The 143621-nt window shown below is 41.1% G+C and overlaps 10 protein-coding genes across 13 annotated transcripts in view; 4 read left to right on the forward strand and 6 right to left on the reverse strand.

Annotated features, from left to right (window-relative positions):
- LOC115679619 (BEL1-like homeodomain protein 11) overlaps positions 1-879 on the forward strand; it is a 3022-nt gene extending 2143 nt beyond the window's left edge. For all 3 annotated transcript variants that reach the window (XM_056306544.1, XM_030603241.2, XM_030603240.2), the window contains exons 3-5: positions 1-36; positions 136-196; positions 302-879. The exon at positions 1-36 is cut by the window's left edge and continues 347 nt beyond it. In XM_056306544.1, coding sequence (XP_056162519.1) covers positions 1-36; positions 136-196; positions 302-457 — 253 coding nt within the window. In that variant the 3' untranslated portion in view covers positions 458-879. The remainder of the gene's footprint in view (positions 37-135; positions 197-301) is intronic.
- A 24953-nt stretch (positions 880-25832) lies between these two features.
- Positions 25833-32232, reverse strand: LOC115679563 (cytokinin dehydrogenase 5). The gene is made up of 5 exons (XM_030603176.2): positions 31378-32232; positions 30602-30729; positions 29453-29728; positions 27659-27921; positions 25833-26451 (listed from the first exon to the last, which is right to left on the reverse strand). Exons 1-5 carry the CDS (start codon positions 31964-31966, stop codon positions 26088-26090), a joined length of 1620 nt encoding a protein of 539 aa, XP_030459036.1. The 5' UTR covers positions 31967-32232; the 3' UTR covers positions 25833-26087.
- Positions 32233-41952: 9720 nt separating this feature from the next.
- On the reverse strand, positions 41953-45296 carry LOC115679752 (pentatricopeptide repeat-containing protein At1g19720). Its single transcript, XM_030603446.2, has one exon. The coding sequence runs from the start codon at positions 45105-45107 to the stop codon at positions 42423-42425; it is 2685 nt and encodes an 894-aa protein (XP_030459306.1). The 5' UTR covers positions 45108-45296; the 3' UTR covers positions 41953-42422.
- An 11525-nt stretch (positions 45297-56821) lies between these two features.
- Positions 56822-62420, forward strand: LOC115679691 (beta-galactosidase 5-like). The gene is made up of 18 exons (XM_030603354.2): positions 56822-57201; positions 57356-57451; positions 57572-57684; positions 57878-57944; positions 58090-58182; positions 58365-58508; positions 58689-58777; positions 58879-58984; positions 59069-59156; positions 59445-59563; positions 59658-59819; positions 60083-60261; positions 60673-60782; positions 60886-60995; positions 61119-61229; positions 61321-61434; positions 61512-61714; positions 61859-62420. Exons 1-18 carry the CDS (start codon positions 57028-57030, stop codon positions 61971-61973), a joined length of 2193 nt encoding a protein of 730 aa, XP_030459214.1. The 5' UTR covers positions 56822-57027; the 3' UTR covers positions 61974-62420.
- Positions 62421-62671: 251 nt separating this feature from the next.
- Positions 62672-65030, reverse strand: LOC115679692 (thioredoxin H1). The gene is made up of 3 exons (XM_030603355.2): positions 64798-65030; positions 63259-63381; positions 62672-63084 (listed from the first exon to the last, which is right to left on the reverse strand). The coding sequence occupies exons 1-3, from the start codon at positions 64882-64884 to the stop codon at positions 62938-62940; spliced, it is 357 nt and encodes a 118-aa protein (XP_030459215.1). The 5' UTR covers positions 64885-65030; the 3' UTR covers positions 62672-62937.
- Positions 65031-77053: 12023 nt separating this feature from the next.
- Positions 77054-78308, forward strand: LOC115679704 (uncharacterized). The gene has a single exon (XM_030603372.2). The coding sequence runs from the start codon at positions 77194-77196 to the stop codon at positions 78091-78093; it is 900 nt and encodes a 299-aa protein (XP_030459232.1). The 5' UTR covers positions 77054-77193; the 3' UTR covers positions 78094-78308.
- A 915-nt stretch (positions 78309-79223) lies between these two features.
- Positions 79224-82394, reverse strand: LOC115679703 (low-temperature-induced cysteine proteinase). The gene is made up of 5 exons (XM_030603371.2): positions 81900-82394; positions 80985-81220; positions 80639-80779; positions 80116-80547; positions 79224-79697 (listed from the first exon to the last, which is right to left on the reverse strand). Exons 1-5 carry the CDS (start codon positions 82333-82335, stop codon positions 79599-79601), a joined length of 1344 nt encoding a protein of 447 aa, XP_030459231.1. The 5' UTR covers positions 82336-82394; the 3' UTR covers positions 79224-79598.
- Positions 82395-102289: 19895 nt separating this feature from the next.
- LOC115693506 (uncharacterized) lies at positions 102290-107075 on the forward strand. Its single transcript, XM_030620527.2, has 7 exons — positions 102290-102521; positions 103449-103590; positions 104041-104188; positions 104263-104338; positions 104427-104538; positions 104743-104834; positions 106427-107075. The coding sequence occupies exons 1-7, from the start codon at positions 102489-102491 to the stop codon at positions 106469-106471; spliced, it is 648 nt and encodes a 215-aa protein (XP_030476387.1). The 5' UTR covers positions 102290-102488; the 3' UTR covers positions 106472-107075.
- A 1877-nt stretch (positions 107076-108952) lies between these two features.
- On the reverse strand, positions 108953-112552 carry LOC115693505 (purple acid phosphatase-like). Of its 2 annotated transcripts, XM_030620524.2 has the most exons (8): positions 112136-112549; positions 111615-111815; positions 111348-111459; positions 110717-110946; positions 110432-110570; positions 110071-110291; positions 109464-109585; positions 108953-109337 (listed from the first exon to the last, which is right to left on the reverse strand). In XM_030620524.2, exons 1-8 carry the CDS (start codon positions 112319-112321, stop codon positions 109121-109123), a joined length of 1428 nt encoding a protein of 475 aa, XP_030476384.1. In that variant the 5' UTR covers positions 112322-112549; the 3' UTR covers positions 108953-109120. The 2 variants fall into 2 exon arrangements, with proteins under 2 accessions (XP_030476384.1, XP_056162525.1); XM_056306550.1 differs by lacking the exon at positions 108953-109337 and having other exon boundaries at positions 109513-109602; positions 112136-112552.
- A 27150-nt stretch (positions 112553-139702) lies between these two features.
- LOC130136287 (uncharacterized) lies at positions 139703-140362 on the reverse strand. The gene has a single exon (XM_056306560.1). The coding sequence runs from the start codon at positions 140360-140362 to the stop codon at positions 139703-139705; it is 660 nt and encodes a 219-aa protein (XP_056162535.1).
- Positions 140363-143621: the final 3259 nt, after the last annotated feature.

Genomic DNA, 143621 nt, shown 5'->3' on the forward strand with positions numbered 1-143621 from the left:
CCTTCGCTCGTGGCTCTTCGAACACTTCCTCCATCCGTAAGCACCTGATTCCAAAGTGCTCGAAGGAGCTATTGTTTTCGCCGTTATTGGAAAATCTATTGGTGATAAATATTCTTTCTTGTGGTCTTCTAACAGCTATCCAAATGACTCCGAAAAGCTTATGTTGGCATCACAAACAGGCCTCACCAAGAATCAGGTGATCTCTCTAGAACTAATTCCTTCTGGCGCTACTTGTTTTCACTGCCGAGCACGAGCATATAACATGTTCCAATGTACGGGTTTTCACTTCCCGCTTGTTCAGGTTTCAAACTGGTTCATTAATGCCCGGGTTCGGTTGTGGAAGCCCATGATCGAGGAGATGTACAAGGAGGAATTTGCAGATTCATCGGAGGACTCGAATCTTTTGATCAGAGGTTCCATAACCGACGAGGATTCAACCAACCTCGAAGACGAATGAATTGAGAATGGTAATAGGAAACCGAATTCCACGAGTAGAAATCTGCTAATTTGTCATCAAAGTATGGTCAGGGAATGCCTTCAGGATATAAATCATGTATGCCTTTCTGGGAAGCATAAGCCGTTTCATAGGCATTCTGGTCTCAAAGTTGGCAGGACGCCTACTTAATTCAGCATGAAAGTAGGTCTAACGACCTTTTCTATTCGAATAGTAGCCTATGTTTTTTTACGTCAGAAACTCATCATCCTTTAAAATGCCAGTTTATGGCTATTTCTGAGTTAAATGTCGATTGTACAAGAATTGGCAAAAATACGAGAAACTTAGAGGGTTGAACTAATACCCCGATCGCAGTAATGAAATAAGATTGAATGTAATAGCTATTACGTTATTTGGTTTAAGTAATGAAATGTGCGTTTATTACATCATTTGGTTTCGCTAATAACAAGTGTAATAGGAAAGGAATAGTATGGCATGCCTAAAATACCTCTCATTAGAGGATAGTTTTTTATAATATTGTCAAAGCACATATGAATATATGATTACTGTGATTTTTTTAGTTCATCAAAAAATTCCGCTTTCTTAAACCATGGGAAAAGAATCAATTTTCTCTAATAAATTTGATGAAATCTTTTATGGTAATAAGAGTATTATATATTAATGTGTAATTTATATGTATTATGGGGTATTTTCGCAATTATGTTTCTATCTGTACCATTTCTGTAATGAGTCACTCCTATAAATACATACCATACAACCGTAATTGGGGTTGAGCCACCATAAACACATTGTCATTATTTCCCCTCTGAGTCTAAACATCAACATGGTATCAGTGCAGAAAAACGGATCAACTTCTTCAACTCCTTCACCCCAAATCAACACTTTGCTCCAATTTGCTACTCTAAGGCCACTCTTGACCTATGTTGGAAAGCGGTCATGGAAGATGAATTTAATACCCTGGTCATCAATCACACGTGGGATCTTGTACCACCTGATCCTTCTAAGAATTTAGTCAGTTGTAAATGAGTTTTTAAGATTAAGGAAAAATCTGATGAAATTGTAGAACGCTTCAAAGCTCGTCTCGTTGCACAGGTATTTAAACAGCAGGCCAGACTAGACTATAAAAAGACTTTTAGCCCGGTCGTTAAACCCACTGCAATTCAGCTTGTCCTTTCTATTGCGATTTCTTTAGGATGGGCCATACGTCAACTTGATGTCAAGAATGTCTTCTTGCATGGCATCCTTTGTGAGGAAGTTTACATGCGCCAACCTATTGGTTTCTCTGATCCTGAATTCCCAAATCATGTGTGCCGTCTCCAGAAAACCATTTATGGTTTAAAACAAGCTCCACGTGCATGGTTTCATCACTTTAACAGCTTTTTATTATCTTGGGCTTCATCGCAAGTAAGGTTGATCCTTCGTTATTCGTCAATCCTTCTTCTCGAGGCCATGTGTATCTTATGTTGTAATATTGATGATATTAGATACTTCTGAGTTATTACAGTCTTTGATTACTCGACTCTCATAGGAATTTGCTATGAAAGATCTTGGACCATTTCACTATTTGCTTGTAATTGAGGCTCATCAACACTATAACGATACGCTTTTATCTCAAGCCAAGTATGTTGATAGCCTTTTGCGCAAGTTTGACCTTGTTAAGGGCAAGCCTGTATCTACTCCTCTAGCCTCGAAGACTCTATTATTTGCTAACAATGGTGAGGTTCTCGTTTCTCAAACATTGCATAGACAAATGGTCGGTGCTCTAGAATATGTATCTATGACCAGACCAAATATTAGTTTTTTTGTGAATTTGGTTAGTCAGTTAATGGATCAATCAAGATTACCTCATCTCTAGGCCATCAAATGTATATATAGTTATTTAGCTGGCACCTCCACCCATGGATTGCTCATTGAGCGGTGTTCTCCCACTTTATTAACTACTTATACGGATGCAAAGTTGGTTGGATGCTCCGATACTCGATGGTCCACCTCCAGATTTCATATTTTTCTATGCACCAATCTTGTTTCGTGGAGTGCTTAGAAGCAACCCACCATGGCCCGTTCTAGTCTAGAGGCTGAGTAGTATCATGCTATCGCTCAATGTGTTACTCAGACTATTTAGATTCGTCATTTACTTCTTGAGCTAGGGGTCCCCCTTTATAATCCTCTCACCATTTATTGTGACAATATCTCTACTGCTTATCTTGCTATCAACCCTGTGTTCCATGCTTGCACCAAACACATTGAGTTAGATTACCACTTTTTTCGAGAACGGGTTGCTTCTAGAGATCTACGTGTTTGCTACATGCCTACAACGGATCAATTGGCAAATATCTTCACCAAGGGACTCCCTAGTCCGCGTCATGCGTTATTGAGATTTGTTGACACCTAAATTTTGGCGTATCATTTAGTCGTAATTTGTATAGAAAATTAGGGATTAAATTTTTAACCCCTAAACAAAAATATTTAGGTTGCATAACATATAGTTTAAATTTATTTTAAATTAATTGCATTTTGCATCGGACCGGCGGTGACGAACGAGCTTAAATTTCATCGAATGGGACTCGGCTCGCTTGGAATGCAAGGGCCGGGAATTACAAGTCAAACGGGTTCGGTTGTTTTAATTTGAGCTTAATTCAGCCCATTATCCTTAATTAATTCAGCCCATTTAAGTTAAATTAAAATCTAAGCCCAAGCCTAAGCCCATTAGGACTTGAGATGATCTATTTCCTAGTTTAAATTAAGTAATATTCTAATCTTAATAGATTATTCAGGTTATTCATTATTTCGAATTTTAACAAAAATCCTAAAAAGAAATCATGCTAGGGTAGATTAAGTCATCATAGTTTGCATGTTAATTTAGGCATTTTTATTATTCCGAATTTAAATTGAGAAAATACCAAAAATAATCATTCGTCCTGTCATTAGAAATAGGTCACGTCGTCGCACGACATATAGTTTGCATGCTAGGTTGCATTAATCGCATGTCATTTTCGCATGTCATTGCATATAGGCTAGATTTCATTTAAATAAGTGAAAATCCAAAAAAGAAATTGAGTGAATTGCTTGTTAATTAGAAATCGTATTAGGGTGTCAATGTGATTTTCTAGCTAACAATGCAGATGCTTACGTTGCTTCCAGGTAAGTAATTCTTCAAAACTTGCAATTTATTTAATGCTTTCTGGGTGTTAAATTGGTGGTTTGCGCACTCGCATGAACACCTCACATGTTAGTAACTAAGTTGAAATGGATCCAAACTGCCTGCCAAAATATTTTTGAAAAGAAAAGGTACCGAAAGGGTGTTAGACCAGATCTAGCGTAATCAAGTCCCCAGGCTTAGAATCTCTGATTCGTAGGAATAAAACATATATCCCTATGTTTTATTTAGGTTTCTAATCAACCTACCATAAATTGATTAGTGGCGACTCCAAGCATGAAAACTTTTGCATGTTAAAAATTTAAACCCTAAGTTGCGAATTGGTAGGGCTTGGGAGGGCCCGAGTTAGGCTTAGTCTTAACAATCCATTAGCCTGAGAGAAATTTTAGGTCGCGACAGCTTGGCGACTCCGCTGGGGACTTGAGTTAAAACTCTTAGTGGACTTAGGCCAGTTTTTCTTTTCAAAAAATATTTTTGTTTGGCAGCGAGGATCCTAGGTACGTCCCTAACATTTTAGGTGTTAAATGTTTTTGCAAAATGGGACGTATAAAGGGAGGTGTGATTGTTAACCCTTGTTTTGCAGGGAGGTGTTTGGATGTATGGTTTATTTTATGCACGAAGCGCTGTTTGATATAACATGTTGTGCATGCCTTGTATTTACACTACACCGCACACACTACCCGCTACCGGACCTGGGCGGCACAGGTTTAGGATGGTACTGAGACAGCGGACACCCCGACCACACCTGCGTGGTACGGGTCGCCCTCCTTGGTCCCGAAAGTTCTTTCACGGTGTCATTGAGTTCTCACCATGGTTGCACCCTTTGCAACCCAGGTCGGCTCCTTGACTAAGCCGGAGTAAGGGGAACCCCGGCCTAACCACAACCATGACTGGTTTAGCCCGGTAATCTTCGCGTCTCCATTTTGCAAGCCAGAGTCTAGATAGAAATCGAACCTCACATTTCATGTGCATGTCTATGTGATTGCCATGGTCCTATCGGGTAAAGTAAGTTTTCTGAACCTTTATTACGCAATTTATTTATGTTCCGTATTTTCTTTGGTCGGTCCATGACATTAGGTCGGTCGTGAGTCTTGGTCTATACACTATGGGAGGGGCAGACATCCGGATTCTTGATGCTCCTAAGGACGAGCTCCGTGCCTGGTGGAATCTACTCAGTCCAACCAACCGCAAGTTAGTTGAGGGCCACATCGGGAGGCTGCTCCCCCTACTGGAGGTCAAAGTCCGTACCGGCCTCGTTCGAGCATTAGCGCACTTCTAGTGTCCCGAGACCTCTACCTTTATATTCGGTAAGCACGAGCTCACCCCGACATTGGAAGAATATAGCGTGCTCATTGGAAAATCATTGGAGTCGGAGTTAGTCACACTACCTTTGGGAATTGATTCTACTTTAATGTTGGCTGAATTTTTGAATGTTGAAAAAGATGAATTGGGAAAAGTTTTAAAAGCAAATCGCGGCACATGTCCTTTTTCATTCCTGAGTCAGTGTTTTGAAAAAGCCACATCTTTTCAAAAGGGCAAAATCTTTTTGTTAGCATTTTTCGGGTTCGTGATTTTTCCTCACTGTAAGAATGCATGTAGTCCGTCAATCGCATGGTTGGTCCAACAAGTTTGTCTTGAAAAGAATTTTGGCAACACCATTTTAGCCGAGACTTTCATTTCACTCACTAAATTTAAGCAACATGTTGACAAAACGTTTCATGCCCCCCTCGAACTTTTGCAAATTTGGTTTTTGTCTCATATAAAAGGGTGTGGCGATTTACTCACAATATCCGAGCTTAGTGATTCTAGCCATCCCATTTTAAGCTATAAAGTAAAACAAGGAAATGCACCTGATTATCATTATTCCGAATGGATCATTTTCATGAAAAACGCTAGACCCCAAGGTTTCCATTAGCATGCTAATTGGTTCAAGGTCGAGGAAGCTCGGCTTACGTGTAATGGTGTTGGACCGGTGCCACTTTTGGGCTTCACTAGGCAATCGAGTACTACCCTGCCAAAGTGTCCCGACAGTACCAGATTCTCCAGGGACTCCCTCCGGCGTTACAACCGGAACTCCTCCGGGTCGACTTCGCCGATGATGATAAAGACCACGAAGGGACCGTAGCTCAGCTCAATAAGATGTGGAAGAGGTGCCGTGTGTTAAAGATAGCTCGGCCCGAAGGAGAACTAAAGGGAGAGCAGAAGTCCTATTTCGCGACGACTCAGTATATTCGACGGCACAGAATCCCGCTGGATTTGCTCCCGAAGATACCCAAGGTGCCTCTCAAGTCCGCCAATCGCTCAGAGAACAATCGCCTCAAAAGGAAGGCCGAAGAAGCTGAAGAAAAGGCAGCCAAGATAGCTCGAGCTTATGAGCAATTGAAGAAGGAAGTCGCCTCCCATATGTCTATAGATCAAGCTAAATAATAAGCTCAAAGTTCTTTTCTCATTTCAGTTTCAGTTTTTAAATTTGTTTAGGAATTGAGTCATTTGTCTTTATATTCAGTTCAATTTCAAGTCATTAATTGGTGTAAAAATTTTCACCATTTCAATAAAGGGGTCTTTTTAATTCAAAACGGTTAGACCAATGTCATGGATCGGCGTATGATTTTGCTTGACACTTATGTATGCCTGTTTCGTTCCGAAATTAGGTAACTACGGACCGATCACGATCGCCCATTCGTACACGGCGAGAGCCAGAATGGCCGATCAAACCGACTTGCAAGAGCGTGTTGTTGGTATGGAAGACCAGATGAAGCAACTTGTCATCGCGATGCAACAAATGTCCGCTGAGATCAAAGCTCTTCAGTCGATCCCTGTTCCGGCATCCCTCGAAACATCAGTCCCAAAGCAGAAAGTTAGAAAAAGTGTCGATATTCACGGAGATGACGATATTCCTGATTTAGAAGATGACCCCGTCCAGATTATCGTCAACAAAGACAAACCTGACGAACGAGTCAACAAGCTTGAAGAAAGAGTGAAGCAGCTGGAAGGTTCGCAGGATTCACCTTCGATCGATCTGTCCCTGTACTCACAGATCAAAATCCCAAAGAAGTTCAAAATGCCAGATTTTGACAAGTACAATGGCACCGCATGTCCAAAAGCCCACCTGCAGCTCTATCATGTACAGATGACTTCGTATGTTGACAACGAACTCCTGATGATCCATGCCTTTCAAGCAAGTTTGACGGATCCTGCTTTGAACTGGTATCTCATGAAGAAGATAAATGGCCTCAAAACTTGGAAAGAAGCCAGTGAAGCATTCTTAAAGCAGTACAGATTCATAACGGACATCATTCCTACCCGTGATGATCTCGAACGTGCTCAGATGAAAAAGACTGAGTCCTTCAAAGACTATGCTATCAGATGGAGGAATTTAGCTGCTCAGGTTGTCCCAGAACCCATAGACAGTGAGTTGAAGAGGATGTTCGTAAAAACTCTCCCGTTCGAATACCGTAATCGGATGGTTGCCATTCCGGCTGACAACTTCAACCAACTCATCCCCATAGGCGAACAGATTGAGATAGGGCTGAAAGATGGATGGTTTGTCGAGCCGTCCTCCTCGACCAGAAGATTTGGTGCAAGAAAAGAGAAAGAACCGGCAGCTGAAGTGAATGTGGCTTATAACCAACCGAGCCGGCGGAATACTAACTCCGCCCCAGCAATCCAAGTAGCGGAAGCTCAGCAACAAAACTCGGGTCATCAACCTTTTCAAAGGAGGAACAACAAGAGGCAATTCACCTCCCTCCCCGGATTGTTGTCTCAAGTATTGGCAGTACTTCAGAAGAAAGGCTTGCTTACTACTGAGCCAAAGCGGCCCAATCCTGAGCGGTTCTATAACTTCGACCCGTCAAAGAAATGTGATTATCACATGGGTGAGCTGGGACACTCAACCGATGATTGCTATGTCCTCAAGCACCGAATCCAGAACCTCCTGGACACGAGGGCTTTCTCATTCCAACCCGCTAAGCCGAATGTTCAGAATAACCCACTCCCCGATCACGCGGGCAATGTGAATGCCATTTTTAGCTTCGATGCTGGTCGAATTAAGAACGTCAAGGTGTATACTACGGACGTCTATGGCGAGTTGGTGAAAGCCGGTTATTACCCGAGTAACGAGACCCTTCCCCTGGCTGTCATGAGAGAAAGAATCTCAAGGATGGTAGAAGCTGGGATGATTGTTTATGCTGACCACACTGGCATTGTTTCCACTATTTCTGAAGTGGTTATTAATTGGGAAGAAGAGTTTGCTACATTGAACACTGGGAAGGACAAGTTCGACCCTTTGCTTGAAGACATGCCTCCGCTCGAAGACACGTCCGATGATGAAGAGATCGTAGTAAGCACGCCTACAGCTGATGAAGGGATAGTGATCGAGATATCTCAACCAATGAGTACAGTGATAATAAGGCGGTCCCTTGGTCTTACAGCCTCGATGTCGACTTAGTTACCAGATCTGGGCGTACCTATAGCTAAGCTAATGCCCAACCTGCAAAACCTGTTACTGATGAAGAAGCCAAAGAGTTTCTAGCTGTGATTAAGGCTAGCGAATACAACATAGTTGAACAATTGCGCAAGATGCCCGCGCAAATCTCTCTCCTTGAACTACTCCAGACATTTGTCAAGCATCAGAAGGCCCTAATGAAGGTGTTAAGTAAAGTCCACGTGCCAGAAACGATCGATCATGATAAATTGAAGGAATTTGTCGGTTCTATACTCCTCAAGGACCTCATAGCCTTTTCAGATGAAGAGTTTCCTCTAGAAGGGAGGGGGCATACCAAGGCACTTTACATTTCTGTCAAATATAAGGCCTCGCATGTAGCCCGGGTACTCATTGATAACGGATCAGCCTTGAATATCTGTCCTTTGGCGACTTTACACAGCCTCAAGATAGACCCTTCTAGGATAAATTCTGCGAAGACCTCTGTGCGAGCTTTTGACAGAACGAAAAAAGAAGTGATGGGAGAAATCCACCTTGACATACAGATAGGACCAACAATGTTCAACATCCTATTTCAAGTTATGGACATTCCCACTGCATTTAATTTTCTGTTGGGTCGTCCATGGATTCATACTGCGGGAGCTGTGCCATCCAGTCTACATCAGAGGGTGAAGTTTGTTGTGGAGAGAAAATTAGTCACAGTTCACGGTGAAGAGGAGCACCCAATCTACCACGCAACGGCTATCCCTTATGTTGAGCCGGATTGCAAAATAGAATCAAGCTATCAGTCGCTCGAGCTCGTATCAACCATACATGCATCGAGAGGATCATCACCGCCCATTCCTGAGGTGTCAAATGCTGCAGTCATGGTTGGAAGAGAAATGGTGTCCCATGGCTTTATTCCGGGTGAAGGTCTTGGTAGGAATGATCAAGGTATCCGCCAACCGGTGGAAGTCTCTCGAAGGCCCCACACTACTGGGTTGGGATACCAGGGGTCAAGCGGGCCAAATAATGGGGGACGTGGACATGAACGTGGACGCGACCGAGGTCGAGGTCGAGGAGATGGATATAATAGACAGCGATCCGAAGAAGAGCCGAATGGAATTACCCACAACAATGGAGAGCTTGGGCATGGTAGGTTGCTTCCACATATCCGCACCACATTTCCAGGCCCTGCAAGAATGATGCATGAAGAGAAAGAGGTGATCGACACTTTGGGGCAACCGAGCGGCAAGTTCGATTTTTATGTGAAATACTCGGCGCCCCCGAGCTTCTATGTTAACCCCTGTGACATTGTCCCGGATGGATGGGGAGGTATGGATGATCCAACACCTCTAATGACAGAAGATTCTGATGATGCAATGGATGGAATCACTGCCCTGTTTGATGATTTCTTCGTTGGAGCTATCGAGGAAGGACCGTTAGAGAGAATGGGCACAGGCCCACAAGAGTAAAACTTTTACTTTTTCGCACACTCCCCTGCATGGGAATTTTTACTGCTTTTTAGGACTTGCCCCGTTTCGGGTGCTGCTTTCCATTTTCATTTCTAGGATTTGATTGTTGCAATTTCCATTCAATAAATGTAATTCATTTTGAAATAATCAATGAAATTACAAGTTATTTTCGTTTTGAGGACATGTTGAGGTACATCAAACCAGCCCGGTGATGATATCCAACCGATAAAAGAAAAATATAGTCCAAGGAGAATTCTGAGGCCTGGGCTTCTTCATGCTTCCTCGTGTTAAAACTTTTTTGAAAAAAATTTCGAAAAAAAAAAGTCAAAAAAAAAAATCAAAAGAAATAAAAATACACTGTTTAGCCCTGTTTGTCCTTCTGAACCCCCTACTTTATGTTTCAGGGGCAATCTTGTGACACGTGAGGGTATGAAAACGGTCCAATCTGATGAATCATGTGCAGCCGAGCTTGATCCCAATGACACCGACGAACTCGTCGATTCCTCAGATATTCAGCGCGATCTAGAGCGGCATGAAAGGCCCAAAGTCCTCACATCAGACCAAACTATCACTATTAACCTGAGTGATTCTGGAGAACCCAGAAAAGTGCAGAGAGGGACAAATCCCCCTGAGAGTGAGACGAAACGCCCTGATCCAGTTGTCACATTAGTAGGTAAGTCTTTCAACCAAAAAGTGCGTCAAAGACACTTCGAGGTAAATGATCTAGTCCTAAGGAAGGTACTGCCAGTCTTTCCTGTTCCTGGGGGTAAATTTGCCCCAAACTACATTGGTCCATATGTGGTTAAAAAGGTGCTTCCCGGAGGTGCCCTGATTCTCGCAGAAATGGATGGTCGTGAGTTCTCCAATCCTGTTAATTCTGATGCTGTAAAGATGTATTATCCTTGATAAAACCCGACATTCCGCAGCAAAAGTTTCCAAGTGTTTGGCTTTATACCTTTGAATTGCAAACATTTCACCGATGAATAAATGGTTTCAACCAATTTCAAGTTAAGATGTTTGCATTGGCTTTAATTTTTGCATGGTTATTTTGTCGATCAGTATCATTGACTTCAAAGGAGAAGTCTATTTAGACAATTTGATAACTCATGTGGAATGACTTGAATGTGTCGAATGAGGTACATCGGGATGATGGAAGGCAAGCCCTATCCTATACATAGTCCCACGCACTAATCCCCAGTGAGTTGAGCGGAAAAATTTCATGTCTGTAAGGTAAAGGGTTATCTCGCAAAAGGTACGGCAACCGAAATGACGAGAGGCGGTTCATTTCTCTTTCCCAAACACTACAGGTTATCCATTGTTTTGCCACTTTGAGCCTAAACACTTGGAGAAATTTTTTCAAATTACCCCTGTCAAGAATTACCCCACATTAAGGCAAACTGGAGGTAAGTCAGCATTATAAGGTGAAAAATGAGTAGAAATTTTCTTGCTCTCACTTGCATCAATCTTTGAGTGTTGCTTTTTTCAGATGAATTCACACGAAATTCAAGTACCTTAGGATGACGAAGAGCATTTCTTTCTCTATCCTATACACACTTTATCCTTTGCTAAGCCCAATTGAGCCTGCAAATTCGTTTTTTAAAACCAGTTGGTGATCATCCCCCACATTGGGGCAAGGTAAAAGTTGTCACCGCCGAGCAGCATATTCAGAATGTCAATCGAAGGCAATTACCTCTGGAAGTCTAATGTTGAATCATTCAGTCAGAGCATAGCTGGCCAACATATGCATTGTAAACAGCGTATGTCAAGTGTAAAAAAAAAAAAAAAAGAGTTCAGTGGGCAAGAAAGAGCAGTGTGCCTGGTAAAAGCAAGGCCAATGCCCAAGGATGAAAGATGAGTGTATCAAAATCATCCCCAGTGGGATAGTCATAGTCCTACAAATTTAAAGAAGTGGTGAATTCAAGCCCAATGAAGCATTCGCTGAAAAGACGACTCCCAAGAATGAACAAGAAGACCGATGACAATGCCAAGATGATCACCAACTTATTCACCCCAATTATACACATTTTGAGCCTAATGATCTATTCATTTCTCAACCCATGAGCCTAGCCTACGTTACATCCCTTGTAAAGTCTCTTCAGATTAGGGCACTTGAACTAACGAAGGATTCAGATGTTTATAAGCTTAGCTCGAAGAAGTGCGAGCAAGTCCATTTCTATCTCGTTTTGCAGGGTTCTTGATTTGTAAACCCGGAGACGATTGCGGAGTATTGTTCTTTCAATAGCCTTGACTCAAAGAGTCCCCTTTTGCTAAGCCATTGACCAAGCCCATGTTACGGTCCTGACAAAGACCTCTCAAATTGGTAAGGTCGTACCGCTTGCGAAAATACTGGGACCCTTGTCCACATGATGAAGGTGAGATGGAGTGATTCTCATAAATCAGCCTTTTTCAATGAGAATGAGAGAAAGCCCTTTTAGATCGGAAGTCCCTCATTCAGCATTTTCAAGACACCCACTTGTAAGTTCGGATTGTCTTGTCATGATTGTTCCCCAGCGGAGTTTGTAATACCGATTTGACAAAATCATCGTGCATGAAAATCAGTTGAAAATCATAGTGCATGTGTATATGTGTTCTTGACAGTGTGCGAATGCATATTACATGTTACTTAAATCCGTGTCTAACAGGAGACACACCTTCAGAGTTGGAGATATCGCCAGGTACGTATATCTCTATCCCTAGGATGTCTATGACTATCTAGGTGTCCCTAACCTGTTCGAGCAATCGTCAGGACCCACATTTGATTATTTTTGCGATCTCTAGATGCCTTTGATGATGTTTAGGTGTCTATTGATCAAACCTTTTCAGGTACCTCTGATGATATCCAGGTACTTTGTCAAGGAACCCTTGAACACTTGGGCTAGCCCCTTTGTTCACCAAATCACAGATTTTCATACAATCTCGAGAAGATTCCCCGTTACTCACCTATGAGCGGTATAGGTGAGGCGGCCAAATCTTTGCATATGAGCGAGTATATGTAAAGGTCGGAATTCTCCCCAAATCTCGGTATTCCCCCGCTACTCGCCTATGAGCGGTATAGGTGAAGTGGCCAAATCCTTGCATATGAGCGGTATATGTAAAGGTCGGAATATTCTTTCAACCCCAGTGTTCCCCGCTACTCGCTTATGAGTAGGTATAAGTGAGGCGGCCAAATCTTTGCATATGAGCAGGTATATGTAAAGGTCGGAATATCCTCTTGACTTCAAAAGTTCTCCCCGCAATTCACTTATGAGCAGGTATAAGTGAAGCGGCCAAATCTTTGCAAACACCTATGGAGATGTATAGGTAGTTGGTAAAGATCGGAACTGTTCTCACGAATCCAGATGATGATTGGATACGTCGAGCTTTCTTCGTGTGTTTTGACTTAACTGCAGATCACCGAAGTTCATCAACGTATATCAGGCAATACCTATGGAAATGAGCCCAGACATTTGCCAAACAACATACAAAGTCCGAGTCGTGCCTCGAATTGCGCTATCTCACTCCTGTCGGGTAAGTAATTCCAGGTATGTTTTCCACTCATGTTAGCATACATTATTTCTTAATGCATTTTAAAATGGGACTCATAATCCCGACAAAAACAACATTCAACGCGACGAAGGCGGCGAGGCGGGGCGGGGGCGAGGGCGCGACCGGAAGATGACGGGCGGGGGGTCTGCGGGGCGGCTGGCCCGCAACCGGCGACGGGCGGGGGAGCTACGGGGCAGCTGCGAGGGGCCGGGCGGCGACGGCGACGGCGACGGCGACGGCTGCGACGGCGAAGGCGCGACCGGTGAGAGGGCGGGCGACGGGCGGAAGGGGCATGGAGCGGCCGGCCGGCGAACGCCGACGGGGCGGGGGAGCTGCGGAGCGACCGGCGACGGGCAGGGGAGCTGCGGGGCGGCTGCGAGGCTGGGCGGCGACGGCTGCGACGGCGATGGCGGCGGGGGAGCAGCGCAGATCGGGCTTGGGCGGCGTCGGGGAAGGAGGTAATAATATCGCAATTTCCAACGGAACTCCTCCTTCCGTCGCAAATTTGCGACGGACTTTGAATGTCCGTCGCAAATTTTCCACCGACAAAAAATTTCCGACGGAAAAAAAAATCCGTCGCAAGCAATGTAAAAAAAAATCCGTTCGCAAATTTCGAACCGCAAAAATTCCCTCGTAAAATTTGCGACGGATCAGTATAGTCTGTCGCAAAATTTGCGACGGATAGGTTGAGTTTCGTCGCCAATTTTCAACCGACAAAAAATTTACGACGTAAAAAAAAATCCGTGGCAACTTTGCGACGGAAATAAAAATCCGTCGCAAATTTTCGACGGATTAATTTATCCGTCGCAAATTTCGAACGGTAAAATTTCCCTCCCAAAATTTGCGAAAATTTCGATCGGACAGCTTGAGTCCGTCGCAAATTTGCGACGGAATATACTGGTCCGTCGCAAATATGGACATACTACATATCGTTGTAAATTTGTGACGTCTTTTTTTCGGTCAAAAATTTAGCATCTCATTTATTTGAGTTCTAAATTTGCCACGTCTTTTTGTCACTCCAAAATTTTGGCATCTCAAATTTTGCAATGGAAATTAGAATATCGGAAATGTTAGGGCACGTTAATAATATTTGACTTGTCGGCATTTAGGGACAAAATTTCGGATGATCAATTAAAATAAAAAGAATAATCGACAATAACAATAATAAAAAAGCACAATAACAATAATAACAAGAACAATAATGATAACAACCAAAATAGCACTTGTAGCGTTAATAATTACACATCTATAGTGTTTTGTGATAAAAATTTTAATCTTCATCTTCGTCTTCGTCTTCGTCCTCGTCCTTGTCATTTGTCTGAAAATCAGATTCTGAATATTCTTGTACATTTAATTCGCAAATTTCAGTTGGATCCACATCTATCATTGCTCCACACGGATCTCGTAAAGTTGGTATGTTATATTCTTCAATTTCAACCGTGTTACACACTTCCTCTTGTTGATAGGCTCTATCCTTCCAGTGTTCCTCGATTTTCCTCCGTGCTTTGATTTTACATACAGCCCACCAATCAGCTTTGTCACGTTTCAAACTAGGATATGATGCATAACATACTTGAATTGCTTATTGTGCCAAGACAAATGGTCCATACTTCATATACCTTTTCTTGTGATTTATTTCAACCAAATTGAACTTCGTATGCACCTTCATTCCTTTGACCGGGTCGAACCACGTGCACTTAAATAACACAACCCGCATCATTAATGGTCCAGGGTACTCTATCTCTATGATTTCATCCAACAAGCCATAAAAATCATCTTCTGAACTGCTACCATTGGATGACCGAACAGACACACCACTATTCATTGTGGATTTTCCCATTCCATATTCTTGAGTATGAAAATTATATCCATTTATGAAATATGCCGGCTAACTTCGAAATCTTAACTGTGGACCCCATGCCAGATGATATAGCAATCATTGCCCTCCAATTTCATCATAATTACTGTGAACCTAAGGTTACACATGCAAAGTCAATAATATATATTATACTAAATGATGTATATAATTTTAATAACTTGGTTTTGGTCCATAGGCAACTTACATATGTCTTGAACCATGCTGCAAATTGTTCATCGCACAAACGGTCAAACTCATTTGGTTGTAGTCCAAACATTTCAGATTGGAAAATCCTAATATTAAAAATCATATAAATATTAGCAAATATTTGACACACAAAATATATATTTGCAAATTTACACTTACTTGAAGTATGGCTCGACTTCTGGGCAGTTCAGTAAAATATAAGTACGGGCTGCATGAAATTCTTCGCCTGATAAGTAGCGAAACTGACATGCGCCGCTTGGTCGACCCAGATAATTGAAAATAGAGAACGCTGTGCAATTGGGATCAATGGGGCCCTCATCATTTCTGCCTGCTCTCCACCTCTTGCACTGAACGTGCGGCTCAAAATAGTATGATGCAAATGTTGTCACTTCTTCCGCAATATATGCATTACAAATTGAAGCTTCAACAAGTGCCTTATTCTTCACTTTTTTCTTCAAATGATATAAGAATCTAGTTGAAATAGAAAGAAGCTTATCGGAACATATTATATGATAAACTAATTTGAACTGTATTTAAAAAAAAATATTACCTCTCAAATGGATACATCCATCAAAATTGGACGGGACCTGCAACTTTGGCTTCATAAGGCAAGTGAACTAAGAGATGCTCCATCGAATCAAAAAACGCTGGAGGAAATATCCTTTCTAAGTTGCAAAGAATAATTGGAATATCTCTCTCTAGTTTTTCCATGTGCGATGCTTTTAACACTGTCGAGCAAATATCATGGTGGAAATTGCTTAACTCTGTAATGGCGCCCCATACAAAGTTCGGTAGAACTTCCTTCAAAGCTATTGGAATTAGTCTTTCCATCAGGATGTGACAATCATGACTCTTCAAACCTGTGAACTTGCATTCATTCAAATCAACACATCTCCCGAGGTTCGAAGCATATCCATCAGGAAACCGCACAGATTTCAACCATTGACAAACAACTCGCCTCTGCTGCTTATCCAATGTACAAACTGCTTTCGGTTTTGGTCCCCTGCTGCTTGCATCCACAGCTAGTATTGGCCGATCGCAAATATCTCTCATATCTTTTCTTGCGTTCAAGTTGTCTTTTGTTTTTCCGGCGACATCCATCACAGTATTTATGACATTGTCGAAAACATTCTTTTCTATGTGCATGACGTCAAGATTATGATGAATAAGATGGGCCTTCCAATATGGTAGATCCCAAAATATACTGCGTTTTGTCCACTTATGTGTACTTCCGTACGCAAAAGTCGTGCCGTGCGGGTTCTCAACAACAGTTGGAAAGTCCTGCACACGCTCCCAAATTTGATCGCCGGTCAACCTCATTGGTGGACGCGTTCTTTCAGTCCTATTCTTGGTGAACTCTTTCTTATTCCTTCTGAAAGGATGACTTGGCGGTAAAAATTGTCTGTGATAGTCAAAATAGCTGGGCTTCTTTCCATGTTTTAATCTAAATGACTTTAACCTCTCCAAACATATCGGACATCCTAAGATCCCAACTGTACTCCATCCAGATAACATTCCGTAAGCTGGAAAGTCATTTATCGTCCAAAGAAGGGCAGCCTTTATTACAAATGTTTGATCGGTAGAAACGTCATACGTAAGGACACCTTCAACCCATAGCCGTTGTAACTCCTCAATCAATAGTTGCATATAAACATCTATCAACTTTTTCGGATTTTGCGGCCCTGTCGCGATCAATGTCAAAAACATATAAGGTGTCTTCATGCACATACCAGGTGGAAGATTGTACGGCGTTAAGATAATTGGTCAACATGAATAACTTTTTTCTGTTTTTCCAAATGGAGCAAATCCATCGGCATAGAGACCTAACCTGATGTTCCGAGGCTCCATCGCAAACTCAGGGTATGTTCTATCAAAATGTTGCCATGCCTCCGCATCTGAAAGATGACACGTTAGACCCTCTCCTGTTTCATGATTTGCATGCCAAGTCATGTATTCAGCAGTGGCTTTAGACGCATAAAGCCTTTGCAATCTGGGGATTAAGGGCAGATAAAACATTTGCTTGCATGGTCTACGCTTCTGATTACGACCCGGTCTCCTGTTAATCTTGTACCTAGGTTGGCTACAGAATTTGCAAGATTCTGCATTTTCATCATCTCTCCAATATATCATACAACCCCTACTACATACATCAATCCTTACAACCGGAAGACCTAAGTTATCCACTAGCTTTTTCATATCATAAAAATCACTTGGCATGATGTTATCACGAGGCAATGATTCCCGCATTACTTCAACAAAAGAGTTGAAGCAATCCGCAGACACATTATGCTCTGCCTTAATATTTAATAGTCGGGCTGTCACCGATAACTTAGTGTGGTCCTCACAACCTAGCCATAAAGGTTCATCTGCTGCTTTCAACACATCCCGGAACTGATTAGATTGAAAAGTTTCATTATAGACATTCTCATCAAAACCCGTTACTCATATATCTTCCAATTGTGAAGCATGACTAGTACCCACTTATTCACGTATAGGAGTAAAACTAGTACTTGCATGATTTGATTATGTGACAAAATTATAACTAGCTGCATCAATCACCATCCTCTCGTATGGGTTCAATTGCTCATAATAGCCACATTCTTCCCTAACTGAAAATTGGTCACTTCTTCCATATCCTTCATCAGATATAAATGGTTCACCATGGGAAGTCCAATTATAATAGTTCGGACTAAACCCAAATCTAGTAAGGTGTTCTCTAACTTGATCACACACAAGAAATTTACCATTACCGCACTTTTTATATGGACACCTTAACTTATTTCCATCCATGAACTCATATTTACCACTAGCAAAGTCTAAAAATAGTTCTAACCCAGTACGAAACTCATCTGTCAATCCTTGACGTCCGGGTAAGTTCTTATTATACATCCAAGCCCTTTCTCTTTGCATTGTGTCTGTATTAAAATAAAAAATTATGGTAAAATATTTAAAATATCATATCTATTGTTCTTAATTAAAACCATAAAATTTTTGAAATTATAATTTTTGTTATTCACGCAACAATTAATATGAAATTGCAAAAATAGAAAAAATTACCATGTAAAGAAGACTTACCCAAATATTTGATTGAAATATTGGTAGGAGAAAGTGGTCAATTTGATGAGAATTGCAACGTCCACTTGGATTGCGAGACCTTCAATTAGACACATACCCAAAAAGAATAATCACTGAAGAATCATTTTTTAATAATTTTTAATGTGCGATGGAAATGGAATTCATCCATCGCAAATTTGCGACGGAATCAAGGATCCGTTGCAAATTTGCGACCGATTTCCTTTATTCCGTCGCAAATTTGCAACGGATCCTTCATTCCGTCGCAAATTTGCGACGGAATCAAGAAAATCCATCGCAAATTTTCACTTATTCGTCGCAAATTTGCGACGGAAATGGCCGTTCTGCCTCATCCAAAGGCCGGCGAGGTGTCCACGGTCGTTCAACCGGTGATGCAGATACGAAAAAAAAAAACAAACATAAACATATATAAAATAAAAGAAATTACAATTCAACGATGAATAGTCACGAAGCTAGCTAATGATACTTACCGGTACAAAAGCTTCACCGAGATTAATATATGCGTTCGCGAATTTTGCTGATTTCAGACATATGAAAGAGGGAGAAAAGCGAGAGAGAGCGAGAGAGAGCGAGAGAGAGAGATAGGGCTGGAATATCACGGGCTAATAAACTACAAATTTGCGACGGACGTGCGTTTTCGTCGCAAATTTGCGACGGATTTGGCGACGGTTTTTTTTTCCGTCGGAAATTTGCGACGAAAATTTTGCGACGGATTTATTTTCCGTTGCAAATTTGCGACGAACTTATTTCCGTCGCAAATTTGCGACGGATTTTGCGACGGTTTTTTTTTCCGTCGCAAATTTGCGACGAACTTTTTTCCGTCGCAAATTTGCGACGGAATTAGCGACGGTTTTTTATTTCCGTCGCAAATTTGCGACAGAATTTGCGACGTATAAAAATTCCGTCGCAAATTTCCGACAGATTTTTCATCCGTCGCAATTTAGCGACGGTTTATTTCCGTCGCAAAATTTGCGACGAAAAATTTCCGTCGCAAATTACATGTTTTTTTGTAGTGAAGTTTTTTATTCCGTTACAGTATAAATGGAAATGCGGACATTGTCCAATGCGTCAGTTCCACATCAGGGTTGACTAGACAGATTGGTGTTTATGCGTAATTTTTACGTGTTGGTGATAACTCTATAAAATTAGAGTTATTTTACCTACTTTAGGCAACAAATAATGTAATATTTGTGAGAAGTATTTGTATTTCCTTCTATTTACTCAAATTATCCTTGTTTATGTAGAATAATGAGATAAAGAGAAAATAAGGAAAAAATGGCAAAAAGAAGGAAATGAATATACTACCCAGAGAAAAGTTAAAATGTGGATACCAAATCGGGAATTCTGCAATTTATTCCTTAGTTTTATGTGAAAAAGAAGCAATTGTCTTGTGATATGAGTCTTAGATATTATTCTATTTATAGGATAACAGTGAGAGCTTGGCGGATAGCTAGTTCTTTTTATTGTTTTTGTTTTCATTGTTCTAGGAGTTTTTTAAGTATTTTGAAGAGAAGACAAAAAGTGGTGATATAATTCTTGTTCTTTGATTCAAGATGTTTGGTTTAATTTATATTTTCATTTCTTCTTCTATTATGTTCTAATTTTCTTTTGTTAGGACTACGATGTAGCCTAACCATAATGATATGAATTTCATAATTGTTATGTTTTGCAAGTGATTTCATTCATATGAATTATATATTATTGTACTTAATGCCTTTAAGTGACCGGCCATCATTTGAATAATCTAATGTGCATGTTTGAGACTGAGAAGTGATAATATGCAATTGTTTCTTATAATATATAACCATGAATTAAATGGGGATAGAAGTATACCATGTCATTTATGTAGCTTCGGTGATAAGGTGATCCAAAAAATTTATTGTAAACTGGGAATATTCACAGATTTTAATGCACTTATGTTTATTTAAATTCACATAGAGATATAGGGGATTGATAAATTGAGTAGGTTTGTTATACCTAGAGATAGGATAGTAAATAGACTAGGAAATTCCGCTATCACATGTTTGATATTGTTCTTATATGCATAATGATCTAAAATTCAAATTTAGTGGTTATGGTGAAATTGGATGCTCTAACATATTTTATCTAATTGATTATCTGTCTTTAGTTCTAAAATTTTGTTTCTAAAATTGTCAATTTTTATATATTCTCAACTGTATTTTGATCTGTTCGATAATTTTTAGAATTAGTTTATTTTTAATATTTAATTGATTTATTAATTATCAATATTTGTGGAACTATACTCTTCTCATCATTATATTACTTGTTCAACACGTTTGTCGACACATTGATAATTTTACGAACAGTTGGTTAGATAAAATACTAGAATTTGCTTTGAAAAAAAATTAAACCCCAAGAGAGAGATCAAGAGAGGTGGGATACGTTATAGAGGAAGTCCGTGAGGGCTGCCAAGCCCTTGCTGGCCATTGTTGGGTTGTGCAACCCTCGATGACACCTGGCTAGGATCACACAACCCTCGACCAGTGCCTTATGTGGCCAAGGTTGTGTGACTCTAGCCAGATTTGTGCTAGGGTTGAGTGACTTCGGCAAAGCAACACATGGGATCGCATGACCCCAGTCGTTTATGATCACGGTTGTGTAAACCCCGGCATCACCTTGCCAGAGTCACAAAAATCCGTGCTAGGGCCGTATCTAGTGTGGGGTCATGAAACTCGGGGCGGATCTGGCTAGTGATGGTGCAACCCTAGCTAGATGATGCCCAGGGTCATACGAAACTAGTACGTTACCAGTGCTACACCACAAAATAAACTTTTGCTAGGACTAAACTTGTTATTGTTTTATATAATCTCACCCGACAGAGAATAATTGCAAAATAATAATTTATTGAATCATACCATTGGTTGATTTTTTATTTTATTTTTTTGTGGTCATACTTCAATTTAATTAAGTGTATTAGTTTGTAATATACCATGTACAATACAGAAAAAAAAAATCACACTGATTCCACAAAATTTTATAGATTTTAATGAAGCAAATCTGGATACAAGATAATAAAAACTACAATTTCTAAACAAAATCAATAATTTTACTATCATGAGTTCTTTTTAGCAAACTAACATATTTTTATTAAATGTGTTTCAAGAAACTTTTGTCTAACTATTTCAAACTTAAAATCAAAGTTGATAAACGAAAACTTAATTAATTAAAATTTATTCGTTAAGTGTGGATGACGTGACAATGAAATGGCATGTGCTATTTGGACATATCTTTACATGTGTTTGTACACAAATAAAGTTATTGATAGGTTGGAAAAATCAAATTATATTAGTTTCAATAAAAATAGTGCAATCTCTAATTACGATATCAAATCCTAATAATTCTCTTGAATATGATCAAGGACCTTGATGACTAAATCTAAAATCGAACATCACAATTTCACATCCTCTTTACAAATTGGACCTGAAGATTAAAGACTGTTGGGTTTTAATTACCTGAATCCTGCAAAGTTTTCTCTGAGAGAAAGCGAATCCATATCTCCATTTGTCCAGGTGTCAAAATACATGGCGCAAATTCCAACTTATAAAAAGGAGGAGAGAAGCCTTTGATTCTCGTTCTTGAACTTGATTGGCTAATTCCAGATTTTCAAAAAAATTGTCCAAAAAGGAGCTAATTCCAAAAAAAAAAACATCAACTTTATCTTAAGTAACTATTCTGACCCTAACTTTTTTTGTTTCAATAAAAATCACTAGCTTTTACTCGAGTCTCAAATCTGACCCTAGTTAACCAAAGCTTGAGATCTAGTAAATTGTTACAAGCACTTTGGCAAGGCAAAACTTTAGAATCTCATTCACTATACTTCCCAACAAAATCAATTTATTAATGTCCATCACTAAAGCTTGATATATCAATTGATTAATATCCATTCGACGTAGATTTCGAAGTTTCAGTGGAAGGCTTTGGCTTGTTTAAAAAAAAAAGGTTCTAGTCGTGAGCTTGGCGAATCTCATCCATGGCGTCTCTCAATGGCTGGTGGTCCACAACTTCATATTATGATAAAATGGTGGAAGCCAGCCGAAGAGATCCAATATGGATATCTTTTTTACTTGCCGGTAAAGTGAAGGAGACCATGAACAAATTCACATTTCTTCAAGCTATGGCTCAAGAAAAAAAAATGATGAATAGTAACTAGCAAGCGACATGGATTTATTGATGATGCGGAATAGTCATGTTGGACAATTAATGATTCCAAGTCAACGGGGTCAAATTTGGGATTCAATTAAAAGTTCATGATTTTTTATGAGACAAAAAAAGTTGAGGTCAGAATTGTCACTCGAGGTAAAGTTTGTGCCTTTTATTGAAATTAGGCGAACAAAAATTATAAACCTATTGCACTTTTGTCAATTCAATCCTAAATCTTTTAGTTTTGCCAATTGAGTCCTCAACATTTTCATATTTTGCCAATTGAGTCCATCGGATTAATTTTTGCCAGAAATCGTTAACTTGGACGCCGACCATACGTGACATGGCCATCGCTGACGAGGATGAATTTTAATAATTTATTATTTTATTTTCGAATTTTTTTCCTTTTCTTTTTTCTTTTTTTCTTTTTTCTTTTTTCTTTTTCGCTTTTGGTTCAAAGGGCCGGCGACCTTGGTTCAAAGGGCCAGCGGGGTCGCCAGCTACTGGCTGAGGATCGGCAACCTCCGCCGACCCCTAGGCAAGGGCCAAGAAGCCCTCGTCGGCCCGGGGCAAGGGTTACGGCCGTCATCGACCACATCGCGGGCAGGCGAGGGCCCCAATGCCCTCACTGGCCACAGCGAGGACTCATGAGCCCTGGCTGGATTCGAGAAGGGTTTTGTGGCCCTTGCCTTGGGGCTAGAGGGGGTTTTCGGCCTACTGGCCCTTTGAACCAAAAAGAAAAGAAAGAAAAGAAAAAGGAAAATAAAAAAATCAATTAAAAATTAGAAAAAATTATTAAATTTTGTCCACATCTGCACCGCCCATTCTACACTGGTCGTGCCATATAGGATGGCCAACGCTGATTGGACTGCCACGTCAGCGATTTCGAGTCAAAATTGGTCGGATGGACTCAATTGGCAAAATGTGAAAATGTTTCGAACTCAATACACAAAATTAAAAGATTAAGGATTGAATTGGCTAAAGTGCAATAGGTTTAAGACTTTTTAGACAAATTTTCCCAAGATTCTCCATTCTTAAAATTTGAATATAGAATATCAAATCTATTTCAAATTTGACTTGGATAAATGTTAATTTCATTTTTGTAATCAACTAATTATCGAATAATAACCTAATAAACTAAAAAACTCATGAACTTTATCACTCATATGATGTACTTTTTTTTGAAAATATCTCAATTTGAAATTAAGTGGTTTTTGGGAATAGCATATCTCCATCTTCATTTTTGCGGACAAATTTGCTTCAAACAATATTTTCATTTAAGATAATTGCGTTTTAAAACAAAGAAATAAAAGTACATGAAATTTAAACATGCATGTTTCAAATGAACAAGAATGTGCAAGGTTTAAATTTAGTGAATATTAAGTGAAACTTAATGTGAGAAATGGGTGCTCAGCAATACTAGGTATTATAACACAAAAAAGTAAAGCTTGATATATGATTAAAAAAACGTACAGCTTTATTATATTCTTAGTTAAATTCAATTATTTTGGCTAAGTTTAACTATATAATCTTTTTATGAAGGTTTTGATATGTATGTGATTTTCGTTTTCTAGCATTGAAGATGTTTGAACCTTGACTTTATCTACTATTATTTGAAAATAATATATAAAAGTGCAAGATGACATATCATATCTGGTAAGGTTATTGGCCACATGGCAAAACAATGCCAGGTGGCACATGGCAAGCACATAGTTAAAGAGAAGTGTCACTTGGCAAATACAGAAAGTGAACATTCTCTCAACTACGGCTTTAACTATGTATAATAGATATTCATTTCATCTAAGACCCTGACTTTATTTATGGGATAATTAATTACCTAATCATAAGCTAAATTTATTGTACAAAAACTTTTCAATTTTGTCAATGGAGTTATAAACCTTTGTGGGAAACTTTAGTGTAATCTTTCCGATCAATTGCCGCCGGAAATCGCTAACTTGAATATGTTATTAACTTGAATTTCATATGATACAGATAACTAAAGTTCATATTTATTACCATTTGAGTGTTAGCACCCGTGTTTGTTTCACATTGGAACCTATGTCAGGGGATCCCTACGGATAACTTGAATATGTTGCTAACTTGAATTTCATATGATAGTGATAATCTCTTCCCCATTTTGACCTATGTTAGAGCTACCTCACCACTTGTTTATTTGCCTTTGCTATCCTTGCAAATAACTTGAACATTTTATTAGGTTGAAAGTGACACCCCTCCCTCTCGTCTCTTCATCTTTTGGTTTCATTCATTCTAACACAACCAAAGCATCCACCATTTCATACTTCTCTACAATCGTATGGATCAAAGCCTCAACTTCCCGCTTCTCCCTCTGTGTTACTATTCCATGTTCACCCTTTAGCTCGCTTGACCCCTCAATTCTCCACTAGAAGCAAAGCAAATAAAGTTCTACTCCTTCAAACGCCCAAAACTTTTTGGCTTCACCTATATAACTATAGCGGAGGAAAACAAGGCTGAGTGATCTGTATGTCTTGGCAAGTTAAGTTTTGAGGCTCTCAATCCGGCTCAATTCCACCCAAGCTCAGGTCTCATTTGGTACGTCAAACTCTAAGATTCTACGTTAGGTCGAGATCTATTTAGTACTTAATGGCTAATGACTAGTGTGGTAATGATTAAATCTTAGTACGAGCTCATAAATTTGTCTAGAAATCGATTTATCATGTTTCAAAGAAAATGTATTTAAGCATTGCATGATCATTGCGAACACTTGTTGCACTGATCATTTTGGGCGGTGATTAATAGTAAACTTGTCAAACGGGTTGGTCGGGTTAAAAATAGTCTGACCTAAATTGACCCACTTTCATGCAATACAAATTTCGTGATCCAAACCCGATCCGACCCATATACTAAAATACATTTAACCCAATTTAGGAAAACTCGGGTGAGAGCATGAAGTAAACGAGCGCAAAATCGAATGAGGGCGAGAGAGAGTGAAAAGAGAGTCATAGAGGTGAATTGGACCGAAATAAGTTGTGAATTAATTTAGCACTCATATTATTTTAAGCGTTACCATTATGAACCAATTTATTATCTATTTATTGAATATAATTAACTTATATAACAACCTAGCCCATCAATTTGGGTTGAGAAATGAAATTTATGACCCATTTTGATAGGTCCAATTAATAATAATGTGATAACAACTTTTATAATACTTTTAATTATGTTCCTATTAATAGCATGGAGACATACGTGAAATTTTGTTGATACCATTTGACTTATGTCCAAATTGAAGATCTTTCTCGTTAATGAAGTTGCGATGGAAGGTACAATAAAACCGATATGGTGTCATGGTGAAAAACGATAACTCAGTTAACTTGTGAAACGGCGGCATTTGGTAAACTTTTCCCATGTTCAGAGATAATTTTTAGTGAGTTCGCATGAAATTCGGAACACCCGAATAAATAATCCAGCAACTAATTTGGAACGGTCGTGCACCATGAGAATAGAATCACGAATATGCATTCTCTATTTTCTTTCTGGTAATATCACGTCGAACACATTAATTACGATATAACCTTAGGTCATACGCCTTCTCCTTCTCTCTAATCATCATCAAGATATAATAATTGAAGAGACGAACATTAAAAAAAGGTTAATAATTGAAGGGAATAAAAATATTACCTAATTTGTACAGGAATCTTCCCTAAATTCAATACACGTACACCCTATGTGCAGCAGCGGGAGTAGTAAGCCAAAAATCACAACGACAAGGCCGTGTTCGGATAAGAACCGAAGTCGGGCTTGAAGATGCGTTGACCCGTGGACAGGATCCGCTTCGGGTCGAACTCCATCTTGTTCCGGTGGAACCGGGCCCACCTCTCGTCCCCGAAGTGGTCCGCCCACTCCTCACGCGTGGCGTGGTGGGGCAGGTACTGCTTCACATCGATCGCCTCGTCGCGGCAGAACTTCAGGATCCGGCGGTTCTGGTCGACCAGGTGCTCCAGCCTCCGGCTCGCGTCGCCGCCGCCGCCGCCGCCGCCGCTGACGGTCGCCGACCGGAGCAAGGCCACTAGGTAGAACACGTCCTCGTCCGGCGTCACCGCGGAGCTCCTCTGGTCCCACCTGCACATCAGCGAAGATTATTAGCTGCCAAACATAATACTCGAGAACTCTTGATGTTTCTCCCTCGTATCATATACCTCGTTCATTACCAAAATGCTACCGTGAATATTACGTTACTCGAATCATAGCAGCAGCTCGTAATAAGCTATGCGATTCGAAAGTACTATTTAGGTAGATGGTCATAAGAAATGGCGACGGTAGGTGAGATTTGATGGTTGTGATGGAATCGAGGGGGGGTCCAATGCATGGTGATCGGGGGGTCGTCAATGGTGATGTGCACCGGGGAAGAAGACGACACGGGATTTTACCAATGTGCCCATCCCCGTCGAGGCGGGTCCCTGACAGAAGATCTCCTGACACAGGAATCTCCCCCTCCCCTCCCCACCCCACCAGTACCGTCTGATCTCTTGTCTTTCTTGGTGATTTAACTTCTGGCTGGATCGACACAAAACTGGCTCTTGGATCGTGATATCATTGACCCCACTTGAAGTTTCATCTTCATTTGGGGTGAAAAGAAGAGTCTGTCATGGCATGACTTAAAAGGGTTTTCCATAGTAAAACTTGTCAAGAAGCAAAAGATCAAATGAAGATCTTAGTCGGCTCTTGATTAGCTCTAATTTATCCTAGGAAACATGGAAGGAAATTTGGATTTCTGAACTCAAACCCAAGAAGCTCGCCGAGTAAAGGGTCATCAATTTACGTGGGTACGAATCCACTAGACGCGGTAAGAGCGATTTACGAAATAGATAAATCGATTGCTGCAAACAATCTATAAAATAAAGCGAGCCGTGTTTAACATTTAATAAGTGTCCATTGCATAATTAGTGTATCAATTTTTCAGCCATAGTATATCTAACATTATTTTTCAACCACACAACTGTTTTTTTTTTTTTTTGGTAAAGATCAACCACACAACTGTTAAGGGTACTCATACGTATGAAATTTAATAGCTGCATCAAAATTTTTAGGACCATATCCTTAGTTTAAGAGACAACATATAGTATTATTGCATCCATGAACAGAACCTACCAATTGAATAGACACTAAGGTGTGACCACAAGCATTAAAAACACATGCTTGGGGCGGATAATGTCGTAAGGCAGCATAAAATAAGAATCTTGCATGTTGCATGCATGCAAATAGCCATACCAGGACAAGACAAGATGGGCATTTAATGATGTTTCGTTTGCAGCCTAAGACAACTTACTTGTTCTTATTCATGGGGTAGATGAGGATGGGCCCGCTCGTCTTGTTCCCCAAGATGCCCTTGAACACGCCTCGATCGAAGTCGGCAATCCTCGATCTGGGGACGAATAGGTTGAGCCACGGGTGAGGAACGTCCCACAGGTTCTTGGACCGGAGCTTCGACTCGGCCTTGTGGACCCGGTCCAGGAAATCCACGTAGGGTATATCGGTGGTGAACACCGATGTTTGTATAAAGTCGAGATCTTTCAACAGATCTTCCACTTCCTGCGAACCACGAGAACACTTCTCTGATTAAATTATAATCTAGACGTCGTTATTACAAGTGAATGATTAAAGAATGATCAAAGTACGATCAAAGGGAGGAAAGGCTGCTACCAGACTGTTGCTTTCTTGTCAGAGTGAAGTTCTTATTCCGACCCAACTTTTTCTTTTTTGAATAATATTTACAAATGTTAGGGAGGAATATTTAGGAGTGGCTATGGACGGCTTGTATAGAAAGGTTGTGTTACATTCACAAGTAAAATAATAGAAAGGTTGTGTTCAAATCTTGGAATCAGGCCTGAGATGGTAGATCACACAAGATCTTGCATGTTTTCTTGTGCCTGTTTGGTTCTACTTTTATAGGAACTAATGCGGATTGCGGATTGAGATCGAATCAACTCGAGAGGAATCACAATCATCCGTTCTTGATTAGTGGGCCAAGTGAGAGAAGGACAACAACATTACAAGGGAAGATTATAAGCTAAGATTGGTAGAAAAGGAAAGGCTACACTAAAATAATTAATGGGGTAATTGTGAAACTAAAGAATTCATGAAAATTGCCGACTGGGGTCTGACTGTGGAAGTCACTTCGAGGAAGCAACAGTTTCCACTTTCAACAGCTCCCAGAGTAATTTTTAACTAGGGTTCAGGTCGCGTAGTCCAGCAAAGCCGGCGGTGGGTTCTTGATTTTTTAAATCAAATAACAATGAATGGACACTTTGTCACGACATAAAGGGTAGCTCTAATGATGTTGTCATCCAACACAACAAAGACAGCGATAGAATAAAGGGTCAATTAACGGACAACCCATCGAACTTATTAGTTCATGACATGACCTAAGACTCGATATGCAGTCGATAAGGAATGAACACGAGACGATGCACCGCCATCTTGCTATAAAGCACACAGGTTTTCAACCTTTTCCAATCTTCCTTTCCCTTCCCGACAACAATAAGTGGGAAAAAGGGTTTTGGTCTGTACGTGACGTGGACTCTTTACGTGCAGTTTTCTTCCTAAAATTGCGCCTTTCTATTGCCTAAAATAATATATGAAGGTGGTCCGTCGGTCGTTAGGCATCAAAATTATTCCTTTTTATATGATGACATATTCCTAGTTTCCAAACCCAAGTTTGCAAAGTTGTCATGCCAGGGCAACGCCTAATAGCCGCCTAAATGGAATCGTTTATCCAAGCGGCGCGATTCCTGAATCGTGCAAGAACAAGTCACCCTAATCTTATATTATTCACACTCGTGCATGCTGAGGCCTCTACCAAGATTTGTTGATGAATAATTGAAGTTCCTTAGATTCTTCAAGAAATATAGCAAATGGGTTTTTCATTGAACTATACATAGGATAAGAATCTGACGTGTGTTAGAGCTTGTTATAAGAGTTCCTATTATTGCCTACCACTTACTAGGCATCAACCCATTGCATCATGCATGCATTTATAGTCAGTGAAACCATTGGATGCATCATAATTGAAACTTGATGTTGAAAGAATTAAAGAACGTCACGCTCATAAGCCATTACATACCTGATCCACCGTGTCGGCATTTGATTCGTCGTAGTTCTTGGTGACTTCCAAGCAGTACAAAACGCTTCCATCGGTGCCAAGGGAGGAGATCTTGACGGGATTGCGAGGGGAGAAGAAAGAAGACCTCCAATTGTTGATGAGGCCTTCATCCACAATGACAAAGCCCTCCACATAGTCGAATTTCTTGCTAGCTGGCTCTCCATGCAGTGATGTGAGATATTCTTGGTCCCTGGTAAAGGACGAAAAATTCGAGTACAGTACACGAATCCACCTCACCTGCACATACATGAGAGATAATTTATCGAATAAGTATGAAACGTCTCTCTCAAAACACTGAGAGTATTATTCTCTAGATTCATTTTGCTGCTGTCGTTATAGATTAAGTCGAACATGATGCGATGGAGTTTTTAGTATTTTTCTTTTATCTTGGGATTTCCCGTTTGTCAATCAAGATCTTACGTGATTTACAAGATGGTGAGTGATTGAGAGCTTGTAAGATTAAGCCTGGACAAATATTTTCCCAAGAAAGAGGAGAGATAAGAAGGCAAAACGACACGTCGCTAGCATTGCCAGCTTCAGCACAGCCATTTGAATGGCTTCCGAAAGTTCGTATGGACCCAACCCCACCTTTGTTGCCTAACTCATGTCGCTTTTTTCGCGTTTTGTCATTAACCCAAGTACTAGGAAAATTTGCCCCAACATCTGCCCCACCGCATAATCCAAAGGAAATCTCTTTCCACCAATGTATATACATATACAATGTGTGTGTTTATATATATATATATATAAACACACACATTGGGAAGCGTCGTTATTTTTTAGTAGAGTAATATTATCAGGATCATGGAATATACTTTACATTTAATAACAATTATATCGACAAGATTAACTAATTAAATAAGCGGCTCATGTTCAACGTTCAATGGAAATTTGTCTGATCACTTGATAAGTCGATTGTGAAAACCAGTATCAATAAGCTATATAGTATTATCCTTGTTAAGTAATAGCCAACTAACTCTTTCTTAGAATTCGATAAAAGTTCCACGCATAATATATAATGATTTCCTAGCTTTTTTTTGGGGGGCCAAAAAACGATTTTATTAGTCTAAGCAAGTGCACTTTGTCTACACAGAAACAAATGACAGATACCCTTTGAGGAGCTGGCTCAAGAGCGATTCTGGCCCTCGTGATGATCCCGAACTGGCCAAGCCCGCCGAGAACAGCATGGAACAGTTGCGAGTTCTTTTCCTCCGAGCAGGTCACGATATCACCTTTGCCTGAGAAATTTGGCGACACCAGCAAAAAATCTCCCACATCAGATAAGAAAGCATTGCCCGTGATGGAATTTGGAACATGATAATGTTGTTGGCGACAACAAAAGCAAATGCAAAATCACTGTTCAAAGTATTCCCCCATGACTGGCTAAACCCATGTGGAATTATGCCCTAGAGAAGATTGTCACCCAAGGAAAAGCACATCTTTTGTCACATAGCACATCCAACGACGACTAAACTAATGAAAGCATGTTACGTCGACCCATGTTACGAAAATTCTTCGTAATATCTCCTCCCACGACGAATCCCAACAAAAGTAATCCCCACATAATTGAGAATTCACTTTTGCTCGATGATTTTTAAATCCGCCATGTGAGCAGATCCCTCCAATCATCTCGAGGACCCGAGAACATGGAGGCCTATAGGCTAAACCCTAAAAGGCTTCCTAGGAAAGAACCCCATGAATTGTTTAAAGAAAGAATTTATATTACGATGTTAATAATTGAAAGTAATTTCGCTTCGCATACGATGGGAGCGAAGCTCAAGCCCTAGAGATAGAACAAAGAGAAAGGGACACAAGAAAATGAGAGGGCACCGAAACAAACAGAGGGGCGGCAAGAAAAGGCCATGCAGAAGAGAAGGCGATGATACCTGTGACGACGTCGAGCTCATACACATTGCTGATCTGAGGTCCGTGATTGAAGGCTTGCCCGCTAATTCCACCGTTGGACAGCGTCCCACCCACGGACAGATATAAGTAGTCGGTCCACGACTTCGGCGCCAGCCCACGCTCCAACGTGCTCCTCAGCACATCTATCCACAGCTCCCCGCCCCACACGTCCACGTACCTCTCCTCCGCCGCCACGCGCGGGGCGGGCCAGCCCTCGGCCGCCGCCGGCCCCGCGCTGCTCATCTTTATGACCACGCCCCCGGCGGCCTGGGCCTGCCCGTTGATCGAGTGCCCGTGGCCCCTCGCCGAGACGGCGAACCCGCGCCCCGAGCAGTACGCAGCCCTGACGAGCTGGGCCACGTCGTCCGCGGAGCTCGGGTGGTACACCGCCAGCGGCTCGACCCGGCTCATCATGCCGAAGTCGAGGGAGGCGGACTCCACGTCGGGCCGGTCCATGCTGAGCAGCCCCCCGCCGACGCCGAGCTGGAGGAGCTCCGCCGGCTCGACGTTCAATCCAACAGTGACGATCAGCTTGCATATCGCCAAGGCCAAAAGGAACCTGGGCGCCATTTTTTTCCGGGATTTCCCTCCAAGCAAAAGCTGGACTAGGATATCACCCGAAATCACGAAAGGTTTTTGAAAGGATTAGAGTTTGGAAACGTAAGCCTAGCTGTTTTCAAGAGATCTGCTATGCAACATGCACCGATTCTCTCTATACCCAGCAAGGGAAACTCTCTCGCTTGCCGCTGCACTTGCTTCTCCTTCGACAATCAGATACCAAGAAAAGGAGAAGATCGAATATTACAGAGAGAGAGAGAGAGTCTTTGTCTCTCGCTCTAGTTGTTGTTCTTGTCGAGGATATCAGATACAGGGGAACCTGAATTTATAGGGAGGACCGAGGAGGAAGGTTAGCGGATGGACACGTGGGCTTCACGTGCCAGGGATGAGGAGACACGTGTGGTGTGGTGGGGGAGGGGCCCACCGTCGTCCTCCGGGGGAGCGTGGGACCCGCGGCTGGATACGGAGGATCTGGTGTGGGGACCCGAGGGAGGGAAGCGTTCACGTGGGTGCGCCATGGAACGACGTTGTTGCGTTACTAATTACTGCCCCCGAAAAAGATTCTCAATCTCCTCTCTCGCCCACTACCGCGATCTCCCCTACCCCAAGACACAGTATCAACAGCCAAACTTTTAATTACTTGTAATTAGTAATAAAAACTTATAATTCCTTTTTTTGTAACGAGTTAATATGACGAAAAATTTCAAATTAACATCGTTTGTGATAATTTTATTCTCTATTAATTTCAGTTAAATTTTACGATCAACTTTCTGAATTTAATGACACGTGGCAGTTGATAAGTGTACCAGTTTGAGGTTTTACCTTCCGTTTGTTACAGGTATACCAATTTGTGATTTTTCATGGTATTAATTCAATTTAACAGAAAGTAAATTTGTCATAATTGTACCGATTTAGGGTTTTTGTTGATAAAAAAATTATTTTATGATAAATTTATCGCATGTGTATAAGTTTGAAGTTTTTTGTGGTCAAAAAATTAGTTTGAGATAAATTTGTCACAGATATACTAGTTTGGAGTTTTTCATGATATTAATCCTTTTTTTTACAACTTTTAAAGAATTTCATAAGGGTGAGAGAGGCAAATGTCGTTGATCGCCAAATTGACAATTCGATTTGATCAAGATGCTTTAAAAAATGCTAGTGCCAATGTCCGAATTCCACAAAAAAGAGTGTGTTCATGATGGAAAAGTGGTACATGGGTAATTATAATGATTCGGTCATCATCAGTGTCAATTATGTATGAGCCTCTGCGATCGTACATCAGAATATATGGGAGGGAAGTACAGAGTACAGTCTATAGAGAGCAGACAAAATCCTCAGAACACACCAATTGCCAAATTCTTACATTGGCATTTTCACGAGAAAGATTGGTATATATACATATATACATACACACATACAATACATCTTTTGCAATTACGACCCTTAAGCCCCTTGTGGAAGCTTCATTGGAGACTAATCCTACAAGACTACTTGGAAAGCCACTTGAATTCACTTGCTCTAAGAGTCCGTTTGTTTCGCAATAAATATATGAGTTGGAAAACATTTTTTAAGATATGATCGCATATATCGCTTGAAATAATTAGTCAATAAAAAAAGTTTTCGTCATCGATAACAATTTATGCCTGAACATTATTGTGCACGATGAAAATATATTTCGTTAGTTCAATTTTGTAAGTAATGTGAGCGATCATTTTTAGGGAAATGTTTTCTAAATTTTTCATTCTCCGTCATTGACGTACGTAGACTACATATAATAAGACTCATTCCACATGGATCAAACTCTAAGTAACCACAAAAGATGGTGACCACTTGAAGATTGGTGTTGACTATTGAACCACACAAGATGGTATTCTGAGTAACCACAAAAGATGGTGACTGTTTGGAGAAGTATACTAAGAAACCACACAAGATGGTGACCACTTGAAGATTGGTGTTGATTAATGAACCACTTAACCAGGGTTGTCCCAATCGATGTGGGACTCTGAATGTCATAAACTCAACTACTCAATGAATCAACATAATTGTTAGCATTGGCCCACATCACCTAACTATACTTCCATTATTCGATGTGCGAGTCTGTTCTTGTCACATCTACCATTGTAGAAGCCAGTTAGGAGCCACGCCTTATCCAAGCACTATAGAACCGCATGGCCCCGCCCTTATTAGATTGGGTATGGTCCCAATACATCCAGGAAACACCCACCTTTTGGGGAGGTCTTGCTTCGATGTTGTATATAATGGCTCGATCCATTTCACATGGCCAAGCCCGTAGATGACTACTCTCAATAAGCACACAAAGTGGTGGCCATTTCGGAGTGAGTGACGATTTATGAATTACTCAATTGGGCTTCCTAATCAACATGAGACTTGAGATGTCACGGTATAGTTTTTGCTTACTTATGGAAAGACAAGAATGTCATTGATAATATCTAGAAGACATATTAAATGAAAGGAAAAATTACCTAATTAGTCCTAAAGCCAATACAATCTTAAACGTTTCAAATTCAATCATAAACCTTCAGAGATAGTCTTTTCAGTCAATTTTCGTCAAAAATTGCTGACATGGCAGTCCAGTCATTGCCAATCATCTTACGTGGCACACCGTCATGTTAGAGATTTCTGGCAAAAATTGACCAAAATATTAGAATTTCGCGCAAAAATTTAGGACTAAATCGACAAAATTAAAAAATTTAGAACTGAATTAACATATGTGCAATAGGTTTATGATTGATTTGACAGCTTCTCCTTAATTGAAAGAAAAAAGGACAATGACCATTTACAATTAGTCTAGATTTTAGTTACCTCAAAATAATTAGAGTGTCCCTACTTTAAGAGAAATTTACCCAAAACTAACCTATCTCCTCTTCTCTCTCGGCCCCTTCCCTTTTGCCTCTGCCGCCACCGCACTGACCTCGCCCCTATACTGTGCCTCCATTGCCATTTGCTCCCTGCCGTTGTGACCTCCCTCCCTCCCCCTGAATGAAGACAGAGAGAACTTGACCGGGTGGCCGCCGCTCATGCAAGGGACGTGATCGAGGAGGAGCGGAGGAGGATTGTGGTGGATTGCGTTGCTTGGACGGAGGTTGGTGGCGGCGACGAGAGAGAAGAGGTGGAGTGGAGTTGGGGGAGAAGGAGGGCCGGGGGGACCAGAAGAAAGAAAATGAAAGGTAAAAAAAGGGGGAGGGGGGTAAAATAAAATGTGGACAGTCCAAAATGTATTTGTATAGATGAGTCAACTTCTAGGAGGTGAATTTGCAATACAAATTATTCTCTAAAGTTCGTGTATGCCAATTCGAAAAGGTATGTTTATCTAGTAATTTAAGAATTTCGTCACCAAATGAGAGGCCTCATGGGAAAGGTCTTGATATACTCTATGTTAAGCTTTGTAATATACAATTTTTGTTGTTGTGGGACAGAGGGATGGAAATGTGGGAGAGTCAAAAATGGATGATGATTGTCATTCGGTTGACATTGACCAAAGGGAAGCCATTGCCGTGAGGGCACTGTACTCCGCAAGACAGCTGGCTCTCCTTTTGTTTCCACATTTGCATTAAACTATTGTACTCTTATCATTAATACGGGCAAGAGGGGCGACTAGTATCAGCGATCCCGCAACATAAGCTCAGAGTTTCTCGAGTTTCTTACCACGATCACAATGCTCGGTTCGAGTCATAATCACTGCTCATTTTGGATGAATCGGATACCGCCGTACTTTCTGATGCAAATGGAGAAAAAGCCACGGTCATCCTACGATGGTGCGCAAGTCGAACTTACGCCATCAACGAATCGGGATTTCTTGGAATCAAGGAGCGGTGGAGGGATTCAAACTTGTGACCGAAAGGGATTTCTAAATAATATGAGAGTGAATCTTATCCCATTGGGCTAACTACCTAATCAACTGTTGTTTGGTTTGGTGTGAACAGACGATTGAAATTCTCTGGAAATGTGAAGATGATTGCAAGGAAATGTGAAGTCTCCACTTTCTGATTGAGTTCACATTATAATAGTACATGGGACGGGCAGTTAGCATTATTGGGTGCTGGTCTTCCTACCTAATAAATTACTGTTTGGTTTGGTGTGAACAGACCCAATTGAATTCTCTGGGATGTGTGTGTGTAACTGCAGGGAAGATGTGAAGTCTTCTCGGTCGTTTCATGGTAGGTGCTCGGTAAACTAGTTACGTTTGTTTGAAAAAAAAACTATATTTGAGAAATTATTTTCTAATTTTTCGGTGTTTGAATAACAGAAAACTAATCGATGCAGGAAAAATGTATTCTATGGACTAAAAACAATAAGTTTAGATTGAGAAAATTAACTTTTCTTTCTAGTAATAAGGAAATCACTTTTCTAACGAAGACCAAACATTTTCCTTGAAAATGATTTCCATGGAAAATATTTTCCTTTATCACGAAGTTTTCAGTGAAGGAAACGCATCCTAAAAAAACCACTTATCAGTCTCGAAACCTGATATTATATGCTAATTCAATTTCGGGATAGACATGCGTACTGTCCCAAGTAGGTTAGCCTAGCTGTTTTTGCCCTCAGGTGTTACACACATCATCAATACGTCTTGATTTGAAATACCGAATTAAGTACACACTTTTAGTCTTTTGATACGTGGAATTTCAATCCTCAAACTTCTTCTTTTTTATTATTTGGAACGTGTTCTCACCTACCTAATTCGTGCAATCGGTTCCTTCCATCGCCGACGTCGGTTTTGCTTACGCGACAAGTGTGGTGTTGGCTCGAAATTACTACATGGACAATAAAGACACCCCATTGGTATGACTGGCGTAAAGCTGTACTATTGCTACATTTGCATCAACTTTCATTACACATGAAGAAACCTAATTCCATTGATAAAACAGATGAAGAATCCAATTGGCAATTGATGATTACGCAAGATTTCACGGGGGAAGAATACAAAACACAAATCCGACACGTCATCATATGCTTCGGTTACAATCCGGTAGATGAGAATATGACCTAAATTTCCATCTTAATAATGGAGACGATCCATCATTCTTATTCTTCATATCTCAATAAAATACTGGACCCCGATATCGACTGGACTTGCAAATCCATAGCTTTAATTTCTATTATACTCGGACGTTTCGAATCCATGCAACTCTCCTTTTGAAGTGCCAAACATAGATATGATTTGTTGCTGGTAAAAGGACAAAAGAGATTATTCAATTTGGTGACCAAATAATTGGATCCGACCAAATTGCGAGTAAAATAATCAGAAAGAGAAATATTCCACAGCAATCATAGAATGTTTCTTTAGTTTAGATGACAAAAGGTTTAAAGTACACCAACTGGACCGGAACGTTACGAGACGTTAATGTTATCGAAAACGGGCCATAAAATCTAATTGGACCATGAGCGAACCTACTAATTCCATTGGGTTTGGAATTAATTGTATGATCTTACCTCACACATCTCTCGTCTATCGCCATCGATTTAGATAGTCGGTCAATTTTCTGAACCATGACTACCCAAGTAGGTGGTGATGAAGGTGAGCTATGTAACCGGTGAATTCATGCCTGTATATTTTCTTAAAAGGACTTTACCATAGTCCATCTTGTCAGTTTACTTTCCTACAAGATTTACTTCCTTTGCTTTCAGTCAGTTTACTTTCCTACAATGTATTTAGTATTTACATGCTTTCCTTGATCTTGTAGTTCGAGATTTGGTGTTGTCGACGGACCGTTGTCTCGCTTCATAACGACCCACAGGCCGTGTTCTAGTTCCATTATCGGGTCATAATCGTCTGTCAATCGAGTACAGCGACCGTGGCGTGGCTTCGGAAATCGCCAATCCGATTCCTTAAACAATGCTATCCAAACGATGGTCGCGAAGTCCACGTGAAAGAGCATTCTCCATCAAGCCACAAAAGCCAATGCTGCAAATGGAGGGAGGGCTAAGCTTAGCTTGCGCCCTAAGAGATTGGCGAGACCCGGGGGGGCTCTCCTTTTCCGCTGTCCTGCGCTACTTTTCGTTCGAACCAAAAGACATGGAGGCCTGCGTCCATGGAGGGTCTCTTTCCCTTTTCCCCAACCCATCACAGAACTCAAGCCTCTCTCTCTCTTCTCCAAAGTTCCAACTTCACTTCCTTTTGAAACCCCATGTAAAGAGGGGAAAAGGGGCTCCACGTCTCTCCTTTTCAGTCGATTTCCGCCTGCCTTTCCTTCGCCCATTCGCCTCGAAAGCCAGGACAAATCGCGCGAAAAGGGATGTTACGTAATCTCGGCGTATCTCGCGACAGTGCTCGCAAATTCAAGCGGGAATCGCTCCATATTATAATCTCCAAATAACACTGTCCTCGGATATTCTGAGATATGACGAATATATTCAATGAGAAGCTGCTCTCGATTTGCTGGGTGGGAAGCGACAGGCGAACGGCGAAGGTGGGGGGGCGCGTACGGGGCTGCTGTTGCGTGGACAAAGCAGCAGCTGAACGAGTGCAAACAAAGTCGTGCGTTAGCGCATTGAAAGAGAATATTGGGATTCTCTTGCCTATGATTTGATGCGGTATGGTTCAATGGATATCGAACAAAAGGGATGCTGTGAGAATTAGATGATGAGGACAGCCACTATCGACTCTCTTTAGATGGGTTTAGGAGAATAAGTAGTGCATGGAACGTGAGAACTTTTGAGGGAAGTTGCTTGCTTTTTCTTTCTGTTACCCTTCTCCCCCCTATTTGGTTCTCTTCGATTTCACAGCCCTTTGATTACCAATGTCATGGGATAGATGCCTCATTCTGTTTTTTTACCTTAAAGTTTTCGAAAGATCTTACCCTCATTGATCCGAAATAGAATTCATCTGAAGTCCAATTGATGTGTCTAATCGGGTTGTGCTTGCCAAACGCTTTACGACGATACCCGATTTGCCCGGATTGGACAGCCCGATCTCAAATTTCGCGACTTTCTAATCGAGGTCGTTTGATCTTTGAGGCATCGGGAAATTTTATTGTTCGATCCAACTCAGTCAATTTTATAGATCAATTTTCACCACGATCTTTAGTTCGACCCAATACCCCAGAATCCACAATCCCCTGACTCTTTCGAAGTTTGGGCCCTATTTTCAAGAAGTTAGAGTAACCGAGTTTCGACATATGCAAGAATCAATGAATCTGACGTTAAACGGAAAAGTTAGGCGCGGTCCAAATTTAGTCAGTTTATAGAAAATCATAACAAGAAAACAACTTGTATAACATGTATCATATCTGTAGACCACCAATCGGCAGAGCTGCAACATCCCCCAATCGGCGCGCCCCATGTCATATTGAAACTTTTGATCGATGTTTCCCTTCACGATTCATGAAGACCACCTCCATTTTTAGCCAAAAATGATTGTACCAGATGGTGTTCTTCAACATCACAATATTTACCCGAGAAAGACCATAAAAGACCCTCTTTCTAATTTGCCATTCATGTTGACATGGAATTAAAAATCATGCAATTCATTATTCGATCACCGTAAAATTTATTATTGCGAAACATTCACCACAACAAGTGCTGCAAATTTTAATGTCACATCAGATTTTCCAACGCTCAAGTGATTGATCGAAAAGTCATGGCGTCAAAGTGAGCGCCTCGCGAAAATGATGACGCTTATAACTTTTTTGGAACATATAACTTCTTAATTTTTGAGGTGTCAAACATTGAGTGCACGCAAAAAGCACCTCGACATGGCATTTAGAGGATACAAACAAAGCATGAGAATGTCGGATATCGCATAATCTCACTTCAAGTCTCAAGAATCGAGATCGCTACACGTTATACTTGTGTTCTCCGCTCTGGTTCGTATTATTCATGCACTCAGAGTAACACTTGTATTATCACATCACAACCAAATAAACCCCTTGATCTCACAACACTTGTGTTGTCACTTGTAGTTTATGGAGATTCTTCTTTCTCCCTCTTCATTTGGTCTCACCATACACTATGCCTATCAAATAGACCCATTTGTTAACCCAAATTTAATGAGTTGGGTTGTTCTATTGATTAGTTATATTCAGTAAATATGTTTAAAATGGTAATGCCTAAAATAATATGAGTGTTAAATGGGTCCACAACTTACTTAAACCCAATCCATTTCTATGACTCTCTCTTGCACTAACTCGATCTTGCATTTGCTTACTTCATGCTCTTACCTCAATTTGAGTATAAGTTTCCCTACATTGAATTAAATATGCAAGTGTTTTAACAATACGAATCGAGTCGGGTATGAGTCACTAATGTCAAAACGGGTTAAATTGGTCAATTTGAGTCGGACCATTTTCGAACCGACCCAAACTCGATCCGATCCACTCATTTGACAGGTGGACCGTACCCTAACACATGAGTACTTTCAAGATTCTCATTAACATGCACAACGGGCAAAAGTACAAAAGAGGAGTTGGAATATGTGAATGTAGTGGGCTGGGTTATGTCAGTCCATCATGAGCGGCCCAACTCAATCTAAAAAGCCCAACACTATTCTTAGGTACAAGAGACATGCATACACCATTCTATTTGGAATATATGTATATATTAATGGGCACTAACCTATATTCTTATCCTTAGAGGAAGTGAATTCCAAATTAACAGCGGAAGAAAAAATTAATTTATTGAAAATATAGGAAATAAATGATTGAATTAGCTTAAAAGAGAGCACTCACGTATGTGTGTCAACATATTCGAGTCTACTAACTTCATATGGTCTCCAAGTTGCTTCGTATCATGCTGGGAGGCACACGCGATTATTGCTGAAGCACAACCCCATGCAAAGCTATTCCGAAATCTGAAGATGGCCCATTGCAGGAGATGATGTAATAAGGTTGCGGAGTGGGTCGTCAAAGCCCATCGCAACAAAACTTTGCCTTCCAATTGGGTCGCTTATCTCCCTACCTGTCTCTTAGAATTGCTATGCTCCGAAGAATGTTTTTTGTCTACTCGGACTTTTAATTAATGAGAATGCAAATCCTTTTTGACGGGAAAAAGAACTTAGGAGTCTAGATGTCACCTTTAAAATTTTCATGAATCAGTCCTTGTTCTTGAGTATATGTCATGGCCTCACTCTTCTCGCCTAATTTATCTCCTTTTAGTGGCGTGATTGAAGAAAGTTTAGAGTCTTTTTTTGAACTTATAACCTCTATTATCTTCCCCTGCATAATTTAAAGATGAGATTTTCAAATTTCGAATGATAATGAAAAGCGCATGCACGTTTCTACATGTTAAGAAATAAGTATTTTGAAAAGTTCATATTAGGCCTTTGCACTTTTCATTTTTCTAAGGGTTAATACTGCAAAAAACCCCAAACTGGTACACCTGTGACAATTTTACTATAAACTAATTTTTGAACCGCCAAAAACTCCAAACTAGTATACTTGTGACAAATTTAGCCTCTGTTAATTTCTGTTAAATTCTACGGTCAAATTACTAAGTTTGATAACACGTGACAGTTAACGGGTGTACCGATTTAGGATTTTACCACTCTGTTTGTCATAGATTTACCAATTTGTTAATCCAATTTAACGGAAGGTAAATTTGTCACAAGTGTACCAGTTTGGGGTTTTTTGTGATAAAAAAAATTAGTTTTTCGTGGTCAAAAAATTTGTTTTAGGTGAAATTACCACAAGTGTACTAGTTTGGAGTTTTTCATAGCATTAACCCTTTTTCTAATCAAGTCCTTCTATTTGCACAAAATGTGTAATCAAGTCCATCCTACACGAAATTTGGCAAATCTAGCCAACATAGCCATAGACAACACTAGAGTGTGATATGGACGCAACGGTGAAGAATAAAATAAGGGTTCTTTTGAAAAAAAATTTCTTATATTCATGGCATTGTTCGTGTGGGTATCATCATTGGTAAAATGTAGCATTCGACAGCAACTCAGCTGAATTTGGGTGGATTTGGTGCCGAAGGAACTTGATTATAAAAATTAAAACTTCAAGGACTAAATTAGAAATGGCGTGGAAGCATAGGGATGAAAAGCAAAACTTCTTCACAGTCAAAAATTGAATTCATTCCAAACACGGACTCCTGGTGCCATAGAGTTGATTATGCTTCACTCGACCAAAGTAAAACGAAGGCAAACCAACAACCACTCAAGCTCAAGAACTCCCAAATCTCATTAGATGATCATCTTATAATCCACTTTGGCATTGGGAACAATATCCAACTTCAATTTCAGACGTGGAATTACAATCCATCGCCCAATTCAGTCAAAAGACTACTCTATTCTTCCATAGGGACATCAAAACTTCAGATTAGCTACAACTTTCTTATATACATTTTCTGAAAGGAATGAGAATGTTTGTGTATGCACATGATTAAGATGGAGACAAGTACCTCATCATATGTAAGAACTCGGCCAAGATACCTCTGTCTTGAATAGTTTCTACAAAATCGATGTTAGATCAAACCCAAAAACACAAATCAGTTCGTGCCCTTGAATTCACCAATAATCTCCGCAAGAGCAAACACCATCTTTGAAATGGTGGAGGCACTTTGAGTCGCTCAAATATATTTCACAGCCATGGGAGAGAGTCACGTATTTAGCTGTCCTGTGACAATCCTCACACATTCTCAAGTTTTTCATAATCCTTATGGTTTGAGGTGCGCGGTATTCTCCAGCAAGAGCAAAAGCTATGGCCAATTTTTCGCTGTGGATTCGACCACTTTCTTCTTTCTCCTCATCCTCAATGCATAGCCTATCATAAGATTCAAATGCCCTCACTTTTTCCTCAATTTCCTGTAGCCAAGAATGCAGAAGCTCAAAATATGGTGCGGACCGGTCAGGAATAAATCTATAGACTTTATTTTCCTTGATGACCCAACTCTCTCCTAGCGATTTGCTCGCTAAAGGATCCTTTTCAAGCCTTTTTAGTTTTACAGCATGCTCAGATTGTCCATATAAACCAAACGTTTGCAATAACAACTGGTAAATTGAATGATTCCCCACTTCCAATTCAAGCAACCTCTCTGCTGCCAGGACTGCCAGGGCGATATTCTTATGGATTCTACAGGCTGATAACAGAGCAAGCCAGATGGAAAAGTCCGGTTCCAGTGGCATGTTCTCAACAAACTCTACTGCTTCCCCAAGCCTTCCGGCGCGACCATACAACTCTACCATAGCTGCATAATGTTCTAATGCAGGCACAATCAGATGCTGTTCAGTAATCGTAGAAAATACCCGTTTTCCCTCTTCCACCAGCCCAGCCAGACTATATGCGTTTAAGATACTAACTAAAGTACCTCTATTAGGTTTCAATCCAAACTGCCTCATCAGATCATACACATCAAGCGCAGATCTATGACACCCATGCCATATGTAACCACCAATCATTGAGTTCCAGGTGATTATGTCTTTCAAGGTAACCCTATCAAATAATCTTCTTGAATATTCGATGTTCCCTGACTTGGCATAAGTATCTATGAGCGAATTTGCAATAGAAAGCACAGATTCTAAATCCCTGCGCACGACACAACCGTGAATTTCTTTTACCTTGTTTACAGCTATCAAGTTTGTACAGGAAGGCAAGACACTCAAAACTGTAACAGAATTTAATGGAATATGGAGAGACTGCATTTGCCGGAAAATTCCCAAAGCCTTGTCCTTTTGCCCATTTTGAGCGTAACCAGCAACGAGCGAATTCCATGATGCAGTATTGCGCCTTATCTTCCCATCTTTTTCCATCCTCTGGAAGAGAATTATTGCTTGATCATCATCTCCATTTTGCATATACCCCGAAATCATTACATTCCATGTAATAACATTAGGTCGTACATCTGATTCCTGCATTGTGAGGAAAAGTTCATGGGCTTTACCACAGTAACCAGCATTGAAGTATCCTTTAATCATCGAGTTCCAACTGAAAGCATCTTTGTCCTTGATCACATCAAAAACCCATCGAGCAGCTTCTACTTCCTCACACTTGGAATACATGTCTATGAGTGAGTTCCCAACCAGCACATTATCCCCCAGACCCATCTTAATGGCAACAGAATGAACTTCTTTCCCCCTGTTCAATGCTTTTAATGATGCACAAGCTGAAATGGCACTTGTGATAGTGACGCCATTTGGTTCGATCCCCACCATCAGCATCTCTCTAAACAGATCTAGTGCTTGACTCCGCCTGTTATTCTGACCGAATCCTGATATCAGAGAAGTCCAAGTGAACACATCAGGAACCACGCCCTGACTCTCCATCTTCTTCATAAGCTCCATAGCAACATCGTAATTCCCCATCTGACTGTAGCTGGCAATCAATACATTCCAAGTCACCAAACCGGGTTCAATTCCCTCTTCTTGCATTGCATTGAACAGTCTATAAGCTACTTCAATCTCTCCCTTCTGGCAATACCCAGATATCAAAGAATTCCAAGTCACTGTATCCTTCTGTTCCATGCTGTCAAAAAGCCTCCTGGCCGAGTTCAATTCTCCACACTTTGCATAGACAGCTAAAACCGTATTTCTGACCCGCTTATAGCTGCACATTCCACTTCTAATTACTATAGAATGGATGAGCCTCCCGGTCCTAACGTCACCAGCATTCCCACAAGCCTGCAAAATCTTAGGGAACAAAAAACCATCTGGCATAACACCCTCTTCCACCATCAGATAGAACATCTCCACTACTTCTCTCCACCTCTTCTCTCTCGAGTAAGCCCCGATCATCGCGGACCACGTGTACAAGTTTCTTTCACGCATCCCATCGAACACCTTCCGCGCATCCTCCAAGCACCCGCATTTCGAATACATACCCACCAGCTTAGTCTCCACGAACGGGGGCAAACTCTCGACCAAGTCCACCATGGCGTGCACCTTCCGGCCCAAACGGATAGAATTCTCGGCGATGCAAGACTCGACCAAATTGGCGTACGTGTTCGGCCTCACCTTGAGCCCGCTCTGGCCGACGTAATCAAGGACGGCGACGGCCTCGCCGAGATGACCCTTGTTGCAGAGGTAGTTCAGGTGGGCATCGGCCATCCTGGGGTGGGCCTTTCCGGAGAGAGAAATGAAGGGTCGAGCGGCGAATTCCAGTGGGGTGTCTTGCTTGGGTTGCTGTGGTGTTGGCGTTGGCCATGGAGGTGGTACTACGGGAAGGATCGATTTGCATGGGATTATCAAGTTCTCCATCGTTCATCAGTGGCCTTCTTGTTTGAGGGTTGCAGTGCCACCGATCACGAAGTAGCAGATGGATGACGAACTGCAGAGCAGGGGAAGGGAAGGTGGGGAAATCCGGCGAGGGGCGAGCCTTCTCCCTCCATTTTGGTAGTTCCTTCCGTTATCTTATCCTGTCATTTTTCTGAGGCGAAAATTTGTGGATTATTGTAACTCAGCTTTTTGGCACCGAATCAAGAGCGTGTTTATTTCGTAAAAAATAAATAATTTAAAAAATATTATTCAAAAAATGATCGTTTGTATCATTTAAGATGATCAGTCAGTAAATAATATTTTCATTATCGACAATAATTTATGTCTAAAAAATACTGTGAACTATAAAAATATTTTTCATTCATTCATTTTTGTTAATAATTCAAGCGATTTTTGAAAAATATTTTTTAAATCATTTATTTTCTATGAAATAAATGCACTCTAAGTTTCACTCCGGTCACTATCATAGTAATTGTCGGGAGCAAATCTCTGAATCATTCATGTTGTTTCTCCTAACAGTAATTTTGTGTGGAGAGAATTCTAGCTTCCAACATGTCTGTGGAGGGTGGACGACCAGTTTGCCTATCTTGGAGCATGAGTTATGCGGAATAATTACGATTCAATACGAACGACTATAAGACCCTTATGATAATATGTAGAAGGGTGGGTCACTAATATTGGCCGCCCCTCCCGTCTTTCTATTAATCAGATTGAAGTTCTATTTCAGTCAAAAGGAAGTGATCTAAGTCGGAAGATTGACGAGAAACTTTTTTTATGCACATCACTTCTGGTGTTCCGACATATCATTGACCAATTCAAGTAACTTCATTATCAATCAAAATCGAAAATCTGTAAACTCGTGATGTCTAGTTGAATAGTTAAAATTCCGATATTTCATATCGATGGAAACCGAATAAAGAGCCACATGCTTCATTACACTTTCATGTTCATGGTATGCTGAAAAAGGTTCGAACTTGAGCTCGAGCTTGAATTAAGATCGTGTTTTTGGTAACGGTTCAAGTACGCTACCTAACTTCTATTACAATTCATTCCGTAAGAGTTTGAGCTTGAAGATTCGAGCTCTTGATCTGATCTGAGTATTCTATGGTTACTTCAGCTTAGATAGTGAATTATGTGACTTACATCTTTGGTCAATGGTTGAGAATACTTGTACTATTGATAAAAGTCAACTCGATAATTGGAAATATGTCTGTTATGATAGACTATACTTCACAGGCTAAACCATCTAATTTTGGGCTAAAAGGCATGTTTTATCGGAAGAAGATTTAACACCCTTTTGTCTGAACTGAGAAGTGCATTCAGCGCCGGTCAACAATGCACTTTGGCAAGTAAAACAAAGTTAATCCCATGACTTGTCGGAATTGGCATAACCATGAGCAGCTTTCTCCTTTGTTCGCGTTCATCTGAAAGGCCCTCCCTTACTTATATCTTTTGCATCATATACCTAATTCGCAGTTCTAGCATGGACGATATTGTTTGTGCTTCGAAGTGAATCTGATTCGGTTTACTATAGACTCGAGAAGGAAATCCGAGCACACTGAAGCACATGAAGAGGTTCGGTTTTGCGTAAAGATGGAGCCGGACATCTATTGATGTGGTCTAAACGCCCGAGAAAAACACGAGAACTATTGATGGTATGGCTACAATGGATCTGAAATTGGAGGCCCTGACATTCCAATTACGTCCAGCCACGAGGTTCGGGCATCTGGTCACACCTAGCTAGACGTCCGACTTGGATGCCAGCAAGTTGAGGCGTCCGACCAAGCGCGTCTCAAGCCATTGCCCCTCCAACCGCGCTGTTGACCCCTAGAGGATATATGAACCGTTGACAATGTTTTGACATTGACGAAAATATGGATGGAGAGAAGTTTGAAGAACCATTATTGGGTATCATCTGCTTCACAGATGACATTAGCGTTCGGAAGTTGAAAATGTGTTTGTTGGATTGGTCCGGAAGGGAAGGCAAGATCTGTACTTGGTGATTATTACGGTAATCGGAGAAAAGAGTAAGACGAAGTGATTAAGTGCCTGAGAAAATTGAAGCGTTACCAAGAAGAGGAAAGAGGGCTTGTTGCAGTGACCTAGAAATCTTGTTGCAGATAACTCATATCAAGTTTCATTTAAGAGTACTGAGACCCGTTATGAAGGAATATGGTATGAAGGTAAGCTCACTTAAACATTTATTATTTTGTCACCGTCAAAAAATAAAAATGACAATGCACCATTAGTATTGTCACCTCAAATTTAGGCCCCCAATTTCATAAAATCATGTACATTCCCTTTGCTTGCAAAATCTATTTATTGAGCACATTTTGGGTAGAGGGGGCACATTCACAAAAGATTATCCATAGTGAGTCAGTGACATCCTGAAGCAAGGCTGTCCTGTCCTGTGTTGTCTGTATCCACAACTGCATTCCAACAGGGAAAAAAAAAAAGAGAGAGATTACATTATTTTTTTTGGGTGGAAAAGAAAAGAGAGAGTATATTAATAAATACATAAACATGCACAATCTCTTTTCGGAAGCAATGGATGAAGATAGAGAGATCCGTGAAAGCTATATATATAGATGGGCTTTGAGGTTGGGCCTTGCTGGTTCAAGTAACATGATCCAAAGTTTAAAACGATATTGAGGATTAAGCTAAACCGGTGGGATGAAAATTTAGTGGGGTCAATTGAGCCAGATTAACAAAACCATCTTCTTCAATATGTAATGTCTAGAAGAGCTTTTGAGCTGAATGGGGACACTTCACTCCGCTACAGCTCCGTTTGTTTCGTGGAAAATGAATAATTTGAAAAATATTTTTTTAAAAATGATATCTTGTATCGCTTGATATTGAGGATTAAGCCGAACAACAAGACAATGTTTGTCGGTATGTAATGTCTATGGAGATTATACACCACCACCCATACTACGGTTAGGATGTGATGCGGGAGGAGTTGGAGGGGGCCGACAGCAATGACCAGAGGTCAAGGAGGTAGCAGAGAGAGAGATTCGGATTTTCGAGGGAATCGAACGTATGGAGGATTATGGCTGAGCAATTGGCGGCAGACTCCATGGATTGGGACATGAAGTAGAGGAATAAGTTGTCGGGGGGTCGATGATGTGGAGGTGGAGATAGGTGGTCAGTCTTGGTAACCAATCAACGGTATGGTTTAAGTAGCCATTGCAGAAATAGCTATGATTTGCATCATACATAGTTTCTATTGGGAATCGCCCATCAATTTCAGAAAAATAACCCAAGCAAACAATCCAAACCAACATAATATAATAATAAAAAACGTAATCGGAAAAACTCACAGAGATTGAGAACACTCAAAGAAAAACTCACTTTCTGTTCTCTCTATTTTAATCTCAGCGCTTAACGATTAGAGTCTATTAATCGCTGATATATAAAGTGTAGATTTTAATCTAAAAGCAAAATGAATAGAAAAGACAAAAAAGCCCTTAATAGTAATAGTTGTTTTCATCCGCCAATAATTTTGTATGACTTCAATTGACGACGAGCAATTATTCAGTGAACTTAATAAATATATTTGAGCTAAATGGGAACACTCGACTCCACTAAGCTATACACAAATTTTGGACAAGACGTGGACGCATGCACTCATCTTTTAGGGTTTTTGTCTCGCACTATGGCTCTAGAAAATCAAAGAACTATGTTAGATCTAAATCTATGCATGACTACTAGTTAGATATGCATGGTTTTCTTGTTGAATTTAGGTTTCTCATATTGATATGATTGGATCTAAACTTCCCAAATGTCAAGGGACACATAAAGTGAAAGGACACCAACCATTCAAGCAATATTAAATCCTTGTCATCAATAGGACAACAACTTTTTCAACTAGGAGTGCCGTACAACAATGCATCCATCCCAAAGTAAGGGCGTGTTTGGTAAGGGCCTATTTGGCAAGTTGCCAAACAGTGATAATTTCTGTTCTTTTGTTTCCAGAATCAGTTTTGGAACAAAAATCCATTTGGTAAATTTTTTGTTCTCGGGCACAAATTTACAAAAATTTATTTTTAGAATCAGTTTTGGAATAGAATCAAGAAGCAAAAAAAAGTAGCTTCTTAATTTTGAAAACAATTTTTCCATTTTTGATTCTTCTTGGTTTGTTCTTCTTCCTTCTTGGTTTGTTCTTCTTCTTCTTCCCGGCCGCCGGTCACCGGCGATCGGCCACAGGCTAGGGCCGGCGAGGGCGTCGCAGCCCTCGCTGGCGAGGGCGAAGGCTGGACCCTTGCTGCCTGGACGAAGGCGGCTCGCGGCCGCGATGGCGAGGCCTCGCCTAGCCATGGCGAGGGAGATGGGTCGTGACAATGAGGTCGAGCCTCGCCCAACCAAGGCGAGGCCAACCTCGCCGTCACAACCCAGGTGAGGGAGATGGGTCGCGGCGACGAGGGTCCAGCCCTCATTGGCCCTAGCCTGTGGCCGGTCGCCAGCGCTGGCGACCTGACTATGGGCCAAGAAGGGGAAGAAGAAGAAAAAAAAGAAAAAAAGGAAAAATAAAAAAAGAAATATTAAAAAATTGAAAATATTATTAATAAAAAAAAATTTGGACAGTTACCAAACGCATTTCTGTTCTTTTTCTATTTCAATAATAGAAATTTTGTATAGTTATCAAACGCCTTCAAATGCTTAGAAATTGCTCCTGGGTACGGAATAAAAAAGAATCATTTCTAAGCAAAATTAGTTCTCGGGCACAGAATGGTTGCCAAATGCACCCTAACTTGCTAAATAATAATTGATTCTATTCTTTTGTTCTCGAAAATAAAAAAGAACAGAAATCCGTGTGGTAAATTTTTTGTTCACGGGCACAAACTTGTTCCCAGAATTAAGAAGCAAAAAAAAGTTGCTTCTTGATTCTGGGAACAAGAATCAGAAATAGAAATAATTTTTTTTTCTTCTTTGCATGTTCTTCTTCTTTCCTGGCTTGTGGCTGGCGATCGACCATAGGCCAAGGCCAGCGAGGGCGTTGCGGCCCTTGCCGGCGTGGGCTGGACCCTTGTGGCCTGGGCGAGGGCGGCCCTAGAGGCTCACAGCCTCGCCGCTCATGGCCTGGGCGACGGCCGCTCTCGCCGGATCTGGTGAGGGCGGTGGCGAGAGTACAGCCCTCACCAGATCCGGCGAGGGCCCCAATGCCCTCGCCGGCCTTGGCCTGTGGCCAGTCGCCGGCCAATCGGCCATGGCCGACGGCCCAACCACAGCCAAGAAGGAGAAGAAGAAAAGAAGAAAAGAAAAAAAAATTAAAATATTATTAATAAAAAGAAATTTTGTGCAGTTACCAAACGCATTTATATTCTTTTTTTATTTCAGGAATGGAAATTTTGGGCTGTTACCAAACACCTTCAAATGCTTAGAAATTATTTCCTTGAATAGAATAAAAAAAAATTATTTCTGAATAGAAATTATTTTCGGGAACAGAATAGTTACCAAATACACCATAAATAACCACATTCATAGTGATAGAAATTCTATAAACAACTTTAGTCATTTTGCGAAGGGAAATTATATGTATATAACTTTTGTTGAAGTTGCATAGTTAATCAACGTGTCATATAATTTTAAATAGATGGAGATCTTTTAAATCTTAGATTGTGTTTGGTGGGCCGGATAAAATTTCGGATATGATAACTTTTATTATATCCGATATTTAGAGTGACGTGAAATCCGGATATAGCCCAAATATAGTCCGGATAAAAAAACCCCACATGGGGGTGGATAGACCCTGCAAACCACATGCAAAACACAAAAGGATGAATCGAGACACGAAGTAGGTGTAGAAATCACGTTCCGAATCGACACTCCTAGCGTACAGCACAAGCGGCGGAGGAGGAGGAGGACAGGACACTACGTGGTGGACAAACGTTGGTGCTGGCCAAAAGTCGCATTCGCATGTGCGAGGTGATCAGTCATGATCATGTTATCAAAGAGGATCCCAGTTCATAAAAAACAAAAGAAAGGAAAGAAGACATCGAGCAAATGATACACTTACGTGATCCAATGCACCCTTTTTTTAATGGTCAAGATCTCACAGCTCCCTTTGCTGTACTCAACCCAAGTGCTCCTCCGCGCCCCACCACGAGACAGTGACACCCATCAACGCACATCATCATCTGATCTCGAATCACTAGAACGGCTAGCACCGACATAAACGGAACGGAGAGATCCAGCTTCTGCTTGTTTAATTTTTGCTTTATCTCCTTCTTGGAGGATGGGGAAAAGGGTGGAGAACGCAAAAGCAAGATCGATCAGCAGACGGCGCGATGAACGGTGTCCCGATGCTTCCTCGCTCCTGTCTGACCACTGCGCGCTTGTCTCACTCTCTCGCGCTCTCCACGTTAAATTCTATCGTGGAGTGACGAGTGCGCAACTTCTATTGATGGAATGATGGAGGATTGTAATGATCCAAGAAACATGAGTCTACGTCAAGGTACAGCTGCTACTTTAATCAGATGAGTTAATTATGAGAGACCCTTTTTCGTTTTCGCGGTCAGCCTCGATTAAGGTGTGACTTTCCCCTTGTCCGTAGATAATTGGCTGAAAATCCCTCAATTTATCCGAATTTTGGTCCAAAAAAATTCATTACTTTAATAAGGTTAAAATTATCAAAATAGTCCAAAACATATTGAAATTACGTTAATTCAGTCATAAATCATAAACTTTTTGTATTTGTGCCAATTCAGTCAATGCGGCCAATTTTGGCCGACTTGTACTGACATGAACGGCGATCGTCCTACGTGGCACGACCAGCGCTGGCATGAATAATTTTTAATAATATTTTATTATTTTCCTTTTCCATTTTTTTTCCCTCCCTTCATCTTCAACCTCTAACCGACAACCGGTAAGAGACGAGGTCGGCCTTGCCAGTGGCTAGGCGAGGGCGAGGGCGAGGCTCGCTCTCACCAACGATCGGCAGGGTCAACTTCGTGTTTCATGTTTCAGAAACGTAGAAAAGAGAAAATAAAATAAAATAAAGTTACGTCAGCATTTTTCGTTAGCCAAGTTAGATAGAGTTTTTAACCAAAAAAAAAGGTTAGATAGAGTTAACGAAATGACTCGATTGCACCAATTTGAATTTTAAGACTTGATTGTATTTTTAGTTTATTTTATGACTCAATTAAATTTTTGTAACAAGTTTGTCACTTTTAGTGCACTTATCTCTAGTATATATATTGAAATCTCGTATTCGAGTGATGCGAATAACACCTTAACAAATGTGACGTAAAATTATCCTTCTAGTCTTCCTGATATTATTTCTTTTCTTTTCGTTATCTTATTAACTAGGAGTGTCTTACTCATACAATTTTGAGGATTGAAAAATCCTCCAAAATATGTGATTTGCTCCTCGTCTTGCCTCCTGTACACTGACTATTAGATTATGAGGGGTGCAATCGAATGATGCTATGCTTAGAGGTTAGGTAGCGTTCAAGCTAATTTTGCACACATTGGTTAGTCCATCTCCCCGGACGATTTTAAGGTGCGCTCTTCCATATTGACATAATGCATCCGGAATTTTGCTTCGAAAGTGCTCTCAACAAGGCTAGATACCCAGACCACAAGGAGAGGATGACACATCTTTTTATTGTCGAAATGATCTCTTGCCATCATGTCATTTTGCAAACCCTGCATAATTTGGTTTGTTACTCTTCTTTCGTAAGATACTAGACATACTAAGCAGCCTCAATAAAACTCACAAGTTTATACGACAAGTTTCAACCGAGTATTGAAAAAACGAGGGACCTAAGCATTGAAATGATTAGCTCGTTTTATAATATTTTAGGAAGATCTTTGCTACATGTAATATCTCTGTTTTTCTCTAATGGGGAGTTCACCTTTGCGTGAAACAAGTTCATAGCACTAAACATTGCATTACAAAACTTCAAAGTTAATAATACAAGTACCAAGCCTTCGTCAAAAGACTAGTTTATCCTCAGTTTGGTTGGCGTGGTTGAGAATGCTTGCGCGGGCATCACTAGAACGTTCCATCAAACTTGATACGACATAAATCAAATCATTAGGTGACCGAACCAGCAGTGCGCAGCTAGCGTCGGTGGCGAATATTGGAAAACCCAAAAAGCAAGAGATGACAAAACGTAGTGTCACCGGTGCAACAGAAACCTCAAAGTAAGTCACCTGAAAAGTCATAAGCTTGTTATATTTATATCAATTTATTCTTAATTTTTTTAATTATATCAATTTAATCTTAAATATTTTGGCTTTGTGTCAATTTATCCCTTCAAAATAATTTTGATTGTGTCTGGCTGGCCTACATGACACCGCCAGCACTTATATGAGGAATTTTTAATAATATTTTATAATATTTTATTAGTCTTTTTTTTCCTTTCTTTTTTCTTTTGCCGGTGACCGGCAAGCTGGCAAAGTCGCCATTGCCTGCCACAGGTGAGTGGTGAGGCTCACTCAAGCGAGGGGATGTGAGGGCTCCCCTCGCCAAGCGTCGCTCGTCTACCAAGCCTCACCTAGGCGAGGCCAACCCTCGCCCAGGCCAAGGCGAGGGGAACTCTCACCAGGGCTTGCCCTCACCTAGCCGGCCCTCACTCGTGGCGGGTGACAGCAATCCTTGCCTAGGCGAGACTAGCTTGTTCGGCCATGGCCAGTGGCTGGTCATTGACAAAAAGAAGAAGAAAGGAAAAAAAAAAGAAGAAAAAACAGAAAAACAATACAAAATGTTAAAATATTATTAAAAATTATCCACGTTAGTACGGGCGATGCCACGTGGGCTTTCCGGCGTCCACTTTAACAATATCCGATCAAAATTAGCTGAAAGAACTGAATTGACACTAAATTAAAAGATTTAAAATTAAATTGGCACAATTAAAATATTTAGAACTAATTTGTCATCAATATAATAAATTTATAACTTTTCTAGTAATTTTTCCGTCGGCTGAATTGCCAAGGATTTGAGGCCATTTGGATACCATTAAAGTAGAAACCTTAAAAAACCTTCGTGGGTCCTTCAATCGAAGCGCGAGAGTTGAATACGTCACGAACAGCTTTGAATGCTAGAAGCCTTTAGTAGGTATATCTGCATGAGATACTCCGAGAAAAGAGCACAGCGTGTGAAGGCAAAGGCTGTGACGATTGCGATAGAGGAAAGTGATGGGACTCGGTTTCTCATATCAACGAGGTTGCTCTCGCTTGCCTTCTTTTAAATCAATCGATTTTCGAGGCTCCACCTCCCTTTCTGCATTTTAGTTGAATAGACTTTAACACCGCGTGTACGAAGCCCTCTAGTCAAATTTCGGGGTACACAGATTGTACTATACAACTCGTGTGTTCACGCGTGTGAGTTCCGATCAGTTGCGAATGTAATTAATTCGGATCAATCGACACTGCCATTGAACTCAATCCGAATATCCAAGGTTCATGTTTGTGCATCAAACCGGATATCTCAAGCTCGAGCTTAAGCTCATGTCGACAGATTCAAAAGTAAATTTGAGTTTAAGTTCGAATTTTAGCTTGAGGTCTGATTTGAGAACTGCTGATGACTAAATTATATAAACGATTCAACTACTACACTAGGTTTACCATCTACCCAAGTCAAGTATTTCAACTTTTAGCTCTTGCTTAGATCTGCTCCAAGTCAAACAGTTTCAAGTCCGAGCTCAATTCAATTTAATATCCTAGCAACTTGTCCCTTTTTTTTTACAAAAAGAATCAAACTAAACTTAAGTAACCAATACTCGAGCCCCTAGTACATGAGTTGCGTCACTCGTTTGTAAACCTAAGCAAGCATATGGTATATGCTGTGTAGCTTACCTCTATTCTATGGTATAATAAAACAACTTACATCTATGCCATAACCATAAGAATAGATTATTGTAATTGCAAGAATACTAAATTTGGAAAACTGAGTTAGGGTTCACGAGCTAGGTGGGCTTCTTCGCCCTCAAAGCCGTCGTTCTAGGCACTTCTAGTCATGCCATTTCATTGTGCAATCAAAGCTTTAGCGACAAGGCCAAGCTGACATTAAATGGACCAAGCAGAACAACTTTATACAGGACTAAAAAAAAGTGTCGATCTAAGTAGACATGTCACATGGCTACATAGGCAATACTATAATGCAAAAGGGATAGAATTTTGTCATCATCAAGGGACACAATGTAATGGAACTTCCATGAATGCATGGCCCCTAGGGTTACCATATGTGGGAAGATATTAAAGTTTGATCTTGTTTTTCTTTTCCTTTTTTCTCTTCAGTCTTTGAATCTCGAACTTTGTTGCCCTCGTTTATTTTAATTCAGGCAACGGATTTTGAAATTAAAATAAGAATATGCCATCGGCATTAAATGTTTTGTAATCAATTCAAATCTATAACAATAGCTATCGAGCAATTGATTAATAATACTAGAAAGGAAAGCATTTGGTCAAATAGATCAACCATTTGTATTTTTTTGGTCGAAAAATAGATCAGCCATGAACGATGGGAATCGGCATACGAACCTTTCTCAAGAAACCTAAGAGAACTCCAAATGTGAAGTTCAACTATGGGAACCAAGCTCATGTTTATTATCAAATGATCAATGGCATAATTTTGGATTGAGTAATACCATACACATTAAGTATAAAAAAAAAAAGAACGGGTCTTGCTAACAAGTACCATGGACACTAATTAAGACCACTAAGAATAGAAAAAAAAATAAATATCTATGCACATGAAAAATTGAAAACGGATACATTTCAAGAAAATCACATGCATTAGACATACATATTGAAAAAAATTGAAAAAAATATATTTCAAAAAAATCACATGCATTAGATATACCTATTTGTATTCTAAAATACGATTTGTAATGCGTCACGGGTGTCTTAAGATCACTTTTTGTTTTTAATTCTTTTTTTCAAAATATCGACCAAAAAAGGTATTTTTTTCAAAAGAATATGCATGTCCATCAGGTGCACTGTTTGTTGATTTAAATTTATGAGGAACGAGCAAGTTTTAACACACTTGTCACGATTATCCCGAGGCATATGTAAAGTCAAAATCAAGCCATACAAATTCGAATAGAACCAAAACTGCAGAAGCCATGAAAATGCGGCCCGCTTTCAAAAAGCAGCTTCCCCAATAGCAGTACGAGAAACAGCATTGTCCAGGAAAGAGAAAAGAAAAAAAAGAAAGAAAAGCCAAGACAAAGTTCATTTTTCTAACCTTTTATATAGGGATGATCGGTTCCGATCCAGTCCGATATCCAATTTTGAGAACTGAGGACAAGAACCGGAAACCGGACCGGTCCATTGAATTGATCATTTTTTTTCATTACTTGACGTCATCTTTTCCTGTTGAATTAAGTAATATGAATGTAATGAAAATAAAAAATGGTATATGTAATCGGCTTAGTTCATATTTTATTAATTTTTTTTAAAAAATAAAAAAGTATTGTAATCGGCCCGGTTCCCTTTGAAATCGAAAATAGGACTGCTCGAATACCGGTTCCACTTTTAGGAATCGAAAACCGGACCAAACCGGCCAATTCGGTCCGGACGATTCCAGTTTGAGCGGTTCACTTTGCACAGCCTTACTTTTATTTGGAGTCGCACAATAAAATACGTCTACGAAGGATTCTGCGTTTCTTGAAAGAAAAGAGTTTGGAAAACAAGAATTTAATAAAATAATCTGACTATTCAAAAATTTAAGCTGCGCTGGGTCTCATTGTCTCCCCCCCCACCCCCCAAGGTCGTACAATACTCTGCAGAGCAGCAAGCTCCTGCCCCTGTAGGCCGGTGAGCAAGCCGTGTGCGCACACCATCGCCGTTAAACCGACAAACCCAGATGACTTTTCTTCCTTCACAGCTTCTCTAGATCAGAGACACTTCATTTCCACCTCCATTCTTGAGTGAGAGAGCGTGTGAGGCCAAAAAAATGCGAACTTTCTCAGTTCCAAAGCTGCAAGCTTTGTTGGTCTTGCTCTACTTGTTCCTGGGTTTTGAGGAGGTCCGTTGCAGTGTGAGCTATGATAGGAAGTCACTGATCATCAATGGCCAGAGGAGGATCCTCATCTCTGGCTCCATTCACTACCCCAGAAGCACTCCTGATGTACTTGCTCTGTTTACCTTCCACTCTTTAGCTTCACTTCCATTTTCGGATTCTTTCTTTGTTTTTTTTTTTTCTCCTTTTGTAATGTGGGATTTTCTCTTTCCTGTGAGAATGTGGCTCATGTCTCTTCTCTCGAAAATGGGTGTGGGTGTAGATGTGGGAAGATCTTATACAGAAGGCTAAAGATGGAGGTCTGGATGTCATTGAGACATATGTCTTTTGGAATGGTCATGAACCTTCTCCTGGCAATGTACTCCTCCGAATCCCTTTCTTTTCTTTGTTTCTTGTCAATTATGGCTATTTTCTCAGAATTTGAGTTTCTCATTGACCTGTATTTTGGTCCTTTTTGCTTCTGATGGGTGTGTTTCAGTATAATTTTGATGGGAGATACGACCTTGTGAGGTTCATAAAGACGGTCCAACAAGTAGGACTTTATGCTCATCTCCGCATTGGGCCGTACGTTTGTGCAGAGTGGAATTTCGGGTATCTGCTTTGTATTCTTTTCCTCTTCATTTTGTTGCTTTATTGCCTTTTAACAGTTGATTAGATTGCCCTTATCTCTTCGTGAGCCACGAATGTTCGTGATTGATGTCCTTGCATATTTTCATTGGGGCTTTATTTTTTTAAATGGATTTGTGGCTTGCTTGACCGTACATTGAATACTTTCTTTGTGCAGGGGACTTCCTGTTTGGCTGAAGTATGTACCTGGGATCAGCTTCAGAACTGATAATGAGCCTTTCAAGGTTTCAGAATCCCTTCCAGTCAGCTGATATCTTTGCAAAATTATTTAGAATTTAAACTTGACACTTTTTCCTTGATCGATTAACTTCCAGAATTACTTACTTGGGAATGTATTCTTCTGACTTCTTTATTGTGGAAATTTTGAAGGCTGCAATGCAAGGATTCACGCAGAAAATTGTACAGATGATGAAAGATGAGCGGCTTTTCGCATCGCAAGGCGGTCCCATTATACTCGCTCAAGTAATGTTTTTCATAATAGGCCTAGTAGAGTTTGCTTGTTTGCTAGCTTAATTTTTCTATACCGAGATATTAAACGACTTTATTTGAAGTTAACGTTTTTAGGAAGAGAAATCCCAAGTTTATTGTCACTTAGAATTGATGCTTCAGTATAAACCATTCGATTTTCCAAATTCTCTCTTCAGATTGAAAATGAATATGGTCCAGAGAGCAAAGCACTTGGAGCTGCTGGTCATGCATACGTAAGTTGGGCTGCTAAAATGGCCGTTGGATTGGATACGGGGGTCCCATGGGTGATGTGCAAGGAAGATGATGCCCCAGATCCTGTGGTGAGGAAATTTATTTCTCAATGTCACTCTATATGCCTCATTATTACCTGAAAATGTAACCATAGCAATTGGTTTCAATCTCTAATTCCAAAAGATCTGTCAAACTTTTGCTTCTTGTATTCTCTTTTATTGGAGCTTCCTAAGTAGATTCTAAATTTGGCTTTCCATCACTGGCCGCAGATAAATGCATGTAATGGGTTTTATTGTGATACTTTCTCACCCGACAAACCTTACAAGCCAAAAATGTGGACTGAAGCCTGGAGTGGCTGGTAAAGCATCTCTATGTGCCTATGTTGATGCTGTGAGTACAGACTCCTTTATTAACTTTTTTCAATTTCTGAAACATCTACTGGTTGTTCCCAATGAGAAGGTTTACGGAGTTTGGTGGCACAATTTATGAGCGGCCAGTTGAAGATTTGGCTTTTGCGGTAGCTCGGTTCATTCAAATGGGTGGCTCCTTCATCAATTACTATATGGTTAGTTTACTGCCAGCTTCATGATTGTGTTGGCAATTAAGCTTTTGTGCTAAACTGATCTTTAATTATGATATGATATGGCAGTACCATGGCGGAACCAACTTTGGACGGACTGCTGGGGGTCCTTTCATCACAACCAGCTATGACTATGATGCTCCAATAGATGAATATGGTGACCATCTAGGCCCATTCTAAAGAAACATATTTCATTTGTTGTGTTCCTGGGATTTTTTGTTCAGAACCTTCTTGAAATTCCCATCGCTTCTGCAGTCGCGTGCTTTTTAGCAACTTTTTGCTTTGCTGATAATGTCGTTTAACTTTATTGGCATGATAATACCACACATATTCATGACCTTTATATTCCCAAAATCTTTCGCATTTGCCCCTAGAGCTGTATTTCTATCCACCTGTTAATGTAATACAAAGTTATGTTTTACAACTAAAGATTGAATCCACTCAGGTTTGATCCGGCAACCCAAATATGGTCATCTCAAGGAGCTTCATCAAGCCATCAAGCAATGTGAACCTGCTTTACTATCTTCCGATCCTACCATTACTTCCTTGGGAACTTATCAGCGGGTCATCCTTCAAAGACACCAGAGTCTTTTTTCTCAAGTTGTCTACGAGTAGGAAAACTTCATTCTGCTGACACAGTTATTCACATGTCTTTCAGGCTCATGTGTTCTCTTCAGGGCCTGTTTGTGCAGCTTTTCTCTCAAACTCCAACTCAAAATCAGCTGCTAGGGTGACTTTCAGGAGTAGACACTACAATTTGCCTCCTTGGTCCATTAGTATCCTTCCTGATTGCAAGAACGACGTGTTCAATACAGCCAAGGTGCACAAAATTTTCGAATTTTCTGTTCCATTGCCCTGCAGTTACAAATGAAATTTGAAAATCCCGAAGCATATATGCTGCATCTCTTTTTGATGGAAATTATCTACAGGACTCTTTTCAGCATACTGTATCGATGATTTCATTTTATGGGGCGGGTCACAGAGGGCTTCTTATGTCAGTGGCAATGCTTTGATCAGTCCGCAAAGACCAATCCACCAAAGAATTCTCTCATTTACTAACAGTATTGTATTTTCTTTGTTTAGGTGAAAGTTCCTACCTCGCAGACCCAAATGTTATCAAGTAATTCTTTGTTTCTTTCGTGGGAGACCTATGATGAGGATATTTCTTCTCTAGAAGAGGCCTCAAGGATAACGGCTATTGGACTCTTCGAACAAATAAACATCACTAGAGATAGCAGTGACTACCTATGGTACATGACTAGGTGAGTTTGGTTTTACATGATGTTTTTCTTGTCTTATGTGAAGATACAGTTTCAGAGTCGTATAGTTATATATGGTAATGAGTTTGTTGCCCTAATGGAGTTGTCTAGGCTGATTTGTCCGAGTTTATGCAATTGTGTCTCAAGACGGGATGTCCTTTTCAACATATTAAGGATGCGAAGGCTAGAAAAATAATGATGTTTATAAGTGAAGGAAATAGGAAACTAACAGATGCTGCTAAGCTGGGCAAGTGGAAATCTTATTCATCTTTAACCCTCATAATGTAAATCTTTGAAACGCTTAACATGAATTAATTAAGAAAGTATCGCAGAAGAGGCTGCATCATCTGGTGAAAAAGTTTTAAGTTCATGTGGTGTGCTTTTATGGACTTCTGCATTTTTCTTTGCCTTCAGCGTGGACATTAGTTCATCAGAATCATTGTTACGGGGAGGACGGAAGCCCACACTCAGTGTGCAGTCAGCTGGGCATGCTCTTCATGTCTTCATCAATGGGCAATTTTCTGGTCAGTTAATTGACTTCAATCTACCTTGCATGAGTCAAGTCGTATCTTCATAATTGTTTGTGAACATGATTTAAGTCAGTGAAGCTGAGTTGTATAACTACAGGATCTGCCTTTGGGACCAGGGAGAACAGGGGTTTCACATTCAATGGACCTGTCAACCTCCGTGCTGGAACAAATAGAATCGCATTACTCAGCATCGCAGTGGGGCTACCGGTGTGTTTTATTAACAAGCGCAACGTAGTTGCAATTTATATGCCTATAATACCACAAATGAAATATACTGAAGTTGGATACTAATCTGAGATCCTTTTCTCTCTACTTGTATGAAACTTGAAGAATGTGGGGCTGCACTTTGAAACTTGGAACACTGGAATCCTAGGTCCAGTTTTACTAGATGGTCTTGACGAGGGAAAGAAGGATTTGACGTGGCAGAAATGGTCCTATCAGGTCAGGCAATATCATTTTTCCATCCGTCTGCTGTATTTCTGTTATACATCATAATTTCGAGAAATTGCAGTCTCATGGATTCCTCAAATAGGTTGGCCTAAAAGGAGAAATGATGAACTTGATTTCTCCAACTGGTGTCTCAGCTGTTGATTGGCTCCCCGAGTCACTGGCTACCCAAACCCAGCAACCATTGTCATGGCATAAGGTCAGTAAAATTTTAGATAGTGAACCGAAGGTCATGTGTGGTATAAGCAAAGCTGAATGTTGGACAAAAACTTGCAGACTTACTTTGATGCACCTGAAGGTGAAGAACCGCTGGCTTTGGATTTGCGAAGTATGGGAAAGGGGCAGGTATGGGTCAATGGACAGAGTATCGGGCGATATTGGATGAATTTTGCAAATGGAAAATGCGACTCGTGTAGTTATTCCGGGACTTTTCGGCCTCCAAAATGCCAATCTGGTTGTGGCCAACCAACACAAAGATGGTACTTGCTGTGTGACGACTCAAATTCCATTACCATAGTGGACTTTAAGTATCTTATTCATACCTGCAACATTTGCTGGCTTATAAATTATGGAAATGGGATCCCCAAATTTCGTACTGATTAATTTTAGATTTTGTGTATCAGGTATCATGTTCCGAGATCATGGTTAAAGCCAACGAGGAACTTTTTGGTGATTTTTGAGGAACTTGGTGGGGATGTATCACAAATCTCTCTTGTGAAGAGACTGGTGTCGGCGTAAATTGAAGCTACTTGTTCCACAGATGGTGCAACAGACCAAATTCACGTACATGAGAACCACTATACGGAAGAATAAAAGGAGAATAGACTCTCTTTTCTCTATGTATTCAAGGTAGTTATGGATAGAAGACATGGGAGTTCACAGATGAAGGTGGCTTAGATTTCATTTGGTGGATGCTGAATTGCCCTTCATCCATTCTGGGAGATAAATGTAGAGATAAACTTAGACATAGGCTTATCTTATTAGCTTTCTGGAGGGCAGGATCAGGTGATTAGGGGAATGAAATTAGCAAGGGCTAGTGCTTTGCTTCAACTTGTTCATATTCCACATCATTGTACCAACTGTTTCATCTCCTCCTTGTGAATAATTCGAAGGTATGAAGCGCCAATTCAGTATCTACGATTCAATGAAGGTTGTCCAGTCGAGCATGGAGGAGTTGCTACTGAACAGTTGCTGTGTTCTGTACGTCTTTTGATCAATATGTAGCTACTATATGACCTAAAGAAGCTTAGAATCGTGTACCATACTGGTATGCTTCTTCATGATTATACCCAAAAGAGCTTAAAATCGTGTACCATACTGGTATGTTCAAACATGTTGAAATAATGGAACCGCTTAGCATTCTCGGTGATATCATGACAAACCAAAATCAAGATTTTGCGAGTTCCAAAATCTTGGTCATTCCAAGGAAACAGAACTGCAGAAATATGCCTTTTATTACTTCAATGATAAGTTCACATAGCTCCACACATGCCTCTATAAATAAACAGCACAAGAAAAGACCACAAAGTAGAGTAGTCTGGCGTCTGGAATTACATCTTAAGCAATACAGGAGTACGGAGAAAGCAACAAGAGCTTCATGCACACTGATGTACTTTAGAAATGGACACAAACAGGCTAAAAAGGACGATGATATGTTATGGTCGAATCCAACGCAAGCTACGTGCCCAGTAGGTATATACTATTAAGCAGTCACAGTAGCGGTTGCATGTCTCGTGATCTTCATCTGCAAATCATCCTTATTTGCACCAACAACCTTGTCCACTATTGCGCCTTCTTTCATAAAGATAAAAGTGGGCATCGCCTCCACAGCCCAATCCTCAGCAACAGACTGCATTAATCACATAGCATCGACGACAATTCACAATTAGAAGTTATATTACCAGGTAATTTGTGGCATCCATCACAACAAAAGCAGAAAGACATTCTAACAGATAAATGAGGTGGAGTAATCCACAAAGTATGTAATATCATAAGCAATGAGGAAGTTCCAGATAGTTTATACCCTTAATTCGTCGACATCGACCTTCAGGAAAATGACATCAGTCAGCCTTCTCGCCAGGTCCTCCAGAACTGGGGAAATGAGACGACACGGACCGCACCATGTAGCAGAGAAATCCACCACCACCTATCAAACAGACCAAATCATTTACACGAATACTCAAGAGTACATACACAATTTGCGGCACTAGCGTGAACCAGGAAGCTGTTTATATCTACCCATGTTTCCAACAATATAGACTATAGAGCTCAGCGAAACAAATGTAGACATTATAGACGAAAACAACAACAGAACGATTTTAGTTTGGGCTTTTGCAAGCTTTTACAATTATTTGTGACATAAATATCTAGTTTTAGAGATAACTTAACAAGCTTAAGTTTCTTTGACAAACATCATCCTGAGAGAGCAGTTATCATACGATGTTTAAGCCGATTCATCAGCATAGAGAACCGAGACACGGAAGCTTCTTTCTATGCATAATGCAATTGCTGTCTTTGAAGAACGCAAACTCGAGATGAGAACGAAAAACAACCGCACCCAAGGTCTGAAGAAGAGAGCAAGAACCCGGAATTGGATATTGGGCAATTAAGAACAATACTAAAAAACACAAAAAAAATTGTAAATTTTACGAACCAGTGTACGAAGATATATGGTTAAAGAGGAAATCGATGATGCGCAAACTTAATTTGGCCTTTCATTTTATCTGTTTCGCCATAAAGAATCACAGAACGTGAATTTCCTCAACACTGGATGGGGGCGAAATCAACTCGAAACAAACCAAAATGCAATCAAACACCATTCCATTTCCATTGCCTCCCCTCCACCCTTCACAATCTCTCACAGTAATTGCCAACAAGCAAACCCCTCATTCGAAACAAGAAACCACTAAAAACCTACTCTGCGCTAAACCCATCGCAGGAATATCAAGCACGACGGAGAAGCGGCAAGAAAATAAAGAAGCATTGCATTGAAACAAAAAACAGAACGAGACCTGAAGGGATGTATTGAGAACCGAAACAGAACGATCACGCAGAAATCAGAGAAAAAAGACGATGCACGAATTTATCCAGGTTCACCCTCGAATAGGGCTACGTCCTGCAAAGAGATTTCACTATATTTTCGATTTACAGCCACTCAACTCATTACAATAATCAGAAAAACGAGCAAAATATATATGTGTCCCAAACGGGCCAAAAACCTAAACTTATACAAAATCTCTTAATCTCGCACTATACGGCCAGCTTAAATAAAAGCCCAAACCAGTTGAGGTTTCGGGGGTGCTGCCCCGAGCCCCTACCCGCTCACCGGTGAGCGGGGCAGCCGTCCGCTGACCGGGCAACGGAACCCGTCTGGGGCGCTGCCCCCGAATCCCCGCATTCCACACGCAGGGATCACATGTCGTCGGATAATACTTCAGTTTCCCTAGGCTCACGTGGGCGTACCCGGTATGAGAAACAAGGGTCCCCGAAGTATTCGCCATCTCCAACGAGACCCACATAGTATAAAACCAATCAGAAGACAGAGCAAGTGAAATTTACATACCAGTTTCTTGGTCTCAATTCCTTTCTGGAGCTGCTGGTTCCAAGAATCGACGGTGTGGCAGCTAATCACTTGCCCTTCACCTGCCATCTTGCTCTCTTCTCTCTTGTCTCGAAGTGAATGCGAGCGAAATTCCAAAAACTTTCTTGGGTATCTGAGTAGTTCCCTGGTTGTCGGTGATTGCTGTATGAACCATACGAGACCCAGAGGCCCCTATTTATAGAACCCGGAAGAGCCCTCATACGAATTTGGTAGAATCCAGAAACAATTCGGAGGACATGGACAATTTGTGGAGGTATACGCGAATTTGGTAGAATCCAGAAACATTTGGTAGAATCCAGAAACAATTCGGAGGACATGGACAATTTGTGGAGGTATACGCGTTTCGCTGAACATGACGCGGACACGTACGTCATTTCATAGAGGGGGGGACATCATCAGTGAGACGAGGTAAAGAAAGAAGAATGGGATTCGCGATAAGAAGGGAAGGAAAGAGAGCAGGACAAACGTGCGAAATTGTCGTAACCAGACAAGCGGCGGCAATTATCACCAGCGACGACGGATATTAAAGATGAGATAAGATGAGACGAGCTGTGTTGTCCAAATGACATCTGTCATGTCACTTGTTACTCAACTCTTAAAAACGTGAGAACACTCAGCTAACCCGTGTTATAGATTCTCTTAAAGAGTCACATTTTTTTTCACTCATTCTTCAGTTAAAATATTCCTCAATATAATAACCTAACAAAATTACTCCCTGCGGATCCCACTTTTTAGTATCCCTAATCCAGCAATGTGTTTAAGAAAGTGCTGTCACATTTTTTTTCTAATCGTGTCCCTTTTCTTTGGTTAATTTTTTTTTATTTTTTTTCCTGTGGGTGTCACGTTTTAAGGGGATGTTGTTCGCGGAGAGTTGCGCATACTGGCCGGACATGAAGAGGTTGTGCACTCTGCATTAGATGAGCCTGGCAAAGGTGGATTAGTTCGCTTTGATGATGAGGTGAAGCTGGGAAGGGTGATGGGGAGGTTGACGGCGGTGGCCTTGATGCACACTCTCCGTAATCTAAAACATTTCATGGAAATTTTTTTATCTGCACAAGGAATCAATGAAATTCAGCGTTGTTCATAAGCAAATCTTGTTGGCATTTTATTACCTCCTAGAGCTTGACAATCAATTTTTTCGCCTTCTCCTCATCTAGCTGTCGAAAATATACATCGACCAATTTGCTAAATTTCGTCTAAAAGAGCATGAATTATAATGAGGTTGAGCGAATTAAATTAGTAGTCGCGGAGACAGAGGTGGTCAAGGAGGAGGGCTCCGCTGACGTCTCGGTGGCGGGTTGATGTGGCTTTACCGAGGATATGCGAGCACAGAACTTGAACTTTATGATTCTCTATTTTTCTACCTCTTGAGAGAGAAGAAAGTTCAACAGAAAAAAGAGAGAGAACAAAGAGAATGAAAAAGTTTAAGGAAAGTGGACGTGGAATCCACAAGAAAAGAAATAAGGAATCAATAAAAAAAAAAGGATGAAGGGATGCTTAAAAGTGAGACTCACAAAAGGCAATTTTGTCATAATACTGTGTTAATGAGTGCTTTAGCCATAAAGAGAGTGGAAAAAGCGTAATCCCTTCTTAAATCCAAACAATAAAAAAGTAATTCTTAGACTTTATTATTAAGTTCACCGCCATAGTAATTGTAAATTTACTTTTGGGAAAATGACATAAATAGTCTATGAACTTTGGCCTAATGTGCAATGTGGTCCTTAAGCTTTTAATTTGTTCAATGTGGTTCATGAACTTTTGATACATATTCAAACTAGTTCCTAGACTTTATGAAAATTTTCAAAGTTACAAACTAGTTTGGACATGTATTAAAAGTTCAGGGATCATATTAAACAAATAGGTTATGCACTAGTTTGAACACGTACCAAAAGTTTAAGGATCACATTGAACAAATTAAAAATTCAGGAATCACATCGTATATTGGGTCAACGTTCATGGACTATTTATGTCAATTTCCCTTTATTTTTTGTAGAATGATAATTATTGATTGTGTATTCAAATTTATTCGCATAAACTAACCCTTGCTGATATTGTATATTTCTTACATTGTTTAATACCTAATTACAATTATACCGTCAAAAGATTGATTATTAGGCCGCTTCAGTTTTACCGTACAAGCGTAATAATGTTATATATATAATTTATATATTTACGTGGAAGATAATGGGCTTGTTTGGTTCAATTTTGCAAATGAGTCTTGGAGGAATGCAAATACTTTTAGGTTAAAAGTCCATCGGGGAAATGCAAATGGCGTTTGGTAAAAAATTCTTTGTGAAGCTACTTTGGCCTAAGTAGTGTTTGGCTAATTTTTTTTTGTTAAGAGCTTTGGGATTTTCTTTTTTATTAAAAAAAAAAGGTTACCCTTCGCAAGAGCCGGCGAAGGGCTACGGCCGTCGGCGAGCTAGATTTGGCGCCGGCGGCTGTCGCCCGACCTCAGGCGACAAGGCCTGAGGTTGCACGACCTAGGTCGACAACGCCTGGGCGATCGTACGACCCAGGCCAATGGCGCATAAGTCGGGTGACCTCACTGGCCCCTCGCCGGCTGCCCTTTCGTGAAGAAGATAAATAGTAACAACAAATGGGCAAAACCGGAATATTAAAGAATAAATAATGATAGTTTGGGAAGAAAAAAATTTACTTAAGCATTTGGCAAATGCTGAAAGTCCAAAGTTGGTCCAGACCAGCTTTGAGCTTTGAGCATTCCCAATGCCAACTTTCAGCCGAAAGCCCATTGGAAATGCTTGCCAAACGCCCTAGCATTTTTCCAAGGGGCTTTCGAGGCCGAAAACTCCTTGGGAATGCTGAACCAAATGGGGCCAATAGAGATAAGAGAGTGAAAATGCTCCTGGAATTGAACTGAGCAAGTCATTCTCCGCCTCTTCTAGCATTTTATTAATATTTGCTTTTTTGGGTGGCGTTTACTTTGTTATGGATGTAAGTATAATGAGGTTTATATTGTGATCCTCGTCCATCAATTTGATTCGGCTCATACGAGCGTTTGATTTAGTTGAATCTAAGATCATGGTAGAGAGAAAATGAGGAATTTGTGTACATCATCAATATCACTAGAAGATATATAAATATCTTTAACATCCTGAATCAATGTTGAACAGAAACTTGTTTCTCCAACGATACCAAGTGGCATCGGGCTTGGTGGATCCGCAGTGAGGTAGTGTGTGAGGTGGCATCTACTATATTTGGCTCGTCTGAGGGCAATAGAGTCTAGTGGTGGTGTTGGTTTCTTGAAATGAGACGTGAAAAGTCGAGAATCGACATTGGAGCCAAACATCATGTGTCCTTTGCGATCGACTTTGCTGTCGGGATAGTAACTTAACAAACATGGCCGATACACCGTGGCTACAACAAGTCGGATAAGCCAGGCTTTGCTGAGCGAAAGTTACTATGCAAAGCACGTTCGCATAGTAAAAAAATACCTTTGTAAGAAAAGAAAAATTCAAGTTGGTGACGTGTTGCCAACGTCGTAATACGACCACCATGGCGCTTGGTCAAACATGAATGAAGCACTTAGGCATAGACATGGCCACGGTTCGGAACTGGCCGGTTCCGGTTCGTGGCCATGTATGAACCGGAACCGACAGTTCCGAGGCGGTTTCGGTTCCAGCCCGGTTCGGAACCGAACGGTAAAAATTAAAAAAATAAATTATGAAATAAAAAAATAATGAATTATCAAATTATGAAATAATGAATTATTCAATAAAAAATGTAATGAAAATGTACATTGTAATCAAATTTGGGAAAAAAAAAGAGAGAAAAAGATGGGGCTTGAACTTAATGAATTATCATTAAGCGCCTTACATATCTTCTTGGGGATAGAAGAATTAAAATCCATGAATTTCTTTTACCCTTAGTCGTCGCTACCCGTTCCGGTATCGGTAGTGGTGGTATCTCCGTCGTCAAAGAATTTGGATTCATTATTCCAATCTATCTCTTGTTGTCGATATTGAGCCTTCGGCCAATAGCAATGGCTAATATATATTTTAAAGTAGCCGTTGCCAAGGCCAAGTGGCCAACGGCCACCTACCCTGGGCCTGCAGACGTGCAGGCCCTGTTGCAGTTTTTTTTTTTGGAACCGGGCCCGGAACCGGCGGTTTCGGGCCGGTTCCAAAATTGTTGGAACCGGAATCGGGCCCGTAGGCCACGGGCCGGTTCTGGTTCCGAACCGCGGGCCCGGTCAACGGGCCGGTCTTGGGTTTGACCCGGGCCGAAACCGGCCCGTGGCCATGTCTACTCAGGCGAACACTATCAAACAACGAGATGGATTTATTTTACTACGAGTTGCGATGCACTTAGGATTTCCTCAAGATCGACTGAATCTGATAATTAAATGAAATGTAGTGAAAGATAGAATTGTGGAATTTGTATATATTCCGATATAAGAAAAGAGTACATGATAGCCTCCAAATAGGCTTTAATAGATAATTATATAAGGAAATAAAAAAATATCAAATTAGATATGCATAATCAAAATATATATAGAAAATAAGAGGAAATATCCCCAATATCACTATAAGATATCTAATTATCTTTAACAGATTTGGTGCCGAGATGCTATGTTACGTTATGATTTACGGCTATTGGACCGAGGGAAACATATAAAACTCATGCATTTTGATGTCGATTGTCACTATCACAATGTTTGATGCATTTGTTTTTTGGTTAGTCTCATCCGCTAGAACAAATAACAAATAACTATCAGAATTAGTTATTTGTCCATACAAGCCTAGCAAATCCCAAATAACTATAGAACAAAGCAAATACTAGAACACAAATAACAAAGTACAAAGCAGAGTATGAAGTTAAGAGCACACTCTCATCCTTCAATAACAAATATGCCACTATAAATGTTCGGCGGCCGATCACCAGATTTAATGATGAACACATGCTGAGATCTTCCACTTTATTTGCAATGGCTTGCGGTGCACGTCTAAATTCAATGCCCTCATCACTATCGCCGTGCAGAGACACCAACATGAATATGTAAGGAACTCCCAGATCTAAACCTAAATTTAAATCGGGAGAGTTAAACCCCATATCTAGACCTAAATTTAAATCGGGAGAAAAGAGAGGCATAATCTCGTTGTGGAGCCAGACATCTTCCTCGATGGCTGTCAACTAAAATGGTCGAACTGCACTCCACGTTCACCCAAGATTAGCTGCAGAAATTTATTCAAACACACAATCTCCCAAAAAAGAGTGGGAGAGAAAAGAAAAAACAGTCAAAGTAAAAAAAAAAAAAAGAAAATCAAAAGCGAAGTAGGCTCTCAGCTTTAGAAATTGAAGCTGAGAGCCTACAGTAGAGTTTCAAAAGATCAAAGAATTTTTGGGAAATGAAGGGGTTTTGTCCGGATTTGGGACATTACAAATGGTATCAGAGCATTACAACGGCCACAAGTGTGGCAGGTATCCTACCTGCCCGGTGTGGTTTCGAGCGCTTTGAAAGCATTGATAAGGATGTCAATACTTTTATGGAGTATAAGGAATAAGGTTTTGGGGATACCTTCATAATGTGTGGTTACGTGGAGATTTATTTCATTGACTTTGGAAGTTCTCGAATAATTTTGAGCTTAGTTATTAGATTTTTTGGAGTGAGGTTTGTTATATTATTTTAGGAATTAAGGGCCACATATTTTCTTTTTTATGGCTTTTAATTATAGTTAGTTGTTGCAAATGGTATCGGAACATTATGCTTGTCAGGTAAGCACGGGAGTTATCCTACCTGCCCAATGTGGTTTCGGACTCTTTGAATTAGCATGGTGTCAAAATTTTTATGGACAGTAAGATTTTGGCGAGACTCTCATAATCTGCGGTTACTGTGGAGATTTATTTTATTAGCTTTTCAAGTTTTTGCATAATTATGAGCTTGCTTATTGGATTCTTGGAGGATTAATATATAGCAAATTTCAACGACTTGTACAGAGAATATTTTGAGGACAATTTATATAGAAATGGTTAGAATTTGATATCTTGATTTCGAAAATATGATATTTAATTTTGATAAATTATATTACTAATTTTAGCTTATTTATGTGAAATAATATTGGGATATTATGGAATTTCAACATGATGAGAAAATGGCATGATGACAGACAATAATCACTTGTAGCTCATGATGCTTCGGGAGCGGTGTTGACACCTAAATTTTGGGAATCCATTTAGGTACATATTGCATAGGAAAATTAGGAGTTGATCCCGACACCTAGCAAAAATAATAATCAAATTGCATATAGTTTTTAGGAGCATTTATCATATAGCTTAATTATATTTTGCATATTAATTGGACCGGTGTTGGATGGATTTAAAGGAATGGCTCCGGACTCAATGGAATTGGACTAAACCCGTGTGGATTAAAGATTTTGGCCTAGCCCATTTATTTTGCGCGAAGGGTCCTACACTTAGAAAGAATTTTCGTAAGTTCATGATCTAGGGATATGCGATCAAGAGCGACATATAAATCGTGCAAAATGTTATATTCTTGATTGTGTGCATATTATATGTTTGCCATATATTTGGTGCATAATTCTTGATCAAGAATCGAAAAAAAAAAGAGAGAGATTCTTTTCCGAGTCTTGAAGGGCGTAATCTTGTCGGTTTAGGCGTGGAATATTGGCTGAAATACGGACAATATTCTGATTTGGGGAGTGAAGAAGACAAAACAAATATAAAAGAAGATGTGTGCGAGAGGGGAGAGGAGGAAAGAAATTGCATAGCTAGATTGTGCAATATGTGGTTGAAAAGAGAAAATATTGTATATTTTCTTTCCTTGGTGGGCTCCATTTCTTGGCATATAAATAAGATGATAGTGCAATGCGTGAGGCGGCTTGGTCTTTTGGGATCTGATGACACACAAACACAGAGAGAAAACAAGAGAAAAAAAGAGAGAAGAGGGGTGCCCGCGGCAAGCTCCTCCTGGTCACGCCTTGCTCCCGCACCTCCGCTGCTTGACGCTGACATCAGCCAGTTGTGAGCCTCAACGGTGATTCCTTGCTGCTTTGTGCTGTCCTTGCTCCACGACATTCGCTCCACCGTGGACGCTTGCACCCAACCGAGACGCTCCCATCCCGAAGCCCCGTTGACGACCAGCTGCTCCAATCCGACGATTCCCTTCACTGTTGCTGCTGTTCGTGAGTCGTCTAAATCGTGGAGATCCCCCGCTGCACTTCCAGGCCACGACGTAGCTTTGCATTGTTACGGAGCAGCAAACCCAGCGAGTCACCGCGGCTGTCGGACCTTCTTTTCACGATCTTGGAATTTTCTTTTATTGCAGGATGGTTTGGGTCTTGCTGGGAGTCCAATAAATTTTCTTGCAGCACCGTGAGCAACACTCATCACGGTTCCCCCCGACTTGCCACCGAAAGACGTCCACACTGCAAGATTTTCCTTCCTTGGCCGAGAACCACCGAACCAGTAAGCTTCACACCGCCAATCCACGGAGACAACAACGTCGAAGGAGAAGTCAAAGAGGGAGCCAAGTGGTGGAAGTTGATTGAAGGACTTTGACTACTCTTCAAAGGAAGAGCACGTTCTGCGCACTAAAGGAGGATTCTAAAAGGGCACATCTCCACTACAAAGCCATACCCCCAGCTTGCGGCCAGTCTTGCACGACGTTGTTATTCCTGCTGTTTCGAGCGCCCACGCCATTGTCGCCGTCCCGACGTGAGCCGCCCGCTACCGCCGCTGGTCCACTGCCGTCGGCCACCATACGTTCCGCAATCCCGATCCGCCGGTGATTCAAACTTGGAAATATCCACAAATTAGGTAAGATTCTCATATATATTCTTAGAATATTCAATTTCCTAGTCTTTCGGGTGTTTGAATATTTCGTGAATAGTGCGTGGATTGCTAGATATCTTAGGATAATATTTGCGATATCCGCAATATTCGAAAACACCCAAAATTAGGAATCATTCCTAATTTGGCAACGTATCTGGACGACTATTCGACCTTATCCCTAAGGTACGATACGCGGCGATACGGAAAATCGTTATCTTGTCCATAATCACTTGGATACGATAATAGATTTAATTTGCTTTCCAAATTTAAACAATCAACTTTCTGTCGATATCTATAACCCTATAGATATGACCGTTAGTTTGATTTCTTTGCCTTATCTGAATTTGAAGAATCTTGCGGATTGCGTTGATTGTTTGAATGTGATTGGTATCTTTGTTTGATTGTTTTCCTTTTAAATAAAGAAAATCTAAAAATTTGTTAGTTAGATTTAAATTAGAGATTTTGCATGCTTAGGGAATCTTAAATATATCCAAAAGAATAAGATAATTATTTGATTTAAATTGGGATTTAGGGTAGCATATTTCCTAGTTTAAATTAGAAATTGTTTTAATCTTAGTGGATTATTTAGGATATTTAATAATTTCGAATTTTAATAAAAATCCCAAAAAAAAAAGAATCACTTTAGGATAGATCAAACCATTTTCTCTAGGATAGATTGCATGTTAACTTGAGTAATTTTTAATTCCGAATTTCATTTGAAAATACCAAAAATAAATCATTTGTCCGTCATTAGAATTAGGTCACGTTGTCGCATGACATATAGTTTGCATGTTAGGCTGCATTAATCGCATGTTAATTTTTGCACGTCATTACATATAGGTTAGTTTTCATTTAAATAAGTGAAAATCCTAAAAAATATTGAGTGAACTGCTTGTTAATTAGAAATCATATTAGAATTGTTGATGTGATTTTCTAGCTAACAATGCAGATGCTTACGTTGCTTCGAGGTAAGTAATTCTCCCAATCTTGCAATTTATTTAATGTTTTGATTATTGGGTGTTACTTTGGTGGTTTGCACACCCGCATGATCACCTCACATGCTAGTGACTAAGTTAAAATGGATCCAGACTGCCTGCACAAATGTTTTTGAAAAGAAAAGGTACCGAAAGGGCGTTAGACTAGATCTAGCGTAATCAAGTCCCCGAGCTTAGAATCTCTGGTTCGTAGGAATAAAACATATCTCCCTGTGTTTTATTTAGGTTTCTAATCGACCTACCACAAATAGATTAGTGGCGACTCCAAGCATGAAAACTTTCGCATGTTAAAAACTTAAACCCTAAGTTGCGAATTGGTAGGGCTTGGGAGGGCCCGAGTTAGGCTTAGTCTTAACAATCCATTAGCCTGAGAGAAATTTTAGGTCGCGACAAGCGGTCCAGGTAGAAGGGGTTTGAAGGTAATGTCGAGTTGAGAACCAATAGTTTCAATCGACATAGGCTCTCCTAAATCCTTACCTCACATGACGTTGGAAGATTCATTTTAATTTGATTTAACTTATGAGGATCCTACGTGAGGAAGAGTCATCACTAGCTTATTGGGGTCAGGTAGACATTAAGTGAGGCACGGGAGGATATCTTATTCCTACTCAACTAGAAATCTATGGTCGGGGACTTGATTACATTACTTGTCTAACTAGTGTCCTTTAGGTACTGTGATTTGATTACTTGTCAACTAAAATGTCATACAGTCTTTTGACCAGATTATGAATCGTAAGGTTTTCGTCGGTTAAGTTTTCATGCAATGTTTTTGAGTTGATTATGGTGCTAGTGCTCTAGCCTAACCATTCAACTAAACTAAAAGCACACAATTAAAGAATGACATGCTGTGAGCGCACATAAAAAATAGAAATGACATCCTCGGTGGAGGCCATACTCGTGGAGATGGCCGAGCTCAAGGCAAAGCTTGTCGAGTGGAAGCAACATGCGTGAACGATGTGATTACTGTGCATTCCGATTTGTGAGTGGACGCCCCGAAGCCAAAAGAGTTCAAGGGCTTGTGGGAGGCCAAGGATGTGGACAACTTCCTGTTGTACATGGAACAGTACTTCCAAGCAACAGGAGTGACCGATGGTGCAGTTCGGGTAAGTACCACGGCTATGTATTTGATTGAAAATGCCCTATTGTGGTAGCGTCGTAGGAGTGATGATAAGAGCGGTGAACCTATCACTACCTAGGAATTCATCGAGGAGTTCTGACCACAATCCTATTCCGCCTATGAGAAAGAGGAAGCTCGAGATGAACTCCTTCGCTTAGAGCAAAATGGAGGAGCCCGTGAACATATGAAGAAGTTATCGGAATTGCTACTCCAGATCCCTTCCAGGAATGATACGGAGGCTTACTTCCAGTTCATGGGTGGCCTCAAACCATGGGTGAAACAAGAGCTGAAGTGGTGCAATGCAAAGGAGCTCTCTATGGCCATGTCCGTGGGCGAGACCTTTGTGGAATACAAGGGAACTTCCGGAAACAACCCGGACTCTTGATTGAGGGATAAGGTCACTGGTGGGGGAGATCGTAACAAGTTCCACCGCCTAAGTGGAAGCAAACCACCAGCGGCCCCTCGGAAGGTGAAGGTAGAGTCGAGCGGTGGAGACCACAAGAAGGGACATTTCTCTTTCAAGTGTTTCCCGTCCGATGGTGCGCAAATGACTCATGATTGCCTGACGTGAGACAAGCTTGTGGCATTTGTCAAGGCTCACAAGGAGGAGCATGAGAAGACGCAACTAGGTTCATTGTGGATCCTAAGTTTGATCAAGTCCAAGAAAGTGAACAAGCCCAATGGACTCATGTCTGCGGACGTGACAATCAATGATACCATGATGAGTGCACTTATGGATACCGGTGCATCCAACCTCTTCATCTCAGAGGAGGCCATGAAGAAACTCGACCTTTGGATTGAGAAATGCACCGGTGGTTCAAATTTCTTTTGGGTTTTGAAAATTTCGTAGCCCACCCTTAGGTGAAATCGCCACGTCATGGGGGCCAACGACAACTTGACTCTGCAGTGCCTTGTATTATTGGTGTTTTTTGAAAATATACTATGCATGCATCAGTCAAATTCAAATAATCGACTGATCTAGTCCATTAATCGAACACTCAAATGATAAAAAGAACAAAGCAGGATGAATCGTGTCCATACAGCAAACACAATCTACAGGCCTAAGGTATAGCGAACTAAATTCTGAATCGATGCAACGGGAATGCACACGATCCAACATACAAATTGATGATTCTAAATCAAACAGGGGGGACGAATCCAGTTCAACGTGCAAGCATGCAATACACCTTGTGCATGCAAACAGCGTGGGAGTGCAAAATTATAAAGGGGGAACGAATCCAATCCCATCAAAGCATCATGCAATTAAATGACAAGAATCCAAAGCTCCTTTCCCTGCAGAAAAGTTTAACCGACGATGACTTCTTCATCCGACAACCGATGGACCTGATTTTAATGGCGTTGGAATGCTTGCAATTTCTAGTTTCATGATACAAGATCGAAATCGGGAAGTAAATCACAGACTTCCCAATCAATCTCGAAGGTTTAAAAATTGAGGGGCAATATGAGAATTAAAAGACCGGTTTTGACAAGAAAAATCCATCTTTTTGAATTTGAATTTGCGTTTTGTGTCTCGTATCTCGTTGGTCGAATCTCGATTACCTTTTGAGTAACCCTTGGGAGGTCAAGTATAAAATTTTTCGAAAGCGGGAGGAAAATTTGAGTTGTCAACAAGTATGAAAGCTTTAGGCATTTTGGCACTTTATATATGAATTACGATAAAATGTACTTATTTATGTTCCGGAATCCAACCTTGATGGATTTACCGAATGAATCTTTAAACGAGCATATTTTGAAAAGTCAAATCTTGATTTTTCAGGATTTTATCGACATAACAGTCTTTGAGTTACTGTTATGATAATGGTACGTTTTAAATCATAAATTCTTGAAAGAGTGAATCCCTAATAATTTTCAATTATTGTTATTTATTTTTTTGATGGCCCAAAATAGACTGTTGTTGCGACAATCAATTAAGGAGGTAAGCATTTCTCGTATTGTCCAACGTCAAAACTCCAAGCGGAGATTTTTAGGGAGGCCGACGAAAGTGATGCGCCAATCAAAGGGCACCACCGGTCCACTCCCGGCCACCGGAACCACCCCCCACCCCCGCGGGGTTCGATCCTCTCCGACGATGGCGCGCCACGTGTCCCCCAAATCCCACGTGGTAATTTCGAAGCCACAAACCAACCAACCAAATCGAGAAATCTCCCACCACACCACGTTATCCACATTCCACCCCCGTCCTCTCTCCGCCACAAAACCGGAATTAACAGCACCAAATTCACGGTCAACGGCGCTCTCTCTTTCCCTTCCTCTGTAAGCTGACGGTCAAACCAAAACCAGTGTGCGTCATTCAGTTCTGCTACTGCAACTCTCTCTCTCTCTCTCTCTCTCTAATGTTTCTCTGTTCAGTCTTCTCTCTCCTCCTCAACTGAGGCCTCTCTCTCTCTCTCTCTCTCTCTCTGCAACTCGACAATGGCCTTCGCTCAGCTCGTTTCTTATTCCTCTTCCTCGCCCTCGCCCTCTCTCTCTCCCAAGCCCACCCTCGCTCCCGCTCCCGCTCCCCCGGTCGCCGCCGCTCCCACAGCCAGCTGCTACTACTCCTTCTCCTCCTCCTCCAAGCCCCTCGCCCCCCCGCCTCCCCTCCGCCGGCGGCGACGGCGGGGGAGCCCCGGCCCGGCCCGCTGCTCCGCCTCCTCCTCCCCGGAGTGGCGCCACGCGGGGTCCCCGTCCTCCGACGACGCCGTGGAGCTCCCCCTGTTCCCGCTCCCGCTCGTCCTCTTCCCCGGCGCGATCCTCCCCCTCCAAATCTTCGAGTTCCGGTACCGGATCATGATGCACACGCTCCTCCAGACCGACCTCCGGTTCGGCGTCATCTACACCGACTCCGTCTCCGGCATCACCTCCGTCGGCTGCGTCGGGGAGATCGTCAAGCACGAGCGCCTCGTCGACGACCGGTTCTTCCTCATCTGCAAGGGCCAGGAGCGGTTCCGGGTCACCGGGATCGTCCGCAACAAGCCCTACCTCGTCGCGCAGGTCACGTGGCTCGAGGACCGGCCCTCCGCGGACGGGGCCGACGACCTGGAGTCGCTGGCCGGTGAGGTGGAGGCCTACATGAAGGACGTCATCCGGATCTCCAACCGGCTGAGCGGGAAGCCCGAGAAGGAGGTCCCGGACCTGAGGCGGAACCTGTTCCCGACGCCCTTCTCGTTCTTCGTCGGGAGCACGTTCGAGGGTGCGCCGAGGGAGCAGCAGGCGCTGCTCGAGCTGGAGGACACCGCCACGAGGCTGAAGAGAGAGAAGGAGACGTTGCGGAACACGCTCAATTACTTGACCGCCGCCTCCGCCGTCAAGGACGTGTTCCCGTCGTCGTGATCGAATCGAGTGAGGACCGGGGAAGACTGATCACTTACTGAAGAAGCAGAAGCGAAGAACAAAGCTAAGTGTTCTTTTGCCAACGCCCTGGACTTTGTTGGTAAGTAAATCACGCGGGAAGGAAAACCCTCAGTAAGATGTAAATTTTTTTTTGTGATTTTGTAAATGATTCGAGCTTAATATTATCCATCAAGGCGTCCATAGTTCATGGTTTACACTGGTAAAATAACGGCGTGGATTGTATGAGCCACTAGAACACAGAACAAACATTCGATTAGTCAATCTTGTAGTCCTGCATGGTGTATGAATAAGTAGAATTTCACATGCAAGCAACGATTCCTGGGAATTATGTTTTCGAGGTCCATTTTAAAGGCAAGTGAAATTGTCTCAAAGCTGATCATTCTGATATGGCTGCTAAACAACTCTTATCCGTATGCTTAGTCTTTCTTGTCCTTTCTAGTTTGCCTGAATCTATCTTCCCTCCATCTCAATGGAGTTCATAACTTCAGCTTAAGGCAGACAAGGGAGCTTCAGGGAATTCCAGTTCGTAAAAAAAACTACCTGCATCGATGACATTCTTGCTAATTTTGCTGGGGACAAGAGAAGCAACTTCTTGCACCAGTGTTCAGCAGCCTTACATATGGTTTTTGCCACAAACCCTTTGCATCATCGCTGTGAAGTTCTACAGGGGCAAGCATGCACTGCATTGAGTCCTATTTCCCTCTAATATCAGATGTTCATTTCTTGCTAACATCTATCACATCATTGAGACTCGAGCGACCTGGTCTGTCTACAGAACTCTCATTGCACAGCACAATCACAAGAAACGTCGAAGAGCACTTTTGTCCTCTCTTCCTCTCTAAGAAACAACTGATTCTGTATAATAGATACACACAGCAAAGTTTCAAAAGATGCAAACGCAGTTTCTGTCCTCCTGAAGACCGCCGCACAGCCTAGTAAAGGAATGGAGAATCCTTTAGCTTTGTTCAGATCATACAAACTTGCATGCCAAACTATCTTCTATCATCCGACAAACTTTACGAAAGGTAAATGTTAACCAAAAACCCCGTTCTGAAGCAACACCAAACCACCCCCCCAAAGGATGAAATAAATCATGCTCTGTCGTAGAGTTTTGACTCAATGCAGAATTCTTGTATTGCCGCATATATAATGCTTACTCTGTATTGTTACTTGAGAAACAAAAATTCAGATGCTTTCCTTTTTGAGCTTTTTTGTCAATCACATGTCTTCCCCGATCCTTGAATCTGCTTTGCTTTAGTAGTTGGGAGTTCTTCAAATCCATACACACCTAAAACCTCCTGAAATGACGGCACCTTGGACACATTGAGAAATATAAAAAATCAATCTGGCACGTTATCAACCAATTCAAAAAAATTGTGAGGTCCTCTGAACTGTAGCCCTCTTTTTAGCTAGACATCTACTATTCCTCTTTACGTACATACGTGTATGCAACTTTGAGGAGAATGTGTAATACTTTGTTGAGACTACAAAATCCAACCCTCTACTATAGATTGCCAACTGCTTTGCTTCCTTAAAGAACCTCTTTTTCTGAGGGCTTCTGTTTCAGTAAGATTTCCAGAATGCTGCAAAATATCCGAAAAGTTCATTAGCCCAGCCTAAGATGTTTTAAGACAACTCACGACAGACAGAAGAAGCATTAGTCAAAAGAGGAAAGAAACCACTGTTATAAGAACAGTATAACCAATATATCTCCCTCGCATCAGAATGAACTACATACTGCCGAGAAGAATTTTCCCCAAAATGTTTAGTGGAAGGCCAATAAGAGGGGATCGGAATGACAATTTTTGGTTACAGCACAAATACGAGATAACCCACTGCATAAATACACGTCATTCTTTGCTACACTAAATCATGTTAACTGCTACAAAATCATCAGACAATTATGGGATCACATTGCCTTGGAAACTAAGAACTTGGTCTGTTATTCAAACTCATCAAGCTTAACAACTCCGGTAAGAGAAAGAAAAGTGGGTCGCATACCTTGAGGCATTGGTTGCTTGTTGTATCGCATACAGGATAATCTTGTGGGCAGCAATAATGATGATCCTTACAACATACAGCAGAATCGAGCCCACAACAATTCCAGGAAAGGCATATTCCGATAAAGCGAGACTTGCAACAGCAAGTTTTGCCCTCAGAACAATACGTGAAAAGATCACACCTTGTAGGACCTGGTGCCGGCGAGGGAGGAGGGTTTGGACTGGTCTTAGTTGGATAAGAAGGTAGCATATTGATGCCACATAAGCCTTCAGCATTTCCACTATTACGTTGCATATAAACATAACCATCCATTCCCCACCTTGATCCCCATGAGTTCTTCACAATCCAATAATCAACTCCATTTTGCGATCCATACCCTACTATCAATACAGCATGATCCAGAGAAGTTGAACATGGACCCGTGAAAACCCCCTACAAAGAATTCATACATCAAGACCACGGCCAACAAAAATCTAGTTAAGGTATTTTTGGTGGGAAGTGCACTTGGAAGTTTGACACCAACCTTTGAGTACAACTGAAATGCTCTCTCGCCTCCAGAAATACCCACACTTACTGGCTGATTAGCCACAGCTTGTAGCAGCATTTTCTCATTGTTTGCAGGCACATCAACATATCCATCAATTGTCACAATATGTCTCCTTAGCTATTGCATTAGCAAGAAAAATGTTTCAGAAACAAACAAAAGAATTGAATCTGCTAATTAAACCTAAGCTTGGACATTAGCAAAATGATGTCGCCAACAAGAAAACAACAGGTATATTAATCCATATCCATTACAAGAGAATGTCAGCGGAACATAATGCTTGACCAAGAAAGTGCAATGAGTTTAGGGAAATTCCAATGATTACCTTTTGCTTGTTGCAAGTCCTATCTTGAACGAGATATGGGTAATCATCCTCGGTGTCTATACCGTGGTTATCAACGACAAACTGAAATGCATAGTCCATGAGTCCACCACCGCATCCATCGTTGTATGTCTTGTCACAGTCGACCAACTCTTGCTCAGACAGGCTCACAAGAGATCCTGTGAAGATCTTATTGATTCCTTCAATGGCCCCTGTGGCTGAGAATGACCAACAAGCCCCTGCAGAGAGCAGCAATGGCATTCAGCTCCGCATCAAAGCACTCGAGTTGCCTCCACAGATTGTCTCATCAGATGGAGAGACATGATTTCACCCGTATACAAATGTTAAAGCACATCAACCAAGTCCATACAACAAGGGAATCTTCACCCTGATCGGGAGAAGATTGACAGAATTGGACTCCTATCCACATGTCACATGACAATGCCTCTGAACTTTGTAGTTCTACTCCTAGCTACCTCCACCATTTTCAAAACCAAAAGGCCAACCGGAGCAATGAGAATTTTGAAAAACAACTCACATCAAGCCAAATTATCCTTTACTAATCGCACACGACGTAAATACATGAATTTTCAGCCCGTCAGCTAATAGGGTATCCAGTCACAGGTAGAACAAAGTGCGATCACGAAAACTTATGAACACAAAATCGTATTTGAATGTTCATACGTTGCACAAAGTCCAAAATTTGGTTGACTAGAAAGCACTGAAGTTAATTGAACCAATCGAAAACATGTTTCAACGTTGTCAATCTGCATCTGCGCCAAAATCTAACTGAGAAAGGAAATAAAAAAGCCGAAGTGCCAAACGATCATCAATCTCAACTCCCCCCGCCATTCACGACAAGGCAAATTCGATCACAAAACCGACCAAAACAGCGCCACTCAATTCACCGATCCATACCACAGCTTCCTTGATCCTTGACGCGCGTCACCGCTCCTTTATCCCTCCAATCAACCGACGAAGGAACGCCGAGGCCGGGCCCGGGCCCGGGCCCCGCAATCCGCGGCCGGCCGGCGTTGACTGCGGCCCTCGAGAGGCCCAGCCGGGACGACCTGAACTCTTGGTCGGTGAGATCGGCGAAGGCGTTGAGGGCGAGGGCGTAGGAGGAGCTCCCATTGCCGTTGTGGCGGGCGACGAAGTCGAGGTTGTCTCGGAACACCCGGAGCCTGTGGAGCTTCTCGCGCTCGGAGGAGTAGGCCTTGCCGTGCTCCTTGCACCAGGCTTCGAAGAGCTCCGACACGGGCGGGGTGGAGGAGAGGCAGAGGCTGGGGTTGACGAGGAGGAGGAGAGAGAAGAGGGAGAGACACAGAGTTGTGTAAGGATTGTTCTCCTTCATGGTCGGCCAGAGAGAGAGAGAGAGAGAGACAGAGAGAGAGACAGGGTGGCTTGGGGTTTTTTACCTCTTTGGCAGAAATGGAGTTCCTGGGAAAACGGAGAGCCAAAGAACGACACGCAAAAGTCCCAACTACCCGAGTTTCTATTGGTCAAAAGAGGAAATGAATACTTGCTTAGCCGCAAGAAGATGTCGCTGTTGATAATTTTACGGAAAATGACACGAATAGCATTTGAATTTTGATCCAACATGTAACGTACTTAATTTTTAATTTGTTTAACATGATTTCCTGAACTTTAGTTCCATGTATAATATCGTCTATGAATTTTTAATTTACTCAATATGATTCTTCAATTTTTTTTCAATCTGGTCACAGAAGGTGACCAGATTGAACAAAGGACAACATTGTATTTTGTCATATAGTATTTGCGAATAGATTGAACATGTACAAAAAAAATTCAATGATCAAGCAAATTAAAAGTTTATGAACGATATTGGAAATTGGATTAAAGTTCATGGACCACATTGAATAAATTAAAAGTTTATGAACAAGATTGCAGATTGGGCCAGAAGTTAGGGACTATTTGTGTAATTATCATAATTTTATAAGCCGCATGAATGTTATCATTGCTAGGGATAAATAACACCAAATCCGTACAAACAATTGTACGGCACGTAATTTATCGACAAGACTTTACCAACCATCGTTTTGATTTCAATACTTTCTTTTTAAATTCAGAAAATACATGAAAATGACATGCAAGCTAAAATTTAGGTATCAACAGTTAAGATTGTCGAAGTACTTTCTTGAATTTATGAATGCAATTTAGTTATTTTTTTAGGACATGATCGGGTGAAATTCCCTTTGTTTAACCATTACAATTTATATAGTTAAGAGTGTTTGGAAGTGGGAAAATTCAACTTGGGTGTCGATGCTACATTGGTGCAGCTTCCAGCGTCGATGATCAAAATACACTCCTTCCTGTTAATGGTGCAATAGGTTTGGAAAATATTCTTCCTTTGTTTGTCCGCCTTTGGATTAATTGTAGATTGTAGAGATCTCCTGATGATGAGCAATTCTCCTTCGTTTGGTTGCTCTATAATTTCATCTTCCTCCTCAGATTTGGACTCAATCTGATTGGCGTTTTGCGTAGCTTCATGAAGCCCTATGTTGATCTTTTCGATTTCTTGGAGAGTCATGACTTTTCGATTAGGATAATCGGCTTTAAAGTGTCCATAGCCATGCCACTCGAAGCATTTTCGAACACATCCACCAGCGGTCTTTGATAGACTTCATGGCCTTCTCTTTTCCCTTGTCTTTTGTAGATGCATTCTCGGCCTTGCTAGAACAAGCACCCTTAAAGAAGGATGTTCCACTTGTCGAAGATTTGGTCGACAATCCCTTGCCACGCTTCAGTTGTTTCCCCATCTTCTTGGCTCGTTTGAAAACATTTTCGAAAGACCAATAAGATTGAAGTTCAACCAAATTGGTAATCTCTCTGTTCAAACCACCAATGAAATGAGCGATGGTTTGCTCTTGCAATTATAGGATATAGCACATCAGAAGGAGTTGTTCAAACTCCCTAATGCAATTTTCAACATTCATTCCGCTCTACTGGAGGAAATTCATTTTGAGGAACATGTCTTGCTTGTAGTTGTCGGGTAAGAACCTCTTCATCATAGGTTTCTTGAGTTTCTCCCAAAATTGATGTGGCTTTTTCCATTGCGAACTCTTTAGTTCTTCAAGTTTTTCAGCCCTGGGAAGCATATTTTTGCAACTTAAGAGCAACAACCTTGCCACGCTTTTGTCCAAGTATGAATGGAAGTTGAATACTCGTTTGAAATCATGAAGCCAATTGATAAAGTCATATGGATTAAGGTTACCCTCAAATTATGGCACCTCCACTTTTACTTCACAATCATTCTCCTCATGCCTTCTTCTCCTTCAGACTCGGTAATCTGAAGCACTAAAGTTGCTTCTAGTGTCACTGGATTCGTCACTAGAGTTTTGGCGAGGATCCAGATCATCATGGCATGGTTGATTAATAGGGCGTATCGTTGTGGCTCCTACCTCGCCTAACTCTCTAAGAGGCTGAAGACTTGCTCCATTTGTTGATGAAGTTTCGTTATGGCATAATGTTGACACTTGATTTTTGGTCCATTTTTTTAAAATTTTCTTAAAAATCACAAAATTAGGATTATGAACCTTGGTCATGCTTAGGAACCTATTTCTAAACCAAAAATAATTTTTTTAGAATTTTCATGAATTTTTCCTGATTTTTTGTGGACCAAAATGAGTGAAAAATCAAGAAAAATACCAAATGGAACTAAAAAATTCCAAAAAAAAAAAATCCATTGGCATTATTTTAATTCCAATTTCATTACTACAGCTTCAATTTTGGAAAATCTCAGTTGGGGATATGTTTTTCCCAAAATTGGGTAAATTCATACCCTAATTGAACCAAAAATTCAATTGAGTCATTTTTAGTCATTTTTAGGCCATAGTGTCTTCGTAAAAATTGATTCTGCGACCTTGAATTGCATATTGGTCGGTCCAATTTCACAATTTAACAAAATAATTGAAAAACCTCAAAAATTAATTAAAAATTAGGGATTTTAAGACCCAAATTGGGAATCTTATACAATTTGAAATTTTTGAATAAGACCCATACCTTCCCTAAGGTTAATAAGCCATGGGTAATTCAATTTTGACATCAAATTTTCCTAATTAGGTCATTTGGGCACTGAATTGAAAAAAAAACCCTATTGATCCGAATTCAAATTTGGGAATTTTTGGGTTTAATTGCGACAAAAATTGGTACAAATCTCATATGCTGATGCAAAATGTGCTAAAAAATTCAATTTTTGGGTTAGATTTGGAAAATTGGGTCAAATTGGGGCTTAAATTTGCAATTTTGTTCAAACCGGGTTAGTCGGGTCTGACCCGACCCGACCCAGGACTTCATCCCCTCTACCCGACCAGCTGCTGCACTTGGGAAAAGAAGAAAAAACTTGCTCCGTCCCATCACTTTGCCGACTTACTTCGATCATTTTAGCATGTTTTAAATAGAATGGACAGCTGGATAATCCTTATAATCTCTAACCGATTTGGAAGTCGGTTAGAGCCAAAACCGACTCGTAAAGGGGGGACAAATATTTGGAAAAAGTGTTATCATGAGGAGGAGATACTCGACCGAATGAACAAGAGAGAGAGAGAGAGAGAGAGAGAGAGAGAGAGAGAGAGAGAGAGAGAGAGAGAGAGAGAGAGAGAGAGAGAGAGAGAGAGAGAGAGAGAGAAATGGATCGAAACCAAAGAGAGAGAACTAGAGAGAGAGGGTTAGAGGTCCCCTCACGAGCGTCCGGCGCTGCCCTAGACGGCGGAGCACCGACGAATCGTGAACCGGCTGAAAACTCCCCTCCTCATTTTAGCCGAACCGGCTGATCCTGTTGGCCTGAAACTGGAGCTTTTCTTGAAGAAGGTGTGACGGTGAACCATCCTGTAGCCTCCGTTCATCTCAGAATTTCCGTTCAGGCCTCCATTAACGAAAGTAAAAATGCTTAGTTGTCATATGTTACGTGTTCGGTATAATGTCTAAATGAGTGATCGAATCGATTCGTATGCATTTTCTAAAATTTTTTCGTTCCAGATTGCTTATTGGATATTGATTCATGTTTTAGATCCCGTGGTTTCTCATTTTTTGCATTTTGGATCGGTGAAACGAAAAACGCTTCGAGTCATCCATAAAAACTCTTTGTCGGAGCTCCTAAAACCTTACCGAAGTGTGATCCATGGCTATTGGCCAATCTAAGTCAGTTTTTCTTACTTCTTGATTGATGTTTGATTGCTAGAAACGATTAGGACACTCTGGATTTGATGAATTTGCATGTTGCACATGTTATGTTGTGTTATGGTTTCCAGTGATAAGTAGGGGACTTTAAGCTCGAAAATCAACGGCTTAGGAATGTTAAATGGCAATATAATGGGCATAAATGTGTAAAAGGACATTCAGTGAAAGTTTTGGATAGAATGGAATGGCCAGAATGTGGATGGAAGGTCACCGGAGATTAGGTTAAAGTGGCTACCTCGACAAGGTTAAAACTGAAAAACTAGAAAATTATGTCAAGTAAGAAAGTTTGAGCTTAAAAAATAATTGGCTTAGAGGTGTCCAATAGCAATAAAATTGGTATGGGTGTGTAAAGGGTTGTTCGGTGAAGGATTTGGACCGGTTGGGTTGGCCAAAATGTGGCCAGAAAGCCACCGGAGTGGCGGCCAAAGTGACGGCCCCGATAAGGCAAAACCAAGAAAAGTGCCCACAAAATGTTTGTTAAAATGCCTAAGTGGGGGTAGACCAAAACGACATCGTGCCCGCCGGAACGCCGGCTGGCATTGGCTAAGCCAGTTCGACTCGCTCGGACCGGTTTGAACCAGTTTGACCTGGTCCGGTTTTCAGCAGGAAATTTAAAAATTTTAAAAATTCAGAAAATCATAAAAAAAAATAGAAAATTCAGAAAAATCATAAAAAAATAAAAAAATTCAAAAAATCATAAAAAAATAGAAAATTCATAAAAAAATTCATAAAATCCTAAAAAAATTAGAAAACTCAGAAAGTGTAAAAAAAAATAGTTTTTGGGAAAGAGGAAATTCTCATAAAAACTTTAAAAAAAATCAAAAATTTCAAAAATTCACAGAATGGCTTAGAAACCTTGTGGCCACCTAGTTTAAGTGAAATTTGAATTTTTTGAAGTACCCGAGTAGTATTTTTGAGAACTCCTCAGTATTGAATGAATAAGCCTTTAGGGCTTTATTAGGGTTTTGGGTATTTTAATTGATTTTCATTTTAGAGACCATTTTAGGATTGCTGTGTTTGATTAAAATTGATTGAGCATTTACCCATTGATTGATTGATTTCTCCCTATTAGAGCGGTTAGAATTAGTAAATAGGCCTTACGAACTTACGTGGCACGTTAGACACTTCATATCATTTTAGGTTCCGAAAGGGCATTAGAGATTTCGATTCGGGATCATTAGCATAATCAAGTCTCATTACCCATGTAATCTCTAGTTCGCAGAATCGTGGTATTTCTCCCATACCTCGATTAAGTTTCTAGTCAACCTACCAATAATGACTAGTGTCGACTCCAAATTAAAACTTAGGCTAAATAGAAAAGATTAAAAAAATAAATACCCATTGTCTTGTGAGGTATGGCTCGGAAGAGACCCTCGTTTGTCTAGTGATAGGATGTCTGTGGGACGTTTAGGCGAAATATCCGTTTCGAACATTAGTAGCCTATTCGGGGACAGTTTCCTCATTCGTGACGAACGAAAGTACCTCCATAAGTGCGCGAGAGAAGCGCGGTACAACACATAATCACGTCTTTCATTGTGTGCTTGTTCCAAAGTCAAGCCTCTTGGAAGTTGATTAGCCATTTTTTTAACAAATGTATGAGATGAAATGGAATATGGGTAATTGAAAGAATCTCTCAAAACGAGTTCAACCTTGAGCTCTTATACCAATTGATGTGGTTGCAGGGGCGTGCAAGTGATGTTTTGAGTGATGACGAAGGAACTACAGATAGATCAAAGGGTATGTGGATGGACGTCGATGGATAAATGCAAATGTAGAATATATTACGATTACCACCAAGGCCTAAAAGACGCATCACCAGCCAAGGATAAAGATCGGAATTTACAAAATTCAGCACCGAGGCTTAAAGAAATATCCACTAGCCAAGGATAAAAGATTTCAGGATAGGAGAAGCTCACCGTTAGGGCTTAAAGAATGACCACTAGTTGAGGATAAAGGGCTTCTTGGACCATCACCAAGGAATAATCCATTGTCCAAGGATAAAGGAATCGGGATAAGAGAAGCTCACTACCAAGGACTAAAGGAAAATCCACTAGTTGAGGATAAAAAGCTTTTTGGCTCACAACCAAGGTAAAATCCACCTCTTAGGAAAAAAGAACCGGGAAAGATATTTGTTCACATAGAGGAAAATCTCATATATTATCAAATATTTAAGTCTTTGTCTTGTACAATGAGTTACATCACTATATATAAATATATTGTTAAAAAAAAAAGGACTCTTTGAATTCTTGGACAACGAGCTAACTCTTGGGGAATTCACCTAATTATGACTCTTAAAAGAAGTACCACGACAAAGACTCATAAATTCTCTGAATTGATAGACTCAATAGCTAAGACTAAATGTATGTAACTAATTATTAGATGCATAGAAACTTGATAAGATTCTAGATTCGTGCTCTAGTCTTGGAAGCCGTATAGCATGGATAAACACCTAAGAAGTTGAACAAACAGCTTTGGAAGTCGATTGGTAGTTTCGAAATCGACAACAAGCTTGTAAGCAATAGGAAATCGCTTGACGCCCACGAGATCGACAACTTATCCAACGAATCGATAAAATTTCTGAATAATCGGCAATTCCAACCTTAAATCTAATTTATTAAGTTTTAGCCGAATTTGGTATTTGCCAACATAAATAACGAGAGGAATGGTTTGATTGATGAGACATGAGTCGGGCTTGAGGGTGGATCGATAGAGCTCAAAGCTCCCGCATCAAGATAGGACAAAGGGAAGATGAAGTCCATAAGAGATGCTGATAAATTTGACAAAGCCACCATTAGCTAACTAAAGGTTCCCCCTTCGGGAAATGGGTATTAAACAAAGGACATAGCATTTACTTCCCCATAGAGACAAAGAAGAAGTAGCCATTTCACCGGCTGTCGAAAGAAGAGTACAATGAATCTTGGTGCTTAAGTTAGTCTGTGGTGAATAGTGAATTAGGTAGAATTGATAGCTGTTTTTCCTCCTGTTCAACTGCTAAGAAGAATAGATTTTCTTTTCTCTAGATTGAATGCGACCTAGAAAGATGAAGCTTCTCCCATAGGGCAATCAAACCTTAGTAGTGAAGCTAGTCCATTAAATAGATCACCTATGCATACGATATCTATAATAAGGAAATACCTGGCTTCGGGAGATTGGACTTTCTTACTAAATGTGATTAGCCCCTACTAGTAAGAAGCTGTTCCCGAGCAAGGTTCGTGGATCCACGTGTTCCTAATTGAGCCTAAATGGATGAATGAAGAAGCGCACTCGGGTAGACTTCAAAAGCTCTTGCTCTGCTTATCCTCCTACTTATTTATGAAGGGTCTTAGAAAGATACGAACCGCCTATTGCAATATATACGGACAAAAAGTATTCGGTTATTGATGAGAAATCAATATCCTTATCATGTCAAATAACGAAATGTACAATAAAAGAGAAGGTAGACTCATAAAGAAAAGACATCGAAATCAACACCCTCTTACGCCTCCCTTGAGAGCCTCACTCTGACTAATTGGTCTATGCCCCACCTTTTCTCAGATCCTCTCCAGGCTTGGCAACCCACATGCATGAAATGATTGGATCGACGACGATAGGAGATTGGGAAAGAAAAAGACAGCCTCAGAAACCGTTGAGGCCCCATCTATGATGAGGTGAAGATCAACTTATTTGGACAAGCGTACAATCATACTAAGGATACTACCCTTTGTCTCTTCCTTCGTGCGGAGAAAGCATTCCCTTCTGTTGGTAGTGCTTGTGATAAAACCAGTTCGAAAGCAGAGTCAAGAGAATTGTATTTTTAGTTGTTTCATTATTGTAAATGTATTGATCAATGATGCAAGGTGCCTTTACTTTTTCAAGGAAAGAAGGGGTAGAGTAAATGCCCCGAGCCAATGTTCAAATACTAGGTGCTTCGGCACTGAAGTAACCCATGCCATATTTCCAAGAAAAGCTCAAACGACCTTCAATAAAAGGGTACTTGTACCCAAAATCGATATAGGTGGGTAGGTAGAGAATACTTAAAAGCGCGAGACACATCTCTCTAAGGAACTTCGCAAAATAGTTCTATAACTTCGGGAGAAGGGGTGCCTCCTCAATGAGGGGTTATTACATAAAATATGCTTAGTTTTTGAAATTTAGGAGCCAAGATATTATTTGGTTTACTTAGACAAAGGTATTTTCGTCCTTTTGGCCATAGAGAATTGGGTTTTCAAAGGATGAAAATATTTCTAGGAAAATAACTATAGTTTTAAAAACATTTTGAGAAATATTCTGATTGGCATGGGGCCTCAATTCATGATGAGGCGGCCATTAGCCCTGCAGCGTTAAAGACACGTTTGGTAACGTTTCTATTTCTCTATTTTCTGTTTTTTGTTCTCCAGAACAGAAAAATAACAGATTTCCGTTTGTGTATATCAGTTAATTTTTCTATTCTCTGAAATAAAAAAGTGATCAGGGAATAGATTTAGAACATAAACAAGAAGTAAAAAAATCTACTTTTCTATTTTTGAGAATAATTTCTTAAACAAGGTCATTTTCCTTTCTTCTTCTTATTCTTCCTCCTTTAGCTGGTCGTCGGGCCTCGGCGATGGTCGGCCAGAGGCGAGGGCCGAAGAGGTCAACCTTGCGATGGCTAGGTGAGGCGATTGCTAGCCATCGCCGAGGTCCAACGACTAGCTAGAGGAGGAAAAAGAAGGGAGGAAAAAAAAAAGAAAAAAATTTAAAAAATCTCAAAAACTTCCACGTCACAAAATTTTTTTAGGGTCGTATCAAATGCTTTTCTGTTCTTTTTCTATTCCGCGAATAGAAATTTTGTGTAGTTACCAAACGTGTTCTTTTGCTCATAAATTCGTTTAGAGAATAGATATAGAAAAAAACTATTTCTGAATATAAATTATTCTTAGGAACAAAAATGTTACCAAACACACCGTAAGTTTGCCCAAACTGAGACTCTCGGTATTGCTGGCTTTAAATAAAAAGGGTTTTGTTTAGTGCAAGAATTAAAATAGACAGAAAAACAACCTAGAGAAATTCTAAAGTTGCATACATTTATTTAAGTAGAATAATGGTTCTAGAAGCATATCCTCATATTTTTGAAAGATTTACCTGACCATAACAGTGACCTATTTATAAATGAAAAGGTTGTTTTTAATCCAGCATGGTAACAACTAGGGGTGATCGGTTCACGGTTCCAAAATACACGATTTTCACCAAACCAAATTCATTAAATATTTGAACAAAAAAAATTCATTACATAAACCCCGAAAAAGAAAATCTGCATTTCTCTGCAACAATGAACCAAATCAAATCATCTTCAAATCGAACAATATCACCGATTCATTCTCTTGAATCACCAAACCGAAGTAAACTCTAATCGTCGCCAGCTTTTTTTGTTACTCCTAATTTTCTCGTTCTGTTTCAGCGATGTGTGAAGGAGCTATTATCTCTAATTTTATCCTTAACTAGAGGTCTCGTAGATCGACCGAGGATTTCCTATGGCCCTATCTGAAGAAATCGTTGGGCAAGCACTCGAAGATGCAGGCCAAATCGGAAGTTGTCGATGCATGGACGATGATTACGAGGTTGATTTCCAGGATTTCAAGGACGAGTCTGAGTTAGAGACTTAGAGTTGAGGACGGCGGCAGCGTCGAAGAGCATGTGGGAGGAAGGAGAACTAGACCGGATCTGGCAAAATCTAAGGTAGAGACAGTGAGAGAGACTGATGGCACAAATGATAATCATTTTGTATTAGAAATCAATTTTTGGCAAGAAATAGATTTTTCTATTTTTATTTCATGGATGAGTTTCTGAGCAAAAATATGTGTTTAATAACAACAAAAATTTCTATTTTCAAAACAAATATTCGTTTGATAACGACACAAAATTTCCCCCTCTCGAATGGCCAATAGGCGGATGGCAGGCGGGTGGCGGGAGGTAGCCGGCGGCTGACATCGGGTAGCGGTGGGCGGTGGCGGAAGGTAGGCGGTGGATAGCGGGTGGGCGACCGACTAGTAGCGAGAGCGAACAATGAGAAGAATTTTTATTTCTCTTTTCCATAAATAGAAAAATATAAAAATTTTACTTCTCATTTCTGTTTCAAATCTATTTCTGAAATGAAATTTTGTTCTAGAAATTGAAAAATGAAATTGCGTTACTAAATGGATTTCTGTTTCAAACCTATTATCAGGAACGGAAAAATATAGAAACAGATAAATAGAATGGTTATCATTCGCAGTCTGAGAGTTTGAGGAATAGAGAAATGAAGAATGAGAGAGATGGAAAGTTTAAGTTAATTTAGGGTTGTTTTTACCCCGCTGCTGAATAAAAAAAAAAGATATAATGTTCATGTCGGTCCAGTTCTGCATAAGGAATTGTGAACCGGACTGAATAGTCCCGTTTCCACGACATAAAATTGGGATTCGGACTTGGTTCTATGGGAACCGCCCAAAATTGACTGATGCAATTTGGTTCCCGAGTTAGACTTGTGCTTGTCCTTGCCCCTAATAAAAACTGCATTGATCTATATTTTATGCTAATTTTAGCTTTAAAACAACTAATTTTATTAGAAAAGAAGGTTTAGAAGTATACTTATACATCGTGCCGCCTTCTTCTTGGACCGAACTGGCTTTGAATTCACCCGGTATTTGAATATTCCATCTGTATACAAGTATGTTCTTTAGCATTCATCTTTTGCTAATTTGTGTCCTTAAGTACAATATTTTCCTTCAATATCAATTAGTATCTTTAACTTCATGGGGTCCTCTCGTTTGGTAGAGTTTCCTCTCTCTCATGGGTAGAGCTTCTTCTTCTATCCCTTCCATGGTGATAGTGATATCAAAACCCTAAAACCCCTTTTGATTTCAAGCTTCTTTCCTCCCTAATGGACAATCACCTCATCCCCATCTCAGCTACCGAGAGTTTTCTGCATCTCAAGCCTTCAATTTCTTGGCTCCACCTTTCGACCACACCCTAAAAATGTCACCAAACCCATTTTAGCCTTTCCACCTACACCAGTTATCCCTTACCCACTACCCTCGCCCGAACAGTGTTGTGCACCTACAAAAACCCTACCCATTAACAGCAACTCCCAGTAGTCTTTTTTCCTCCTTGCCTCTTTGCTGTTTTGTATATGCCTCTTTGCTGTTTTGTATAGAACGACTATTTCTTCTTCCAGTCTCAAAGCTCCCTTCAATCTATTTTAACCTTAAACATTCCCAAACCTCTGAAACTCAATCATGTGGAAGCTGGCTCTTCTACCATATGTGGGCTCTCAGGTGAGTATGCTACAGTAGACTGTCGTGAGTCTCTTTCCCTGTTTCGCACCCTAGTCAAGCTCCTTGGAGTGTCCCTGCAACATTGTAAGATGGAAGGTGAGACGGAGAATGACTTACGCCTAGCTACTTTGTGTAAAAGTTTGGGTCACTTGTGGTCGAAGGATGATGTAGTGAATTTGAGACGGGAAATTCCTTTTGAAAAACGAGTGGAGTGCAGCCTTACTTTGTATGGTAAACTTTTTTCGAAGCCCAATGTAAATTTCCAAGCCTTCCTTAACACAATGAAGAAGGCGTGGAAAACCGAATCAGTGGTCTGCAACCAAAAAGAACCGGGTTTCTTTTCATTTGTCTTCGATTCTGAAAGCGAAAAAGAAAAGGTGATACAATCAGGTCCTTGGTCTTTTGCTAGCAATTTACTTGTTCTTAAACAATGTGAGCCGGATGTTCCCGACCATTGTTATGATTTTACACGGTATGCGTTCTGGGTTCAAATATTAGGAATCCCACCTGGATGGATCCTGGGGGATGTTTATTATCACTTGGCTGAGAAGGTGGGAAAGGTGATGGAGATACAGTTAGAATCTAAAGGAAATGGACCCTATAAAGTAGGAAAGGTGAAGGTTGAAGTGGATTTGTTAGCTCCCCTGAAATCTGGAACTATAGCGAATCTAGGGGAAAAAAAGCTATGGGTGGAATTTAAGTACGAACGCCTTCCACATTTATGCTATTCATGCGGGAGAATTGGCCATTATGCATCATACTGCAAAGAAATTCCTTATGAGCAAACAAGGTGGACTGAAAATAGGATAAGGAAATATGACCCTTGGCTCAAAGCAGAAGTGCGTGATCGCAGCCCTCACTGGGAAGCTTTTTATGGACAGGTAATCCCCAACAATGAGGAAGAAGAGTATGTCCCTGAAACACCAATTCCATCGCCCGAAATGGACATAGTGAGGGGGGAAATAGAGCAGTTTGTAGCCCCCGTTCGCAACAAAAAAAGAGCAGAAAGTCCCTCGCTTCAGGGAGCTTATGAAGACTCAGTAGCAATTTTAGAAAAGAAGGAAGGTAATGGAAAACAATTAATGGCTTTAGAACCACTTAACTCTGGAATATCAAAGGTTTCGACTTTCAACAACAAGAAAGGGCAGAAAATTCAAAGGGCAAAAAAACAGAAGAGGCTAGAAGGCTCTAGCTCTTCAATATTACAAGACATGGAGCTTTTGGAAACCCCTATCCAGGTGGTGCAAGAAGGGAAAGAATGGGCTTTGGTGGCTAGCCCTAATAAGCCACCAGAGACAATATGAGGATTATGAGCTGGAACTGTCAGGGGCTGGGCAATCCCTTGACGTTCCAAGAGCTGAGAGCCTTAGTGGCTCTTGAAAGGCCCAACCTGATTTTCTTAATGGAAACAAAAAATAAGGAACAGCTGGTGGAACGAGTTAGACGGCGTCTCAGGTTCCCAAACTCGTTTTTAGAACAACCGGAAGGTATTGCGGGGGGATTAGCTTTAATGTGGAGTGAAGATGTTGCTTTAAAAGTATTGCTTAGTTCCAAAAATCTTATTGATGTGGAATGCAAAGATCCAACCAGTGGTAGTCAAATGCGGATAACTTTTCTTCATGCTCCTACGAATTTTAGAGAGAGAATTCTTCTGTGGCAACAAGTACGATGCACCCAGGTAAACATTCAACTCCCTCGGATTTGTATAGGTGATTTTAACAAAATCTTGTACAATTGGGAGAAGGTTGGTAGGAGAGTGGCAGAATACCACAGAATATGTGCTTTCCGTGAATTTTTAAATGATTGTTCGCTAATGGACATAGAGAGCAAGGGATGCGCATACACGTGGGCTAACAATAGAGGAGGAGAGGACCTAGTCAAAGAAAGATTGGACAGAGTTTTATGCACAATGGAGTGGAGGATTGCTTTTCCCAATGCAGAGGTTTTAGCTCTACCAGCGGTAGGATCAGATCACAGCCCACTTCTGCTATCTCTACGCCCACCATACAACAAAAGGAAGAAAGCATTTAAGTTTGAATCGTTTTGGCTAGATGATGAAGAATGTGGAGAAATAATCAGAAGAACATGGCAGGAACACTCGTTGAATTACAGAAGCTTCTAAGAAAAAGTCCAAGATATATCTAGGGAATTAGCTTTATGGAGTAAAGGAAATTCTCCAATGCGTCGCACCAAATCAGGGAGCTGAAAAGGAAGCTAACGGAGATAACCAATAGAGCATCTGGAACTTCTTGGAAGGAGGAGACCCACGATATTGAGGATCAGATTGAAAAGCTGTGGAGACAAGAAGAGATGTATTGGGGCTTGAGATCTCAGATTAATTGGCTCCAATTGGGTGACAGGAACACGAAGTATTTTCACGCCACAACGGTGCAAAGAAGACAGAGAAATAGGATTACGATGCTGAAAATTGATGAACACAACTGGAGTAGGGATCCCAATGATCTCAAACAACATATAACAAACTTTTATCGAACTCTCTATGAGTCGGTAGGTCCGAGGAATTTTCAGCCTATTCTAGACCGATGCCCCAGATTGGTTAGTGACGAGATAAATGATAGTTTGATGGCAATCCTAACCTTAGAGGAAGTAAAAGATGCTGTCTTTCAGTTGGGTGCATTAAAAGCCCCTGGACCTGATGGGCTAAATGGCCAATTCTTTCACCATTATTGGGAGGATATCAAGATGGACTTGTTCCACTTAGTTCAGAATTTCTTTGAATCAGGTACTATCGACCCTCTCCTAAACAAGACGCATATTTCACTTATCCCAAAGATTAAAAATCCAGAATGCATCAGCCAGTTTAGACCTATAAGCCTTTGTAACTTTAGCTACAAGATCATATCTAAGGTGTTGGCTAACAGGCTGAAACTGTGGCTTCCTGAGTTAATAGCAACAGAACAAAGTGCCTTTGTCAAAGGACGACAGATACAAGATAACATTCTAATTGTTCAGGAAGTGTTACACCAATTAAGGATAAAGAAAAGAAAGAAGAATTTTCATGCTATCCTCAAATTGGACATGCAGAAGGCTTATGATAGAGTAGAATGGGACTTCTTGAGAGCGAGCATGTTAAAGATGGGTTTCTGCGAGCGATGGGTTGAGTTAATCATGCAATGTGTTTCAACTGTTTCATTTAGTGTGAAAGTTAATGGTGAACCAACGCAATTCTTTCTACCTTCACGCGGAATTAGACAAGGAGACCCACTGTCCCCATATCTATTTATTCTAATGGCAAATGTTCTTTCTTGGATGATGCACAAAGCCATTGAGGATGGGGATCTCAAAGGAATCACACTCAACAGGTATTGCCCTACATTGTCACATTTATTGTTCGCTGATGATGCTATATTTTTTCTGGATGGGACAGTCAGAGAATGCCAAAATCTGGCAACTATTTTAAATCAGTATTGCTTTGCAACGGGCCAAGCCATTAACCTGAATAAATCCGGAGTTTATTTCAGCAATGGATGCCCACCGATGCTCAAAAGGAATATGGCACATGAGCTAAGAGTTCCGATTATAGAAAAAACAGGGAAATACCTCGGCATTCCATCCGAATGGGGTAAATCGAAGAAGGAGATGTTTGCTTGGATTTTAGCAAGAGTGAATATGAAGTTAGAGGGATGGAAAGAAAAGACTTTGTCAAAAGCAGGTAAAGAAATCTTGATAAAAAGCGTGGTGCAAGCCCTACCTCAATATGCTATGTCAATCTTTAAAATTCCCAACTCTATCTGCAATGCCATTGAAAAAAGAATTGCGTCGTTCTGGTGGAAACAAAATGCCTCAACGAGGGGAATGCACTGGAAGAAATGGGAAGTGCTGAAATCCAGAAAAGATGAAGGGGGTCTCGGTTTTAAAAATTTACAAATTTTCAACAAAGCTATGTTAGGCAAGCAGGCGTGGAGACTATCTCAAACCCCCTCAGCATTATGGTGCAAAATCTTAAAAGGTATCTATTTTCCTGATGGCGATTTTTGGAAAGCCAGAAAAGGGAATCGCCCATCCTGGGGTTGGCAAAGCATTATAATGGGAAGAGAAGCCATAGAATTGGAGGTGAAATGGATGGTAGGCGATGGTAAGTCTATTAAAATTCGTGAGGACAAGTGGCTCACTATCGGTACGATTAGGGGCCCAGTGAATAAGGATGATCCAGTAATGGTGGCAGAATTAATCAGTGAAGAAACGAAGGGATGGAATGAATCCAAAATCAAAAATCTCTTTGATGATAGTATTGCTAATGAAATCCTATTTATCTCCATTGGTCCCAGCCTAAAGGAAGATAAATTATTCTAGACAAGGAACAAAACAGGTGCCTACATAGTAAAGAGTGGCTATAATAAGGTGTGTTCCATGATCACAAAATTAGACCTACACAGGGCAACAACATCATTTCAGCCTCCCAGAAGATTATGGACAAAAATATGGAATCTGTTGATCCCCCCCAAACTGAGAATTTTCCTATGGAGTTTATGTCAAGATGCCTTACCAACGAGAGAAAACCTCTTCAAGAGGAAAGTATTACCTGACCCGTTGTGCCCTCTCTGTGCAAGTCATCCAGAGACAGCTGAACATCTCTTCCTGCTATGCGAATGGACGAAAAATATTTGGTCAGACCCGAGAATCAGCCTCAATGTAAGCACCCTCAACATCACTAGAATAGACAAATGGCTTCTGGATTTTTTCGAAGCAAAGAGGGACTCACCCAAAGAAGAATTGTTAGTGACAGTGCTATGGCTGATATGGAAAAACCGTAATGACAGCATCTTCAGAGCTCGGTCCATCGGAGCTCGGCCCACAGAACCCCTCTCCTTAATCGACGCAGCTCAGGCACAAGTAAGAAGTTTTAGCCGCTGGAACCCGAAGAAGAAAACAATACCCAGCAAATCAAAAGTACTTGTTTACTGGATACCTCCGATTGGAAGCTCCATGAAGTTAAACGTGGATTGCTCATGGGTGGATAGCGACAAACCAAGTTCAATTGCAGGAATCTTGCGCAACTCAAAGGGGATGGTCGTCGATGGCTTCGCGAAGGATGTCCGAGCTTCAACTCCTCTGCAAGCCGAAGCCCTAGCTTTAGTGCAAGGACTTTTGTTTCTAAAACAGCGAACAGAAACGCACGTGGGTGAAGGACAAGTACAGAAAGTGCAGTGGGAGTGTGAGAGCGACAGTTCATCCTTAGTGGAGATGGTGTTGGGCCGAGAAGAGCCCCCTTGGGCCTTGCGGAATATCTTAATTGAATGCAATGATCTTTTAGCTCAACAAGCTTCAGCGAAATTAAGTCATTGTCCTAGGGAGGCCAACCAAGCAGTAGACTGGGTAGCTAAAGCCCATCGTGCAAGAACTCTTCCTCCAAATTGGGTGTCTTCACCCCCCCAGCTCCTTCGGGATATTTTGTTTTTGGAGACTTGTTCATTTTCATCGTATAGACCTCTTTTTTATGAATGAATGAAAGTACCTCTTATGACCAAAAAAAAAAAAATTAGTATCTTTTACAATATCATGTCATGATTGTCATCCTCTTTGGCTTGATCATAACTAGAGTCGAGGCACGCGCATATAAGGGCAGTTCAAAAAGAAATTAGGTGATCATTCTCATCAATTTTTATATTTTTTTTTCCTGATAAAGTCCCATATGTTTTTTTTCCTTGAACTTATCTACCATCTCCTGAATATATTTTATTAATAAATATTTTTTATTCTCCCCAAAAACACCAATCATACATAGCATCTTATATATATCATTTCAGAATTTCTTTCCTAATTTTTTCATAACTAGTGATTTTAATTGATCACAGAATAAACAAAAATGATTTTGATTTCGGTTTATTAGTCATTATAATTATATTTTAGGGATAAGTGCATTGGAAGTCCTAAAACTTGTTACGAAAATATAATTGATTCCTAAAATTTTAAAAAAAGTGTAATTAAGTCCTAAAACTTGTTAAATTAGTATATTCCATTAACTCTATCCAATTTGACTAATGGAATATGCTGATGTGGCTTTTTTTCTCTATCCTACGTGGCGCTAATGTGACTAAAATGATGTTGTTTTGGTCCGAATATGATTTTTTAATGCAAATTATATTTACTTTATATTAAAAAAGGGATAAGTGCACTAGAAGTCTTAAAACTTGTCATGAAAGTGCAATCGATTCCTAAAACTTGCAATAAGTTCAATCAAGTCTAAAACTTGTTAAGCTGATTCAGTCGAATCCTTCTGTTAACTCCGTCCAATTTGACCAACTAAAAATGCTAAAATGCTTTTCTTTTTTTCCTATCCAACATAGTGGTGACAAGGCTAAATCGATGTCGATTTGATCCAAATCTGATTTTTAATACAAACTTTATCTAAATTAAATATTAAAAAGAAGCTAAATTATAAAATTGAAAAAAAAAGAGAATCTAGGTGGAAGGGCTTGCCACCGCCGCCCCACCATCGTTAGGAAAGGCCGGCTAGGGTGGGGGATGGCTGGCGAGGGTGGGGAAGGACCTACACAGGCCCTCGCTTGCGGTCGGCTAGGGTCGCCGACCATCCCCCACCCTCGCCGGCCCTTCCCGGTGATCGTGGGGCGGCCCACAACCTGGTTTTTCCTCTATGTTTTTTCAATTATTTATTAAATTTAATTTAAATAAAATTTGTATTAGAAATTAGATTTGGACCAAACGACGTCGTTTAAGTTTCTATATTATGATTTAGCTATGTCATTGCCATGTGGGAGAGAAAAAAAAATATTAAAAAGCCACGTTGGCATTTTCCGTTAGCCAAGTTGGACGAAGTTAACGAAATAACTTGATTGAACCAATTTAACAAGTCTTAAGTTTTGATTCCATTATTTTTGTAAATTTTAGTACTCAATTGCATTTTTGTGATAAGTTTTAAAACTTCAAATGCAATTATATCTTAACAAAATTAGCAAGATTTAAAAATACAAAAAAAAGAAAAAAAGAAGGAAAGTGCAGGTGGGGGCTCGCCGCGACCGCGACCCCACCATCATTGGACGGTGAGGGCAAGGCTGGCAAGGGTCGTCGGGCCCCAGCCCATGCTTGAGTTTTTTTTTTCTTCTTTTTTGTGTTTTCTTTTAAATTTGTTTATTTTAAATTTATATTAAAAATTAGATTTGGATCAACGATGTCGTTTTAGCCATATGTTTCGTGTTTTCATCACGTCATTATCATGTAGGACAGAGAAAATAATAAAAAAGTCGAGTCAGTAGTTTTCGTCGACCAAGTTGGTTGAAGTTAACGGAATAACTTGATTGCACTAATTTGACAAGTTTTGCGATTTAATTGCACTTTTAAAAGTTTTAAGACTCGATTGCACTTTCGTGAAAATATTTATAACTTTTAGCGCACTTATATGTTATTTTTAGCTATACAAGTTGTCTTTATTGAATTCACCTATTATTAGATATTATTAAATAAAATATTTCAACTTGTTTTTGGCTTAAATAAATAAAAGGAAAAAAGTTACCGAGAGCCCAAAACTATGTCCACAATTACACATTTATCTTAAACTTTTTCCTATGACACAAAAAATACCAAATTTGTACCTGTGTGACATATTGATCCTTCGTCAAAGTTCCGTCAATGATGACAGTTAAAAGTTTGCCTACATTGACGCCGGAAAGCAAATGTCGTTGACACGGCGTTTACATGACTTAAGCGAAATAAAAAAAACGTTTTGACTAAAAAATCATTTGACGGAACCTTGAGGGAGGGTAAATGCATCACATATGTACAAATTTAGAGTTTTTTATATCGCAAAAAACAATTTAGGGTAGGTGTATCATATTGAGCATGATTTGAGATTTTGATATCACAAAAAAAGGTCAAAATAAATAGGGAAAAAACCACCAAAAACCCCAAACTTTGCCATCTGTGACACATTTACCCCGAACTTTTTTTTGTGACACCAAAAACCCCGAACTTTGCTTTTTGTGACACATTTACCCCAATGTATTTAGTCCATGGGCATTTTCGTCTTTTTGCTTTTTCTTTTTTTTTTTTTTTTTTTTCCTTCCGCGAGGGGGCCTCGCCGGATCCGGCGAGGCGCCCATCGCCGGGTCCGGCGAGGCCCCCCGCGGCCGAGCGAGGGTGGCCTCGCCGGATTCGGCGAGGCGGCCCTCGCCGGCGCCGGCGAGGTTCGCCCTCGCTGGGCTAGCGAGGGCGGCCCTCGCCGACTCGAGCGAGGTCAACCCTCGCGGCGTCGGCGAGGGTCGACTCGCCGAGTCGGGCGAGGGCCGCCTCACTCGCCCGGGCGAGGCGACCCTCGCCGGCGCCGGCGAGGTCCGCCTCGCCCGGGCGAGCGAGGCGGCCCTCGCCCGATCCGGCGAGGTCGACCCTCGCGCGCCGAGCGAGGGCGGCCCTCGCCAGATCGGGCGAGGGCACCCTCGCTCGCCAGCGAGGGTCGACCTCGCCAGACGGCGAGGCGCCTCGTCTCGCCGAGCGGGCGAACCTCGCCGGCGTCGCGAGGGCCGCCCTCGCCGGATCGCCGGCGAGGGCCCCCTCGCCGGATCCGGCGATGGGCGACCCTCGCTAGGAAAGGAAAAAAAAAGAAAAAAAAAGAAAAAGCAAAAAAGACGAAAATGCCCATGGACTAAATACATTAGGGTAAATGTGTCACAAAAAGCAAAGTTCAGGGTTTTTGGTGTTACAAAAAAAAGTTTGGGGTAAATGTGTCACGGATGGCAAAGTTTGGGGTTTTTGGTGGTTTTTTCCCAAATAAATATGTTACACTATACATAATTTGGATTTTTTTTGTTACTTTTTCTGTGAACAAAATGATTTGCTTTCCTTGAAATTAACCCCCGCTCCATGTCCCAGTCGGAGAACAGAGACAGCACCAACGGCACGTGTACGAGAGAACCTCGGAGGCAGCAGCTCACCTCCCTCCTTTCTCTCTGCGCGTCGCTTCATCGAGAAAGAATCGGGAGGCGCATCAACGTAAGACGAAGCGAGCACGCCTGCCGAAAAAGCAAGAAGCAAAAAAAAGCACGCCCCGTCTCTCTCTCCGGCAGCCATGGACGTCGATCCTCGTCAATACGAGCACGTCGTGAGTTTCGATTTCTTCTTCCCCTTCTTGTCCGATGGCCGAATCTCGGCGTCCCTCTCTAGCGCCCCTCTTTCTCTCGATGCCCCTTATTGTTGGTCGCGGTTCGAATCGCGATGCGAACATCTGCGTGGTGTGTTCACGTTCGTCGATTGCTTTGGTTGGGCGATTCTAGCCCTTTTCATCTTCGATTGCTGCGCGCGCTCCGCTGATTTTTTCCTCGCCAAGTCGCTTGCTGAACTGTTGATGTTTTCGCGCTGTGATTTGCCGGGGTTCGGATTGAAACTTGAGATGTGTTTGTGGGGAAAAGTGTGTAAAAAGGATCCTTTGTTTCGCCTTTGCATGGTAAGTGTTGGTTTGAAAGCCATGGAGTACGATACTTTTGGTTTAATCGGAGCTGTGCGTGAGGGTGTACCGTAAGAAGCTCGATTGGGACGTGTGTGATGATGAAAATCAGGAGTATAAACGAATGCACTTTCCGGGGCACTCCATTCGAAAGCCTGCTGATTCTTAGCGAGCTGCTTTCCGCAGCATGTTTGACGGGATTGGATTGGCGCAGGATGGCATCATAATCTTTGGCTCGAAACAAGCACTTTCGCATGCAAATAAAGACTGTGATACTTCATTTTACTTTATTTTTAGCTCTTGGTATGTGGGCATTGGTAGCGGGGACATGTTATCCATGTACCTTCTGTTACAGTTTTCTTTACCTATGAGTTGAGCGTGGTTGTCATGGATCTATGTTTTCTCGTGTGTCTCTGAATAATGGTTCTTCTATAGTTTCACAACTTTCGTCGTGGCCATACCATGTCATCCAGATAAAGGCGAAGCAACTCATGACTTCTGGGGTTCTTTGCATAAAATTTGCATGGGAATTTTTATAACTTTTAGCTTACTTATCCGTAGTCTTTGCTCTTGTTTATTTTGCAGGCTATTAGTGAGGATGACATACACGATGTTGTTCTGTCATATCTTGTGCATAATTGCTTCAAAGAAACTGTTGAATCTTTCACCACCTGTACAGGGATGAAGCAGCCAGCTGGTTGTCTTGAGGACATGGAAAAAAGAAAAAGTATGTAGTTCATTTATGATTAAGAGGTAATTGCTTTGGTTGGTGGACTGTGCTGTGTTGTGCACATACAAGTCTGATGCTATGTGGATACCTTTGTTGAGTGTAAGTGTGCACGTGTCCCATAATACTGGTAAGTTTGTCTTGTTAGAGTTGCCCATAGGCTGCGAGGTATTGTTCTGACAGGTACCATTTTATCTTAGTGGCTATACCGAGCCTTTTGATGCTTACAAAACTGTAGAATACTTTTGTCTTACATGGGCACAATCTTCCAAAGTATAGGCAGAACTGTTGTTCGTTGACCTTGATTTGACTGGTAGTTTTTCTTAGATAGCAGGATTTGCACATTGAGTTCCACTCTTCTCATGTGCATGGAAGGCGATGATTTTTGAGTCCTAGTATTTATTTGAATACGGTTTAATTGGTGCTTGTTGTTGGAATGTTTATAAATAGGAATTTTTCACTTTGCTTTGGAGGGTAATGCTCTCAAGGCCATCGATCTGACTGAGGAGCTGGCTCCTGACTTGTTGGAGAAAAATACGGACTTGCATTTTGATCTTCTAAGCCTTCATTTTGTGAAGCTTGTCTGCTCCAGGAGATGGTGAGCTGCATTTTCTTGGTTTCTGGATACATGAGTCATATCTCTTCTTATTCAAAATTATCTTTTCTGGGCAGCACAGAAGCTCTTGAGTTTGCTCAGTCTAAATTGGCTCCTTTCGGGAAGGTGCAAAAATATGTTGTAAAGCTAGAAGTATGTTCAGTCTCTTGTGAATTACTTTATATCTATACATATCCAGTATATCACGTGGATGAATAAGAGAAAATTGCCATGGCTGCAGGACTTCATGGCTTTGCTTGCTTATGAGGAGCCTGAAAAATCACCAATGTTTCATCTTCTTAGCCTGGACTACAGGCAGCATGTTGCTGATAGCTTGAATCGAGCAATCCTTGGTCTGTTCCTTGTGTCTTACTTTGCAGTGCTTGCTGAGCTATATTGCCCAAATATAGATTGAATCCATTAAATGCTAATGCTTTACACATATTTTTCGGTGTGAAGATTGCTTCCTCATTCTATGACTTGGTTTTAAGTTTTACTGTGCATCTAATGTCATTCATGAGTTGACCTCATTACTTGTGCCCCTGTGTTTCTGCCAGCACATGCAAACCAGCCAAGTCACTCCACACTGGAAAGGTTGATAAAGCAGATGATGGTGGTTAGACAACTCTTAAGTCAAGAGCATGGCCAGGTAATTCTGTGTTCAGAAATTTAAAAATTTTGGGGGTAAATTGTGAGGACATCCAGGGTACTTTGGCTTATTTATGAAGTACCCCTTTCATTTTTGTAGAATAACCCCTTGTACTATGTACATTTGTACAGTGTCCCCTTTTGACATGTTTTCAATGGTTTGATGTCCAGAGAATTATAAGTGGTATGACACATCAGCAAATCTTGGCTGAAAATCCATATTAGTACCCTCGTTCTTTGATATTTTGGATTAAAGCGGACCTGGTGCTTTAGAGTGAAGATAGAATTCTACTTTTTAATGTTTTGCTTAGAACGGAAGGGCTTGGCGCAAATTTTTGGCCAAATTTGCTATTGTGTCACGCCGTGTAGGATTTTGTAAAAACATTAAAATCTGTTAAGAGGGGGCACCCTACAAATTTGAATAGACTAAGGGGTTTTATAGAGATGTAAGTACAATTTCAGTTCATGACTAAGCCAAACTGCCGTGGTGGTGGGAGAGAGGCGGGGGGGGGGGGGGGTGCGGGTGTGTCCACACACTTTGTTCAATTCTTAAAGCATCTAGTTTTTGCGGAAGTCATTTACTTCTTCTCTGCTATAATTTCTGTTACTTAAACAATTGGGTCTACACCCTAATCTTGAACTAGAAGGACACGGCATCCTCCTACTTGAAGGTCGAAGCCTTCGAATGTAACCAATCTTAACTGACCTCAAATGTAAATAGAATCCACAATAAATTAAACAAACTGGTGACATGGTCCAGAGTACTACAGCAAAGGATTATGTACATACTCAAAAGAAATATATTAACCCAAATCGTACGGTATACTGTCCACCTGTCAGTTCCATAGTCATAACCATGCCTACAACTAGTAGAGTAAGGAGAAGTGAGCAACAAAACCTCAGCTGAGCAAGTGGCACTTGTCGGAATATCGTTTATGTAAATTCGAATGCAATATATACGGTAGCAATAATGAGCATCTTTAACTTATATAATATCAATGTAATTTTCCAGAGTTATTAACGCATATCAATTCATTTCAATAATATCGATATCTAAACATCAGTAATCAAGTCAATCCACTGATCTATTTATCAATAGTCAAATCCATTATGAGTCTATAGTTCAATGTTGTGTACTATGTGCCATCTTCTGATGACAAGGCCTTGATCAAATACCAATCTTCCCCCTTGGTGCAAGTTTCATCTATTATCACCCGAAGGCTCAACCCAACTAAAAATGGTATGCATACCCTATATTTTGTCTTTGGGGCCTGGGGAGGGTGAAGTTTGCCATAAATCATGGCATATCCATATTCCATAAGTCATATCATATTCATGTTTGGAATGATTATTTGGAGAAACTCAGGGAAGTATGCCGTATCTTGGTAAATGAGGTTTGACCCTGTGCAGAAGACCTTTAGAATATTGTGTATCGGGTCACATTTTGAGTAGGACATTATTAAGATAAATGTGAATGTCATGCTCATACTCAAGTCCAAGATGCTGTGCTGTTGCTTTTCATTGTGACATTGTTTGGTATAATGTGCAAGACTAGTCTGTATATCTGACTTTTTTTTTTATGTGGCTTTCTAGGATACCTTTCTACCATTTTCTTTGAGGGATTTTTTGAAAAGCTAGTGGCAATGCCTTCAGAGCACGGCGGATGTAATTAAGATTATTTTGCAGATTTTCCACATGGAAATTTTATGAAGGGTCTGGTTCATGATGGAAAAGAGTTTTCTTTTCCTGCCTGTTACGTCTGAAAAGTGCTGAGCATGGTGTATTGTTGAACTTCCTGCATTTAGCAAGTTATTCTCCTCTTGGTTGGCTGCAAGGAATGGTTCTCAAAATTATGCCAAAGTCGATGTCTTCATCAGTGGTTAGTCGATCAGTTTGTGTGCGGTGTGGTAGCTAACCGGAATGAAGACCCTTGGAGTACAAGTTCTTGTTTTTGCACATACCGCTTTGCCCTGTGAATCCCTAGTTTACACTTCAAGTCACAAGTTACAACCATCTCTTGGTGTTATAATATGGGGAAACACATAAAAAGCAGAAAGAAAGTTCCTTTATATCTTCTTTGCTATCGGGAGAGCTTTTATGTTTAGTATGGTTCAGATTGGCCAGGGTCATCCAATGTTCAGTAAACATGTACTTTCTGCTTTTTCTATGTGATTTACCCTGGTGTAATGACTTCTGGGATATTGATATATTTGTTAGCTTTTGCTGTTTGTGCATGACTAAATCTTCTTGCGTATTTGTTCAATGGGGCTTGTATCTTTAAGTTGTTCAAATACAGTGCCGTCCCTTTCGCAAAAGGTAAGTGGACTTTTGAACCTTTCTGCACTGGATGATAATTTTCATGTGTTTGTCATATTTTGTTTGTGGTAGTTCAAGCATTTTTCATGATTAGGCATTCTTCAAAGTGGTATGGTGCATCTTTTCTTTGTTACCATTTGAGTTTGTATAGGAATATAAAGAGAGTCAAGTTTATATTTTGGCCCAAAAAAGGTCAAGTACAGAATAGATTGCATATCTTTGAGCTAGTCTTTGCTCAACTTCATTTTCCTTAGATATTCTTTCGATATAACAAGATTGGGGCTTATGCTCCTCAGCCTAAGGCTCGTAAGTCATGAGCACAGGCTAAAATTTGTGAGCCACAACCAGTTGGAAGCTTACGAGTCTCAAACTGCAGTAAAAACGGTTGATGCAGTGCCCTCTTATTGCCAGTTGACTGGAAAGCGGCCCAGCTGGTATCTTATGTAGCTATTTGGCTGTTCCTGCATCCAGAGAAGTGATGTTTTTCTCAGTTGATGTCAAGGAATGGTTCTATTGAGTTCAACCCTCTGTAGAAGTGGGTGCCTCCATCAGTTGTTATTTGATAAGTTATGTATAGTCGGTAGCTTTCCTGGAATCAAAGAACCTCTGAGTACAAGTTACTGTTGAATGATGTAACTTGATTTTCTTTCTGTTCATTTTATATCTGGAGAACGGAATTCATTTTAATATGCATTAACATATTTTGTGACTTAAATGATTTAATTATTAAGATTTTCTGCTCCATTCCTGCTCTTGAACAATTCTAGTAGGCGTGAGAATGTCCTGCTCCTTAGCTGTTCTTGTCACGCTCTGCTAGGAAATTTTTAGACTTTTGGATGGTCTCGTGGTGAGAGGATGCAATTTTATGGGGTACTTAAGTCGTCATCATTTGATAATGTCATTGTCCGTGAGTAAATGATTGTGAAATATGTCTGTTGATCTCATGGATTTGTCAAATTGTTTGTCAGAAGGCAGGGTGGGGGAGAAGAGGGGGTAGGTAATACAGTGAGAACTTGTGTTTGTCTCCTGCCGTGGAAGTGTTAAACATCCCGATTAAGCTATATGCTACAGTTAGACGAGATCAAGGAACCCATGGCTAGGATTTCGTAAGTTTGCTTCAACAAGTGGTTCTTATGGTAACTAAGGTTGTCTACCTTTTGGTTGTTGGATATACTATTATGTTGCTGATGACTGAAGCATAACCAGCGCATCATAGACCAACAAATTCTGAACTTTCTGCATTTTCTGTTCCAACGAGGCTCCCACAGTAAATTGGTGTTTGAGCGAGGAACTGAAACTTTAAATCGTTGGCCATCCACCGCAATACCGTGAGAAGTTCCAGGTTTGGTCACTGTGCCATGTTACCGTCTCTGTGTTGGCAATTCATGAAGAGAAAAAATTACCAGTTTTTATGCAATTTCGTCTGGTTTTCTGGTGCTTGAAGGCACCGTCATAGCAGTACAAAACTTATTTTTCAAATTTTTGTGGAGTTTAGCAGACTTCCATTAGTACAAAAATATCGCAATGTGGTACTTTGCGAGAACCTTAAAAATTTGCGACATGTCTACATGTCTATCCTACCAGCACTGGAAACATGATATGTCAACACGAGCATCAGACGCTAGTAGTGATTTTACCGCAGTAGAAATGTCCCACGTATAGTCGTTTACATATACAAGTATAACATGCATATCAGACATTCTTATCGATACATTTTTCCAATAATTGCCCCCTACTCAGCCAGTGCGGTGCTCATGGAATAGAAATGAAAACTGTTGCGCAGAAGTAGGATCAGGCAATGACTCCTGGGAAAGAGAACATTCATGTGATATCAATGGCCAATGGATAGGGAGATCACATATACATGACCACCGCCCTCCTTGAATCTTATAGATTAAGACTATGCATATATTGGGAGAAGGGACTGAATCATTGGTAGGTGCAATGACTGTTTCGTCAGTAAAACTTCAATCAAATACAGGATCGTCCCTCAATTGTAGCCACCGATGGTTCCTCAAAAGAGTTCCAGTATCTGTTGTACAACCAAACCGAATCAGCTTCTACAGCGTAACCATCTTCGTTGCGATGCCATCCGAAGTATGCATGCGTCCTGTTCTTTATGTCCAGAATCCCATGGCCAAAACTGGCTTCACGGAATGCGGAATAGCGTGGCTGAGGTTCTGTCATCCTGTAAAGTCAGCATAAGAACTCTTATAAGTTTCATTAAAATTGGGTTCTCTCAATCATGATCATCCATCTTCCAGGTAACATCTTTGGTTGTAAACAAAAATCAAACGCCGGATAGCATGCTTACTCTGTTGCCAATCCTTCTAGGTTACCTCCATCTCCAATGGTAATGTAAACTGGAGCTGACGGATCTCTTATAGGTGTGCATAACCCATTCACTATATTGTACGCGACATTGGATATCCGCTTCTAACATATAAATAGATCTGCCGTTAGATGAAAGTCAATTTATTGAAAAGATTATCTCAGAATGTAATAAGAAACGGATGAATGTCCTTTTTTGAAGAAACCCTTTTGTTCCTCTAAAGAACCATGATTTACCTTAACTTTTTTAGCCTTAGAATAGATAACCATTCTTCCAATTTCTGAAAGTCCTTTTAAGCGTTAGTTTGTCAAAGTTGTGTCCAATTATATCCAGTTATAACAATGAGGGCATTGATGTATCAAGAATAGCTGCGGAAGATTCTTTTGCACAATTAAGCTTCATAAAATGTCCAAGTAATAAAAAATCTAGGCTATGTGTCTTACATCTTTGTCATGATACTTTCACCTGTAATAAGATAAAGCAATGATAGAGCAAGAAGAAGAGTGGGAACAATTTCTAGAAATAAAACGGATATTGTATAGGCAAACCATCAATAATGGCATTTTGTTTAGGGAAGAGAAGGACTCACTGAGCGTTCATATGCATGAACATGACCAGCGAAGATGACATCGACTTTGTACTCCACAAACCACGTCTCATACATTACTCTCATAGTTTCCCCTTCCATGTAGTGATGTACATAGCTATTATACAGAGGAGAATGCATGAAAACAATGAGCCAGGGTGTTTCTGTCCTGTTCACTCTGGCTAGCTCATTTTCAAGCCATTTGTACTGTGGAGTATACTTCCCTTTGAATGGAAAAAAAGCAGCCCAGAGTCAGTATCAATAAAACTTTCATCTTATCAGCAATAGAGCAATACAAACTACGAGACTACCATAATGGGCATCGCCATAAAGTTCAATGAGTGGTGATTAAGTGAGCCATTACCAAATGCCGAGTAAGAAGCCATGACAATGATATGTGCTGAAGCTCTCTTTATGGAATACCAGAAAGGAGACGTGCTATCTGATGCTTTGTATGGCACATGAAACCGATGAGAGTACGGCTTAAATGGTATAGATTCACCCTGCAGGGACATTTGAAAAAGGCAGTAAATTTGAATGTGATTAGGATAGAGCAAACATCTTAACAGAACAGAATTGTGGACAGCAGTTACATCCTTCTCGCAGGAAATGAAGCATTAAAGAATCAAAGTGAAGATTAAATCCATACAATTTCGGGGGCAAAATCGATTTCGTGATTCCCTGCAGTCCAAATCCATGGTTGATAAGCAGCATTTCTCTCGATGAACCTTCCCCAAGTATCCCATCTAGTGTTATCATGAAGAGGATAGTCATCGGCATAAGATAGGTCTCCCACATACAGCAACGTTTGCCCCTTTGTTGGATTTAATTCATAATGGGTTAGTGTTCTATTGGAATCATAAGTTTGGCCAAGATCTCCTGCTCAAAATGAGGAGTAGAACCAAATGAAAATTATATTTCACAGAATTCCAGACACACCCGCATCATTGTTCTTTCAATTCTGCAAAGTCTAGTAACAATGTCGAAGCAAAGTGGAGTAGGTGAATTTGCAATTATATGTTGCCAATGCAACAATGAGTGGGCTGGGGTGGGGATGCAATCAATCATGCTTGCAATTATAGTTCGATTCAGCCCATACATTCAATTTTCGAGAGAAAAGCATATGTTTGAGAATTTGATGACAGATGCTTGAGCTGGGGAATGCTACCACAGGACAATGCAAAGCTGAAAAAACTAAGGTCTCATTTCTATCAGACTTCAGTAATATTTAATGCAGAATCAGCAGATTTCTTTCGAATGCTGCAAAAGAATTATTCTACCTATGAGGCCGAACACATAAGGAATATCTGGGCCAATTCCAGGCGGGGTGACGAACCAGAACTGCCTTGTGGTATTTCCAATCCCAACCTCATAGCAGTATTTGGTGTCATACTGCATAGTTTGAAAAGCTAGGCCATCATTGATAAAATCAAACCCATCTAGCAGAGTTTCAATCTCATGAAATGAAACTACAGTGATACCCTCCAAAAGCAGTTAGTATAGCAAGTCGAGACTCTCGAGACTAGCCATCAAAGGGGACATTTTACCTCCAAATCCTCGATAGTGCAGTGATGGATGTAACCCGAAGTGTAGTTGAAGTACTTGTATGTTGTGACTATGCCCTCGGCACAGCTTTTGGTCGCGCTACCCTCGGCCCAGTAAACCACGGTGTTCGAACCGGGTTCATCTGGAGTGACCCAAGAGACGATCACACCTTTCCCCACATAATCTCCTTGGGTGATGTGAACCTAACCCGAGATAAAAACACCACAGAAGCATTATAGCACATGAACTCAATCTACAGGGAAAGAGCAGAAAACATTAGCCTACTAATAAGCTCACCGGCCAATTGAACAAAAAAGGATAAAGTAAAGCATATCAATAGAGAAAATTATGACTTCAAATCATAAGTGTGAACTTTTGGGACTGTTTCTTTCGAATCTTGCTTGATGCCTTCGAAGTCATCACTTTACTCGAGATCAAGAGCCCAATTCCTCAGCAGCCTCAAAGAGATGAATTCAACGGGACAGAAAAAGAGAGAGAGGAAGAAGAGAAGAAGGAAACTCACCTGTTGAGGCGCATTATACCCAGGAGGAACTCGAAACACATCGCTGTCGAGCGGCATATCAGCTGACAAATTGGTGCTCCTCACGTAGCTGCTTGTTACTCCGCCATCAACGAAGTTGGCAAGGCTCAGGATCAGAATCAGTACACGGGAAGCAACACGGGCGCTCTCCTCGAACTCGAGTCCCATCCCTGTCGAATTCGAACAGAAGTGAATATAAAAAACTTGGGATTTAACAAATGGGTTGCCGCAGTCGCTCTGTTTTCGTCACTTGGTTTTTTCTTGTTCTTGCTCCTGTTCTTGTTTACGATTTCGAGTGTGGTGTGGGGACAGCGAGAGCCAACTGCCGGTCCGTGGCCATCTGTACTGTCCACTGGCGAACTCATGAAATGTGATGAACTGATGACGGTGGAATATCCAACGGCGCAACGAATATCCGCAGATTGTTATTATCTTCGGATATGAATAAGCTGAGCTAGATTGCATCTGCATCGTTCCGTCTGACCGAAGAAACCACAGTTTTCTCCCATCGTTCCTCGATCTAGTGGGATCTTCTCGTGCATACCTGGCTTAGGTGAGACTCGTATGTCGCATCACATGTCGGGATCGTCCTGACTTTTGCTTCGATTCACATTTATTGATGTGACGAGACCGGGCTCTCTCATAGTGAACAGTATTCATGACCGAAATCTATCATTTTGATCGGGGATCTAAAACTTCGCCGAATCTTGCTTGATGCGATAATATGGGATCAAACCATAAAGATAACTCATTTTGAATCCTTTAATCCACGATGTGGATAGCCTGATTGTAATGGACCGAGGGGATTTACATTGATTTGGTAATACATAAACTAAACTCAAATGCTATAAGGTGGTTGGCCACCAAGAAACAGGGTCGTTCTAAGCTTGTCGAGGCAAGTGTCGGTGGTGCTTTAAAGCCCATAATGGAGCTAGGATGCCTAATCTTAGAGCCAAACAGTGGGCCGCTGGCCCCTTTCTAGTCCCACGGTGCCCCTACGAGCCCACCCTTGAGGTTTTGTACACGATAATGTAAAGAAAATATTACAAAAAGTCATAAACCTATTGCACTTTGAGACATACATTTTTTGCCAATTTACCAATTGAATCCATTCGCTAATTTTGGCTGGAATTCGCTCACATAAATGCTGTCCTTCTTACGTGGATGCCATTCGATGCTAACGTGAACAATTATTAATAATAATTTAATATTTTTTGTATTTTTTATTTTTTTTCCTTTCTTCTTCCTCCTTTTGCCTGGCGAGGGGAGCCCTCGTCGGGGCTTGCCCTCGCCCGGCTGGGCCTCGCCTGTGGCGGGTGACGACGACCCTCACCCAAGCGAGGCCAGCCCTCCCGACCATCGCCTGTGGCTGGTGGTCGATCAACGGCAGAAGGAGGAGGAAGTAAGGAAAACAAAAGAAAGAAAAAAAAAGCTAAAAAAGATAAAAATCAGAAATAAATAAGAAATAAAAAAACATTAACATATTATTAAAAATTATCTACATCAGCGCCGGTCATGCCACGTAGGACGGCTGTCGTTCACGTCAGTGAATTCTGATCAAAATTGGCCGGATAGACTTAATTGAAAAAATGTAAAATTGTTTATGACTCAATTGGCAAAATTGAAAAGTTTATGACTGAATTGGTAAAAGTGTAATATGTTTATAACTTTTTGGACAATTTTCCCCTATAATATACGTTTTTGGTATTGAACAGTATTTGATCAATCATGACAGCTTGTTCTCATACATTGTAGAATAAAAAATAGTGACATCGAACGTCGATGAGCTATGTAGCGCCTCGCCTCCGGTCGCAGCGCAGGATCATTCCAGGTTTTCCTAAAAGGAGGTTTTGATTTCGAAATCAAAGGTTAAAGCGAAAAAGAAAATGGTAATTTGGAAACATGTGTCCCATGGTCTACAGCCTAAAAGTCTTTCCCTTCCCTAGGTGGGAGCGCGCTACTTTGATTCGAACTTTAAAGACGTTTTAGGAGTCATTACCAATCCGCAACCTAATATTCTAGGTGTTGGATGAAGTCTAACTAATCACCTAGAGGTCAACTGATCTACCAAGAATAAGAATTCTATATCAAAGCATTCGAAGGCAAATCCAGACCAACAACATGCAAATAGACGGTACACCATGTATGTAGCAAGATTTAATTCTAAATCTTGCGGCTGGGATGAATTCAGATCAACATGCAAGCCTACAACATATCTAAAAGTATACAAATAATGTGGTAGTGCAACATGATTAACGAGAACAAAATCCAATCCACTAAAGCAACATATAATGAAATGGACATGATTCCAATGCCAAATCGATACACCACGCGTACTGATAGTTAGCAAGGACAAATCCAATCTCATCAAGACAACATTCAGTTGCAGTATTAACTGTTCGTTTCATGACAACAAGTAATCCATGATAGTGTATGATTTTGTCCTATCAGCTTGCTTTCCACTATTGACATGAAATCATAACATGCATTTTTATTTAGCATTTCATGCCATTCCATCAATAATGCGAGTTAGGAGTGATTGGTTTCCGGACAGTCCAATTCCCACACCAGGAACCAAGAACTGGACCAGAGGGACCGGTTCTCAGTTTTTTGAACCGGAAACTAGACCGATGCCCCATAGAACCGGACCGGACCAAGACCGACCGGTCTGGTCCGATTTTCCAGTTAGTCAATGGGACCGGTGGCACAGTCTATTTTTTTTTTTTTCCGATTTTACCCCTTAACAAACAGAAGGTGAACCAATGAATCGGAGGAGACCAATAAATTACACGGTTTTCTGTCATTTTCTTTGCTGTTGGATGGGCGGCAATTTTAATGGCTAGCAAGGACACACATACGGACATTAACAAATTGAAATAGCATTGCCAACGACATAAAGAAGCATTTACCGTATTCGATGGGCTCAGTTTGTGAACAAAATAAGAGGGCCGGCCATTGTCATTTTTTTTTTATAAATTTTACGCCTTAATCTTTATAGATTTGTAAGAAATTAACAAAAATATATGTCCAAGTTTGAGTGGGCGGTTCCACACATGGAACCAGACCAAAATCACTAGTTTCAATTTATTGGAATTAGGAACCGGACCGGTGCCCCCGAGAACCGTCCAGAACTAGCCGGTTCGGTCCGGTTCAAGCAGTTTCCGGTTTGGGCGGTTCTTTTTGCTCACCCCTACCGTGAGTAACTAGCAGGCAACATGCAATTTCGATGCAGCGTATGATTTCACAATCTCGTGCAATTTCATGTATTTAACTGTTCAAAAATGTTTGATTTTACCATCTACGTCCATAAGCATTTTAACATGTTATTCAACATCATTCTTTTTAAATTGATCTTCAGATTCACACTCAATCAGGTTCAGTCAGTGGGCAAAGCATTTGGAGTGGAGGACATACAATTGCACGATTCTCAGTTTATGATTTCAATTTCCTCCAAGCAACTTTAAAATAACGGAGCCGGTTTTGTCAATTCGAATTCGAATTCTTATTTTCATAAAATACATATTAAAATAACCACATGCACGAGCCTCGGTTTATGGACCAAGATAGCCTTTGGAGAGAAAATATTCAGTGGTTTGCCAGCGTTACGTCAATGCTTGACCTGGCGTGCATTTTTCACTTAAGTCCAATAACAAATTTCCACGTGTCTACAGAGTTGGATTAAAAAATAAAAATTTAAGTTTCATTGTTCTTTCTCCTCCACTCATTTTCCTTCCAGATCCGAACGCCGTCCATGGTGGCCGGCGCTCGTTCGCGGCCATGGCTTCTCTCTTCTTCATCCTTCATCCAAGAGTACTGCCAGTGGTTCCGTCTTCTTGCTCCGTCCATGGCTTTGCTCACCAAATCTCATGGAACTCGCCGCCACTGGGCTCCGTCTTCCCAACGAAGAGCTCCATCGACAAATCTGGAGGAACTCGTTGCTGGTCCATATCCAGATGGCGATGGAGGTTCGTCCATGGCCATCGGCGTCGAGGAAGCTGTCGTTGCTCGCGGCCATGGCTCCAGATCTGGTCGCTCGCGGCCATGGCTCTCTGCGAGCACGACGGCTCCAGATCGTAAAGTTTAGCCGAGCAAAAACTAGAGAAATGGAGAAGGTTCGTCCATGACGGCGACGGGCACGTGAAAGTTTCGGCCATGAGTTTCAATTGTGGATTTTTTCTTTGTTTACGTTTTCTCCAAGCACGGGAAAGGAAACTTCCCTTCAGATTTGGCCATATCGGTTCGTCCATAGCCACGGCGGAACTTCCAGATTTGCAACCACGGCTCTCGTGAGAGCGTCTCGTCCATGATTGCGAGCGACGGTGGAAGACTTCAGATCTGTAACTTCGTCCCCGTGAACGCCACAAATACGACGGAGAGGTAGAGGGTTGGACGCTCGGCAGTGGTCGCCTTAGACGCGGTGCCGGTAACTCCGCCGGTGATGACAGTATAGGAGGAAGCGATCGGCATGGACCAGATGGAGGAGGAGGAAGCGCCGGCGGCAACTCAAACGGTGGAAACCCTAGATGGAGGAGGAAAAGTGAGGTGGATGGGCATTTTTTGTTTTGTTTATCTAAATTCACGTTAGTATATACGTGCCAACCTGTGGTTGGTTCAGAGTAAAAAAATGCACGCCACATCTAGACGTGGCGCTTGCAAATCACTGAATATTTCCTTGCCCTTAGGGGACTACTCCCCACCAATTCGTTCAGTTTGATCCTTTCACTTTGCGAACCAAAGGTTAGACTTATTTAAATAACTTTTTACATTTTATCGGAAAGGGTTAATATCGTAAAAAACTCCAAACTAATTTTTTAACCACTAAAAATCCCAAATTGATACACCTGTGACGAATTTATCCTCCGTCAGTTTCCATTAAATTTTACCGTCAAATTGCTAAGTTGGATGACGCGTAGTGGTTGACAGGTATACTAATTTAGGGTTTTATATGTGATTTTTCGTGATATTAATCCAATTTAACGGATGCTAAATTTGTCACAAGTGTACTAGTTCAGGATTTTTGGTGGTAAAAAAATTAGTTTGGGGTAAATTTGTCACAGGTGTACTTGTTTGGAGTTTTTCAAGGTATTAAGTTATTAACCCTATCGAAAATCAAGTTTTCAAAACCGATAAATTAAGGACTACATTATTTAAAATTCTAGACTCATTTTAACATCGTAACGACTAACTTTTAAAAAGAAAAGTGGATTTAGACACTATTTGATCGTTGGATGTTCCCCCTATCGTCCGTTAGAAGTGTTATAACTTTCGTATGGCGCTCGCTATAGTGCCAAAACTTTTCGCAGGATCATTACAGTTCCACATCGATAAAAAAACAATCACTTATATACCTCCAGCGACAAATTCCGACAAAAATTCCTATTTGATTTTTTTAATAAAATGTTAATGCCTACGTGGTTTTTCTATAAAATTGAAATAATCTTAGCCCTACAAATAATTGGAGAGCTTCATGTGGACCGTGGGATCTCTTTTTCTTCTTGAAATGCTTCCGTACTTGCGTCAGCCAGATTTCTTTTCTTCAGGCTTTGCAGTTCTCGTTTGTTCAAGTTTGTAGATTTCTTCATGTCAAGCTTTTCGAGTATTCTCCGTTTTAGATTTTCCAAGTCCACTTCTTGCTCCTACTGCTCCATCTCAGCATTGTCTCTCACTCCTCATTAGAAGAAAATATAGACAGCTGAATGACAATATTTTTAATACGAGCTTTGCCTTCACAATTATATCTAGGGACGACCCCAATAGTTCCACAAGAGGAGCCCATTGGAAATTGTTGATAGAAATTCGATAATCCAAACGTAGAAATCCATAATCAACTTTCTCTTCGTCTTCATCATCTTCTTCTTGTTACTCATTGAGATATTGATCTTCTTCTTCATCTCAGTCGTTTTGTATGGAGCGAATCCGAAGTAGAGCTTCTTTGGAGTGGCAAGGCAGTCAAAATCGATGGGAGAAGTGGGAGCGAGGGAGGAGCGGAGACCAGATCGAGATTTGCAAGTAGTTGAAACCGGAGGACGAGTTGCTCGAAACTTGTGGAGGAGGTCTTTTGACATCACTAACTCCATATGCTCCACCACATTACAAGCCTTTGCTACAAGATTGAGGTTTTCTTCTTCGTCATTGTCAGCTCCATCCATGGCGGCGTTCTCTATTGCAAATAACGATTTGTTTTTCCCCAAATTGCCTTGGTCTAAGTAAAAGTTGAGTCAGTAATAAATTGGCCAAGACCGACGACGGTGATAGAAATTCAGAGTTTCTTGGGTCCAGCTGGATACTATCGGAGATTTATAGAAGGACTTTCACATATTGTCGCTCCATTGACTTAATTGATGAGGAATGACATGAAGTTTGAGTGGTCGGATAAGTGGGAGCAAAGCTTTCAAGAAATTAAAAGAAGATTGATTATGGCTCCGATCTTGACAATACCATCAGGATTTGGAGGTTTTGTAATTTGTAGTGATGCATCTCATAAGGGGCTTGGTTGTGTTTTAATGCAATATGGTAGAGTGGTAGCTTACGTATCAAGACAGTTGAAGCCGTATGAGTTGAACTATTCAACTCATGATCTAGAGCTTGCTGCAATTGTGTTTACATTGAAGAAATGGAGGCACTATTTGTATGGAGAAAAGTTTGAAACCTACATAGACCAAGAGGGCTTGAAGTACTTATTTTCCTAAAAAGAATTGATCATGAGGCAAAGGCGTGGGATGAAATTATTGAAAGATTGTGACTGTGAGATTTTGTGTCATTCGAGAAAGACGAACAAAGTCGCGGATGCTCTTAATCGGAGGTCTACTCAAGTAGTTGCACATATGATGGTCAAGGAATAGACCTTACTGGAAGAGGCTTAGGATTCTGAGTTTAGATTTGATATGAATAGTCTTTCAAGTGTGATAGCTACTCTTAGAATTGAGCTAGAGATCATGTAAAGAATCAAGACTTTGCAACAAATGGACCTTGAGATTTCAAAAAATCGAGGAAAAGCCTTAGAAGGGAAAAGGCCAGACTTTCAAGTGTCAAAGGACGGGATTTTGAGATTTCATGGACGTCTTTGTACACCTAATGATGTCGATTTGAGGAATGAGATTTTGTCAGAAGCTCATTGAAGTAATTATAGTGTACATCTAGGAAGTACGAAGATGTATCAAAATATTTGCCAACACTATTGGTGAAATGGTATGAAAGCTAATATGGCCAAACATGTCTCGAGATATTTGGTATGTCAACAAGTGAAAGCACAACATCGTAGGCCGGGTGGAATGTTGAAACCATTAGAAATACTCGAATGGAAGTGAGAGCACGTAACGATAGATTTTGTGCAAGAACTACCGAGAACACTGAAAAGACATGATTCCATTTAGGTAATGGTGGATTGTTTGACTAAATCTTCTCACTTTCTGGCGGTGCAAGTAGACTATACATTTGAAAAGTATGCAAAACTTTATATCCAACATGAAGTTTGATTGTGTGGAGTGCCTGTGACTATCACATTCGATCGAGACCCAAGATTCACTTTGAATTTTTGGTGGAGTCTCCTAACTGCATTGGGTACTAAACTTTATTATAGTACCACTTTCCAATACCAAACCGATGGTCAATTTGATATAACCATGTAGACGTTGGATGATATGTTGCAAGCATGTGTGATCAACTTTAAAGGTAGTTGGGATGATCATTTGCATTTGGTGAAATTTGCTTACAACAACAGTTTTCAGCAAGGTGTTGGCATAGCTCCTTTTGAGGCGTTGTATGGCAAAGTTTGTAGAACTCCTATTTGCTAGAATGAAGTGGGAGAAAGAAGACTTACAGGACCGGAGTTAATGCGAATCACTTTTAATGCAGTAAAAGTGATTCGGGATCGACTTGAAACCGCACAAAGTCGTCCGAAGAGTTATGCAGATAAGCATCGAGGACCATTGAAATTTAACATTGGTGACCATGTATTCCTTAAAGTGTCACTGATGAAAGGTGTGTTGCGATTTAGAAAGAAAGACAAGCTCAGTCCAAGATTCATATGACCTTTTGAAATTCTCCAGAAGATCAGTGACTTGGCTTATCGGTTAGCATTACCTCCAAGGCTTTTTAATATCTATGATGTCTTCCGTGCATCCATATTGAGGAAGTATAAACCAGATCCTACATATGTATTGGATTTTAAGATGATTGAGGTGGATGAGAGAGATTGCTTGTGTGGAGAAGCTAGTAAAAATTTTGGATCAAAGGGAGCAAGTCATTAGAAACAAGACCATCTCCTTAGTCAAGGTCTTGTGGCAATATCACAATATGGAAGAAGCGACGTGTGAAAGTGAAGGTGAGATGAGACCCAAGAACCCGCAATTGTTTGAATGAGCAGGTAATTCTAACTTTCGAGGACGAAATTTCTTTAATGGGGGAAGAGTAGTGATATGTGGAAATCCTACATTAATTAATAGTATATAGGAAATGAATATGATAAATGTCACAGGTGGAAATTCCAGTCGGATTATTAGCATGGTAGTAGCAGAAGGCCCATATTGTATTTTTTCCATGTCTGTAGTTTTGGAAAATGAATCCATTAGGGCTAAATTAGTAGATAGCTCTTGGGTTGATTATTTAGAGTGGTGATGAAACATGCATTGCCACATTGGTTGTTAACGAAGATTGATACACTCCAAGATTTTGTATCGGATAAGTGATAGGTTGGAAATGTACTGAGTTGAGTCCCTCCTAGCGTTCGGTAATTTTTTCTAAACATTTAAACGGGTTTAAAGTATTTTTATGTATTATCAATGTTTAGAACAATTACTGATTTCCTTGTTTACGTACCGATTTACTAGATATCTTTGCAATTTATCAAAATATATACTTTGAATCATATAGTTAAGCCAAATGTCTCTATTTGATTTGGACGCATCTCCCTCATTCACGACCAAGTATCTTTAACCCAAGTCATCATTACTTTTAACCCTTAGTCAATTGTTCTTATCCTTTTGTGTCTCATGTGAGTTTCTAAATACGTACCCCTTGGTCTCGTGATTCCATTACTTTCCAATCTTTTGAGTAGAAGCAAGGGTTCCGCTCTTGTGTTGATCAAAGTTCCTAAATCGATATTTGAAGTGTTTACAAGGTGATTTTGTGGGCTTTATTCTCATTTATCAAATTGGTTTTGTTGCTTAAAAAGATTGAAAGTTGTTCATCCATATTCTTGATTATTTTGCTTTAAAGGTAATTCAAGCCTCTTATTCAAAGTCTTTAAGGACTAAGTTAAATTGATCTACTTAGTACTCTTGACTTGGAATGTCGTTGGTTGTTAATTTTCATTTTGCTTTTGTTGTCAAGTGTAGCTAAGTTACAATGATGGTATGTGAAATCTTTGTGTTTACTTGAATTGGATCTTTAAGCTTGTTACATGCCTAGGATGTGTTTGATGGATTTCTTAGGGGGTATTTGATTGTTTCTCTAAGATAAGATGACAATTTTTAGTGTGAAAAATTTGGAAATGACGAATACTATATTTGAAAGTGATATCTTGATAATTTGACTAAGTAACCGATTTATAGCTAGGTTTTGGCGATTAATCAGTGGTCGATTATTTGGGTTGTCGATGTTCATGTTGTCGATTATTTGGGCTGTCGATGTTCATGTCGTCGATTATTTGGATGTCGATGTTCACATTGTCAATTATTTGGGTTGTTGATGTTCACATTGCCGATTCTCTAAGTATGTTATCATTTCTTGCATGAGAAGGAAAGGAGGTAAGCATGTCATTATTATTACCTGTGTATGTGATCATTGAAAAGGCAAGGTAGCTGTATGTCGGAAATGATTTGCATGAGAAGGTGTTGTGTACCTGATGTTGATTCTTGGAAATGTGTATTGATTTCGTTATTGATGCAAAGGAGATAATGTGATTATAATATTGTTACTACATGATTAAATATGGAAAGTATTATGTTATAAATTTCCGTCACCCATAAATTAGTGGTGACGATGCCCTGTGTGTAAGAATGTCCTGAAAGTGTTCGGGAGGAGAAGTAATAAATATAATACATGTATATGTGCATATATAAATTCATATAGGCACACATGTCTATTAATGAACTAATTAGTCGTAACATTGCATCATAATATGTTATGCTGTCCGCCTGCATTTGAGTGAATAATCTTATGTAATATTATTATCGGTTTCCATCGATATATCTGTCGCGTCCCGATCCTAGGAAGGTGACGGATTTAGTTTGGCCAATGACGTACGATCGGATCGCGGGTAACTCCGCACGACCGAGAGTACGCGTGGCGAACACATCCCGAACTTAATCCGAACGATCGAGACCTCCGGAACTAGCGATACTTCCTCGCGTTCTCCCGGTAATCGAGACCGTCACGACTCGAGTAACCCTAGGTCGATACGCGTAATCCCTAAACAGCCGCCCGTTAGTGAGAGACCCTAAAATTGTAATTGAGCAGTTTTGATCGCGAAATTGGATCCGGACTTGGATGTCGAATTTCGTGGACGTGCACGACTATTTTGCGAGGACAACGTCATTTTTATGTGGCCAATCATATTTGGGATCAGTAGAGTCGAAAATTGGAAATTTGACCCGGGACCGGAAAATTACGATTTTGCCCCTAGGCCTAATTATAGTGTTCCGAATTTTGGGGTTAATTGGGGGATATTTTGGGGTTTAATTTATGGTCTAATCAGCCCCAATAATTTAGAATATTATGGACAAGATTGCCCCTCCATTATTGGGCTTGGATTAACCTCAACCTTTGGATTAGGGGCAAGATGGGCATTATGGGAGGTTGGTCACCTAACCCACTAAGTCCATCTAAGTTTAAGCCTTGCAATGTCTCTCTCTTCCTCATTTTCACCCTCACCTCAGCCGGTCATCTCCCCCTCCCACGCCAACTCCCTCTCTTCCTTTTTCCTCTTTCATTTGGCCGTGAGAAGCCAAGCCAAGCCGGAGCGCCGCCGCTCGCCGGTGCCGCCGTCGTGTGCCGCCGTTCCACGCCTAGCACCACCACCATCCAGCCGTCCCATTCTCTCTCTCCCTTCCCTAGCCGCGTGATCAGCCCCCGCCTTGGACCGCCATCGTCGTTGCCACAGCCGAGCGCCGTTGCCACCGCCGAGCGCCGAGGGAGCCGCTGCTCGCCGCCACTGGTCCGGCGCGGAACCGCCGCTGCTCAGCCGCCCTCGCCACCTGTCCAGCCTTCATTAGGAGCTTAAGACTTGGTGAGTACAACCCTAAACCCTAATTAGGCTAATGTACATTTCTAGATGGGTTTTAGGGGTTATTTAGGGTATTTTAGGGGTTAAATTGTGGAGAATGTTTAGGGCTGATCTTGTGGCTAATTTGGTGGCTTAGCGTGATAATTTAAATGAGGTTTAGCGGCCTAGAATGTGCTGTGTGGTGGCTGATCAGAGGAGCCTTGATTTGGGCGAGAATATGGATTTAACGAGTGTAATTAACGGGCTGATTGATTAGCGATGGATTATGTGTTGATTTGGGAGTCTAATGCCTTGATTTCCAATGTGGATTAGTGCCCAAGAGCAGGCTGTTTGATGGCTGGAATTTCAGGAATTAACTGGCCCGAGATTGGTTAGTTTATGGCTCAATTGTGGAATTCCGAGCATGTCTTAAATTGTCCATTTGGTGGTTGATTTATGATTGATTGGACATTGATTCTTAAGATGCCATGTCGCATGCCTAGTGTGTCCGAGAATGAACTGGCATGGCGGGCCTCGAGTGTGCCTAATCATATTAGCCTAGTCACGTGAATTATGCGTGTGAGTTATGTACCGTGCAAAGTTGAATTGGATTACTTGTTTGAATATGCTAATATGTTAATTGGACATATTGGAATTGAATGTGAGCATGTCAATTGGGTATTTGAGCACGTCATGGCATTGTTTGAAAATGTCTTAGTATGATTGGATTATGTGCCCACGTTGGAATTTGAGGCTCATTGTGCATTGTGTCATTACCAGAGTGCTCATTGTGCATGGCCATGCATTTTGCATACTGTGCATTGGATTGAACTGAGAATTGTGCGAGCATGCGTGCTTGGCATGAGTATGTGATCACTAAATCGCCCTGATGCGTTTTACGCGGGGTTCAGATAAAATTGGCTGTGTGCAAGTGTGATCACCTATAAACTCTGATGCGTGTTACGCGGGGTAATAAACCCGTCCTGATGCGTTTTACGTGGGACGATGCCCGGATTGCCGGAAGACGGCCAGTCTGATGCGTTTTACGCGGGTTTTGGTTCGTTTAAGGAGATCGGTGTTGCGCCTGATGCGTTTTACGCGGGCTAGAGACACTGGGCCTGATGCGTTTTACGCGGGCCATGAAGTGTTGGCATTGATTAATAGACATGATGCGTTTTACGCGGGTCGATCTCTAATTGAGAAATGAGCAGTGTGCCAGTGTGCATTGATGAGCCAGATCACGAGCATGATCATATTGGAGGCATTTGTGTGCAAGAATACATTGGCAATTGTGCAAGCATGTGCGTATCGGTGACTCGTATGTCAGGCAGGCACTAATGAGTATGAGCATGCGTATGGCGTACGTGTGACTAAGTGTGATCGCGTATGCGCTATAAGTATTATTTTATGCCTAACCTGCAGGGTCAATTGTGTGCTCGATCTGGGCCCGAGGGCCTAGGTCAATTGATTGCCAATTATTGTTGGTTGTTTGTGATTTGTTGCCTGTCAGGAGGTGCATGTTAGCCTAGTTTAGGTTTAGGGGGTTTTACTCGCTGAGATTCGTCTCACGGTTGTTGAAACCCACAATTTCAGACCCCCAGCCATGAACCCAGGAGGGCCGCCTCCTCGTTTTGGGATCCCTAGTCATGTGGACACTCAGGAGGTGGAGTACCCTCTAGGAGGCGACCGAGCTTATGTCAAGTACTCGAGCGTTGTTTGGGTTGACGAGGGCGGAGTGCACCTAAAGTCTTATTCGTACGTGGCTTGGACTTATCGAGATGGCTTAGAGGAGACCGGTCCGCTGAGAAGCTTTGACATTCCCTTTGATAGTGTTGGCGAGTGGGACCCTTCGGTGATCATTCCTCCCGATGGTGAGATCGTTGATCCCAAGGAGCCGGATAAGGAGCCGCCCAGGGTGCCCCCAGTGGAGTCGCAGGCTGTGCAACCATTGCAGGCGATCCCTCCGTACCGCGATCCTCGTATTCCTCCGGGATTCGAATCAGAGGACTCAAGAGTAGAATGGGAAGGAGGTGATCCTCAGGAGCCACCAGGGCTAATTTAGGGGTTGTGTAGAATAGGTCTGATCGGTCACTTTTTGAAAGATAGGTCGACCTGTAGTGGAGCTAAGTTAACCCAACCACCTGTCCCTTTTTGCTGTGTCGGTGGATTTTGGATGCTCGTCTTGCTGAGCTTGTTTGTAAAGCTGTTGAATGCTCGGTTTGATGGTGATGCATATGTTTCCTGGTTAATGCAAATGTATATTTTATAATCTTGTTGTTTGCTGTTTGAGCTATCCTGGGTCACGTGTGTTAACTGTACGGTGTTTATATTGATTCCGCTTGTGTCTTGAGCTCTGTGTTGGGTGTTGGGTCGGCGACGCGTCCTGGGACGTCGCACAAATTCGACCTATGTTGGGATGCTCGCGCGCCGTAGGGTTCGGGGCGTGACAATTTCAACAAACAGTTGGTGTGTGATTGGGAAGGAAGTTTACCTTCTTCGCCAGCGATCAAAACGGAAATTTTGAACGGACTGGAAGCTATGGATTGATCCTCTTGCACCTTCTTTGTCAACCTATGGGCTCGGCTTTGTTGGGAAAATCCTTGATTTGGTGATTGGGGTTGATTTTCAAGGCTTCCCGATCAACTCCTTCATTGGACACACAAGGGAGGAAGTCACCTGAACGGCACCTTTTCCGTCAGGACGGAGCCGGTCACACAATCTGAAGGACCTCTACTCCTTCTCTCTCTTAGTTTTTCTCTTTCTCTCTCTGGTTCTTTCTCTCTCTCTCTCTCTTGGGATTTCTCTCGAATAGGTTCTCTGCTTGGAACCACTTCTCCCGCCCTTTTTGATCTCTTCCCCAGGGCGGTTTTCGACCTCTAACCGACTCAGGAAGCCGTTGTAACGGTTCCCCGTCGACAGCTGGAGGTCTCCGGCTGTCCCATTTTCTTTTGCACGTGTTGGAATGGGAGATTTAGGTCGGTGAGGGGGTGGGGGCAGCTCAAGTTTTTCTTCCCCTTCCCACACCAGGCTGAGTTGGGCGAGGAAGAAGCCAACCCGGGTTGGGTCGGGTCGGATTTGGCATACCCGAGTTGGTCTAAAATTGCAAATTGGACCCACTTTTGACCTATTTTCACAATTCTTACCCCAAATTTCAATTCCTTGACACATTTTCCTTTAAAATATGGGATCACTTTGACTTTTTATCTCAATTAAGCTCAAATACCCCAAATTTGAATTCGGTTTAAGTGGATTTTTATTCAATTGAAGGTCCAAACTACCTAATTTTGTTGATCTAAGGCCAAAATTGGATTCCCCATGGTCGATTACCCTTAGGGAAGGTATAGACTTTGATCGAAAATTTCAAATTGAAAGAAATCCCCAATTTGGGTCCTAAAATTTCTAATTTTCAATTAATTTTGGGGATTTTCAATTATTTTGTCAAATGGAAAAATTGGATCGACCAATATGAAATTCAAGGTCCCAAAATCAATTGTTGTGAAGACACTATGGCCTAAAAATGCTTAGAAATGACATAATTGGATTTTTGGTTCAATTAGGATATTAAATTACCCAAATTTGGGAAAAACATATTTCCAATTGAAATTTTGTAAAATTGAAACTGTAGGGCTGAAATTGGAATTAAAATAAGACTAATGACTATTTTTGGGAAATTTTTAGACTTCATTTGTTATTTTTCTTGATTTTCCTCCCATTTTAACCAAAAGAAATTAAGAAAAAATTGAAGAAAAATCTGGAAAAATTATTTTTTGTTTAAAAATAGGTTCCTAAGCATGGACAAGGTTCCTAATCCTATCCTTAAACCACAAGGCTAGTAGATTTATCCTTAAACCTCATTTTCAAGCCTAGAGTTCTGTTCATCATTCTCTAATATCTGAAATAATCAACAATGAATCTCTCATAAATGAAAATCGCCAATGAGTAGGTAAGTTCTTTCTCCTTTCTCAGTCATCAAAAGTTTATCAGAAGCACCTAAGCGAAAAATTGGATTGGAACAAGAATCTTTAAGCAAGATCTTTGATTAATTGTTGTGAAATTTTCATTTGTCTTTTCGATTGAGTCAACTAGAACTCAGGTGTCACCTTATCTTTGAGATCAACCTCTAATGAACTTAATCTCGAAGATGGGCAGCTGTTGATACCTGATTTTTGGTCCAATTTTCAATTTTACATAAAAATCGTAAAAATTAGAAATTAAAATAAGACTAATGACTATATTTGGGAAATTTTTAGACTTCATTTGGTATTGTTCTTGATTTTCCTCCCATTTTAACCAAAAGAAATTAAGGGAAAATTGAAGAAAAATCTAGAAAAATTATTTTTTGTTTAGAAATAGATTCCTAAGCATGGCCAAGGTTCATAATCCTGATTTTTGTGATTTTTATGTAAAATTGAAAATTGAACAAAAAATCAGGTGTCAATAGCTCGATCCCTGTAAAAATTAAAACTTGAGGGGAAAAACTCGATCCTTTTGGAAAGGTAAGTTCTTAGAACCTAAATTCGTGAGTTAGGGATACTTACTTGATTGGCTAGATAGGATCCCTGCAAAAATTAAAACTAAGTGTCAAAGTATGTTCTTGTATTGTTCATTTCAAATTGAAACGATACAACCAACCTCTTATCTGCTTTGGTTTGAGTATCCATGAAAGGTTATCTTTCAGACCTCTTGTTTTGATTTGCCCCACTTGGGAAATTGGATTTCTTTAAGATTCAATTTCTTTTAAAAAAAGACATGGAATACTTACCTTGTCAACTTGGTGGAAATCCTACAAAGATTAAGAATTAAGTGTTACAATTTATTTGCATAACCCTTATTACCAATTGGAACAACACCGCCAACTTTTTTGCGTGCTTTGATTTGATTCCACTGGGGGATTCATTTCTCATGATTTCCTTCTTTGGATTTTCTGGGGATGACAATTTGGAACAAGGAAAAATATATTAATGAATGACATCGAGAAGAGTAAATTGGAACGACATGTTCCTTTACTTTCTTACCGACTCCATTGGAGAATTTAGGATCTTACGTCGTCTTAAGCTTCTTTGGGCTTCTTTCTGCAAAATGAACAAACATGCTTATGAAATGCATGATATGCATGGTATGTAAATGCCTTAAAGTGGCCCACATCATCTTCTGAAATGTCCAATCTGGCTTTTCATTTCATTCATGGGTAAAATATTTTGATTGCATCCATGTCTACAAAGATCAATGCTCCTCCTGGTAAGACTTTCTTGACAACATACAGACCTTCATAATTTGAGGTGAATTTCCCACGAGGATCTAAGTTATTAGGGATGGTCTTCTTCACCACAAGATCTTCTCCTTCAAAATGTCTTGGTTTAACTTTCAGATTGAAAGATTTAGCAACTTTCTTTTGATAGGCTTGACCATGACATATGGCCCTCAACCTCTTCTCATCGATCATGTTGAGTTGTTCGTATCTCTGTTGGGTCCATTTTGCTTCAGAAAGCTTCATTTGAGATAGTACTCTTAACGAAGGAATCTCAACTTCTACAAGTAATATGGCTTCCATTCCATAAACCAGAGAGAATGGCGTTGCTCCAGTTGATGTCCGAATTGAGGTTCAGTACACCATTAAAGCATATGGCAACCTCTCATGCCAATCATGATAGTTCTCAATTGTCTTGGACAGTATTTTTTTGATATTTTTATTTGCTTCTTCCACTGCTCCGTTCATTTGTGGACAATAAGGAGATGAGTTCAAATGGCGAATGTGAAAATGCTCGAGCAAGTCATCCACATTCTTGTTGTTTAATTTGATCCATTGTCAATGATGATTGCTTCAAGAACTCCATATCTGGTAATGATGTCACGCCTAATGAACGTTGCCACATTCTTGACGGTAACCTTGGCATAAGAATTTGCTTTAATCCATTTGGTGAAGTAATCGATTGCAACCAAGGTGAAACGATGTCCATTCGAAGCCTTAGGATTAATCGGACCAATCATGTCGATGCCCCACATCGAGAACGGCCATGGCTCAGACATTTTGATGTGGACATTGTGCCATATCGAGGAGAAAGTGCTAGGGACCCATTGTCCTATCCTCTTGGTCCGATTACTCGAGCAAGGGCGAAGCAATTCAAGTAAGCTGTTGGCATCATGGTTCGAGATCTTTGGAGTGGAAGCGATCTTGGATCGGGACTTGAAGAATCTTGAACCTCTTGGCGCAACACGATCAAATTTGGTCAGTTGCAAGGAAACGGGCCGCTGATTAATATTCACCGCTAATGCCGTAACGGATGTCATTTTTTTCGCATTTCGGACGGATGTCGTTTTTTTCGCGTTTCGGAGTAGTTTAAGTTTTTTTTTATTTAAGCGCTTTTATTAATTCTAGTGGCGTTTTCGTAATTTTGCGTTTCGAGTTAACACCATATAAAAAGGGTGTTTAGGTTTCTTTGGAGACGGATGATTCACTTTAATACAATGAGAGGTTCTTCTCTTCTTTGAGTTCTCTGTGGGCTTGACCTTATCAAGGCCTTCTTTGTGGTGATCGATTCGACTAATCGAGCAGGATAGCAAATTCTTTTGTTCGTGGCGTCTATAACATCGATTGATTGACACAAGTTCGTCAACAGGTCACGTTTATACCGATGTTACCAATCACAGGTTCGATTAGGGGTCGAGGTTTTGCGATTCGCACTTTCCAGATCTTCGTAGAACGATCAACTTCCGCTCAGATTTCACTTCATCTGGTATCAAAGCCCAGGTTCTACAAGGTCTAGTTATCCTAATTTTGTTACTTTCATTCAGTAAATTGAGAATTATTGAACTAGGATCTTAGATTTTAACCGAATTAGGGATCCAAATCGTTCTTGCAGCATTTTTTTTTCTTTTCGGTCCTAATGTGTCTTTATTGTATTTGAGTTCGTAAAAAAAAAGGTTTCGGCAAAAAAAAAAAGAGCAAGCTGAACAAAAAAAATATATCAATCGAAAATAATCGAGAAGACGACTCGTTTGTTAGTTGGACTGAACTGAATTAAAAAAAAAAGTATCAAAAATTGAGTTTGAATTTGACAATTAGTGAAAGGTTGACGAATTATTTTGATCCTGCTTGGTGGTTTGGTCGATTGTTGTGAGGTGTGTGAGAAAACGGTTTTAGTCCGATAAAGAGCTTGTGAGAAAGGAATACGAGAGGTAAAAGGCAAGAGTAAGTGAGCTTAATTGAGAAAAAAAAAGCCGACATTGAGTTTGAGTTAAACACGAAGGGGAGTGACAAATACCTTGAGCAAAACACGTGAGGGAGTGGTTGGTGAGATTTCTTTTATTTATAACATTTTCTTGCAGGTAAATCATGTCACACGATCAAGAAAGCGTAAATCAAAAGGAGGATGCTTGCAAAGTGATTCTAAGCTCTCGGTAGATAATCAAATATGATCTCTTCAAATTTTTTCATCATTTCTTCCAAGTGTTTGTGGTAAGGTACCAACTTGGAATCTTGGGTTTGTCATTTACCCGTCGTTTGTGAAATAATGAGCATGGAATCTCCGTACACTTTCTGCTTCCTTACTTTCATTGAGGGAGCTAATTGCAAGTCGAGTATGCACGCTTCATATTCAACAATGTTGTTAGTAGAAATACTAACTTTGCAGATACCGGATAATGCTGTATTCTAGGGAGATTAACATTACCCTAGTTACTGATCCGGATAAATTAGTTGCGTCATCAAAGTACATGGTCCATTTATCATCAACTACCGTTAAGACATGGTCATCGAACTCATCTTCTTCATGATTGGTGGATTATTGAGAATTTTCTACTAGCATATTTGTAATAGCTTGTCCTTTGACAGATTTTTGAGAAGAGCTTCTAATGTCAAATTCTGACAATAGGACTTGCCGTTTGGCCAACTTCCCGACCAATGAGGATTTCTCTAACATGAACTTGATTGGGTCGTTCTCAGTTACTAACAAGATTTGGTGATGAGGAGTGTATTGGCTTAGCTTGTGTAACACCCAAATTAATGCAACACACGTCTTTTCAACTGCCGGGTAATTCATCTTAGATGTGGTGAATTTCTTGCTCAAGTAATAAATGGCCTGCTCCTTACCATCACTTGGTTTCTTTTGAACAAGCACAGCTCCCAACGACTCGTGATGAATTGTTAAATATAAAATCAACGGGATACCAGAGATCGATGGTAGGAGCATTGGTGGATATACCATATATTATTTGATCTTATCAAAGGCTTGTTGACACTCTGCATTTCATTTTACTTTGGCATTCTTCTTTAGCAACTTGAAAAATGGCTTTGCGGTTTCAGAAAGCTAGTGGATGAACCGAGCAATATAGTTCAACCTCCCTAATAAGTTTCTTACTTCTTTTACAAATGAGGGAGTCTTGAGATTATATATCGCTTTGATTTTCGAAGGATCTATCTCGATGCCCTGGTAACTAACCACGAATCCCAATAGCTTATCAGATTTTGCCCAAAATACGCACTTGTTGGGATTTAACCTCAACTTGTATTTTCTGAGTCTTTCAAAATATTTCTTGAGTATCATCACATGATCTTCTCCTTGTTTGGATTTGGTAATCATATCATCTACATATACTTCGATTTCCTTATGCATCATATCGTGAAATAGAGTGACCATTGCCCTTTGATATGTTGCACCGGCGTTCTTCAAATCGAAAGGCATCACTTTGTAGCAAAATATGCCTCATGGTGTAATAAAAAATGTTTTCTCCTTATCCTCTTTCTTAATGAGGATTTGACTATATCCTGAAAATCCGTCCATGAATGAGAATGTTTCAAACCCAGCAGTGCTATCCACTAATACATCAATATGTGGCAGCAGGAAATCATCCTTAGGATTTGCTTTGTTTAGGTCGCGACAATCAATACAAACCCGCACTCGTCCATCCTTCTTCAATACGGGAACTATATTGGCAACCTAATCTTGATAGGGGACCACCTTAATGAATCTGACTTTGAGCAATTTCGTGACTTCTTTTTCTATTTTCTTTGTTAATTCTGGTTTAGTTTGCCGAAATTTTTGCTTCTTCGGAGGGATGCTCGAATCAATTGGTAGAGCATGTTCAACAATTTTCGGATCAAGGCCAGGCATATCAGCATAAGATCACGCAAAAATATTTTGATATTCCTTGAGTAGTTCAGTAATCTTTTTTGCTTCTATGGAAGAGAGGCTTTATCCAATCTTAACCTCTTTGTGATTTTCATCATCACTCAAATTAATGGTGACTGTTTTCTCTTGTGTAAGTGGTTTTGATTTTTCATGACGAATCCACTCTTTTCTGACTCACTCTTCATCTTCATTGACTTCCTCAATATTGCAGGTGGTTTCTTTTGAAGGATTCGAGCCACATAATAATCTATTATGAATATACGAATGCTCATGCCTGACATGCAACGAATATGGTTAGTAATTGCATATGAAAGAAATAATGCATGAAGTTTTATGAAATGCTTCTTTGGAAATCACTTTTGAAATTTGTTTTGAAATAATGGGAAAAGAGAGCTAGTCCTCATATCCTTAGACGTCTTTGCTCTTCACAATAATCATTTTTGCAACTAGAAGCGATATAGAAACCCAAAGCTTCAAGCCTCACAAGTGAGGACAATGTTCATCATAGGTTTGGTTTTTGTTTCCATATGTCCTTCACAAAATATTTAACATTTTGTTCAATTGAAAGAACACATTACAACTGAATCAATTGAATTGAAAGTGCGACAGAATTGAAATTGCAAACAGAATTGAAATGAAAACTGGAAAACACAATAGAAACAATGCATAAGGAGAAGATATAAGTGTGAGAACAAGAGTTAGGATGATCTTCCTACTCCAATGTAGAAGAATCTTCCACTTCATATATGATAATATTGATGCAGTTTTCTTCAAACAGGTTGGATAGAATCGGTTCTTTCACAGCTTGGATATTCTCCTCTTAGAGTAACTTGGAGGGTCTAGGAAAAATTTTCTTGATATGAATCTGATGATAGGCAAGCTCTTTAGCTTTGCCCTTCCATGTTGTTGGATTAATAGTGTGACTACATTGACCTCCATGGTCTCCATGGTTTCCACGGCCGTAGCCTCGACCTTGACCTTGACCTCCATGATGGTCACTGGAGCTAGTTCGATCTTTATGACAGTCATTGGAGCTTTCTCCTAAGTAGTCAATTCCACCTCTCTTTTTGGCTACGCATGGAGTAATTGGTTCTTTGATTACTTGGGCATTTGCCCCAATGAACCCGTATTGACATAATACTCGTCTTGACATGATAGCCGATGGGGAAAGTTCAGAGGTCTTCATGATACTGCCAGCAAGTACGTGCACCATCGAGATCATCTTGAAAGAATAATAGCTTGGTTCCTCATTTACTTTGGGCTCGATATACGGTATCGCACTCTCTTTATAGGTTGCGAAATCTGTTTCCCCATGCACAGTAATCATCTTTCCACCAATGACAAATCTAACCTTCTAATGAAGGTTCGATGGAATGGCGCCTGCCGTATGGATCCATGGCCTTCCCAACAGCAAATTGAAGGTCCTTGGAATGTCAACAACTTGGAAATTAATCAGGAAAGGAACGAGACCAATGATCACTTACAACTCGATGTCCCCGATAACGTCCCTTTTCATGCCATCAAATGATCGCACGGTCACCTTCGATGGTTTCATAAACTTCTCATTAATCCCCAATTGATATAGCGTGCTTAATGGGCATAGATTGAGGGTTGAACCATTGTCAACGAACACTTGAGATACTTCCTTGCCTTTGCACTTGACTGCAATATATAGTGCCTTATTATGCGAGCCACCATCCATGGGAAAATCTTCATCTGAGAAGGCAGTTTGATCCTTCAGGAGGACGGTACCGACAAAATCTTCCAATTACACCTCATTAATAGTTTCCGGCACGTGTACCTCATTAAGGAGTTTCATGAGGACCATCTTGTGTCTTTCAGACGTCTTGAATAGATCAAGCAGAGAAATCTGTGCCAGCATCTTCCTTAGTTGTTCTATGACTTCAAATTCACTCATCCTCTAGAACTCCCGCCTAGACGGAACGTGACGTGATCATGCACACACATTATCCATTAAATGCCAATTTTTATCTCTGAGAATTGGTCATATGCCAATCGAATACTTACTTGGCCAATAAAATGCCACACTTTTCATTGATAACCCCGCCTTTGAATAATTGCCCGAAAATGAGAAAACCGAGTACACACAAAAGTGGGTGATTCCGGGCAATTCTGGGCAGTAACACAGTCGCCGAATTTCCTTTAAAATAAATAGTAAATAAACTCCAAAAATTATGAAATTTGGATATGTTATACAAAACATCTTGATAAAATTTTTTCATGAAGGACACGAAATCCATTTCTGATTGTAAACACCTCGTTTTGACACTCAAATCCGGACAGAACCCGGTTCACTCGAACAGCCCCTCAGACCATAAAAAATACAACTCATTCAGTACTCAAATCACTTTGGAAAGCTCTAAAATTTTTATATGTAATAGAAACGGATGTTCTCAACAATTTTTGTGAAGAAAGTTTGTTGAAAAGAGGTTTGAAAAAATTTATAGAAAATCGGAAAGACAAGAAGGTCGGGTGAACAGTAAATCCGGCAGACTGAATTCGGTCCAAAAATGGACTTACGAATGGCCCTAAATGATCTCCAAAAATTCCATATTTAATAAATGTCATACCTCAATATGTTATGAACAACTTTCATGAAGAAAATTTCCTCAAATTCGGCACACACAAGTCACAAAAAAATAGAAAAATCCAGCGACGCAGCAGCAACCTTACCGGAAATCAACCAATAAGAACCACCAAGCAAACCAAGCACAACCAGCCACTAAACCAACTATCAACAGCCCTTAAACCATCCCTAACATGTCTATTAGTCACCCCTTAGCCTAGTCAAGGGTTAGGAAGCCACTTACAAGAGAGCCTAAGCAAGACAACTTAGCAAGGGAGCAAACAAGAGCCTTGGCACGGCAGCGGCTACTCCGGCGATGCAGCGGCAAGGGCGGACGATGGACGGCAGCTCAGGTGGTCGGGGGTGGTGCTGGTGATGGCCGAGTGAGCAAGTGAGAGAGAGATGAGGGTGAGAATGGGAGAGAATGGCGGTGTTGTGAGGTGAACGGCGGCTGAATCGGCAAGCGACAAAGTTGGAAACTCGGCTAGAAAACAGCCGGCGACGGAAAACTTCGAGGCAACAGGGGCAGTGCGGCTCGGCCAGGGACGAAGCTAGGATGGCGGTGGTGCGGTGGCGGGGTGGAGTGTTGCTCGGCATGGCTGGTTCCAGCATGGTTTAGATCTGGCAGCCGGCTGGATAAGAAGAAGCCGAAGGAAGCATAATGAAGAAAAACTAGACACACGAAGAAGCAGAAGTGAAGAAGAAGCGGCAGCAGCAGCAAAGGGGTAGAAGCAGCAACACGTGAAGTTCATCATGGGGAATGGGTGAAGTCAGCAGCAGTAGTAGCAATGTGGGTTCAGCAGTGGTAAGGCAGAAGCAGAAACGGCAGCAGTCAGTAGAAACAGCATGGGGTCAGCAGCGAGAAAAGAGAAGTCAACAACGTGGGGTCAGCGGCGACGTGGGGGAGCAGAGAGAGAGAGGAGAGAGAGAGGGGGGGAGAAAGTCAACTAATCGAGTGTGATCCAACGGCCCACGTTTAAATTCGGAGTCGATCCGACGGTCCACGAAAAAGCCTAATTTATAAATTAGGAAAAGGCCAAAAACACTAACTAAAACACACTAAGAGGGAGGTCTACTAGTCAAAATCCGCACCCGGTTCAAATTTCACTTTTCACCAATCACGGGCAATATCGACGTTGACCACAATAATATCGATACCGTCCAATTAAATTCGTCACAAAACTCCGAGAAATTCGACACCAAAGTTCGGGCTCTAAATAACGGCCAAATTCGATCGAGTAGGATTTTAGCGAAATCTCAAATTTAAAAATAACCCGAGAGTGATCAGTTCTGGGCGAGATTTAACTATAAGTGCACCGACGAAATACACGTTTTATAAATCCCAAAAATGGGTCGAAATTCGGAATGTCACAACTCGTCCCCCTTACAAAAATTTCGTCCTCGAAATTTACAACCCAACCCAATTATTCGAACAAATGAGGGTATTGATGTCGCATCAACTCTTCGCTTTTCCATGTCGCACCTTCGGTTCCATGATGCTCCCAAATTACTTTGACCATTGGAATTGTCTTGTTCCGCAACACTCGTTCCATTCTATCCTCAATCCTTACTGGCCTTTCCACGTATGACACTCTATTTCCACGTCTATTTCTTCATAATTCAGCACGTGGGTCGGATCCGGTTCGTATTTCCTTAAAATTAAAATAGACACATGGAACACATTGTGAACTTGGGACAAATTCGGTGGTAGTGCGAGACGATAGGCCAAAGTACCAATTCTCTCTAAGATCTCGAATGGACCCACGTACCTCGGGCTCAACTTCCCTTTCTTGCCAAACCATGACAATCCTCTCATCGGCAATACTTTGAGGAAAACGTGGTCCCCCACTTAAAATTTCAAAGGCCTACGTCTCCGGTCTGCATAATTCTTTTGGCGGCTCTGAGCGGTCTTAAGCCTGTCCTGAATCACCTTGACTGTTTCGACTGACTGCTGAACTAACTCTGGACCCGTGATGCTCCTCTTACCAACTTCATCCCAACAAATCGGCGTTTTGCAAGCTCTGCCATACATCGCTTCAAATGGTGCCATTCTGATACTCTGTTAATAGCTATTGTCGTAGGCAAACTCAACCAGATGCAACTGTTCCTCCTAACTACCCTTAAAATCCAATACACATGCCCGCAGCATATCTTCCAAAGTCTAAATGGTCCTTTCAAACTGGCCATCCGTTTGGGGATGATAGGCCGTGCTAAACTGTAACTTCATTCCTACTGCCGTATGAAGACTTTTCCAAAAAGCGGCAGTAAACTTAGGGTCACGGGCTGAAGTAATCGTCATCGGCACTCCGTGAAGACGGACTATTTGTCGCACGTATATCTCGGCATACCTTTCCAAGGCGAAGTCCTTTCGCACCGACAGAAAATGTGCTGACTTTGTCAATCGGTCGACTACCACCCAAATTGAATCATGACCCCTCTGACTCCTCGGTAATCCCATTACAAAGTCCATTGTGATGTGTTCCCACTTCCATTCGAGGATGTCCAATGGCTGCAACATTCCACCCGGCTTGCAATGTTGCGCCTTCACTTATTGACATGTTAAACACTTAGCCACGACCTTAGCCACATCCACTTTCATGCTATTCCACTAATAATGCTGTCGCAAGTTCTGATACATCTTCGTACTACCCGGGTGAATATTGTAATTGCTGCGGTGAACTTCTGACAAAATCTCCTTCTTCAGTTCTGCATCACCGGGTACACACAATCGTCCACGGAACTTCAGAATCCCCTCCTCGGATACCTGAAAGTCCGATTTCCTTTTTGTGACATCCATTTTTAGAATTTTCTGAATCTCCGGGTCCGTCGATTGTAAGGCCTTAATCTTAGTCTGGATCTCCGGTTCAATCCTCAATGCTGCAAGCAGACTTGAGACATGACTCACTTCAAACTTAAACTCCGAATCCCGAACTCCCTCCAACAGAGTCCATTCCTTGACCATCATATGCGTGATGCTCGATTTCCGGCTCAGCGCATCCGCTACTTTATTAGCTTTTCCGGGATGATACATAATCTCGTAGTCATAGTCCTTAAGGAGTTCCATCCAACGGCGCTGTCTCATGTTCAATTCCTTTTGGGAGAACAAGTACCTTAAACTTTGATGGTCCGTATAAATCTGAAATTTCTCCCCACACAAGTAATGTCTCCAAATCTTAAGAGCAAAGATAATCGCGGCCAATTCCAAGTCGTTCGTCGGATAATTCAGCTCGTGCGGTCTCAATTATCGCGATGCGTATGCCACCACTCTTCCGTGTTGCATTAACACACATCCTAGTCCCTTTAGCGACGCATCACTGTAGATTTCATATCCTCCAGGACCTGACGGTATTGTCAACACTGGTGCGGTCGTCAACCTCTATTTTAACTTTTGGAAGCTCCTTTCGCACTTATCCGTCCATTCAAACCTCGTTTCTTTCTTTAGTAAACGTGTCAACGATGTTGCTAATGCCGCAAACTTTTCCACAAAGCGTCTGTAATAACCTGCTAGACCCAAGAAGCTCTAAACCTCGGTTATTGTTGTCGATCTCGGCCAATTCGTGACGGCTTCAATCTTTGTCGGATCCACTGCAATTCTTTCTCCAGATACCACATGTCCTAAGAACACCACTCGATGAAGCCAGAATTCGCACTTACTGAACTTAGCACAGAGTGCATGTTCCCTTAAAGTCCGTAAAACCTTTTCCAAATGTAACTCGTGCTCGGCTGAACTCTTTGAGTATACCAAGATATCGTCTATGAACATGATTACAAACTGATCCAGAAATTCTTTGAATACCCTATTCATTAAATCCATAAAGGTAGCAGGGACGTTAGTCAATCCAAACGGCATCACCGTAAACTCGTAATGCCCAAACCTCGTCCTAAATGCCGTTTTTGGTATATCCTCCTTCTTAATCCTCAATTGGTGGTAACCCGTCCTCAAGTCGATCTTAGAAAATATCGATGCTCCTTCCAACTGATCAAACAGGTCGTCTATCCTTGGTAACGGGTACTTATTCTTAACGGTTACCTGATTCAACTGTCTATAGTCAATGCACAGTCTCAATGTCATATCCTTCTTCCTCACGAATAAGACTGGCGCTCCCCATGGAGACGCACTTGGGCGAATAAAGCCTTTATCCAATAATTCTTGCATCTGAACTTTCAATTCTTGCATAAGCAGCATGATCACATAAAGAGACCATACCTGTGATCACGCCAGACGCATCCTCTGCCTCTTTGCGAGCCATAGCATAAATCCTTCCTTGGGTTGGGGGTCTATCCTGATTGTTTTGCGGGGCAGCTCCCGCTTGATGTCCCAACCTTGGTTGTTGTTGATGCATCGGCGGCCTAGCTTGTCGGTTCGGGAAATTCTTCACTTGGTGACCTTGTTGGCCACATCCGAAACATGCTCCAGTCTAGCCTGGGCAAGGGCCATTCCCATGCCTTCTTCCACACAATCGACAGGCAGCGTTAGAATAGTAGTTCTGCTTCCCAATATTTTTCCTAACGGGAGGGACAAAACGATTATTTCCCGTCATAGGTCTCTTCCCAAAACGACTGTTGTCCCTAGTCGGGGCCTGCCGCGATCCAGAGGCGGCAGCCCGATCCATTAAATCACACTCAATTGCCTAAGCTCGGTCATATATCTCATGATAACCCCTCAGGTTCAGCAATATCATTTGACTGTGAAGGTCCGGCTTCAACCCGTCTCGGAACCTCCTGGCTTTGTCCACTGGGTCCTCTATCATTCTTGGGGCAAATTTGGACAGCCTTGTAAACTCGGCTTCGTACTGATCCACCGACATCTGACCTTGGCGAAGTCTCATGAATTCAGCCAACTTATGCTCTCGGGCGCTTTTCGAGAAATACTTGCCATTGAAGGTCTCGGTAAAAATAGTCCAAGTCGGGGCAGTACCAGCAGGGAACACTTGACCTTTGGTGGCTCTCCACCAATCGCTTGCGTTTTCCTGAAGCTTGTAGATTGCCAGGGTTACTTTTTCCTCTTCAGTGCATCCCAGCACTTCGAAGGCTTTCTCTAGTTCTTCCACCCATCGAGGAGCAGTCTTAGTGTCGCCTCTCCCATCAAATCTCGGGGGCTTCAACTTCAGAAACTGTTCAACCAGCTTAGACATTGGTCTGTTTGCCTGTACTTGGCCCTGAGCGGGATGCCCGTCATTCCCGTGGTTCCCATTGTTTCCATTATTCCCATTGGCTCCGTTGGCGGCAGCAACAGCGGCCTCAGCAGCAGCAGCGATAGTAGCATTCCGCTCTTCAGTCTGTCTACCCATTAAAATCCTGACTTCTTATAGTACCCTTAGAATTCCATTCACCCGGGGATCTTCTGCAAATCTAGCTTGCGGGGCCATACGGCCTCGACCTCGACCTCTTCCTCGACTCCTCATTCTCACTGGGTTCTCACACTTGTCTACCTGCTATAATTCCATTCAGGAATTAGAGACCTAGGTCAACTATACCAGTCTAAAGTCCTAGGCAGTGAATCACAATAACAATTCACTAAGCAGGCAGCCAATCACAAACAGCACTCAATCGCAGCCAACAAGGTTCGTGCACTTACCTCAAGTCCCTGACGCACCTGCACCTCACATATTAATGCATAAGATCACTCAACAATCACAATCACACAGTCTGGAGTACGCATGGCACACGAGTCTCCCTAACTGGCTACCCCAAAGTCATCGCTCCTTATCACTCCAGGCTTCGACCAACTTGGATCGAGCTGACCTTGCTCTGATATCAAATCAACAGGGATGTCACGCCCCGAACCTGAACGAGCACGCAACATCCCTCCGGGGTCGTCAATCATGCGACATCCCAGGACTTGTCGCCGACCCAACTTAACTCAAACGAGGAACGCGAGCGGAAGCAAATTCGAACTCACCATATAACATACAATGAAATAGGGTAGTAGAGAGAGACGAACGATACACATCAACAAACCGCCTTTTTTTTTTAAGAACATAATGTTACTTACAAACGGCACAAGGTACAAGCCTTACTAGAGGCCACTATCGACGAACCACGCATAACAAAAAGGATCGGGTGGTTGGTAAGCTTAACTCCTCTACAAAAAGGGGCACTCAAAAGACGAGGTAACTCGACCTAATCTCAATCCCCGTAGTACCTTGGCAGCGTATCCGGATTAATCATGGTCGCGGGTCTGAAAAGGGTTATATTACAACAATGAAAATAAATCTCAATAAGCAACTACCTAAGCCTCGCTTAGGCCAAAGCGTACCTCCGAACGATTCTAAACATGCAATTCGAACAATCGACGTGCCATAAACAATCACAGGCGTCCTTACCTCGCCTCGGCACATACAAAAGTCCTGCACGTTAGAATATCGCCATAACATGGCCAATTGCTCATCAAACAAGCACTCTTCAAGTCATGGCATAATCATAAGAAACATACTCAATATTCCGGATTTCGAGCATCCGCCAACGCATAGCATACGTTCACATGTATCCAAGTTATTAACGACCCCTCGGACCACTAAACTCCCGCCGGTCTTCTGGCGTAACTAGGCATCGTCCCGCTATGTCGGCGACGGCCACGTTGGGGATTGAACACCCCCCGGCAAGTCGGGTACCCAACGACATTCCACTTAGGAGCATCGATCAGGCGTCCACCGTGATCGGCATCGTCTGGGATCGAACACCCCCCCGGCAACCCCGGGTACCAGACGGCAACGTTGGGGATCGAACACCCCCCGGCACGCCGAGTACCCACCGACATTCCACTTAGGAGCATCGATCCGGCCTCCACCGCGATCGGCATCGTCTGGGATCGAACACCCCTCGGCAACCCCGGGTACCAGACGGCATCCGAACTCTCGCCGGGCATCCTCTAGAACTCCTGCCTAGACGGAACGTGACGTGATCATACACACACATTATCCACTAAATGCCAATTTTTATCTCTGAGAATTGGTCACATGCCAACCGAATACTTACTCGGCCAATAAAATGCCACACTTTTCATTGATAACCCAGCCTTTGAATAATTGCCCGAAAATAAGAAAACCGAGTACACACAAAAGTGGGTGATTCCGGGCAATTCTGGGCAGTAACACAGTCGCCGAATTTCCTTTAAAATAAATAGTAAATCAACTCCAAAATTATGAAATTTGGATATATTGTACAAAACATCTTGATAAACATTTTTCATGAAGGACACGAAATCCATTTCTGACTGTAAATGCCTCGTTTTGACACTCAAATTCGGACAGAACCCGGTTCGCTCGAACAGCCCCTCAGACCATAAAAAATACAACTCATTCAGTACTCAAATCACTTTGGAAAGCTCTGAAATTTTTATATGTAATAGAGACGGATGTTCTCAACAATTTTTGTGAAGAAAGTTTGTTGAAAAGAGGTTTGGAAAAATTTATAGAAAATCGGAAAGACAAAGAAGGTCGGGTGGAACCACTGCCCGAAACGGCTGCGTTGGCTTCGGGCTCTCTTCCCCTCACGAAGGGAAGGAGTTCGAATCCCAGCGTTGTCGTTAGCGATTCTTAAGCGTGACGTCGTGGTGGTGGGTCCTGCGCTAGCGTCACCCCGGGTTTACCTCTCCGGCTGTCGGCCGTGCGAGGGGTTCCCGGGTAATCAAAAAAAAAAAAAAAAAAGAAGGTCGGGTGAACAGTAAATCCTGCAGACTGAATTCGATCCAAAAATGAACTTACAAATGGCCCTAAATGATCTCCAAAAATTCCAGATTTAATATATGTCATACTTCAAGATGTTATGAACAACTTTCATGAAGAACATTTCCTCAAATTCGGCCCACACAAGTCACAACAAAAAAAGAAAAATCCAGCGACGCAGTAGCAACCTTACCGAAAATCAACCAACAAGCACCACCAAGCAAACCAAGCACAACCAGCTACTAAACCAACTATCCACAGCCCTTAAACCATCCCTAACATGTCTGTTAATCACCCCTTAGCCTAGTCAAGGGTTAGGAAGCCACTTATAAGAGAGCCTAAGCAAGACAACTTAGCAAGGGAGCAAACAAGAGCCTTGGCACGGCAGCGGCTACTCCGGTGATGCAGCGGCAAGGGCGGACGATGGACGGCAGCTCAGGTGGTCGGGGGTGGTGCTGGTGATGGCCGAGTGAGCAAGTGAGAGAGAGATGAGGGTGAGAATGGGAGAGAATGGCGGTGGTGTGAGGTGAACGGCGACTGAACCGGCAAGCGACGAAGTTGGAAGCTCGGCTAGAAAACAGCCGGCGACGGAAAACTTCGGGGCAGCAGGGGCGGTGCGGCTCAGCCAGGGATGAAGCTAGGACGGTGGTGGTGCGGTGGCGGGGTGGAGTGTTGCTCGGCATGGCTGGTTCCGGCGTGGTTTAGGTCTGGCAGCCGGCTGGACAAGAAGAAGCCGAAGGAAGCAGAATGAAGAAGAACCAGACGCACGAAGAAGCAGAAGTGAAGAAGAAGAAGCAGCAGCAGCAAAGGGATAGAAGCAGCAACACGTGAAGTTCATCATGGGGAATGGGTGAAGTCAGCCACTGTATGGGGAAGTCAGCAG

The sequence above is a fragment of the Syzygium oleosum genome, unplaced genomic scaffold (assembly GCF_021117445.2).
Source record: "Syzygium oleosum isolate NSW1041296 unplaced genomic scaffold, Sole_v2.1 Sole_v2.45, whole genome shotgun sequence".
NCBI classification, from domain to species: domain Eukaryota; kingdom Viridiplantae; phylum Streptophyta; class Magnoliopsida; order Myrtales; family Myrtaceae; genus Syzygium; species Syzygium oleosum.

Excerpts from the sequence above, each read along its gene's own strand:
- LOC115679563 (XM_030603176.2), bottom strand. The coding sequence starts at position 31,966 with ATGGCGCCCAGGTTCCTTTTGGCCTTGGCGATATGCAAGCTGATCGTC. Across the intron at positions 30,730-31,377 it reads TGAGCTCGACGTCGTCACAG|GCAAAGGTGATATCGTGACC; the intron begins GTATCATCGCCT and ends CAAATTTCTCAG. Across the intron at positions 26,452-27,658 it reads TACCCCATGAATAAGAACAA|GTGGGACCAGAGGAGCTCCG; the intron begins GTAAGTTGTCTT and ends GCTGATGTGCAG.
- LOC115679752 (XM_030603446.2), bottom strand. The coding sequence starts at position 45,107 with ATGGAGAACTTGATAATCCCATGCAAATCGATCCTTCCCGTAGTACCA.
- LOC115679691 (XM_030603354.2), top strand. The coding sequence starts at position 57,028 with ATGCGAACTTTCTCAGTTCCAAAGCTGCAAGCTTTGTTGGTCTTGCTC. Across the intron at positions 60,783-60,885 it reads CATCAATGGGCAATTTTCTG|GATCTGCCTTTGGGACCAGG; the intron begins GTCAGTTAATTG and ends GTATAACTACAG. Across the intron at positions 61,435-61,511 it reads AACCATTGTCATGGCATAAG|ACTTACTTTGATGCACCTGA; the intron begins GTCAGTAAAATT and ends AAAAACTTGCAG.
- LOC115679692 (XM_030603355.2), bottom strand. The coding sequence starts at position 64,884 with ATGGCAGGTGAAGGGCAAGTGATTAGCTGCCACACCGTCGATTCTTGG. Across the intron at positions 63,382-64,797 it reads GAATTGAGACCAAGAAACTG|GTGGTGGTGGATTTCTCTGC; the intron begins GTATGTAAATTT and ends TCTGTTTGATAG. Across the intron at positions 63,085-63,258 it reads TCGATGTCGACGAATTAAGG|TCTGTTGCTGAGGATTGGGC; the intron begins GTATAAACTATC and ends TGATTAATGCAG.
- LOC115679704 (XM_030603372.2), top strand. The coding sequence starts at position 77,194 with ATGGCCTTCGCTCAGCTCGTTTCTTATTCCTCTTCCTCGCCCTCGCCC.
- LOC115679703 (XM_030603371.2), bottom strand. The coding sequence starts at position 82,335 with ATGAAGGAGAACAATCCTTACACAACTCTGTGTCTCTCCCTCTTCTCT. Across the intron at positions 80,548-80,638 it reads CATTTCAGTTGTACTCAAAG|GGGGTTTTCACGGGTCCATG; the intron begins GTTGGTGTCAAA and ends AATTCTTTGTAG. Across the intron at positions 79,698-80,115 it reads CAAGCAACCAATGCCTCAAG|CATTCTGGAAATCTTACTGA; the intron begins GTATGCGACCCA and ends GATATTTTGCAG.
- LOC115693506 (XM_030620527.2), top strand. The coding sequence starts at position 102,489 with ATGGACGTCGATCCTCGTCAATACGAGCACGTC. Across the intron at positions 102,522-103,448 it reads CTCGTCAATACGAGCACGTC|GCTATTAGTGAGGATGACAT; the intron begins GTGAGTTTCGAT and ends TTTATTTTGCAG. Across the intron at positions 104,539-104,742 it reads CTTGAATCGAGCAATCCTTG|CACATGCAAACCAGCCAAGT; the intron begins GTCTGTTCCTTG and ends TGTTTCTGCCAG.
- LOC115693505 (XM_030620524.2), bottom strand. The coding sequence starts at position 112,321 with ATGGGACTCGAGTTCGAGGAGAGCGCCCGTGTTGCTTCCCGTGTACTG. Across the intron at positions 110,947-111,347 it reads TTATGTGTTCGGCCTCATAG|GAGATCTTGGCCAAACTTAT; the intron begins GTAGAATAATTC and ends CATTTTGAGCAG. Across the intron at positions 110,571-110,716 it reads TCGATTTTGCCCCCGAAATT|GGTGAATCTATACCATTTAA; the intron begins GTATGGATTTAA and ends ATGTCCCTGCAG.
- LOC130136287 (XM_056306560.1), bottom strand. The coding sequence starts at position 140,362 with ATGGGTAGACAGACTGAAGAGCGGAATGCTACTATCGCTGCTGCTGCT.